The sequence below is a fragment of the Phoxinus phoxinus genome, assembly GCF_949152265.1.
Source record: "Phoxinus phoxinus genome assembly, chromosome: 20".
In the NCBI taxonomy this organism is placed as follows: domain Eukaryota; kingdom Metazoa; phylum Chordata; class Actinopteri; order Cypriniformes; family Leuciscidae; genus Phoxinus; species Phoxinus phoxinus.
The window spans coordinates 22,380,121-22,489,911 of record NC_136895.1 but is presented as its reverse complement, the minus strand read 5'-3'; the positions used below and the strand labels follow the sequence as shown (position 1 = coordinate 22,489,911).

The following is a 109,791-nucleotide window of genomic DNA, read 5'->3' as shown; positions in this document are numbered from 1 at the left end:
TCAAATTCATCTGGCAGAAATACACAGAAGGTCCCTACTCACTCCTCCATCTGTTTTCCGCTTTGAATGTCTCATTCTGTAAAAAAAAAAAAAAAAACTGAAAGGCTCCCTGTTTTTATTTCAATATCGTGAACACTTGGCGGCTTAGTTGTAACACTGTGTTACAACTAACCCCGCTGTGTAAAAAATATTTTAAACCTAGCTAACAGTTGCTAGGAGTTGCTGACATGTTTTAAAATGGTGCCATGTTTTAGCCAACAAGACAGTGATTAAGGCAATATAAAGTTAGATTTGGTGACGTACACACACAACTCAGAAACAGAAAAATACGTATGATGAAAAAAATACTAACATGGTGTCAAAACACTCTTTGTCCCGTATCTTCACAAAATATTATCAAAACTTTTTACAAATCCACGGGAGACCGTCTTCTGGCAGCGAGCGAAAAAGAGCGTAAACGCAACCCGCGTGACCCTGAGTAACTACATGAAAAGTCTGTGTTACATTTAGCCCCGCGTTAGGTTGTGCCCCGCGCTCCCCTAAGTTTAACTTTAATTACAGTTATTTGGAGATTTTTTTTGTTTAAGAGGGATGCAAATTGGAATTTACAGTAGGATTGTAGATTTGTTGTAGAAGATAATGATGCCGCCAGAAATAACTTGAACAAACTTTTGAAGTTCACGCGTTAAAAGCGGTGCTTATGTCAGTGATATTGGAGGACCAATTTCAGTATAGCTACTGCTATATTGCACTTTAAGCGTTTTCCTCCCATAGAAAACAAAGAAAACGCACAATGACGTGCAGTTGCGTTCAGATTCTGGCACATCTGTATCACTAAAATGCATATCTATCTGTTGCACATGACTGTGCTTTGGCTAAGTCCAGTGGCGGCCAATGTAAAGTATCCCAGGCCTATTCCAATTGCTGTGATTAATACACACACAACAAAATAGGCGACAGTGGGGCACAACCTAACGCTTTTTGAATTTCTCAATTTGTGTAAATCCACTTGGTTCAGATAATGTATTTTTTTTCCCCAGGTTATTGTATTCCCCCCTCAGGTGATTATCGTTCATTAATACAGTGTATACTTTATTTTTTTCTTGATACACCCCGAAATAATGGAAAATAAATGTGAAAACATGCCCCATAGGTGAGCACATTGTACATTGTCATTCATTTTGCGTGATTAGTGAACTTCATCACACCTATAGGTTTTGCACTTAATAAGACTAAGAGACATTTTATATTTATTTATATTTGTTTTTATTTTTATGTTCAATTTGTGGAAAGTAGGTCACACACAGCCTCAATTAGAAGATCTGGAAGCTCATAAATTTACAGTAGGATCTGAAGAAACTCGTGTGAAATCCTACGAGAAAAACCAGTCAGTTGAGTTTGTGGCAAAACCTTGTCTTTCAATGCATTTGATAATTCATATTCATAAAGTAGAACTGAAATTACATTCATTACAAGATTATTAGTTAAACCTTTAAAAATGCACCTATTTTCCCAGTCATGAATTTTGTTATTGAGGATTTCTATAAAATATTGTGCAAAAATCTCGTCTCGTGAAACCAATCTCGTGTCTCGTCTCGTGAGATAAGTGTCTTGTCACACCCCTAGTATTTAGTGATGGTAAATTACACTAAAATAACTTTAAATTGAAAATATAATCTATTTAATCTTAATCTACATTTATAATTCACAACCTATTTTTGTCCAACTAAAGTTGGCTACAGACTTTGATTCTAACTAGTATCCACAAATCCTAGTTATGGATTGGTTTATGGTTCTGTGATGAAGTTTTCATGTTTGGGTGTTGTATTAGTGACTGTATGGTGTTTAGTCGTGATGAATTTTACTCTCACATGAAATGAACATGAATCTGAATCATTGTCTTTTCTGTTTCTGTCTTCAGTCTGTGCGGATGCAGTATTACAGAGAAACAGTGTCTCATCCTGACTTCAGCTCTGCTTTCAAACCTTTCACACCTGAGAGATCTGGACCTCAGTGGGAATCAAATAGAAAACAAAGGAGTGAAGGCGATGTGTGAAATACTGAAAGATCCACGCTGTAAACTGGAGAGATTGAAGTGAGGAGAATTCACCAACAAGAATCACTTCACTTAAAATCACTACAACATTAGAATTGAACTAAAACCTGAGTTAGCATTATATTTGTGGAAAATAAATTCATCCTAGTGATGTGTTTTGTGATCTGATGAAAGCAGGGTCTGATATAAACACCCACCAGGTACCAAGCGCAGGTCAATTTTGGAAAAAAATTTTTTTGCAGAGACCATAGTGGGTGATAATTTCCTTACAACTTAACTTCTGTGGCCCGAAGAACCTCTGACAGTCACTAACTTCACTAACAATTATAAAAAAATGTGCAAGTATTAGACGCTTTCAAAAAATGGCATAACAGCAAGATAACTCCATGACCCTCAAACCAGACCGAGTGTAAGCAAAAGAGCACAGAAACAAATTGACAGAAGGTTGCAATAAGTTGTTGAATTTTTCTAAAATGTGTGCAAGAAATTATATTTTTGATAAGCGTAACTGTAATGGGATTATAACATTATCAGAAAAATAACAAGTTGCAGAGGAGTGAATGTGTGTACTTTTTCTTTATTATTTATAAGTTAGTGTTATTTAAATTATTTGGGTTTTTTACTCTTTTTATAAAATGACTGGTTTCCTGTCAAATTTGAACTTGATGCAAAATTCATATAGGGGAATTTCTTTGGCATTGGAAGTCCATTAGAGGAAAATCACGTGGATTCCCATTGAGATGACCGTTTTAACCTGCAAGAAGATGTGACTGTGCACTCTGGGTGAAAGTAAAAATTCTGTCTTTTCTTTTGGCTGTCTTTCTGTTTGTCTCTTTCTCTAGTTTAAATGACTGTGGCATTACAGATTTTGCCGCTTTAACTCGATCATTGGTTGAGAAGAATGCACTGCAGTTTTTAAAAGAGCTTGATCTGAGAAACAATAAGATCAGAGACTCAAAGTAGCTCAGTGACGTGATACGAGACTCAAACTGTACATTGAAGTGAGTAAACATCACTTTGTCAAAGTCACGCTTGTCTTGCAAAGACAAACATATGAATGTAACAAATATTATTCTAGTCAAATAATGTCAAATAATGTAAAATCAGTAATTTAATTGTAAGTTATAGTCTATTACACTTTCTACTCAAAGTAATTGAAATATAGTTACTAATTTACAACTTGTTCCACATAACATTGATTGTCTCTTTTGATTCCTCAGAGTAGACCGTGAACAGACTCTGGTCGGACGTGGACTAAACCTCATTGGTGGATGTTTTACGTCCTGGTCTAATGCTCAGGATCTTGTGAATTCAACAGGAACAGACCTGACATCATCAGATGAGGAATCCTCAGAAGGTTATCACTACTGTTATACATGTGATGTGATTTCTGTAACCAAAATCTAAAATGTTCATTATATATTCAAATAGGAATTGTGAGTATATCAGCTCAAAAAAAACTGAAACATTTTAAATCTTTAAAAACACCAGAATGTATGAAATGTATTTTGGGTGAGATGTTACTAAACAATTCCAAACACTACGCAAAAACCTACAGTTATAATGAATTCAAGATGTTTATACACACACATGAATTTATTTGATAGCCTATTTAAACAGCTTCAAATAGCATTGCATTAACAAATGTATATGTGTATTATACGAGTTCTTATGTGTTAAAGCAGCATTAATAGAAACGTAGGCCTACCTGTAAACGTGAGTAATGTTCAATGTTTATTGTTGGTTTAGTAGCCTATTCATAGTACATATTTTTTTTACAGGTGATATAGTGGAGGAAGAAGAGTCTGGACGAGTGGGATTAGATGGAATATGAGTCTACATCATAATGATGTTGCGATTAAACTCATCCGTGATGAAGCAATTAATAGGCTATTTGCTAATCTTAACTGTGATTTGTAATTTAGCACTTAAATCAGGGATGAAATGGTTACCGGTTTGACGAAAAGTTCCCACGGTTAATAACGGTTCATATCATAATCATCATTAAAGGGCACCTATTATGATATTTAAAATGTTCCTAATGTTGTTTAGGGAGTCCCCAACAACAGTTTTACATGCACGCAATGTCAAAAAAACACTTTTGTTTTCGTATAATATGCATTTATTTTAACCTGATTTGCTCACCGACTCCCAAATGATTCGTTCAATCGACTCATCTTTCCAAACCCCTCCTTTGCTCGACGCTAATCTGCGATTGGTCAGATGACCCAACAGTGTTTACAGAGATAATACTTATTGTTTAACACGGAGTACAATGATGCTTTTATCAATTAAATCGTGTTATAATGATTATAGTCCACTGCTTTGTAGTTTGTAGTAAAAAACTAAAAATAAGATAAAGAATTTAATGTTATGTTAGCGAGCATAGCCCAGAGTTCATATTGTAAAAGCACAATCAGTCTTTGTTTGCATTAGCCCGATGCATAAACATAACGTTTTTACAAAAAAAAAATGCAGTTACGTTACTAGGAGGTATTATTCTATTCTTTAAGACAACTCCGAAAACAACGACAAACACTTCACATATCTCAATACAATTGTCATTGAAGACCTAGAAGCTAAACGGTGCTTACACAACAAACAAAATAATTATTAAGCATGCTACATAAAACATAAAAGCAACAATTTTTAATAACACTTAAGGGTTGTGATACGGAGGAGGAAGCTGATGCAAATACACTTGGAAATGAACCTTCCTTCAATATCAGCCGGCTCGCGAATCCAAGTTTGATTGCATTTAAAAAGCAATCGTCTTCAAAATGGCGCGAACAAAGCACAAGGCTCGGACTATACTTCTGTGGTATAGTTATATATATGAATTGTAGCCACTTAGTCTTCAAATGCTCCTCCTTGGGCAGATGAAAAAAGTTGGCTTTTGAGTCGCACTTCAGAACACAGCGTCTCGTCGACATGATGTTTCCCTGCTGGCCTTGGAGCGCAATAAGTGGGCGTATAGTATTCAAATAACTTGACAAGTTGACGTCATATAGTCAGAGAAAAAGCTTCGGTCTTCTAACATTCATAAAAATGACTCCGATTCGACTCTTACTTTTGAAAGACAATAACTTTATATACGGTGCACTTTCATATTTCAAACTTTGCAGGATGATTTTGTTCACTTAGATCTATGTTACACACTACATGAAAGGTAAATTTCTAAATTCCATAATAGGTGCCCTTTAAAAAACTCACGGTAAATACTGCTTGGCAACAAGCAAAGTTAGTAACCGTCTAATGCAGACACAGCATAGGTTTCGTCTTTGTGTGGAAACATGACGGAAGGTAGAATGCCCAGGCGCGCGGGAAGTCATTTTCGACAGGGGGTTCTGGCGGCGGGGTGGGGATACTGACACACAATCAAAGACAGTACAGTTTATTTCCCGTGCTATACAGTTCTGCAGGCCATAGATATTATATAGAGACATATATGATGTCTATGCTGCAGGCAGGGGCGTTTGTTTATAAAACACCAGGCTGGGTCGTTAGGCAACTTAGGGGGGTTCGGGGGCGTGCTCCCCCGAGAAAATTTGGATTTCTCGGACCTACATGTGCCTTTGTTTGAAGGCCAAAAAATTGGAATACAATAGAAGCAAATAATGAATAAAAATAAGTTTATTTGTATTATGTACAAACTTTTATTTCGTCATGTTTTCATAGCTCAATAGATATTCGGTGTGCTCAGATGTGTGCCCGCTGCAGTCGCAAGGAAACATGCACAGACAACCACAAGTAGATTAAGTGTTCATAAACCGCATAGCGGCCAAAAAAAGGCCTAAGTGCCACAAAGTAACAGACTATGCAAATCTGTCTTATCCGAGGGACATTCTTAAACGCTTAACGATCCTTTATATAAATCTGGGCCTGCACGGCGGCAGGAAAAAGACGCAGAGATGTAAGACACCGTGTCTCTACCTTACGATGATTTCGGTACACCAAAGGTAGCACCGGGAAGTTCGCCGGCGGGAACTACAGAAGCTTGTCCTGCCCGTAGTAGTTGGGCAACTTGTGTGTGGGCCGTGAGTGTGCGTGCTGCGTAGGCGCGTCAAGGCACATCTGATTGGCTAATACTACACACTGAAGATAAATTAAATATTTTTTTAATTAAATAATAACTAAAATTATCCCTCTCTTCATCCCACACCCCAAACATGACATACAAAATGTCGTGGAACAGAAACAACAACCAGAAATATTTATAAGCTATCATTTTATTGTCATCACAGTTTGCCAACAGGGGGTGCTGCAGCACCTGCAGCCTAGTTCCCGCGTCCATGAGAATGCCGAGAGAAATTATATGAAAGAATGTATGTATGTTTTACATTGCATTTCTTTCTTATTATACAGAATATGTTTATTTAAATTAGTATTTGTAAGTTCTTTGTCTGTCTCATAAGAAACTCTGTAGGCCTACACAAGACAAAGCTTTGACTTTGGCTTTGAAAGTCTGTTCTCCCACACCAGCCCAGACTAATCTTTAGTAGAAGAATTATTAGTTGACAGACTTTATGTATCCATATTATCGATATGTGCTTTGGCTGTCACCAGTACAGATTTTCCCTTTTTGTTTAGTGATTTTAGTAAGTGAACCAAACATTTCCCTTCCAGATCACCGTACAATGATAATGTTAGCTGGCTATCTTTTTTTCTATCTGTGTTGAATCTGAGAGAGAGAGAAAATTTTGAAGAGAGATTATACATAAATAAGGAAATAAATAAGGAAATAACAATAAATAAGGAAATAACAAATAAAAATTAAAGCAAAAAAAACTTGCACTGACATATCTTAAATTATATCAGTGCCATTGTTTTGTCTCAAGATGTACACCAGTAATGTTTTTTTTTTACTGGTAAAGCCCTCTCTGTGAAACTGGGCCTATTCCCCACCTTGTATTTATTTTTTTCATGTTGTGGTTCAGGGCTTCCGTAGTATTGTAATTTGTTGGCATATTGTAAAATAAAAACGTGATAATATTATTTTGTTTGAAGTGTTCATTGGTTCAGAAGACAAAAAAAAAAAAAAAGTCACATCTGCAGTTCTCAAGCTGACCACGAGAGGTCAACAACCATCACATTATGTGAAGTACAAGCAACACATTTTAGCATATCACTTTTACAGCTCTAAAAGTATTTTACAGCTCTGCTTGTGATTGCTTTTCCTATGGAATTCCAAAGCAGCCAAAGTAATACATACATAAATGAGGAATAAATAATAAAAAATAATTACCTTTTATTTCCTTATTTATGTATAATTGTATTTTTCCACATTTATTTTTGTATACAGTGCTATGCATATGTTCTGACACCCATGCTAAAAAAGAGGAATAAAAAAAATCATATTTTGGAAATTTATCTTAAAGGGTTAGTTCACCCAAAAATGAAAATTCTGTCAGTAATTACTCACCCTCATGTTGTTCCAACCATGTAAGTCTTTCGTTCATCTTCGGATCACAAATAAAGATATTTTTGATGAAATCTGAAGGCAGTCTCACTTTCAGAGGGACCCAAACTCGCCGGCCCAGAATAGATATTAAAACATTGTTACAATAGTCCAAGTGACTACAGTGGCTCTGCATTAAGTTTATCATGCGACGTCAATACTTTGTGCAGAAAAACAACAAAAATAATGACTTTATTCCACTCTTCATTTCTTTCTCTCTGGGCCTCGAGTAAGTTCACGTAGTGTTTTAGCGCAGCGCGTCTGTGTTGCACGTCACCACGTAGACTCACTATTGGCCGACGCTGGTCATGTGTGTGATGCGTGGTGACAATTATATTACACTATATATTTCTCTATATATGCGTGTTTATGCTGCATGAATAAATATATTTGCAATAAATTACACATACAGTAGGCTACTATATCTGACCACATATACATTATGAAGTGTATTACTGAATATAAAATTACATACATTATGATATATTGTCACATATTTATGCAGACTCTTCTGTAGATGTAGACTCCTGCAACTCACATTGCAGTCAGAAATAATAGGTACAGTATAAATTATATAAAGTTATTTATGCACATACAGGTACTTCCAAAGGACAGTGATCTGAGAGGGTTTCTTTACTGTCCTGTGCAATGGAAACAAATGGGCATTACAAAGCGATGTAAAATGACCTTTTGATGTAAAAAGTTACTGCATGTTTCACCACTTTCTTGGGAAGCCATCCAACAATGGCTCATTCAAAATCATCTAGTTCTAAATCTCTCAAAAACAGTTCCATGTGTTTTTCCATTAAAAAACTTGATTTAAAAGGAAGATTTAATATTAATATACAAAAAAAAGAAATTCATTACAGAATTCAAATATCTAGGATTGGTTTTAGATCCTCAACTAAAATTTGAAAAGCATATAAAAAAAAATCTTAAAAACAATACAAAGTAATCTCAACTGTTTCAAATCAATTAGAAGCTGTACAGAACCATGCAGCCCTGCTGTACATGCATGCTATGATTTTCTCTCATTTATCATACTGCATGACAGCATGGTCACAAGCCGCTCCCACTGCAACCAAATTCTGTATACAACCGAGCAATAAAAATGGATAAAAAAACAATACGTCACCATCACTGTACCATCCTCAAGAAATATAATTTAATGAATTTTGAAAGCTTTAGCAATTTTTGCTTTCTTAAATGAATTCACAAGTGCATTAATCATTTAGTACCTGAGCCACTAAGTTCATTTATTGAGAGACAAAGCAGCACTCGAGTCACTAGGAGCTTCACAAATCATGACTGTAAGATACTATACAGGACCAGCTTTGGTCAGACGACCTTTTCTGTGAAGAGCTCCAAACTCTGGAACTCATTACCATCTGACATCAAGACTGTAATGGATTTTAAAGTGTTTACTTCCAGGCTAAAAAAATGGTTAAAAACAAACCAAAAGTGTACTCATTTTTAATTATTGTAAGTAGGTAAAAGTTGTATATGATATGCATGTTTATATATCATGTATCGTGTATTTTTTTATTTTATTATGTCATTTTTTTCGGGTAAATTTCATGGGTAAATTTTATTGTGTATAAAGGCCCAACCAGGGACAGGAGTTGTTAATATATCATGTTTATATCTGTTTTAAATTAAAATAGTGAAGTATGTTTTGTGTCTAAAAGCCCAACCAGGGACAGGAGTTGAAAATGTGCAGTTGCTATAAACTTTTTATGCAGCACTTCAGTGACAAGCTTGCTTTGACACTGTTTGTATGCATTGTCCCTGTCAAATAAATACAATTAATGATGAATGAATGAACGTAGTAGTATAATATTCACGCTCCAGCAGGAGGCGGTATGCACATTTTCAGCCAGTTCAAAACCCGCCAGTAAAACCCAAGAAGAAGACGAAAACGAAAGTAAGGGAAAACACATAAACTAACGTCATCTACTCTTCGGGATCTGGGCAAAGCTTCGAAACGTCCGTTATCCCTGTCCAACGTCTGTCGTCTGCAGTGAAAAGGCGACTTTAGGGTTGTAATCGTACCATTTGACGAGCAGTAAAGGGGAGAAAGAAAAAAACAAATTCTCCACCTCGTTTCGATGCTCCAGAGTTCAGACCGACTCGGCCTACTGCTGCAAGTAGGCTAAGTTTTTTTTTTTTTTTTGTATGTCCTCGATTAGTACAGTTAATTAAAGAACAGGCAGGATAGGCCTACTGATTTTTTTTCTTCAATGTATTATGAGGCCTATTTAATTTCCTTTTATTTGAGGCTGTTGTTTTGTGATGATGCGACATCGAAAATCATAGGCCTACTACTGTAGGCTCCGATCAGACAGGCTGCGCGTTTTTTCTGTTGTTGTTGGTTTGCATTGAGAGGGTACTTTAAATAGCTTTCTATTGGTGAACGTCTGTGCGCTGTTGATGCGGCGTGTTTTTTAGGAGTGCTCTGAGCGCCTGAAGACGAAAAAAAAAAAAAAAAAAATTAGGCCTACTGCAAGTAGCACTCGGGCGCGCCCAACGTCATTCGAGTTTGTCCTCCATTGTCAGAATGAACGGCACCGCTGTAAATTGTAGCCTATTTAGGCTATAATCCATATGTGACGCTTTGCTTTTTTTATCATTTCCTTGTATGTAATTTAAAAAAAAATTGCTACGTAGGCCTACTTATATTTTTGATACCTTGGCATTAAAAAAGTTTAGGCTACATTTTACGTTAGGGTGTTCGATCCAGGCTTTTTGGAGTCGACACCGATTTCCGACCCCCGATCGACATTTAGGCCTACTTTATATCAAAAGCCTCAATACAAATGGTAGGCTAGTCGTCGTCACTCATTACACACTTAATTAATTTTTTTTCCTGACACGAAGCCTTAAATTCCTCTCATTAAACAACAATTTTTTTAGCGTAGGCTAACTGTCCAAATTTGTCCAATTTAGCGATGACATGAGCTATATCAACGTTGATGCTAGCTGTTGCGGGAAAAGTCATGAAAAACAGCAGTGGTTGAATTTTTTGTCAGAATTAAATAAATGAGAAAGAAGGTATTCTTAATGAACTCATCTTATAATAATAATAATAATAATAATAGACCTACTTCATTTATTTATATAGTAGGCTATATGCTATAGTAATAAATGCACATGATCATTGTCTTAAAATGTGCTTGGACAGGAGAGATAAAGATACTAATTAATACAACAAAAATACATACAATCATGTAGCCTACACATTTTGAGTATTTTTATTTATCTATGGTTAGTTTAATGACTATGAACACAAGGTTTACCATGGAAAACCAAATCTATATCCACTGCACTAATATATTTATTTATCTATGGTTAGTTTAATGACTATGATGAACACAAGTTTTACCATGGAAAACCAAATCTATATCCACTGCACTAATATATAATGGCTATAATTACACTATGACTTATCTATTTCTAAAGTACGCTACATAGGATACATTTATGTAGGAAAGTTTTTGCGACAGCTCTCTGACATGGTTTAATACGTCAGTGTCAAAATTCCTCGATTCATTTCATTCACTCCTTGCTTATAACTGTCATGCACTAGGCTATATAGGGAATGCAAAATTAATAAACAAGTTAGCGATTTCGGACACTGACATATTAAACCGTGTCAGAGAGCTGTCGCTGAAACTTTCCTACATAAATTTATCATACATTTATACCACATTTAAGCACCCTCTGCTTGTCTTTTTCTTTTTAAGTTTCTGTTAATATGACCGTTTACTTAAAAGCAAACTATTCTAGAGCACTATAATACTTGATTAGACTGACAGGACAGCTGATTCGGGGGTTACCAAGCAACATAAAAAAAACCCGGAACGCACTGCTCTTTTTAAAATAAAAAAAATAAAAATCCACATTGTATTTCTCGTGCCATTTATTTATTTATTTTTGCGTGCATATGATATGCACTTTAGTGCTGCACTTTATGGCGTGTAATAGGCACACATGAACAACTCGTCTCATAAATGAACGTCTCGGTTACGGATTTAACCCTCGTTCCCTGAGTAGGGAACGGAGACGTTACGTCGAATGACAACGAATGGGGTTCGCTTAGAAGCCTGTCCTCTTCGAACAGTAATAAAACGAGCCAATGGCAAGCAAATGCCATGGGTCTGCTGAATTTGCATAGCGTAATTCCGCCCCATCTTGTGGGTATAAAGGAAGTGAGCCGTGCAACATGCAGATATGTTTCTTCGCTGAAGGAGCCAAGCTGAACTCAGGCTGTTCCAGCGGAAGTGGCAGGAAGACGTAACGTCTCCGTTCCCTACTCAGGGAACGAGGGTTACATCCGTAACCGAGACGTTCCCTTTCGTTGTCACTTCGAGTTACGTCGAATGACGACGAATGGGGTTCCCAGTCCAATCACGCCACCTCGGCTGTCTTCCAGTGCCCTGCGTAAGTCTGAGCTCCCTGTCGTGAGACTAGCACGGACGAAGAACTCCTACTTAACACAGGAATACTAAGGTACACTGGGAAGCATATCTCAGTGGAAATATGCAATCAGTGCCCGCCCGAAGGGGGGGGACTTAAGAAAACACATATGACCCGGAGGGGGGTGCATACGGAGAACACTGGGGTGTCCAGCCCACAGGGTGGAATATTTCAACCCCAGGGTGGCAGACTGGCTTGCCAAGGGAAAGACACATGCTCGAGAGAGGCTTACAGTGGAATACACACGTGGGGGTCACCCAGAGGGGGAACCATGCACATGGCGGCACCTCGCCAACGCGAAAGCTGCCAGAGGCATAACTCTGGCGTTGACGTCAACAGCGCTGGAGGAACTCAGGGCTTATCAGGCTCACCTGAGGAGAATATCGCACGTATCCAGTCCATGGAGTGGAATGGCGAGCAAGCGAAGACACCTGAGCAGGTCCTAGCACCGGCTGGTTGAAGCGAGTACTCTGGAGGACACTGGCTCCACTCGGAGATTGTAGAATCTGGCGAATGTGTTGGGTGTCGCCCAGCCTGCAGCTCTGCAGATGTCTGTTAGCAAGGAGCCATGCGTTAGAGCCCAAGAGGAGGCCACACTCCGTGTGGAGTGGGCCTTCACACCAAGGGGGCACGGTCGACCTTGCTGCTGGTAAGCCAAAGCAATGGCGTCCACTATCCAGTGAGACAGCCTTTGCTTGGAGAGAGCCTTTCCCTTCAGCTTACCACCATAACAGACAAAGAGCTGGTCTGAGGTCCTGAATCACTGCGTTCTGTCTACGTAAGCACGGAGGGTGCGTACTGGACAGAGCAATGCCAAGGCTGGGTCTGCCTCCTCCAGGGGCAGCGCTTGCAGGTTCACCACCTGGTCCCGGAAGGGAGTGGTGGGAACCTTGGGCACATATCCAGGCCGGGGTCTCAGGAACACGTGAGAAAAGGCCGGCCCGAATTCCAGGCACGCTTCGTCTACAGAAAATGCGTGCAGGTCCCCTACCCTCTTGATGGAGGCCAATGCAACCAGGAGCGCTGTCTTGATTGACAGGAACTTAAGCTCCACTGATTGCAGAGGCTCAAAGGGAGCACTCTGCAGGGCAGTTAGAACCACTGAGAGGTCCCAAGAGGGAACGAGAGGAGGGCGAGGAGGATGTAGTCTCCTCGCTCCTCTCAGGAACCTGATGACCAGGTCGTGCTTTCCCACGGACTTACCATCAACTGCATTGTGATGTGCGGCGAAAGCGGCAACATATACTTTCAGGGTGGAGGGAGACAGCCTTCGCTCCAACCCATCCTGCAGGAAGGAAAGTACGGCACTGATCGGGCATGATCTGGGGTCTTCTGAGTGAGAAGAGCACCAAGAGACGAAGAGGTTTCACTTCAACGCGTAGGCATGTCTAGTGGACGACACTCTAGCGGAAGTGATGGTAGCCACCACCGCTGGTGGTAGGGTACTCAAACCTGCCTCGTCCCGTCCAGGAGCCACACGTGGAGGTTCCAGAGATCGGGACGAGGGTGCCAAAGGGTGCCCCGTCCCTGAGAAAGGAGGTTCCACACAGCAGCCTCTGATTACCCTGGCCACCAGCCGAAGTATTCCCTCTTGCAGAGAGAATAGATTGGGGTGTGGATCAGGGGACTCTCTCTCTCTTTTTTTTTTTTTAGGAGGTCATCGAGTCTCGATCGTTACATTGCGATGGTCATGTCCCCGCAATGAGAACATGACGCATCCACGAACGCTGTCTGTGCGTTTGCTCAAACACATCAGACAGCGTCCGTGCCCATCAGCTGATTTAATCTGTGTATCGCACCCAGAAACACACGGGCGAACCGTCTTTAAAAAGACGTACCGCGTGCAGCTCTTTTAGAGAGATAAAACTCAAACAGCAGTGTTGAAGCGCCCAGGGAGAGACACACGACTGGCAGACCACTGCGCAGATCGGCAGGCAATATGAAGCTCGCTGGAATTCGCCGTCACACCAACACCTGAAGAGTAGCTCGTCTCGAAGAGTGAAGAGAGATGATCTCAGAATGGCTTGTGGAGTGAAGAATGCTCTTGGCTCCGAAGCGAAAACATATCTGCATGTTGCACGGCTCACTTCCTTTATACCCACAAGATGGGGCGGAATTACGCTATGCAAATTCAGCAGACCCATGGCATTTGCTTGCCATTGGCTCATTTTATTACTGTTCGAAACAGGATAGGTTTCTAAGCGAACCCCATTCGTCGTCATTCGACGTAACTCGAAGTGACAATGAAAGGGAACTGAAACTCAGCATAGCCTACTTGCCTCACAGACCTGAGAAATATATCCATTATCTACTGAACTTGAAATCATATTTTTAAACGGAACAATTCAAAACGAAAGAAAGCTATGTAATCCGTATGAAATTTGCATTTCTTATTTATTTTACTCCTAAGGACTGAAGTTTGAAGTCTGAACTTTAAAAAAAAATTTGGCACTGGCATAGCATTTATTCTCCAAGTGAAATAATTTACCTATTTTTCAGGGGTGAATGTCTTGTCTACATTTGTAAAATTATACATTTATGGTAGAATCAAATGTTATTTTGTTGTTTTGTTTGTCTTGTGTATTGCCTTATCTACAACACATGAGTGTAATATGGTAAAGGTAGTACAGGAGAGAGACTTGGATTTCTCTTCAGTAAAATTAAAGTGTAAATGTATCAGGGGAAAAATGTGTATATACATCGGTATCGGCATCGGACAAAATTAGTTTGAATATCGGCATATCGAATATCGGCCAAAATCCAAAATCTTGCATCCCCACTATTAATTATATTCACCTCATAACATTATGGTCATTTCCAGGTCGTGCTGAGCAGCTGAATGTCAACACATGGATTCCAGAGCTGATCTGTTTTTAATGGCAGTTTAACTGCAGTATGACAGAGGAGCGAGGAAAGGACTCTCTCTCTGAGAAGAGTTTCTCAGAGAAACAGAGGTAAGACTGTGTCAGTTTTCAGACAGTCATTTTAAACACGAATGAAGTGTCACAATTATAGCTCTGTTGCCGTAAGGCAGTAGCCTGGGAAAACCCAGACCACTCTCAGTTGTAACTGAGTTAGGGTCTGGCAAAGCTCCATAGACTAGTCATTTCCACAGGGGCGTCACCAACGAACGTCGGATAGATCTAAAACCAATCAGAGCGATGAATGACATGACGTATGCAGAGCGACGGAGAAACATCTCGAGACTCTCAGCAATTCTCTGTTTGTGTTAAAGGGTAAGTTCGGTATTTTACACTTAAAGCCCTGTTTACAGATCGTATCTGATGAAATAGAACGGGTAAGATAAAAATTTGGACACATGCTCCTGTCCCGAGAATTTTAGGTTTAGTTCGCTCCCCCCCCCCCCCCCCCCCCCACCCCCACAATGGTTGTCTATGTGCACTGGAAGATTCCTTCCTAAAACACATTAAACTTTCGTTTACAAAGATGTGAAACTCACCGAGTGGTCAGGGGTGTTCACTGGTATGTGCACTCAAAAATCGCTGGAAAAGATGCATTCCAACAGGTTTTATCTTAGTTTTTGTCCAACTCCATTAAGTTGTATTGGATTCGCTGTGTGAGGTAATGTTACGGTATTACTCCGCCGCGGGAAACGGAAATGGGGTTTTTTGTATGCTTTTTGTAGTCTTATGCAGTCGCAGACGCGGTATCGTAGGCTAAGCTATCTAAACATTTTTACAAGATCGAAGCTATCTGTGTCAACTTAGAAATGGATTCCGAGACATTTATATGGGAGGATGACGGTTTTGAGATTGATTTTGATGGACAGGGTTACAGGTTTGAGCCTGAATATTCAGAGGAGGAATTTCTGCAAAGAAAGGCAGAGTTTGAACGGCAGTTGACAACGGAGTCCAGTGTTACGCCTGTTGCCGAAGCTGCTGCTGTCTCAAGGCTTACAGGCACTTGGTGGTGTTCCTTTTGCCACGAATCTTCCCGCAATTCGGAACTGCACAAATTCGCCCCATTATTAGCTGTCTGTTTGTAATGCTTTCAATGAAGACAGCGATCTTCTGCTTGTTCTGTGTATATGCCCGTGGTTTGCTTGCAATTGGCAAAGGTGCATTATCGCCACCAACTGGACTTGAGTGTCTATTATTCAAGCTCTCAACGGAAGAATCACGGGTGTGACGCGTTTGGCAAAATAGGTCCACAAAAGCGAAATAAACCTAAAATTCTCGGGACAGGAGCATGTGTCCAAATTTTTATCTTAACCGTTCTATTTCATCAGATACGATCTGTAAACAGGGCTTTAAGTGTAAAATACCGAACTTGTCCTTTAACGAAAATTACAATTTTAAATCGCTTGAAACAGACGCGATAGCTGATTCGAACGAGTGATGTTGTGATGTTCCACGGCGGCATACATCTTTGTAATGTACAAAATCTGCGTCACCGTCTCTGCCGTCCTCGTGTAAAGCCCGCCCCAACATTTCTGATTGGTGCCGCGATTTCGACGGATTGGAAATGGGTTTCAATGGGCTCTTTGCCAGACCCACTTGCAGAGCAAATCTAAATTTGCCGGAAGTGGTCTGGGTTTTCCCAGGCTAGTAAGGCAGAGTATTTATCATAAAGTTTTAGTTTTATTTCTCAAACAGTCATCATTAATCAACAGTAATAAACTTTAAGTATACAATTCATTACAATATATGCTTTACTGAAATCATGATAAGCTAAAGTGATAATCCAGCTCCATCAATAAAGGGATGGTTCAGCCAAAAATGAAAATTAGCCCATGATTTAATTACCCTCAACTCATCCTCGGTGTATTTGACATTCTTCTTTCAGACGAATATAATCAGCATTATATTAAAAAATGTCCTGGCTCTTCCAAGCTTTATAATGGCAGTGAATGGCCGTTTCTGTTTTGAAGTCCATAAAAATGCATCTATCCATCATAAAAGTGCTCCACACGGGGGGTGGGGGGCTTCTGAAGTGATGCGATGAGTTTGTGTAAGAAAAATATCCAATTTAAACTTTATGAAGTAAAATGTTTTTCTTCCGGCCAAACGGACATACTGATTCCACTTAAGTGTAAAGCGCAACTTATGCAAGTAATGCAATGTAATGCCGATATTTACGCTACGCCATGACACACTATGCTACTCCTGACTAGGGTTGGGTACCGAAACGCGGTGCCAATAGGGAACCGGTTCCGACGTAAACTGTAGTAACCAGACCGAATAAGAACGAAAATTTCGGTGCCTGACTTTATTTAGCGCCCCCTGTAAAACATCTCGCGGCACGAATGCTCCATTACATATAAATAAAACATCTTCAGTTAACCAGCAGAGCATTCATTTCATTCGTTTGTTAAATAAGAGACGATCTAGCGCTGAAAAGTGATCAAAGTGCTCATTGACGCTGCGATCATTGGCGCGATTTTTCTCTTGTGGTCTTCTTCACTCGAACGCGCACTTCAATCCGTTGAGGAGACTCTCTATTCGTTCCGGTAAAATCACAAAATATAATGCACACAAACGTGTCCCTGCTTGATATACAACCACTGATGAGCATAATCGGTTTTGATGAAGGGGAAAAAAAAACTGTACAATGTGGATTAGAACCCCGAACCTCGGACACGCTTAACGAAAGTTCAAGTTCAGCAGCTGCAGTGTCTCTGTAGCACGCAGTGTGTTTATCGTGCAATTTATAAGCGAAAATTAGTTGTTACGTGCATATGATACCCACACCACTACTAAACCTACCCTAACCAACCCATGCGTATAGTATGCACGTAAAAACTCATTTTCGCGTATGAATTACACGATAAACACGCTGCGTGCTATAGAGACGCGTTAAGTGTGCTCGGGTTGCGACATCACAGATGATGATAACAGCAGCCGTTCCTATTGGGTCGAGTATGCCTATTTTAAAGCCAACTGCAAATCTTGCATATCAAGTAGGCTAGTAAACACCGTTGCCATTCAACAGCGAGTGTGACAACGTGTGCAAAATGTTTTAACAAAGTTCTAACACTTCTTTATATGAGGCAATAGCCTACTGTGTGTGTTAAATATTTCTGCTCAGTGTCAGATATTTCTCTGCTTAAAGCAGCACTACGTCACTTTTCAACCTTTATAATATATTTCCAAGTCTCTTGTCATGGTACATCGACTTACAATAGGTTGAATGACACGTCTGCCATAGCCTGACGGGGTCTGCGTTTTTAATCGTACTTTTAAACTTCGGGTTTCGGGTAGTAACCGGCGAACAAAGAGAACTACAAAATTCGACTGCTTTACGGCATATACGTCACTTCCACCACCACCCCCACTTCCTTAAAATCGGACGTGCGAGCCAAACTAGCATTTGTTTGCCAAATGTTATAGTCATGGCCGAAGCAGCACAAAAAAGCAAGAAAGCAAAGGTTTTGTCGGAGCAAAGCAAAAAGAGGAAACGAGAAAGTGATCGCAATTAAAACTGGTGCGAGGATGACACACGAGCTCAGTCTGCAGGCAGAGATGACAGTGGGAAATCCTTATTTACCTTTTGAATGTTGAGCGCGTTATTAACTTTCGAATAAAAGCTGACGCGGGACAAAATGCCCGATTTCCCAACACGTTGAACTGAGCAATGCCATTGTGCCATTTTAATAGGCTACTTTTAAACGCATATAGCTCAGTAATGTCAGTTTTATGTGTTTGCTGAGAGGGGGCGGGGGGGATTTGTGTTGGGAAAGTCGGGGGAGAGACACACACTTCGGTTAGACTGGATAAACACATGCAGCATCTTAATTGTTAAGAAAATGAAACGAAATAAATGAATAAATCAAGCCTTTATTACATAACACTAGGCGATATCATACAGCATTCAGAAAAATGTGCACCCCTAGTTCCTACGTCTATGGCCCAATGACGCTACGATGAGCATTTACTATCTACTTTAAAAAAAGCCTATGTCTAAACGGCGTGTACTAGTTTGGTAGGGGCTACATTCTTGCAAGTAAATATATAAGATGTACAAAATCATATTTTAGAATACCTAACATGTCTGTGATATTTGTTTATTTGTCTTGCCTCAAGCTATAATGCAAATCGATTTGTAAAATTTGCAGATTCATCTATGGTAGCTTGATATTATAATATTGACGATATATGGTTATTATCTACAACTCAAACATTGCATTGAAGTATCATATAGATTCAGTAAAACGGTAACCAATAGACTAGGCTACTATGACACTGGCTTGTAAACGTGAGCATCGCGATCATTTGTCGTTAGAAAAATAAATAAAACCCATGAAATTATATTCATATGACATGCTGAAATATATGCCACTGTACCTGGGATGAAGACATTTCACATGCGACGCAAGCAGAACACCTGCATGTGAACTCCTCCTACAGTGTTCAGGGCTATCATGGTTGTCAACAAATGCACGTGCATGTAGGATGACAGAGTTTACGACAGTAGTAGAGGACAATACTGTTTCCCAACTGTAGGGGGACCCCGAGAGCAAAAGTTACCTGGTGCTGCTTTAAAGTAAAAGTCATAATATGTTAAGACAAAATGTTGATCTTAACTTTAAAATGTTTTACATCAGTAGTCTATTTAACGGCGCAATTTTTCATTTAATCAGAAATCAGAAAATCTTTAAATCTTTCAGTTAATATTGTGTCCAGTTTGGCCCTGTAAATAAAAGGGTATTTATTTATTTTTTGACAAAGTGTGTGCGGTTTTGTTTTCTTAAGTACCGGTTTATGAACCGTTTAAGCACTGGAACCGTTTAAAAAATACAGAGTAGGTACTGGTATCGAATAAAACCCAACCGATACCCAACACCTACTCCTGACATCACAAGTTGTGTTAGTTGCGCTTTAGGTGTAAGTACTGCATATGGCTGTTTGGATTGTAGCTAGAATTTTACTTTGTAACATGTTAAATATGGACATTTTTCTTACACAAATGCATCTCATTGCTTCAGAAGGCCTTTATTAACCCCCCATAGCCGTGTGGAGCACTTTTATGATGGACAGATGCATTTGTATGGACATCAAAACAAAAACGGCCATTCACTGCCATTATCAAGCTTGGAAGAGCCAGGACACTTTTTTTATATAACTCCGATTGTATTCTTCTGAAAGAAGAATGTCACATACAACTAGGATGACTTGAGGGTGCGTAAATCATGGGATAATTTGAATTTCCTTTAGAGGAATAGTTCACCGAAAACAATTTTCTTTGTCATAATTTTTTCATCCTCAAGCTGTTCCAAACCTGTATGAGTTTCTTTCTTGTGTTGAACACAAAAGAAGATATTTTGAAGAATGCTGGTAACCAGACAGTTCACTGTAGCCATTGACTTCCATAAAAGGAAGAAAAAAAAAAGAATACTATGGAAGTCAATGGCTATTATCACTGTTTTGGTTTTCAACACTCTTCAAAATATCATCTTTTGTGTTCAACAGAAGAAAAACTCATACAGGTTTGAACCAGCTTGAGGGTGTAAATTATGATAAAATGTTAATTTTTGGGTGAAGTATCCCTTTACAAAGCTCAGTAAGATGGAGGATAAGACTTTGTATTAGTGTAAATGAGTTTATAGAACTCAACAAACACTCAGAAATAAAGTGAAAGGAAGAAATTGGCTTGTTCAGAGTCCAGTAAAGGTGTAGGGATGAAACTTAACAAGGTGTCCTGATCTGTTATGAAAATCTATATTGTGTGGTCATTATGTGGTTGAAAACACTGCATAGTTGTGATGTATGACAGCACTATAATAATAATAATAATAATAATAATACATTTAATTTGTATAGCGCTTTTCTCAAACTCAAAGTCGCTTTACAGGGCAGGTGAAAAAAAAAAGATAGAAATAGGAGGTCGTGGGGCTACGGATAGGCAGAGGTGAAGAGATGGGTTCTTGAGGCGGGACTGGAAGATGGTGAGGGACTCAGAGGTGCGGATCTCATGGGGGAGGGAGTTCCAGAGCCTGGGAGCAGCCCTGGAAAAGGCTGTCCCCAAAACTGCGGAGCTTGGATTTGTGGATGCAGAGGAGACCGGCTGAGGTGGATCTGAGGGACCGTGACGGGTTGGTAGGGAGGGGGAGAGGAGGTCAGTGAGGTATGAGGGGGCCAGGTGGTGGATGGCTTTGTAGCTAAGGACCAGGATATTGTATGTGATCCGGTGGGAAATGGGAAGCCAGTGTAGTTGTTTTAGGACTGGAGTGATGTGGTGCCAGGATTTGGAGCGGGTGATGAGTCGGGCGGCTGCATTCTGGACCAGTTGGAGTCTTTTTATGTAGGTTTGCTGATACCAAGGAGTAGTGAGTTCCAGTAGTCCAGTCGTGAGGAGAGGAAGGCGTGAATGAGTCTTTCAGCAGCAGGAGGTGAAAGGAGGTTTTAATGACATGACGGATGTGGGGCTCAAGGGAGAGGGTTGAATAAAAAATAATGCAGAGGTTGCGGAGATGGGGAGACAATGGTGCCGTCGATGGTGAGAGTGGGGTTATTGGTATTTCTGAGTGTGGATTTGGAGCCTATGAGGAGGAATTCTGTTTTATTGCTGTTGAGTTTGAGGAAGTTGTGTTGCATCCAGGTTTTAATAGCTGACAGACAGGAGTTGATGTGGGAAGGGGGAGGATGTAGGTGATGAAGAGGAGGGGGCCAAGTACGGAGCCTTGGGGAACGCCTTGGGTGACTGTGGCTGTAGCAGAGGTGTGATTATGAAGAGAGATGAAGTGGGATCTGTTGGAAAGGTAGGAACGGAGCCAGCTGAGTGCAGTACCTTCGATTCCAAGGTCTTTGAGTCTGGTGAGCAGGATGTTATGGCTCAAGGTATCGAAGGCAGCACTCAGGTCGAGAAGAATAAGGATGTTAAGGGAACCGGTGTCAGCGGAGGTGAGGAGGTTGTTGAGGACTTTGAGGAGAGCGGTTTCTGTGCTGTGGAGGGGGCGAAAACCAGATTGGAGGGGTTCAAATTGGTTATTGGCATGAAGATGGGTTTGTAATTGTGAGGCAACTATACGTTCCAGGGTTTTAGACAGAAAGGGGAGGTTGGATATTGGGCGGTAGTTGTTGAGGGAAGAGGGATCCAGACCAGGTTTTTTAAGGATTGGTGTGACCGCGGCAGTTTTGAAAGCAGAGGGGACAGTTCCAAGGGACAGTGAGGAGTTGAAGAGGTTAGTGAGGTAGGGCAAAGGACGGGGAGGCAGGACTTCAGGAGTGGAGTAGGGAGGGAGTCAAGTGAGCAGGTAGTGGGTTTGGAAGAGCTGATGAGTTTAGAGATTTCAGGAGTGATGACCAAGTAAAGCTGGGAGAGGAGGCAGTGTGGAGGAGGGAGGTCAGGAGGGATGGGGGGAAGAGGGCCAATGAAAGGTGCTGGAGTAGATACTGGGAGGTCGGATGCAGGGGATAGAGATTGATAAATTATATTGATTTTATCAGCGAAAAAGTGAAGGAATGAGTTGCAGAGATCCGGAGTAGAGGTAGGTAGGGTGTTGGTCCGAGGCTTGATGAGGTTGTTCATTGTGGAGAAGAGGGTTCTGGGATTTTGACAGGGGTTGGTGAGGATGGTGGAGAGGTAGGCAGATTTGGCAGCAATGAGGGCATCTTTATAGGCAATGAGGTGGAGTTTAAAGGATTTATGGTGGACTGTGGGAGATGATTTTTTTTTTGTCAGATGTTCAAGTTGGCGACCAGTTTGTTTCAATTTCCGGAGTGCAGATGTGTACGAGGTGTTAAAAGTGACGTTTTTTGTTTTGAGGGGGGCCAGAGTGTTAAGGGAGGTACACAAAGCGGAGTTGAGGTGGTTTGTGAGATCATCAGGTGAGGTGAGGTTTGAGTCCAGGTGGAGAGCAGGTCAGAGAGATGGTGAGGATCAATAGATTTAAGGTTGCGGAAGGTGATTTCTCTGAGGAGGTGATTTCTCTGACTACGTCAGACTTCCTACTTCCGCTAATTTTATTTCGCTCCTGTATTTAGTCTGAGATAGTGGCCTATCTTTCAGTGTTCCACCGGCCTTCGGACTGCCGGGCCAATCAACGAACAGAGGGCGGGCTGAGAGCCGTGACGTAGACGCTAAGCGCCGAGTTTTACATTGTAGGTCAGACAAATCGAAAACCGAAACGAGACACGGGATGCAATTCTCTCTGTTATGGTGAACCAGTGCCGCCGCTCCCACCACGCGCTGTGCGTAGGGCACCAAGAGCTGAAGGGGCACCAAAAAAATAGCGTTCCGGGAGTCTCCCGCATATTGATAGCGGCTCACTGACGCCCGCGAATTAGTTAAAATCTCCCGGAATCTAGAGTGAGTGCGCCCGCGAGACTGTGGTCCAAACCGCGTATCGCGTGCACGGCAGAGAGGGAGAGAGAGCAAGAGACCGCGCGCGTGCCTCATGAAGCTTCTCGGGGTAGAGGGCATCCTAAAGGAATTATGCTTAGGGCACCAAAATGGCTAGCAGCGGCACTGGCTGTGTTTAAAAGATCTAATCCTAAATTTGAGAGTTGGCTACAAATATTTTCTTTTTTTCACTCTGTCAAAAATAAGTTTAGAGGCCGTGATTGTACCGTGGATGCATAGATTAACTTCGCATAATCTGCAAAAGTCGTTTACAGCCATGTTCACTCCGGTATTTCGCTCGCATCATCATGTGTTTATAGCAGGTTTACAGTGGAAGTTCGATCATAGATTTGAGTTTGATGCATGATGTCTGTGGCTCGATGCGGCTGTACAGGCGCATAACATACGTCCTAACTAAACTTATCTGATTGGCTTATGGGTAACCAATGATTTTAAACTTCAGACAAGCGCCCCCTAGCGAGAGAGAAAACACTTCTCTATTATGCCATTCCAGACTCTGTCTACGAAGCAAAGTGAAGTAGCAGAGTCTGGTATTACCAGGCTAGGGGGCGTGGGGTTGGAGAAGGAATGGTGAACCATATCAGTTTGTGATCAGAGAGGGGAAAGAGGCATGGATGAAGGTCGAGCACTGGTTGGTTAGTGGAGCAGACCAGGTCAAGGATGTGTCCTTTTTAATGGGTGGGGAATGTGACATGTTGGGTGAGAGTAAAGTTGTCCAGTAAAATGGTGAATTCTGATGACAGCTTGCAGGTGGGCGAGTCTATGTGGATGTTTAAGTCACCGAGTAGCAGCAGACGTGGAGAGAGAGATGAGGCTAGTGTGAGGAGTTCAGTAAAATCAGAGAGGAAGGAGATATTTGGTTTAGGTGGCCGGTAAATGAGGATAACTGTCATGGAGGAAAGAGCTTTGAAGGCGAGATATTCAAATGATGATACTGAGGGGGAGGGTGAGTTCAGTGATCCGGGGGAGGGTGAGTTCAGTGATCCGGGGGAGGGTGAGTTCAGTGATCCGGAAGTTCTGATTGAAAATAACGGCGAGGCCACCTCCACAGCGGAAAGGGCGGGGTTTGCAGATGTAATTGTAGCCAGTGGGGGATGCTTGGTTGAGGGAGAAGAAGTCATTGGGTTGTTGCCAGGTTTCGGTGAGCAGAAGAAAATCCAGCGTGTTGTCGAGGATTAGTTCATGGAGGGCAGGGGCTTTATTGTTGAGCGATCAGGTGTTGAGGAGGGCAAAGTTGGCATAGTGAGAGGGTGGTGAGATGAGGGCAGGCTGGAAAGATCTGAGGTTGTCCCAGTTAACAGTGCGTGTGGGGGGGGGGGGAGTAATGCAGTTGGGGGGGGGGGGGGGAGTAATGCAGTTGAGGAGGGACAGTGAGTTGATTGGCAAAAGATTGGAGAGTAGATATATGTAAGTGCAAAGAGCACTGCAGTTAGCGATGGACTAGAGACGACAGTCCGGTCGAGGTGCCCAAGCGGCTTCGGGAACCAGCTGAGAGGCTGTCCAGGGGTAGGGGTACAGTGAACACAAACAAAGCAGGAACAAAAGAAGGAATAGCAGACGGAGAAGCGGCGAATAAACAGCGCCAGCGTCCTCTCACGTCCGTGAATGTTACTTTTGACGCTGAGCGCATCTATCTCATGACTCAGCTCCAGACATAGCACGAAAGCTCATTTGAATTTAGCAGTTATGTGACGTAGGCAGTGGTGTAGTCTACGTGATACGCAGGTATACGCCGTATACCCACTAGGAAATGCCAAGTATTTCCGTATACCCACTAAAAAAAGCGTGAGGATACGTAACAACTTAGTTTTGTGACAGAACTTTCACACTTTCATTCATAAATTCACCGCGTCTGTGTTTGCAATGGACACCGATCAAATCGCGTGAATATTAAAAACTCAAAGAGACTGCAGTTGTTCAACGCGTCTCTGGGAATGAGCGCTCAATGTGTGCTCTACTACACACACACACACACTGAAGCAAGCGCGTGCTTGTGTCAGCGCTTCACTGTAGCTATGAGGACATGATGTAGGCTACACATGACACATGAACTTCATCACAGAGCTGCTATGAGAGTCACTTCATGAGAATTTCACCATTTCATTTGATAAAACTATCGCCATTCATTCGTATCATACACACACAGAAACTGTGATGTCTTTACGACAACCTGTCAAAATAAAAGTTCGGTATAAACTCAAAGAAATTATGAAAGAAATTGCACAGTAAAATGTACTGTAAAATAATAATAATGATGAAATCTATTAACTTATTTTAAAAAGGAATATCACACAAGTTTTCATACATGTTTTAATTTAAACAGTAAACTTGCCAAAACAATAACACCATTTTCTTTCGAAAAGCACCATTTCTAAAAGTAAATTTGTATTTGTGCCTATAATGCTTTATTTTTTTTATTTTTTTTTTATTGTCAGCTGATAAAACCTGTGCTTCAGGGACCATATTCATATAACATCTAAGGCTAAATGTAGAAAATCAGTCCAGTCTCCTCAGCTGTAAATGTCATTGGCTGTTAAAGTCTTGTGTTGCTTATAATAAATTTACATGTTGATAACACTTAGTCTCATAATGCTCTCAATTACATGTCGTTGCATACTGTATGCATTAGTGAGTGTGGTGGTGCTTATGGGGTGATGAGACGGGTTCGGGGGGGGGGGGGGGGGGGGTTGGGGCGGTGTAACAGTATACTCACTACAAAAAACTAGACTACACCACTGGACGTAGGGGTGTGCGATATTACGATGTTTGATCGTGGACGATTAAAATGTCTCCACGATCTGCTTTTGAAGAAATATCGTAGGATCGTGCATTGTATCAGTTTGCATTTCTGGCTCCTCCGTCTCAACATACTGTACAGCACAATGTATATTCACATGAAATGCAGAGGAACGGGACAGCGTAGTTCATAAAAATTTATTATTTGCATGTGCTTTAAAGCCTTGCCGGTTAAACATGTCATTCACTGCTGATGCGCTGTTCTAACGAGCGCTTTTCTGAGCGCTATAGACCCAACGCGCACATGCACTAAAAACCTGTCTAACAGCGTCTGATTACTGGGTTAAGTTATCTTTCGAGTCTTATTGCGCTAATACTGTCAAATACACACAAGGTTGGTTATGTCTAAAGTGAAATAACAATAGAAAAAATCTGCTTGTCAAATGCGTGTAGACTCGTTGCGCGCAGATCTTAAAGTGACAGTAGCCCTAATACTAAACATGCTGCCGCTTGTCCTTAAAGGGATAGTTACCCAAAAATAAAAATTCTGTCATTATTTACTCTCTAATGTTGTTCCAAACCTGTATTAATTTATTTCTTGTGCTGAACACAAAAGAAGATATTTTGAGGAGTGTGGCTAACCGGGCGGTTGCTGGTCCCCATTGACTATCATAGTAGGAAAAAACTATTATGGAAGTCTCTGGGGTACATCAACTGTTTGGTTACCCACATTCCTCCAAATAACTTTTATTTTCAACAGAAGAGGGAGACTTATTCGGGTTTGAAACGGCTTAAGAGAATTTAAATTTTTGGGAGAACTATCCCTGTTAATAAAACAACAAAATACAAAGAGCATCTCACTCACTATTGACTGAGAACTTTAATAGTAGCTTTAATAAGAATCAATGTAAAATTTATACTGTGAAGTCGATGTTGTGTTTTATTTTCATATTTGTTCATTTAATTACTTTCTTCAATGCTGTTAAATACACCTGTAGCTGAAAAAATAAAGCACTGTTTATTTATTTTGTATATTAAGTTGTGTATGTGTATCTTTGTTCTTAATTTTTAATAACAAAGAAAATTACAAAGATTTTTTATCTTCGCCACTTTGGCCTAAATGTCTGCCATTCTTTTTTATTTTATATTTTGTTACCTAAGGCTTTGTTTTTAAAATAGGGACATTAGTTTGGCTGTGATGCTCAGTCACTTGCAAAATAGTAAAAACCAACATGAAAAGGAATCGTGATAAAATCGTGAATCGTGATTTTCCTGAAAAAATTATATTTTTGCCATATCGCCCACCCCTAATGTGACGTCACTGTACATTCCAAAATCCCATATGTTGGACCGTACTCCCAGGTTCATAAAATGTTAATATTAAATGGAAGTCTCGGTTGATCAGGCAAAGATGAGATGAGACAAGGCAAAGCAGATGTAAATGTACTATATATACTATACTTAATATACATATATACATATACTGTATAATATACTGTATATACATATAATTAATATAAATATACTTTAATAAAAAAATAAAAATAACGACACAAGCAAGGCTAAACACAAAATATGCATAAGTGTGCACTAAATACAAGCAATGTCAGGCACAGAACAGAGGGCTTTATATACAGAGCAAGCTAATTATCAAAATAAGTAACAGGTGTGTGAAGGACTTTGTACTGCCCGACCCTCGAACGCAAAGCGTAGGAATGGTCTGTGTCAAGAAAATAAAACTGAAATCAAAACTGAACGTGACATTATCCCACCTCCTGGCACCACGAGAGAAACAATAAAAGTGGAAGGAGGGTGGGGGACGTAGCAAGGTCGACGGGAGAGATGCAGATGAGCCAGTGGTGGACCAGATCACGGGGGCTCTGGTGGAGAGCGAGTGCCTTGAGAGACACAGATAGAAGCCAGGAGGAAGAGTATTATATATGTGAAAAACAGTATGCCAAAAGCGTAGTATGTACGAATACGTAGTATTCTAAAAACAGTCGGCGAAAAGTCCCAGGATGACCTATTACCTCCAGCGAGTTGCTAAATGTTTTTTTCTTGTTTTTTTGTCATTAGTGAAAGATCGGGCTCACCTCTATCCAGCTTTGTGTCTGTGAAGAGTGACCATTCAAAAGGTGATGGACCATACTTCAGTGAGAGAACACCATCATCTACCAAAAGGTATGTAATGGGTGTCTTATTGGTGCAACAAATAAACTGTAAGAAAGTATTTCAATAAATATTTTTTTTTATAAAACTTTCCGATTTATTTTCTTAAAGCATTGTTAGTTCATTTCTAGTGTTACAGTTTAGAAAAGAATAATACATGTTTAAACTGTTTGTTAAACATCACTTAATTGCAAAACTAAATGTGACACTGTAGTTAATTTATTTGTTTTACTCTCTATTTTTTTGTTATTAGTAAAAGATCTTTCAGTGAAGAAACAACATTACGAACCAAAAGGTATTCCACGTGATATACGTTACATTATTTAAATTGTGTTTAGGTTTTTTTTAATTATCCTGTGTATTGTATGGTGGAGACAGAGACAATTTTTGCATAATGTGGACAATAAAGTAAATTGATACCAGAACAGGAAAGAATAAAACAATAAATGTATGATTAAACTTCAGTGAGAAAACACCATCTAACAAAATACTCAAATACTGTACTTGAGCTGTTGTGTGAGTGTTTGACAATGTAGCTGGAAGAATTTCCTGTAGTCAAGATTTTTTCTCTCTACTCTTTGTGTCATTAGTGGAAGATCGGGCTCACATGTATCCAGATCTGTATCTGTAAAGAGTGACCATTCAAAAGGTGATGGACCATACTTCAGTGAGAAAAAAACGCCTAACAAAAGGTATTTCATATGTTTTGCATTACAGCGACGTTAACTAATCTTCTCACTGTGGTAAATGTGATAGAACTTGACTAAATACAAGAATAAATTACTGAACACAATGTATAACATTAATCCCCTGGAGGCAAGTTGAAAGTAGTGACCTTCTTCACCGCTGTAAGCGGCAGCACTGGCACACATCACACACACACACACACACACATACACGCAACAACCATACACACTTTTTTCACCTGTTGATGTCGCTATTGGAGAAGCGGGTGCACACGCGATCCCGATAGCACTTAGTCATTCTTCCATATTCCACACTTCCCTTCTGTTATTCCTTCCGGACATATTATCCATTTTCATTATTTGTTTGTTTTATGTATTAAATCGTCTGTTGTATGTTGGCGTAACCGGGTTGCTGGGAGCTGCGCCGGCAAACTCGAGCTCAGGTAGGGCGAGCGGTTATGACGTCATCGGACTATGCAGCGCCGGCGCAGTGGACCGGAACCCGGTGAAACCATGTCTTGTCTAAATGTGGGGTACCCAAGTTTTTAGGATAAAAGCCAAACCGTAATTTAAGTTATGATTGTCTTGCTTATTATGTTATTATGTTTATTAAAATTAGTTGGTATAAAGTTTGTTTGTTATAAGGTGGAGTTATTTGTCAATTTGAATGTGGAAGACATGGTCACCTTATGGCACGTACCTGTTAATGTTGGTCCCTGAGAAAAGGGGCGGAATCTGGCCTTTAAAGGGTTAGTTCGCCCATTTAAGACATGAAGTTGTATGCAATCCTTACCAGCACTATAGTGCATACACACGGACCCACTCTGTGGTCACCTCCCTGGTCAGAGTTCTGGTCGATGGAAGTTTTTCAAGGAAGTAGTCCTGGTTAGTTTCCGGGGCCACAAAACTGCGTTTTTACGTGAAAAAATTATTTGCGTTTCAAAGCTTGATTGATTTACATCACAAAAAACACGCCCGACAAAATGCATACCTCAGTTTTAATCGGCACTATTTTCTTTCCATTTCTATCAATCCGCTCTGCTGTCAACGTCAACAGTGCGCACGTTCCGATCACCTGTAGCTATGAGACAGCTTTGGCTGGTTGCCATCGGCTACTCTGCGGGTGCTAAAATATCCAGAATCAAGGATTTTCGTGTGTGCAGTGCTCACTTCAGCGAAGACGATTACATCCCCAACCAAGGAGGAAAAATAAAAAATATAATTTTAAAGAGTTTTGCTGTACCACTACCAGTCGCACGGTAAGCTCTATTATACTAACTTGATCCCATGTCTAAACTGTACTGTAAACAAGCTGATGTTTAGACTCCAGTGGAAATCACGTGAAAAAAAGTCTAATATAAAAACAGTATAGGATATAGGTACAATTTGCTGAAAAAACTATTTGATTGAACACACACACAATTGAGTTCATAAAGGTATCCCTTTGGCGTTGTGCTAAAATTACTTTCATCATCATCTGTTCCGTCTGACATTGTGCTAAAATTGGTTTCATCATCAGAAGTTTTGTAGTCAGACATGTTGTTAGCGAGTCGCGTTATCAACAGCTGATCTGAACGTGCGCACTGTTGACGTTGACAGCAGAGCGGATTGATAGAAATGGAAAGAAAATAGTGCCGATTAAAACTGAGGTATGAATTTTGTCGGTCGTGTTTTTTGTGATGTAAATCAATCAAGCTTTGAAACGCAAATAATTTTTTCACGTAAAAACGCAGTTTTGTGGCCCCGAAACTAACCAGGACTACTTTCTTGAAAAACTTCCAGCGGCCAGAACTCTGACCAGGGAGGTTACCACAGAGTGGGTCCGTGTGTATGCACTATAGTGCTGGTAAGGATTGCAGAACTTCATGTCTTAAATGGGTGAACTAACCCTTTAAAACCATCTAACAAAATACTCAAATACTGTACTTGAGCTGTTGTGTGAGTGTTTGACAATGTAGCTGGAAGAATTTCCTGTAGTCAAGATTTTTTTCTCTCTGCTCTGTGTCATTAGTGGAAGATCAGGCTCACATGTGAAAATTCCCAGGATGACCTATTACCTCCAGCGAGGTGCTAAATGTTTTTTTTTGTTTTTTTGTCATTAGTGAAAGATCGGGCTCACCTGTATCCAGGTTTGTGTCTGTGAAGAGTGACCATTCAAAAGGTGATGGACCATACTTCAGTGAGAAAAAAACACCTGACAAAAGGTATGTTGTGGCAAAAATTCATCAAACCAACATCACTGCATAAGAGACACTCAGAGTCAAATTATAAAAAGAGAAGTATTTATTATTGCAAGAATAGGAGCAGTCTAATACACAGTTGTTACCCTGTGCCGAAGAGTGACACACACCCTGACAGACTGAACCACCTTTTTATCCTAGTTCTTCCAAGGTCTTCTTCCCACAGAGCCTTCCTCCCAGTAGTTTTCCATAGACAAAGGAACCATATCTAGTTTAGATTCGTCACTAGTTGGCCCACTAAGCCCCCCTCCACCAAATGGCCTTCTGACACTGGGGTCAGAGGTCCTTGTTCGTCTGTTTTCTGGAGTGTCTCTCCCTTCTGCCTCCCCAGGTACATAAACACATAAACCTGAGAGCAGTTCCCTGTTCTCACACCGTACTGCAAATGGCAAAAACACATGGCATTCCTTTGCAATAGACTAAAAGTCAATGAAAGATAAAAACTGCCATTACAGGTATTTCATATGTTTTGCATTACAGCGACGTTAACTAATCTTCTCACTGTGGTAAATGTGATAGAACTTGACTAAATACAAGAATAAATTACTGAACACAATGTATAACATTAATCCCCTGGAGGCAAGTTGAAAGTAGTGACCTTCTTCACCGCTGTAAGCGGCAGCACTGGCACACATCACACACACACACACATACACGCAACAACCATACACACTTTTTTCACCTGTTGATGTCGCTATTGGAGAAGCGGGTGCACACGTGATCCCGATAGCACTTAGTCATTCTTCCATATTCCACACTTCCCTTCTGTTATTCCTTCCGGACATATTATCCATTTTCATTATTTGTTTGTTTTATGTATTAAATCGTCTGTTGTATGTTGGCGTAACCGGGTTGCTGGGAGTTTAATCTGTTTGATTCATTTTTGTTGTTTTGTTACTTTGTTTTACGGGACTGTTGTAAAGTTTTCTTTCATCGAAGCAAGGACCAGGAGACGTTTGGATCACGTTCAAGCAGAAGTTATTCTTTATTGAGCGCGGCTGCAGTTCGTCAAAACAGTCTACATCTAAACAGTATACATTGTAATTTGTACATTCCAAGGGGGAGGAGACTTCTGGGGTGGAGACAAATTCAAACAAATCATACGAAAAACCTGTATTGCAGGTTATCTAGAGAAACTGAGCAAAATCAGCATATTCACTCTATTGTATTGCCAATCTAATCAGTCTAATTCTTCAACGTCTGAGCTAGGAATCAGCATAACTATTCACATGCTGATACTGGCCAGGAACCCAGAGCCATTAAAGACAAAAGGTGAAAGTCTCCCCTACAGCTAGGCTGAAAGGTGAGAATCTCAGTGATCTGACTCATTTAAAATACAATAGAGAAAACAGGACTGGCAGGAAAGGAGACTCTTGCTGGAGACTCAATAATCATCTGAAATCAGTCTACTAGAGTATGTGAGTCTCTGCGTTGTGTATTTTTTTCTTTTTCTTTGTGATAGTTGGCTCAGCAGTGGGTCGAGTCATTTTCTGGAAGGTTGTGGCTTCATACGCAGGTGAGGAGGTTGGTGCATATGGGTCTTGGGACAGTCATCCAGTGGTATCTGCACAGAGGAAGAAAGAAAACAAAAGAGAAAACGGCAACAGAGCAGTATTCGTTGTAAAGACTGCAAACATTTGGGTTGTATCCTCTGTTCAATCTGAGTCTGCTATTTGTGGTTCCTTCTTTCCCTAATTCTTAATTCATGAGACACCTAAAAGGAAACAGTGAGGTGAGGATGGACTGGTGGAGGGGAAAGGCCTATAAGGGAGTCTTCACCGCTCTCATACTACACAGTACAGCTGGCAGCGCTTCAACCCACGATACTCCTTCCTGATGCATTTTGCTTAGCCTGGTTTTGATTGTTTTGTTTGCCCGTTCAACCTGTCCTGATGCTTGTGGCCTATATGGGCAATGTAGATTCCACTTAATCTTCAACATTCTGGACACTTCCTTGACTACCTGTCCTGTGAAGTGTGTACCTAGTCAATGCTGTCTGGTAATCCCCATCTGGGAATGAAATCAGTGACAAGACATTTAGCAGTATGTGTAGCTGTAGCACGCCCTGTTGCATAAGCTTCTACCCATCTTGAGAACTTGTCTATTACTACCAAAACGTCAGTTTTTCCCTTACAACGAGGCAACGATATGTAATCAACTTGCAGGTGACGATAGGGCTGGGCATCGTTCAAAATCTTTCGATCCGGTGCCAATTTCGATACCTCAGTTTCGATACCGGTTCCTAACGATACTTTTTTCGATACCAATTTTATGAAATCCATTTTAACAAGATTACATAACATATTACCTCAGAAAAACTTTTATTTTTTATTTATTTAGTTTAATTTTTTTCAGTTTGACTCATGCTCCTTAGCCAGTGCACAAAGGAATAACACATTTTTTATAAAGTGCTCATGCTCACCAAAGCTGAATTTTTAAATAAAAAAATACAGTAAAACTTTAGTAATATTGTGAAATAGTTTTACAATTTAAAATCGTATCTAATATATTTCAAAATGTAATTTATTCCTGTGATGTCAAAGCTGAATGTTCAAAATCATTACTTCAGTGTCACATGACCCTTCCGAAATAAGAAAACAGTTTACTGCTTAATATTTTGGAAACTATGATAATTTTTTCATGATTCTTTGATGAATAAAAAATTCAAAAGAAAAGCATTTATTTAAAAACGAAAATATTTTGTAACATTACACATGTTTTAATGTCACCTTTGATAACTTTAATGCATCCTAATACTGAAAAAAAATTCTGACTAACCAACACAGTTTTGAACGGCAGTGTACATTCAGTAGGTTATTATTTATTGCAATATAAACACTGTCCGAGTGATCAACAAGGTATCTCTTCATTTACCAATCGAAGACGAAGCAACTTTCTGCTCTTATGTTTACTCCGTGCACTGTCAAGGTCTTCATCGTGTTTGTCGTGGTACCGGTCTTTGCAGCAATTATTTTACCGCAAATACTGCATCGTGTGCTGTTGGCATCGAGCCTGGAGAAATGTAGCCACACTTTTGATCGACTTTTCCACATCTTTAAGGTATTATGTGTGTGTGCTCGCGTCTCATATGAATATGTGCACGGAGAGTTTGTGTGTGTGTGCTCGCGTCTCATAAGTATGCGTGTCGAGAGTTTGTGCGTGCGCGCGCGCGTCTCATATGAGTGTGCGCGGAGAGTTCCGCGCGTTTCGTGTGAAGAGAGTTTGCGTGTATGTGCGTGAGCGACTTTATGTGTGTCATTGTGCATTTCATATGTATTTGTTTGAGCACTGACCTTGACGAGTTAACTCCTTAGGTATCGAAATCTGGAACCGAACAACATGTCATGTTTCGATACTCGATAGTATCGAGGCAATTCGGTCGGTACCTAAAAAGTATCGAGACTCGGTACCCAGCCCTAGGTGACGAAATGGTCCTGGTGGAGCTGGGGTATGTGCTGCTGGTGTAGTGGCTGCTGGTACAATATTATTTTTCTGACATGTAATACACCTCTTGGCTGTTTCGGTGGCTACATTTCTGAATTTTGGATTCCACCATTGATTTGAGAACCTGTGATTCATTGTTGCTGGACCACTGTGACCCAAATTGTGTAATTGTTGAGCCAAATATGGGAACAGTGATTCGGGAGCGACATACTTCCCCCCTTTGGTCCAGCAACCGGATGAATCCACTGTGGCTCCTTTGTCTAACCATGTCCATGCTTCATATAAAGGAGCGTCTTTGTACAGATCAATGATTGATTCAGGAGGCAGAATTGTCTTCTGTGCTACACTACCTGAGCACACTTGCACAGTCTCATAGGAACAAGCCTGTTTAGCTGCTACATCTGCAAGATTATTACCTTTAGCTTCCTCAGTGTTAGTTGTAAGATGTGCTTTCACTTTGATCACTGCTAATTTCTTTGGAAGTTTCATGGCAAACATTAGATCTTTCACTAATCCAGCATGCTTAATGGGGGATCCAGCAGAAGTTAGAAACTGTCTGGTTTGCCAAATGACACCAAAATCATGAATTACCCCAAAAGCATACCTGGAATCTGTGTAGATATTTGCAACCGATCCTGAAGCTAGCGTGCATGCTCTTGTTAAGGCTACTAGTTCTGCCGCTTGAGCTGAAAAATGATCTGGAAGATGACCTGAAACAACTACTTCAGTGGTGGAAGTTACTGCATATCCTGCTCTTCTGTTACCTTCAATAACTTGAGCGGAACCATCAACATACAACTGAGTTCTCTATGGGAGTTTCTGCTATTTCACTTTGTCTTTAACAACAGCATCTCGTTCCCATGTTGCCAACCTTTCTAAGTTACTTCTGAGAGTTCTGTTAGACCAAGTTAGATCTAGGAATGGCAAAGCTCTTCTGTACTCAGCTACCAGTCCATTTGCCCAGATGCGAACTAGGGGTCCTTTATCATCTAGCACACTTTCACAGTCATCAACGATTCCACTGTAAGTTACAGATGATTGACAAAACCTCTCAGTATATTCACTCACAGTTTCTTCTTTCTTTTGTACACAGCTAGTAATTCTAGACCAATCTATTTTGGGTCCCAGGATATTCTTTAGAATTTTCAAGACACCTTCTCTCAAATCCCCTTTACTGGCATGTAGCAGTTCAGAAGCAACAGCAGACTCAAAATTGTTGAATTCAGATTCAGTTAGAATTTGTGACTTCAGCTGTGTGACTTCTGGCAGACACATGTCGTAAAGATGCATTTTGCTGATCAATGCCCTTCTAAATGTGACCTGATCCAGCAAAATGAGTCACAGTGACCCAAATTTCAAAATTGAGATTTTGATATCAATGGAAAGAGGAGATCATAAGCTTTCAAATGATATCCTACTCAAAGTCATACCTTGAATGGTTTTAAAGATATACACATTTTAATTATGGTCATCTGCCCTCTTTTTCCAACTGGAAACCTGAGAAAATAGCTTTTAAAGTTTTTTTGCCTGTATTTTTGTAGATATCTTTCAAAATCCATTGCATTTAAAGGGATAAACTATTTTTTTTACAGCTTAATTTGACCAAAGATATTAATATATATAAATGCTATTACAGTAAACCAGGCTGAAGATCAAATTATTGTAAAGTATTTATTTGAATAAATATTTTTAAAGGCACTTTTACAAATATTTACAAAAATCAGAAAGATTGAACAGAAGTGCTACATTTTAGCTAGAGAGAGAAAGAGTGTGTGTGTTTGTGCGTGTGTGTGTGTGTGTGTGTAGGCTAGTTGACAATAACAGTGTAACAAATTAATAACGGAGATACCAACAGTTAAATATTGGGTTTACACAGAGCGCTGCGAGTCTGACAGGAGGATGGCTGGACCAATCGCGTGCCGCGGGGCTTCCCATTGACAAATGATCAGCGTTTGTGTACATTTCTAAACTTTTTGATTGGCTCAATACAACGTGTAACACCATTTGGAGAGCAGAGATAGTGACGTTTCAGGGGATACCCGGAAAAATGTTCAGAGGTGACGAGAGGATTTGAGAAAAGCAATGTTCATTTCCAACGAATTTAGTAAAACTTTGTCAAGTTTAATAGTCATTTAAATACATTTGCTCAATTATCTGGACCACGAAACTTTGGAAGATTATTTTTGAATGTCTTTTCTTTGAAATTAGCACAAATTTTTTTTTTTTTTTTTTTCACATTATCGGCCCGTATCTTAAAATGGAACGTTGCGACTTCCGACTCATTTCGCCAGATCGGGTCACAAATTCAGGAAAATTTGTGCGTGCTGGAGGTAAGCTCTGAGATAGTCTCTATATCTTTTGGTCCTAGCGCTTTGGCAACAGTTTGTATTTGGACAACAGAAGGGTTGGGAGGAACACTTTCAGTTCCCTCAATTCCCTGAGATCTTCTCCTAGCACCACATACTCTTGCAGAAATTACAGGCTCATCAGTTACTGATTGGATTGCTACATCTGTTTCAAAGAAAGCTTGTAAGTCAGGATAAATGTTATCCGGCTGACTAACTTTTTCTACATCAGTTTTTTCTATAGCTTTGTTGCGGTTCAATTTCTTAGTCAAAGAGGAAACTCAAGCTCGTAGCTCTTTGTTCTCTTCCTCTTCGGAGTTACGCTGAGACTGCTGTGTAGCTAGTGCTAAACCCAATTATCTGTGGCAACAGATTATACCCTTCACATTTTTCTTGCGGATACTTGCTCCAAGCACCTTTTTACACTCATCTATCGACCAAGTATTGTCTGGATGAATCTCATATTTCTGCGTTAGTTCCTGTCTAACTTTCTCAGTGACTATTAGGTTCATTTGTACTCCTAACAGTGATTTGAATTCGCTGTCTGACCACAAAGGAGTTGCTAGACCATTTTTTTCAGTTGTGGGAACCAGCTTAGCATTTTTTCTAACCATTTTGTGATGTTTCTTTGTTACCACAAAATAAAAATAAAAACACAAACTTCTCTGATCAACAGACACCGCTTAGCTATTGTTAACCTTCCAACGCCACACCAACAAACACTAAACTTCTCTGATCGAGAGGGTACACTTGTGAACTATTGTTAACCTTCCAACTGTAGGATTACAAATTTATTAAATGTTTAATTTAGTTTTTCCACTGCAATAGTATATAAACTGATAAAGTTTAGTAGACTGATTTCAGATGATTATTGAGTCTCCAGCAAGAGTCTCCTTTCCTGCCAGTCCTGTTTTCTCTATTGTATTTTAAATGAGTCAGATCACTGAGATTCTCACCTTTCAGCCTAGCTGTAGGGGAGACTTTCACCTTTTGTCTTTAATGGCTCTGGGTTCCTGGCCAGTATCAGCATGTGAATAGTTATGCTGATTCCTAGCTCAGACGTTGAAGAATTAGACTGATTAGATTGGCAATACAATAGAGTGAATATGCTGATTTTGCTCGGTTTCTCTAGATAACCTGCAATACAGGTTTTTCGTATGATTTGTTTGAATTTGTCTCCACCCCAGAAGTCTCCTCCCCCTTGATCCCTCCCTGCTTTCGTATGATTTGTTTGAATTTGTCTCCACCCCAGAAGTCTCCTCCCCCTTGGAATGTATAAATTACAATGTATACTGTTTAGATGTAGACTGTTTTGACGAACTGCAGCCGCGCTCAATAAAGAATAACTTCTGCTTGAACGTGATCCAAATGTCTCCTGGTCCTTGCTTCGATGAAAGAAAACTTTACAACAGATGGTGCCGTGAGCCGGATGGAGAAAAAGGAAACTCAAAGAACTTCAAGCTCAAAGATCTGAATAGGTCCAGCTTCCTCCAGATTGAAAACTTCAAGCTCCAATATACTATATTCACTGGATTGTTCGACTTTCGGGCACTTGTAAATAAATCCACCATACTCTGAACAGTGCTACGGGTTGAGCCGTCATTTTTTGTAATTTTCTGGACTGTAACACATCTGCAGTAGACTCGAAGTGACCCAGTCGGGCCTGCCAAAGGTCTACTGCATCACAGAGAACCCATGTGTAGTTCATTAAAAAAGATTTTTTAGTATTTTCATTCAATACTTTATTTACTGCTTAACCTATTAGGTTAACATCTTTTTCTACAAGAATGAAATTCAACATAAGCCAATACAATCAATGAAGTGGGGTCTATGTAACAGTTTTATTTTGATATGCATGACACAATATAACATCACAACTACATGAAAAGAGCTTTTACGGCTATAAAAAAAACAGATTTGTGATCATTAGTAAAACTGAAGGTGTGAGAATAAACACAAAACACACGTGATGTTGTCATGCGGTGAATCCGGCCAATCGTGAAACCGCTGTGTCGTCATCCGAGCTTGTGCAGCCGCTCTGGTGAAGCTGTGCAGAATGATCGAGCCGGCTGCTCTCGAATCGCTCTCGGGGTACTTCGATGGCCTATACGTGAGTCACATGCCGTCTGCGCTGTTTCAAGTCTGACAAAATTTCTAACCGGCATGCACTGCTTCAAGTCAGACAACGATCGGTCTGCTCAGCGCTGCATGAAGACAAGCCTAGATCATAAGGAGCACTTGACAGGATCACAAGTGTGACAAATATAAAATAATAGTCATAAAAATATGAAAGTTAAATACAAACCATTGAGAACCCATGAGCAGTTTATTTAAACAGAATAAAAGACAAACCAAACATAAACTTGAACTCTAGATTATGTCTTGAATTGAACAGACTTGACTATGAACAGAACAGGCTTGACAATCTCTTTTCATTTAAGAGTGAAACTCATTTCTTATTGGGTCATTGTGTTTATTATTTTCAGGTGTGTCTTATGTCATTAGTCCTTGAGTGTATATATAGCCCACATGTTACCATTCTTCCCTTCAGTTCCCATTGTTCATTGGTCAGGGAAGAGTAGGAGGCACTGGTGGTCAGGGAAGAGTAGGAGGCACTGGTGGTCAGGGAAGAGTAGGAGGCACTGGTGGTCAGGGAAGAGTAGGAGGCACTGGTGTTCAGGGAAGAGTAGGAGGCACTGGTGGTCAGGGAAGAGTAGGAGGCACTGGTAATAATAATAATAATAATAATAATAATTAATTACATTTATATAGCGCTTTATCTGAGACCTCAAAGCGCTTTACACAGAAGGGGGGAATCTCCTCAACCACCACCAATGTGCAGCATCCACTTGGATGATGCGACGACAGCCATATTGCGCCAGAATGCCCACCACACACCAGCTTATTGGTGGAGAGGAGACAGTGATGAAGCCAATTAGTATATGGGGATGATTAGGAGGCCATGATGGACAGAGGCCAAGGGGATTTTTAATGACCACAGGGAGTCAGGACCACAGTTTAACGTCTCATCCGAAGGACGGTGCTCTTTTGGCAGTATAGTGTCCCCGTCACTACACTGGGGCATTAGGACCCACACAGACCACAGGGTGAGCGCCCACTGCTGGCCTCACTAACACCTCTTCCAGTGTTAGTGGTGGTCAGGGTCAGGAGCTGATGACTAACGTGGTAGGAAGCACTGGTGGTCAGGGCGGAGCTGATGACTAACGTGGTGCTGGTGACCACTATGGAGCTGTCCTCCTTGGCCATGAGTTCATTTTGGCAGACAGTTCAGGGATGGTGTCCTTGGCTGTGTAAGAGCAGGCGGAGAGTTCAAAGAAAGCCTCCTTTGCTATAGTTTTTTTCCCCATCTACTCCTCTAATTACCATTTGCAACATTAAACCTTTTTCAAATAAGGCTGAAGTAGCTCCTGTTGTAAAGTGTTTTTTTCTCTTGTCTCTGTGTCATTAGCGTAAGATTAGGTTCACATGTGTCCTCTGTGTCTTTGAAGAGTGACCATTCAAAAGGTGATGGACCATACTTCAGTGAGAAAACACCATCTAACAAAAGGTATTTCATCTGTTACTCCAAGAGTCTTGCAGGTCATCCATTGATTAATTATTATTAAATAAGTCAAATCTATCATCACATGTAACTGTAACGGGGTGTGTGTCTATATTAAGTGAAGGAGAATCAAAAACAAACACTTCATTCAAAACACAAAACAAAAATGCAGAAGATCACAGGAGCAAATGACAGAACCAAACCAAAACAGAACAAACATGCAGTGATGTTATTTTGGTGTATGTATAAATCAAATAATTTTGAAAGAAAATTGTAAACGGCTTTACTTGTTAATGAACATGGCCATTCAATTACACAGGTAGCCACTTGGGCACTACATTCCACAGTGGAAATACAGAACAGGCAGTCAAGTATAAATACATTCCATACGGGGCTTTATTGCATCTAAGTACCATTTACAACGTCAAACCAGCAGTATCTCCTGTAGTAAAGTTTCTTTTTTCTTTTTTCTTCTTTCTGCTCTTTGTGTCATTAGTGAAAGATCATTTTCACATGCATCCAGGCTTGTGTCTATGAAGAGTGACCATTTAAAAGGTGATGGACCGAACTTCAGTGAGAAAAAAACACCATCACCTTCCAAAAGGTATTTCTTGTGTTGTTGTTTTTTATCATAAAACTGCTTTTCCAATCAATCACCTTTCTCTACTGATGAATTATGTAGCAGTAAGCTGCTGGTTTGACAATGGTTTGGCTCAATTAAATTGACAACTGTGAACCTGTTCATTTTTATGTGATTTCCTTCTTTGTGTGTGTGATTTAGTTACAAAGGACAGAAGACCACAGTAAATATTGGTGCAGAATTTACACGGTGGGAAGCTCTAAAAGAACGGAAGAAATTGAAGAGTGATGTGGAACTGGCATCTTTTCTTCTCAACAGGTGAGAACACAATATACCACAGTTTACATTTTACAATGTATTACCATAAATTACAACATAAAATTAAATGGATCTACTTTGTAAAACATTTTCAGACTTAATAAGCCATGAAATGCAACATAGTTTTTTACATTTAATGTACCTGTGCCTTTTGAATCAAACTGACCGTGTGCAGTGATCCATATATAAATACAAATCACATTGACACTTTTTTAAAGTTAAATTCAGCACCTTGCAATGAGATCATAAATTTCAGTCATCAGGTTCAAGTGGAATATATATGCAACTAAGTCTATTATTACAGTCTATTATTACAATCAACAGGATATTGCCCCCATATAACTCTTTCTTGTAACTGAGCCATTAGTATGGATTGAAATGCAAAAATATAATCACCTTTATTTTCTACCAGGGTTCAATATGAGAAATCAGACACAGACTTCAAGAATCACCGCTTCCGCAGGGATTTCAAAGACAATCTCCTCTGGATCTTCAAGGTAAGTGAAACAAACTTAAATGCTTAATATTTATTTGTATAACAAACAAATGTGATGCGATCTGGGAAAACCCACCACATGGTAAATTTTGACATATTACAGGTTGTGATCCCATTTTAAAGCTGTTTTCAAGCCCTTTCCAAATCTGTTTTTATTTATTTTATCGTTTGTCTGTAACAAAAGTTATGGTCATCTGAAGTCGGCTGATCGCTATGATTTTCAGAAACGGAATTTTGAGAAAAACAGATTTAATTAACGGTCACGTCCTGCTAGCGGGGCGACTGGCGCTCTTTTCTTTTATTGCCTTTTTTCATATTACATATTTTAGTAATGAACATAGATTAGGTATCATTCGAAAACTTATAAACTCAAAATTCATCCTGTGAAAACCGTTTTGAAATTGGACGATTGAGAGGCGAGCAAGATCTTTTAAACAAGCAGCTACTTCATACTCCGTTGTTCTCTTGTGCTCTGCTCCGCATCACACAATAACGTTGGATAAAAATAAATAAATAAATAAACTTGCGTGCCCTTGTAGTTTACACAGGACTGGTGGGACCTTTCTGGTATGTGGTTTATTTTGATAGGTGAACTGTCTTTGTAGTGTTAAGAGAAGGAGAGCTGTGCACGATTTAGTTTTTTTGCACCTCCGCTCCGGCGTGCGTGCAGTTCTTAAAGAGAAAGACAGTCTTTTCAGCTTGCCACTATAAATCGCCATTTTTCTGCACTAAACTAGCGAATTTTCCTAAGATATATTCAGAGATGATAGACAAGATGTTATAGAATAATAATTTATTAACTTTGTTAACTGCTTTGTTTGAAGGAGCATGTAAATCTTAGCATTTACTAACATGTGCTACTGCTAGCAAATAGCTAGCTATATAGTCTCTCGATTTAATTATGTGTCACTAAAATAAATGAAATATTAATGGATGATTAAAAAAATAAAAAACTCTTGAATCATGTCAGAAAACCTTAAAATTAGTTGGGCTGACACTATTAAATTAAGCTGTGCCAAACCACAGTAACTAAGTTGAATCAACCTTAATAAATTAAGTTGAACCAACGTACATTAAATTGGAATAACAGAATTGCATAATGATGAAATAAAGCAAGCTAGTCATGTGGAAATCCTTTCCATGATTTTTTATGTTCATTCAAAGAGTAACTTTTTTGAGTGTAAAGGAGTCTCAGCACATCTGCACACAAAGGAGTCTCAGCACATCTGCACATAAAGGAGTCTCGGCACATCTGCACATATAAAGGAGTCTCGACTAGTAGGCTATGTTGTGTACGAGGATGTTGGAGGTGGAGATTTATAGCCTTTTCTCACAGCACTTGATATAATTAAACTTATTAATTTGATGGCAGATCCAGAAAGGTTCAAAGGACAATCACCAGTGACAACTGGAGATTCACCCGTTGAAAAATGCAAAAGACATTGTTTGGACTTTGGAGTGGCTACAGAAAAAAACACACTGCAACCGCCTGGCCCACACGAAAACAAGGATAATATCTGAAGGGCATTACATGTAGTCACGCAATGCTGTTGTTGTTAACATTAACAATTTGAGAAAAGAGTATAGTTAAGCGATTGTTATTTTTAATCAGTGTGATTTACTGCAATGCTTTCCCCCCCCTTAGTTGATCAGAACAAAAGTGGATGTTACTTACTTGAGATGATGATCATACTTCAGATTATATTTTCCGGTGAAAACTCCTATGTTGGTCATACTTCCAAAAAGTATAATCTGTGATTCTGAATGGCAGTATCCACACCGGCGCGGTAATTGACAGCCACACGTTCTCTTCAATACATTGTGTTCATCCGCGCTGTGCTGTGTTGAAGCACAACCCACGTAAAGTTGATAATTCCGCAAATAACTGCAATTGCAGATTTCGAACCGAGATGGCGACAAAGAGAAAAACTACGGACTACGGACTGCAGCTAGAGATAGAAAATAAATATTTGTGTGTGCTGTAAAGAGGTTAGAAATTGTTTTATCGGAATCGGCTATAATCGGTATTGGCAGGTAAAACTCAATGAAAAATCGGAATCGGCCTAGAAAATTGTAATCGGTGCATCCCTACATTTATGGCAATGTTTACACACGTATTGCATAAAGTAAAATGGTATATTTAAGTAATTTTGTTATATCTTTCATAACATAGTTTAGAATCATCTTTACACAAAGTTAGGATATAAAAATCTAGAACCTATAAATGTATTGTTTAATTAGAAAAAAAAAATGTTTTACCTGTTCATGTCTTTTAATTTTCTTAATAAATGGGTCCTGGTGTCCTCTACAGAGGACATAACATTATGGACAGGAAAAAAAAACAGGAATATTTTTTTCTTTCAAAAATGTCTTCATTCCATTTATTAATCAGGCTCCAAACAATGTAGTGGAGCTAAAAAACTAAAACTAATAAAAAACTAAATTCACAAAACCAAGCAATGTAAAGGCAGACTAATAGATTAATAGAAAAATATTCATAGCAAAATATTTTTGGAATTCTATTCCAATTATTGGTAAAAGTGTTGACTTGTAAATAATCTTTAGGGCCCTACCCATCTGAAACGCAAATATCAAAAGCGAAACGCAAGTAGCTTTGTGGGCGGATCTCGGGCGATGTTGCTATTATACCGGCGGGATAAATGACTCTTGTGCCCGACGCAAATCTAAAATGGGTTGGTCTGAAGTATCAACATAACTCATAGGTGTGGTTTGGGCGTAATGTGAAATAAACCAATCAGAGCGTCCTCTCACATTCCCTTTAAAAGAAGGTGTATGGCGTTATTTTCCTGTCAAATGTCGAGAGCGCATTATTGTAGCGCGAAAGTACATTAATATAATGTGCGAGCGCGGATCTCTCTGCTCGCGCACGGAATATAATGCGCGAGCGCGAATCTCTCTGCTCGCTCGCGGAATATAATGTACCGAGCGCGAATCTCTCTGCTCGCGCGCGGGAACTGGGCGCGCGCTCTCAGATATACGCTGCTCTTGTAAGAATTTTCTCTGGGCTCGCTCAGAGAATATGACTGCACTTAAAACCTGTTCAGTGCCATCGCGAATCTCTCCTCTTCGCTTAAAGTAAGCGTGTATGTGCTCAGACTGTGACCCGTGCGTTCGCGCATGCCTAAGTACTCTTCTCTTCCATTTCTTTCTCTTTGCTCTTGGCATAAACGCTGTCAAAACGGCAACAACCAATCAGAAATAGGCTTCAACGACTGACCAATGAAAACGCGACATCGTACATGGAATCTTATTGGTTGACATTGAACCGCAGTTCATCAAGACGAGCCGAGATGGATCCGCCGAATCGACGAGTTTTATTTGTTTTGATGTTAAATATGTCAAATGTATCTTAGAAATGTCTGGGAAGAGGGTGATTGGATTATTTTACATAGGCCTATAAATGACCTAGACTGTCAACCACATTGTTCACACTACAGGTGCCATGCCCATTGAAAGTGAGATTTTTGAGCCAAATAGATTTGAAAGCCGATTTCAAAAGGCAAAAATAATATTTTACGTCTGATAATTAACATATTGTCTCGTGCAATCACACCAGTTATTAACCATTAAGTACGTAGCGAGATCAACTGCTAAATTCAAATCTGAACAAATATTTAGGGGGAATCTAAGATAAGACTCTAAAGGTATATGAAGATACCTTTTCTAGACGTGTTGCCCGAACTATACCTTATTGTTGCTTAAAGGGAAAAATGAAAATTAAACCCAAAATTAAAATGAGTAAAGTCATAATTTACTCCCACTAAAGTAGTTTCAAACCAGTATGAATTTCTTTGATCTGTTGAACACAAAGGAATATATTTATACATATACATATAAGAATGTAAGTAACTAACGTAAGTACCCCACCACCACGTAGCTACTACTAGTAGAATAGAAAAAATTTGATATGTGTATGAAATATGACAAGAGTTGAGCGCCTTTGTCCCTGGTTCAGTGCAAAAGCACATTTGAATTTAGCAGTTAATCTTTGCATTTATTCTTTGCCATAATCCTAATTGAACACTGCGTGTTACAGCTTCAGAATTATATTCGTATATATATCACAGTGATAAGGTAGCCTATAGCTAAGAGTGGTCCAGACCAACCTTACTAACGAATGACTTACAGAAGTTATAATTAAATAAGAACGTTTCAGGAAACACGTATTAACGTTAGATATAGCTTTAGCTTAAGGTATAATAATTTAAAGAAGGTTTCGGGAAATCCAGGCCTGTAACATTTCCTTTCAGATAACTTTAGAGTCTGGAGTACCAATTTTTACAAAACATATTGTGCAGATAGACAGTCTAGGTCATTTATATGTAAAATAATCCAATCGCCCTCTTCCCAGACATTTAAGATACATTTGACATATTTAACATCAAAACAAATAAAACTCGTCGATTCGGCGGATCCATCTCAGCTCGTCTTGATTGAACTGCGGTTCAATGTCAACCAATAAGATTCCATGTACGATGTCGCGTTTTCATTGGTCAGTCGTTGAAGCCTATTTCTGATTGGTTGTTGCCGTTTTGACAGCGTTTATGCCAAGAGCAAAGAGAAAGAAATGGAAGAGAAGAGTACTTAGGCATGCGCGAACGCACGGGTCACAGTCTGAGCACATACACGCTTACTTTAAGACGAAGAGGAGAGATTCGCGATGGCACTGAACAGGTTTTAAGTGCAGGCATATTCTCTGAGCGAGCCCAGAGAAAATTCTTACAAGAGCAGCGTATATCTGAGAGCGCGCGCCCAGTTCCCGCGCGCGAGCAGAGAGATTCGCGCTCGGTACATTATATTCCGCGCGCGAGCAGAGAGATTCGCGCTCGGTACATTATATTCCGTGCGCGAGCAGAGAGATCCGCGCTCGCACATTATATTAATGTACTTTCGCGCTACAATAATGCGCTCTCGACATTTGACAGGAAAATAACGCCATAAAGGTGCGCTTGTTCCATGGTGGATTGCTAATTATTAACATTATTACTACAATTAGCCTGAATAATTTTGGTAAATGTGTAAGCTAGATTTGTGCCTATTTTTTTCACATTCACGAGAGAAATACTCTTCTCCTGAAAACGTCCTGAAACGTCCATTTAAAAGCATGTTCCCTCTGAGAAATAAGTCTAATTTCACCAAAATTATTTCCCTCATGTGGTAATATTTTTCCTTGTAATTATGTATGGTTTGCAAAAAAAAAAAAAAAAAAAAATTTTATGTAGGTAAAAATACCCTCGGGCTTATCACAACTATGCAGACTTAAATATGTAAAAGCTGCAATATTGTACAAATTATTTTTACACCACAAACAAAATCCTATTTTTTTCTGAACAAGAAACTTTTTTTACACATGACAAGGCTTAATGTCGAGCCCTGGTGGAGCCGTTGCTCAGCCTTCATCTGCACTTTACTAGAGTACCCCCATTCATTTCAGAAGCATTGATTCTGGATCCCGGCCTGCTGTTTGTGTTTTTGTATTCACCACCACTTTACCTTACGTATGGTCAATATTTACAAACTAAATCATGCATTTTACTGTTGCTTTTCTGTAATTTGTACTACCAGTAAATTGTTTAAATTTTTAAAATTCAAATGTATTATCCTTATTTTTTTCCTGCTTTGTTTTCAGGATCTTGAGAACAAAATAATAATATTTCTGAAGAATGAGCTGGACAAGTTTAAGAAAATTGTAAAAGAAGGGAACACCCAATACTTTGTGCAGGACTTCACAGAGGAAATGCGTGATATTAAAGAAGCAGCTCTTGATATGACACTCTACTTCCTGAGAGATATGAAGCAAGTTGAGGCTGCAGATGCTCTACAAGGTAAGAGTTTCATGGGCATAACAATCTATCATTGTCACTTATAAAATGTACTAGAGAAAATTATGAATATCTGTTTTTTTGTTCTTGTGTGTTAGATGAGCTGGTCCTCATTCATCAGCGACCGCTAAAATCAAACCTGAAGAAGAAGTATGAATCTGTATCAGAAGGAATTGCAAAGCATGGTGACTCCAAGCTTCTGAATAACATCTACACAGATCTCTATATGACTCAGGGTGCTAGTGAACAAGTCAATACAGAACATGAAGTAAGACAGGTTCAGGCTGCTGCCAGGCGGCAAGAATCACAAGAGATACCAATTGAATGCAAGCATTTGTTTGAAGCTCCTGAACAAGACAAGGAGATCAGAACTGTACTGACAAAAGGAGTTGCTGGCATCGGGAAATCCATTTCTGTGCAAAAGTTTATTGTGGATTGGGCTAAAGGAAAAGAAAATCAGGATATTACTTTCATATTTCCTTTTGCATTTCGAGAGATGAACTTAAAAAAGAAAGAAAAACAAAGCTTAACAAGTCTTATAAGTCAGTTTTTCCCAGAGATAAAAGGGCTGAACCTTGCAAGAAATGATAAATTCAAAGTCCTATTCATCCTTGATGGATTGGATGTATGTCGCCTTCCTCTAAACTTTGATGGTAATGAGACGTGGCGTGATGTATCGTCCCCAGCCTCTCTGGATGTTCTTCTGACAAACCTCATCAAGGGAAATCTGTTTCCTTCTGCTCTCATCTGGATCACCACCAGACCAGCAGCTGCCAGTAAGATTCCTCCTGAATGCATCGACCGCGTGACAGAAGTACAAGGATTCAATGATGCACAAAAGAAGGAGGAGTACTTCAGAAAAAGATTCACGGATGTGGATCTGGCCAACAAAATCATTGATCATGTTAAACAATCAAAGAGTCTCTTTATCATGTGCTACATCCCAGTCTTCTGCTGGATTTCAGCCACTGTTCTCCAGAACATTTTTGAGGAGAAAATAAATAATGACAATCAGGAATCAAATACTGAAGACACTCCCAAGACTCTGACACAAATGTACACACACTTTCTCCGCTTTCAGATCCAGCAGAGCAGACGAAAGTATGATGGAGAATACACACCAGATGTTTCCTGGGATAAAGACGCCATCCTTTCACTGGGGAGACTGGCATTTCATCAGCTGGAAAGAAACAACCTGATCTTCTATGACACAGACCTGGAATCCTGTGGTATTGATGTCTCTAAAGCATCAGTGTATTCAGGCATGTGTACCCAGATCTTTAAGGAGGAAAGAGGGATCACTGTTGGTACCACATACTGCTTTGTTCACTTGAGCATTCAAGAGTTTATTGCAGGCCTTTATGCACATCTGTTTCTAGACATCAACAAGAAAAGTGTGTTTGTTCCTGAGTCTGCAGAACAAGAAAACAAAAATGAAGCCATGATTGATTTGCTCAAGACTGCAGTGGACAAGGCGCTCGAGAGTGAAACTGGACACCTGGACCTTTTCCTTCGCTTCCTCCTCGGTCTGTCACTCCAGTCCAATCGTCCACTCTTACGAGGACTGTTGACACAGCAAGATGACAATGACCAGAGCAAAAATGAAATAGTGCAGTACATCAAGCAGAAATTACAAGATAATCTGTCTCCAGAGAGATCCATCAATCTGTTCTACTGTCTGAATGAACTGAACGATCAAACTCTGGTGAAAGAGATTCAGACCCACTTTAGAGAAGGAAGTCTCTCATCTGCTGATCTTTCACCGGCCCAGTGGTCAGCTGTGGCCTTTGTGTTGTTGACATCAGAGGAGGAGTTGGGGGAGTTTGAGCTTCAGAAATTCAAGAAATCAGACGAGTGTCTCTTTAGACTGTTGGAAGTTGTGAAAATCTCCAAAAAAGCTCTGTAAGTAATTTAAAGCAGAGGTCTTCAAACCGGCCCTGAAGGCCCACTGCCATACACAGTTTATATCCAACCTGCTTCATCTAGTGATTTTCAAGTAATCCTGAAAAGCTTGATTATCTGGTTCAGATGTGTTAATTAGGTTGATTAAAAAGTAATTCAAAAGAAAAATACATTTATCACAAACCTCCATAAGAAATTATTGATCATATGCCAGATATAAGTATACAATAATGTCTGAAGAACGACAGACAATCGTAACGCAGAACAAATGTATCACAGGCGCACCAGCCAAACTCACTCTCTAGTTCCTCGTCCGGTCTTTCAAACTCTATGAATTAACCCTTTGAATGCCGGTGCAAAATAAAACGGCAATTTCAAAACGATTATTAAGAGACTGTGCTCTACACTTAGAATGTTGTTTAGCCATATTCATTTACAATTGTTATGGTTAACTATAAACATTGTTCATTAAGATCGTTCAAAATGTTTAAACTATTTTAAGCACCTTGAAATTATTTTTTTCAAAAAAAAAGTGTAAAGTAAGAAACAACATAATTGAAATTAAATTCTGCAAATCATATTGACATACAGCGTGTTCATATTCTGCTTGCATCTATATAGTTTGCATCATCAAATAGGGAGTATAATGAATTTGATCTCTTAATATCACTGTCATTGTGATTGTTAGTCTAAAATTAATTTAAAAAAAATTATATTTGTATATATCAAATCCATTGTTTGTATTTAATTTTTCTTTGTATTCTAAATTATTTCTTGTAGGTTAAACGATTGTGACTTAACAGACAAAAGCTGTTCAAGTCTGGCTAAAGCTTTCGGATCAGATAACAATCTGGAAGAGCTGAATATGAACAATAATAATCTACAGAGTTCAGGAGTAATTCATCTCTGCTCTGGACTGAAGAGTGTAAAGTGTAAACTGGAGATACTGAGGTAAGTTGTGTGGCAGCAGACAAAAGGTGTTATTTAGATAGCCTTTACAAAGTTTGTGTATAAATAATATATTTCAATACCATAGTTAATTTACATAAATTGTGATGACTAAAAATTAGTTTACCATTATACTATCTACTTTGTTTCAGAAACAAATATGGTTAATTTGCATCACCCTCATGATCATAGTGAATTCATGAAACCTACAAAATTAGATTTTTGATTTGCTAGTTGAGTTGTAGATCTGCTCTGCTTTTTCAATATTGTAGTAACCATGCAAATTATAACATAGCAAAATGATTGTGGCACGGTCCAAATGAAAAGAGATTATTAATAAGAATCATGAAAGATTGAAATATCCAGCTAACTGTATCTGAACTAATCATGAGACATGAAACTGTGAGACTGTAACTAAGGCCTGATAGTAACAGATGTGCAGTAAAACTCACTCGCTTGGCCTCGAGAGGCGCTAGCATGCTTCTCATACTGGTGAATCAAATACGTTGACAAAAACATTTTTTCAGACTCAGCCAGTGTGCACTAACAGAGGAAAGCTGTTTAGATCTGGCTTCAGTTCTCAGTTCAGACTCCAGCAGTCTGAAGGATCTTGACCTGAGCAATAATAATCTGAAGGATTCAGGAGCAAAGCTGCTCTCTGATGGACTGAAGGAGAACTGTAAACTGGAGAAACTCAGGTGAGTTAATGTCTAACATATTGAAGTTAGACTCTAACTCTGGGTCTAACTCTGGGCATTTCGTTTGTCTCTATATTCAGTGATCAAATTTTAATTGAATTGTCTTTTCTGTAGACTCTCAGACTGCAGTATCACAGAAGAAGGTTATAAAGCTCTGGCTTCAGCTCTGAGATCAAACCCTTCACACCTGATAGAGCTGGATCTCACAGGAAATGATCCTGGACAATCAGGAGTGAAGGAGCTCGATGATTTACTACAAGATCCAGACTGTCAACTGAAGACACTGAGGTGAGATGTGATGAAATAATACAAAATAAATAAGCAGGTAAATTATTTGTAAAACATATTATTTCACTAATACAAGTTAAACCATTTTACATGCAGAATCATATGCTACATAATGTTTAATTAGCTCAAGTTTATTTCAAAACTGAATCCTACTTCTTCAATTCTGCAGGTTTTTGGGTCCTGCTGCAGAGGAGGCCTGTCAGTATGTGAGAGGAATTGTGGGTAAAAACCCGTTACTCCTGAGAGAGCTGAATCTGAGTGACTGTAAACTAGAAGACACACGAGTGAATCAGATCTCTGCTCTACTGCAGGATAAACACTGTAAACTCAAAACTCTTCAGTGAGTATGTTACATGTTTCAATACATTTAAAATCTTTTAAGAAATCTAAATCTAAACCAGTTACTGAAAATATAATTTTAAGACTGCCATTGTTCCTTGAAGATTTTTTTAATATCAAATGAAGACCTTATCCTGTTTTTTCTTTCTCTTCAGGCTGAATAATAACAGTATTACAGAAGAAGGTTGTGCTGCTCTGACTTCAGCGTTTAATTCAAACCCTTCAAACCTGATAGAGCTGGACCTGAGTGGAAATAAACTAGGAAACTCGGGAATGAAGAAGATCTGCTGTTTGTTGGAAAATACCCAATGCAGATTGGAGAAAGTGAAGTGTGTATCTTCATTAATTCACATTTCTGCATGTTCTGCACAGTTATTCATGTTTGTTCAATTAGTCTAACTGAAATTTTCAGTGTGACTGGGGCTATTAATCTGCTTAACATCTCTATTTGTGTTTGACTGAAGAAAGTGCATTTCAAATATACATACACTCTTTCTCTGACAATATGTTCATAATTTGTGATTAATATGTAGGCTAACTATATTATTTATCATTTTATTTTTGACTTGAATTTCACTTCTTTGTTGGTTTTAGTGTCAAACCTGCAGTAGTTTGACAGAAGCGATTAATAAAGCCCAGTACTAATATGATAATCTGTGTCCCCCGAAATAATAAACAACATTTTTTTATATATATTATTAGACTCTCAGACTGCAGTATCACAGAAGAAGGTTATAAAGCTCTGGCTTCAGCTCTGAGATCAAACCCTTCACACCTGATAGAGCTGGATCTCACAGGAAATGATCCTGGACAATCAGGAGTGAAGCAGCTCAATGATTTACTACAGGATCCAGACTGTCAACTGAAGACACTGAGGTGAGTGTTTTTTAAATAAAGTCCAGTAGTTTTAAAACAGTTTTATATGAGAGAAATAAACCATCAACAATAGTTTAATGATGTCATGAAAATTAATGAAGCCACTTTCACAAGATACTGTATGTCATTGACATTACTGGCCATTTAATGAACGTCTGTCTCCAGGTTTTTGGGTCCTACTGCAGATGAAGCCTGTCAGTATGTGAGAGGAATTGTGGGTAAAAACCCATTACTCCTGAGAGAGCTGAATCTGAGCGATCGTGAACTAGGAGACTTAAACGTGAAGAATCTTGTTCCTTTGCTGCAGGATAAACACTGTAAACTAAACACACTGATGTGAGTATTGTGTTCTTTTATTATTGTATATCTAAAGTATCTTACAGAAATCAAGTGACCATAACACAATAATTCTCATTAGTCACTGAATATTGGCATCAAGTACTTTGTGTTTGTAAATTCTCTCTCTCATGTTCATCATTTTAGGCTGTGTAATTGTGGTCTAACAGAGGAAAGCTGTTCAGCTCTCGCTACAGTCCTGAGATCAAACTCCAGTCTGAAAGAGCTTGACATGAGCAACAATAATCTGCAGGATTCAGGAGTGAAGAAACTCCAGGACGCATTAGAAAATACAAACTGTAGACTGGAGAAACTCAGGTGATTAAATTAACCATCGTTTTATTTTAATAATGACATTCTCGTTTATTCAAAGTCAAAACTACAGTAGTAAACTATAGAAAGGGATAAGCATGCTTCTATCAGATTATAAGATTTAATGACAGGAGGAAATAGTAATAATAATATCAATAATAATTAATTATGTAATAAATTTGATTATAATAAAACCTATTCTATAGACTTTCAGACTGCAGTATCACAGAAGAAGGTTATAAAGCTCTGGCTTCAGCTCTGAGATCAAACCCTTCACACCTGATAGAGCTGGATCTCACAGGAAATGATCCTGGACAATCAGGAGTGAAGCAGCTCAATGATTTATTACAGGATCCAGACTGTCAACTGAAGACACTGAGGTGAGACGTGATGAAATAATACAACATACATTATATGCAGCCAAATTATTTATAGAAATATTATTTTAATAATACAATAAGCTACATTATATGTTGTTACATCAAAGTTGACTGCATGATTCCAAGACTAAAATCATGTAAAATTGGATTTTGTCATTACACCAAGTTTAGTTGAGAATTGAACTGAATCCTGCTTCATCTTCTCTTCTGCAGGTTTTTGGGTCCTGCTGCAGAAGAAGCCTGTCAGTATGTGAGAGGAATTGTGGGTAAACACCCGTTACTCCTGAGAGAGCTGAATCTGAGTAAACGTGAACTAGGAGACACACGAGTGAATCAGATCGCTGCTCTTCTGCAGGATAAACACTGTAAACTCAACACACTGAAGTGAGTATTTCACATGGTTAAAATTTTTATTTTTATTACCTTTAATAGTAATGCTACAGTAGCTGGTAGTGCTATTTCCACAAAACCACAATAAATTGATTTTAATAATTATTTCAGTTTTTGACTGTTGAAGGAAACACATTAGATTATTCTGATATATTTTTTATTCAGTTAATATGTGTAGTGATTTTCAAATGACAAACTACTATCAGACATGACCAGGGGTGTAGTTTGTGGAGGGGATGGGGGAGGTAAACCCCCCAATAACCAAAACAAGCAAGCAATATTTATAGCTTACCATGGTTAATGTAAACATAGAATCAGGCCATTAATTATATACATCGCGCGTTCAGAGATTTTATAAGCACAATGTTCCCGTACGAATCAAACGGTCCAATTATCTGTGTATTATGACTGAAGTCTGGTTTATTTGACTGTGTGCATGAGTACCGCTCGCGAATCACTGCTACTCTACGAGCATTCACCAGCGCGCTACAAAAGTGTGATAAGATTCGCTCGAGCCGTTCCAATCGCGAAGCTGGTGATAAAATGTGCAACCCATTTGAGTTCTATTGAGAATTTACCGCTTTAAAACACAATGGAGAAAGTCAAACATGATCTAAAACAGCCACATACACCAAAAAGACTGATGAAAAGAGGAGAAACATCATCCTGCACCAACATAAATTAGAAAGCTTTTTAAACAACTCATGACCACTCTTATTAGAATTTATCAAATTCTATTGTATTTATTGTGGTAAATTATGACTAACTTGTATAATTTGCAATAGATTATCTGTTAAGAGAATAGATTTTTCACTAAAGATTTATATTACAACTGTGGCATAGTTTCTGAATGTGTAGGTTGCTATTTTTCATTGCAAATGCTATAGATAAAAATAGAAAGATAAAAAGTGAACATTGGCCTTATGGTAATGAGGAGACATCAATGATCTTACCTGTGATTATGTACTTATAAGTAATAAATGCTAATAGTTAAACAATTACCAGAACAACCTTTTAGGCCAAGTACAAGTTAGAATCAAGAGTACCTTCTTGAATTATTGACTAAACAATTTGTGTTTCTTTTCTGCTAATAATGACAAATATTAGGAAAAACCTGGCTTTCAGATATGCCAAGAGATGACAGAAAATTAACATTTTCAATATAAGAACATTTTAAGTAAAGTTAGTTTGACCTACCATGGCGCTTTGATTTAGAAAATTCTGTCAAACGGATAAGTATTAGCTTAAATAAAATAAAATACATTATTATCCTATGTAAACAAATAATTGTTAACTATTACTTTATTGCAGTTATGTTATCGATGCATGTGTGGCAGGGCTGGACTGGGACTAAAAATCGGCCCGGGCATTTTGGCCCAGACTGGCCCACATATGATCATAAACACCACCCATCTTTGCACGCCCTTGCATATGTTTTTGTTCAACTCCTATTCATAAAAAACAATAATGCCATGTAATGATTGAGTAGGAACGAGTGAGAGTTAAGAGATGTAATAAGCACAAAATTGTCATTTATTGATATAACTGAACTAATCTCCACAGTAATGCACCCCAAAAAACAAGCTAAGTTGCATTGGCATTGCAATACAGGTGTTTCCCACAGGTTCTTTGGTAAAATATTGTAAAATTGTAAAACAAATGCACTGAAAAATAAAGGAAACTTTCATAATTAGTTTTGTACTAATTTCTATAGGCTACTTGAAAGAGAAGCACGTGATCTTTTATTTTGGCGGAAAACATGGATACAAACGCGTCTCATTAAACTTCTATTAAATTGCTGTAATCGTCAACTATGCAGATGTGGAAATAATGCGTAACTGGGTAATGGGTTCCTACACTCATAGCCTAAGTGTTTTGAAAGTAGTTCTGCTTACCGCGGACTCTACACTTTCTCATCTCTCTCCTGATCCTCCTCTCTATAATCATCAGCCACTGGAGCTGATGAAGGTCCTGCTGCTGCAGAAAACATATACTTTGACACATTTTACAGCGTCTGCTTGAAGGGCCTGTATCTATTTTTCACGCTATTTCTCTGCACATTCCGTGCGTTTCTTCTCCATCTCTATTTTGACAGATACACACTGACACTGCACGCTCGCTCAAAGCCCAAAGGGGGAGGTGTTTAAAGATGTGATTGGGCCAGCCCAGTGTCAATCAAGAAAACAACCAATGGGCCGCTGATCTACGCGTTTCATGGGCCGGTCTGTCAGTGGAAAAAAACCCCGCTTACTTTTTTTACCAATGCATTACACCGGCACTAAACCAGCGCCGTCAATTAAACAAAATAAATCGAATGGGCCGCCGATGTACGAGTTTTATGAGCCGTAAAAAAAAAAAAAAAAAAAATGAGATTGAGATGTATCGGCCCAAAAAGCACGTCGGCCCGGTATGCCCGATTACCAGTCCAGCCCTGATGTGTGGATTATACCACAAAAACTGCTTCGTGTACCAGTATATATTAAAATTTTTCTCACAACCTCATTTTCATAGTGTCATTGTGCCCAGGGGCCTCTGAACTCTTAATCCGGCCCTGTGTGGTCTAAATGTCCTAAATGCTGACCAGGTTTGGCTGGATGAGTGGTGGACACTGAGTTACCATTACAGCAGACTGCACAGAAGTTGCTTTAAAGGCCCTCACGTTGGCTATGTCAAGCTGGAAGAGTGATGGATAGATACTAACAGCTGTTGTACTTCCTGTGGCTTTTGAAATCAGCCAAAAGAGTTCGAGTGGTCCTGCGCAACTGATCACTGTTTTCCCTGCCTTTAGTTTTGTCTTTTAAATAGTTTATGGGTTTGAGATTTATCATAAATTTTTCGTTTGTTTGTAGGCCCAGAAACTAATCCGTTGTAATTCTTTTTGTTATGGTTTATTTTGTGAACTAAAGCTGGGTCATTACCTACAGCTCTCAGTATTGTAACTAGGGGGAAGATATTCACTTTGAGTCATACAAATGTGATGTGGAAAGAGCTTTTGGTGTGTATTTATGCATTTAGTGTGCTGTGTAAGAAATGTGTAATTTATTTTTGGGGGGATTTTGTATTTATTTATTTTGTGTATTTTCTTAAAAGTGCAATTCAATATGTCGTTTAACCTGACTAAGGTCTATTGCGTTAAAGTTGAAGAATGTGATACATGTACTGATTGTGTAAATGTCGTTCTGTAGAAATCTGCTACGATAAAGACAAGAGTAAAGAAAACTGACAAAAGATATTGTTGAAAAATTACAGAGAAGAATCAACATCTTCCAGCACACAGAACTAGTGTGACAGCCTTAAAAACAGAGGATCATAAATTAAACTAGTGCCTGATGTAGCAATTCAGTTTGTCTTTTCTCTTTCTGTCTTCAGTCTGTGGAGTTGCAGTATTACAGAGGAACAGTGTCTCATCCTGACTTCAGCTCTGAAATCAAACCCATCACACCTGAGAGAACTGAACCTGAGCGAGAATGAAATAAGAAACACAGGAGTGAAGCACTTATGTGACGTACTGAAGGATTCACACTGTAAACTGGAGAGATTGAGGTCAGTAACATTTGCATACATCAATCATACAGTTGGTTGACAACCAGAATAATACTTTTACCGCCGCCAATAGCTCGTCTTTAATCTGCTAAATTATTGTTTTTTCGATCATTCACGAAATTGAGATGACTGACCGTGATAAGAAACTTTTCAAAACAGATCCATACATTGAACAAATCAGAAAAATGCTCTTAACATTGTTGACTTGGCTACAAAAAAATAATAGACTACATTTTCATTGGCTTTTATATTGAAAGCAATACTATTTAGTTAAAGGAACACTAAAATGAAAACCCTGTCGCACATTTCAAGGTTTAAATAGTGTCGGGCAGTTTATTTATTTAAAACAGGGTTGCATCAAGTTTAGCGTTATTCCCTTTGCGATGCAAAATGAGAAATACAGAATATCATTCTTGTGATATTTTAAATTTGTATTGCCAAAGAAATTGCAGCTCTGCTGTGTACAATTAAAACAGAACAAAGAAACATAAATTAAGAACAGGCGTTTTTCTTTGCCTCTCTCTCGCGGGATTATGGGGGGTGCTGGATTGCAGAGGCAGGATATAGGCCTATACACATTAATTGCGGAGATCTGAACTAATATTCAATAAAAATAAACATGATAAGACTTATTCATGTTTCTTTGTTATTTATTTGTATCGATTGCAAAAATTAACTAGATTAATCACACTTTTTTCAGATTAATCACGATTAATCACCATTAAAAAACCTTACGACTCTTTGCCTTCATTTAAGACTTTAACTCATGTAAGACAGCTCAGTCTGCTCTTATGAGGATACTCGACAAAACTGACATTTTTGCATAATTGCGTGTTGGTGTTCGTTCAACTTCAAGCCAAAAGAGAACTTGATCAATTTGTCTTGGCTTGAATGGTTTAAAATCATTTGTATGAATAAAAGAACCTCATATAATGAAGCAGAAGCAGATGTAAATTCAGTCTTTCTGTTGGATAATATTTGTTCCTTAGTGTAAAATGGAAATGCATCGTCATTTTATAAATATAAGCAAAAAAAACAATATGGTGTAAAAAAGTTTTAGAAATCTCTCTGCATTGATAATAATAAAAAATTACAATAGCCCATGTTTGTTCGGGATTTGAACCCATGTCATCTTCTAAATTATTGAAACCTAAGTTCTACCACTCGACCACGAATTTCCTCACTGAGAAATGCCCAACATCAGTTGTCCAGCAGTCAGTGTGTTCGCTCACACGAGAGAGACGCTCTTTTCATTCGTCTCATTCCTCAATAGAATAGTCATAATAATCAGCATCATTGCACCTCATTTATTTTCACTGACTGCGAGATATGGTGTTCTTGTGGTGTGTGTTTTTGTTTATTATCGCGCTGCTCCCGCTAGGAATAGGCTTCTGTTGCCCACCGACGTCTACAATATGAAAATATAGTTGGCCACCAACTGTAATTCCTGAAAATCACATGTACAGTAACAAAAAAGACATTGAGTTCACAGTTTTGGTGAATTCCAATTGTAAGTGAGCATCCTTATGCCCTTCTTACTCTGATAGTCCTTGAAACGTGGACTTTAAGGGCATCAGGGCTTTTGCGCACACTTGTTGAAGACAAAGACAATGTAATTTCCTCATTATCTTCACTTGGAATGTTACCATGACAACACAGTATGGCGTCCAGCAGCCCATTAACTTTTCTTACAATAACATTCTTGCATCAATATGGTGGTTGCTGCGTTCCCTCTCTTCTCTCAAATTTATAAAAGCTTGCCATCTCTTCTTTGGACACTGGTATAGTCACATTTACCTTACATGTCTACTATTAAAAACATTTCTTGCCTATTAACTTATTTAAACTTCATATGAAATTCAAGATGAAAATGTGTGTAAGAGGCCTATATATTACAAACAAAACAAAACAACTTGAATTAATCTGATATGTTTACTCAAACTCTCCCGTCATCTGTCTTTGAAAATGAATCACGAGGACTCGTCACCCTGGGTCACATGACCATAAATGATAATGATTACCCTGTGGAGTGAGTGAGACAAAAGTCAGGAACAGCTCGGCAGCCTTTATACTCTTTTCAAGGTCACATTCATCAGGGCTTCTTTCCGCTATGCATTCCACAGATAAGAGACCCATTGTTATATAAGTTTCTATTAACACTTACAGTAGCTGACACTGAGACCACCAAAAGTAAATGCACTCTGACCTCAAGGACCAAAGGTCCCTTCCCAGCTGTCCCCAAAGTGTCTCACTCCTGCACGTTCACAGGTATACAAACACAAATATTATCTGTTAAAGATCAATGAAAATATTTGTTTTCCATTACACGGACCAGACAGAGTTGTCAGCGATTCTTCCTATTGTAAAGTCATTCAATGTGTAACCAAACCGATCCATCGTGCAGTGCACACAGCAGCAACTGAATGTTACCAGATAGTCATGTAGTGTGGAAATAACAGTGATCTGACCACTTTATAAATCATGCAATGTGAACTCTGCAGTCCATCACTAACAGACTTGTGGAAAGGCCCTTCATGAAGAGATTCAGTTGTTCACTTTCACTTCGAACATCCCTATAGATCGTGTCTCCTCTGCCATTGAAGGGCGCAAAAAAAAAGCAGTTTGGAATTTGTCCTTTATTTGTTATGAAGATGCTATAACTTTACTGAATGAAGTTTTTTTTCTCTCATTTCTCCAAATGTAGGTTAAGATACTGTATGACAGATGAAGGATGTTCTGCTGTGACTTCAGCTCTGAAATCAAACCCATCACTCCTGAGAGACCTGAACCTGAGCGGGAATAAACTAGGAGACTCTGGAGTGAAAAACCTCAGTGATCTACTGATGAACCCAGAGTGCAAGCTGGAGATACTACAGTTAGTATCATTATACATTGCAGTTCAATTTACAGTTTATTTTAAGACAACAGGACTCAAGTAATGGTATTTATAGCTCTGAACCTTCGGTTACACTTTATTTTAAATGTCTTTAGTAATAAATCTCAGTATACTGCTATATATTAATTTTTCTAACAGCCTCATTTTCATCCACATAAAATCAAGTGTCATCTAACCTGACTTAGGTCTATTGTGTTAAATTTGTACTGATTGTGTAAATGCAGAAAAGAAATTACTGCTACGATAAAGAGTAAAGAAAAGAGACAAAAGAAATAAAAAAAAAATGAAAGACAATAAACAACATCTTCCAGCACACAGAACTAGTGTGACAGTTGAAAACAGAGTTTGGGAATTAAACTAGTGTCTGTTTCACTTCAGTTAGTCTTTTCTCTTTCTGTCTTCAGTGTGTGTGATTGCAGTATTACAGGGGAACAGTGTCTCATCCTGACTTCAGCTCTGAAATCAAACCCATCACACCTGAGAGATCTGAACCTCTGGAAGAATAAAATAGAAAACACAGGAGTGAATCACTTATGTGACGTACTGAAGGATTCACACTGCAAACTGGAGAGATTGGGGTCAGTCACATTCACATACAACAGTGGTTCTCTCTCTTATGGACATAAACCACATTTTGGAAATTTAAAAATTTTGAAAGCCAAATACATACATATATACACCTGTAGCAATTTAGTGTATTTCAAAACTCTTCGCATCTGTTTGGAGGTGCTTGAAGTGCTCTATTCAGTTTAAAGATCAATAGGTGCTCAAAAACCCCATATATCCAGGCCTGGTTGTGCTTTGTACCACCCGAGATGAAAACGACTAAAATAATCAACCTTTTTAAAGCTACACTATGCATTTTTGTTTAATTAATAAAAAAAATAACACGTTATTATTCAATAATATCTCTTTTTAGGGCTTTACCCAAATACACTTTGATAAACCTGTAATATTGAACTGTATGTTAGAGCAGTTTGTATGGATTTCATTAGAAATTACTTGCATCATACACACTTACACAGAGAAAAGTAACTCCAGTAGTTAATTTTATTTTTCACCAAGAGGGACAAAAGTGTAGTGTAGCGATAAAGAGATCCTCAACCCAAAACTGAAAATGTAATCATTTACATACCCTCATGCCATTTCAGATTTATACGAGTTTCTCCAGATGAACTCCAATATTTTTACACAAATAATCTGTCTCTATGAGTCGTGTACTGGACCTCCAAAGATGATTCTTCATAAACCACACAAAGCAAACACAGTGGTCATCCATACGACCCCAGTTAATAAATTAAAGTCTTCTGAAGCAAAACGATAGGTGTTTGTGAGAAAAACCTTTTTAACAATAAACCATAACATCTATGAACCGACTGTGATCCTGTGTGGAGTATCTCTTTAACAAACCCTTCAACAAAGTATTCAATAAGTTTAAACCAAAACACTTTATTCTCTGTCTCTCCTGAAAAGACTATACAGTGTATTTGTGGAAAATAATTCACCTCAGTCGTGTTTTGTGATCCGGTGAAAGTAAGATGATCTCTGTCTGTTTGTCTCTTTCTAGGCTAAAGCACTGTGGCATTACAGATGTTTCTGCTTTAACTCAGTCTTTGACAAACTCAAATGCACTGCAGTTTTTAAAAGAGCTTGATCTGAGCGACAATATGATCAGAGACTCAAAGCAGCTCAGAGACGTGATACGAGACTCAAACTGTACACTGAGGTGAGTAAACATCAGTGATGTTAAAGATACTTTCATTAATCTCTGACAGTCTTTCAATATTTGTGCAATGAAAATATAATTAAGTTTTATTGAAACAATGAGGGCAAAATTTAAATACATTGAAAACCAGTTAAGCACAAGCCCACCCCACAGCTAATTCAAAGTCATTGGTCAATCACAGTCACCTGCCAAGAAAGTTCAGACTTCAGAAAAATCATGGATGGATCTGATTGTGAAAAACCGTAATGCTCTCTGCCATGATGTGCTACATAGCATTTTGAGTAGAGTTTTTTTTTAACCGTACTAGAAGTTGTGTTATGCAAGCCAGACAAGTAGTTGGCGGTCACTTTGTAAAGAAAGAGTAAAAACATGCGCATACCTATAGACTAAACACGATATATATACGGCGTCACAGTATTTGAAGTTTACACTGAGATGATAATGATATTGTTTTCAAAAACTTTCACTTTGAAACCTGTTTTAAAGTTTGCGTTCTCAGGTCACCAACATGCTGTGTCATGTAAATGAACGACTGTTGAAAACTGTGTTGTGTAAATGACCCTATAATGATTTTTACAACGGAAATGAATCAACCCTGAACTTGCTTAAACTGGACAATTACTTTCTTCTAGAGCTGCTGTACAGTAAAAAAAAAATCTGTTGCTTTAATTTCCAGTTATCTCTGTAAAGCTGCTTTGAAACAGTCTGTACTGTAAAAAGCGCTATATAAATAAAGGTGACCTGATTGACATGACCTCTGAAATCTCTAGAATCCGCTGGGCCGGGGTTTGTACTTTACTGGTTTCTGAAGACACAAACAACTTTATTGAACAACATAAAATAGCTTTATGAATTGCATCAGTAGAAAATCATTAGAATTTGATAGAACAAATTTAGACTGATAGTTTGAACACAGATTGTAAAACGCAGGTAAAATCAGTGCAGATCCCACATGGTCAATGTCTCTCTCTTGTGTGTTTTTACTCTGACAAGCATCACATCACATTGCTTTACGCTTTCTTGACTTTCCAACTCTAGAAATGTGTGAGGATCTGATGTCTGTACAACTTAATCTAAAATTACATTCTATATTCAAATATAAACTCTGTTCTCAACTGACAATATCAGTTTTATATCTTTAAAATGAACAAGGATTTTTGTGAGATTGTTTAAAACCTACATCTTATGAATTCACAGTGATTATACAGAAATGCATGTATTTAATAGCTCATTTAAACTGCTTCAAACCACACACTGCTTCGACAAATGTAAAGTTTATCATACTAGCTCTTTAAAATGACTACTAATGTAAGCAGTATTATTAGAAATATACATGTACACATGTAATATTGAATGATTACTGTTGGTTTAGTACTCTTACAAATTAACATTTTATTTTATTTACAGGTGAAATGGATTGAGAAGATCTTGGTCAGAGCTGAGATGAAGCAAGCATAAAGAAATATTTAGTATAAGGCCTACAATCATGATCATAACTGTCATTGCCAAATTTAGCACCCAAATGTAGGCTATCAAGTGATATTGAACGTTAAATTGTTGTGGGCTACATGATTTCTTTATGCCTTACTGTCATTTTCTATTTGTGGACATTTTCAGGGATGAGATTCTTCCGGAATAATCGGCCTAAAATCTTGACCCACGTGAATCATGCAGAGTAATAAAATAATTTGGGTGGGGGGTTTGATGGTTGATCACTGCCCTTTCATATTAATCACACTATGCGATATGGGATAATATTAAATCATTGTCTGTGATGTTTTTTTTGCTATTCGCATTCAGAGAGAGAGAGAGAGAGAGAGAGAGAGTGAGTCCCCACTAGTGATAATGGCCGATAGAACTAAACAAAAGTTTAGTCTGGTTACACTTTAGGGCTGTGATATTAATCGAATTTTATTTTTTCCAAGGATTATAAAAATAATATATTTGAGGTTAAAACTTGTAAACGTTCCGTCTAGCGCAACTTCCTTCCCTTCACAGCGGTGAGCATTCCTTCCTCCCTAAACTTCACGTCAGAATCGGCACAATCTGTGATTGCTGTAAACTAATACCGCGAGAGAGATGCGGTTTTCAACTTCAAGGTGGCTCGTGTGTGTACACTCCGAAACGGGCCGCGAAAGACAAGTAAATTATACATTAAGCTTTGTGTGCGTCTAAACAATCAAATACACACAAAAATGTCAAAATGACCGGCTTGAGTATTCACTTAAACACAGTTTGTCTTAAATGGGCCTAAATAGTTAGGAGAAAATATGTTGTGTGTTGTTATATCTGCATTCGGTCTTAAAGGGGCAGCAGTCTAATAATGCGCATAAAACAACAAAATAGAAGATTACTTACAGCTCTTGAATTACTGGTGGGACGATTTTATGACGTTTCTTTTCATGTTGATTTTACTATTTTGCAAGTGACCATTACAGCCAAACTAATTTCAAATTAATTTTAAAAAGCCTTACAAGAAAATAAAAAAGAATGGGAGACATTTAAACCAAAGTCATTATTTTCTTTGTTATTAAAAAATAAGAAAAATGATTCACATTATATATATACACAACATAATATACAAATGTATATATTTGTCAGCTACAGTAGGTGTATTTAACAGTAGCATTCAATGCATCCAGACTGAAGTGAAGTTCCATCGACTTGCCTGTCAATCATCCACTGCTGACACAAATGTACTCCGCCAGTTACATGCATTTTTAAATGAAAATAACCCCCTGTACAGAAAACTCTGAGAAGCACATACATAACTTCTTATGCCCGATTATCCTGATTCAAACATCACGATTGTTTAGATTAAAATCCAAGTGAATCTATAAAAAAATACTGCACTAACCAAACCTTTCTAGACCTTGGCATTAGTACTATTACTATGTGATTATTTTTTTAAACTTATACATTCAGATGTTGTAGCTATAGCTGAATAATGACAAATAATCTTGTTTAAAGCAGAATAAGGTTCTTCCTCTTCACCATTTTTTTATTTTCATCAGATAACTGTCATAGCAACAACTAAATCACTTACATTCTATGAATCGTATGCATATACTTAATTTATCCACTCATTGTTTTCATTTAGTCCCGTTAGTTACTGCTGTCTGTCTTTTTTGTTATTTAAATTCCTTTTATTGCACCTGACCTGTGTCTTCCTTAATGCAGTCAGACGTTCTACAAGTTATCCACTGTCTCATAAATCCTTTAGATTAGCCAGCTGACAAACTCCCTCCAGTTTACATAATGTTAGTTTATTCTGCAATCCTCCTTGATTGTTCTTAGTCGTGAGTTAAGTTAATGCACGTATGGTGAAATTCCCCAGCTGGAGCTGAGCTAAGTTATAATTGTTCATTGTGCTTAACTATAATCTCTCAATTTTCACTAAACACAAGGTTATGAGGCAAATATTCTGCCTCAAATATTTCCAAATTGTCACCAAATAGTTGGTGGTCAAACTGAGCTCAACAGTTCAAGACTGAAGTTACCACTGGAAGTCTCTCAGTTTTAAATGTAAAGTTGCTTGTTATACTAAATGATAATAAAAAATGAAAATTTCTGAAGCCAGTTGGCTTTCAACATTTTTTTTGAAATGGGATTTATTACTAATTTTTTTTTCGACAGTTCAAATGCAACCGGTTACGCCTGATTATTTTGAAGACTTTATGAAAGCTATTGTTTCAGATGAAATGGGAAATATTTGAGAATAAATTGAATAAACAGTAAATAAGAGAGATGTTCATTGTTTATTAAAATGTAAGTATTAAAAAATAAACTGTTAGAAATATACATTTTAGAATATAAAGTTTTAATTTATATATCACTGTCATTAACAATTCAGTTGAGGCTACACTCTTAGAAGAAAAGGTTCTATATAGAACCTTAAAAGGTTCTATAGGCGCTTCGTATTTGGAACCCCCAAAAGGTTCTACACTCTTAGAAAAAAAGGGTTCATTGGGGTTCTATATAGAACCATAGGGTTCTTTACTCAACTCCAAAGAACCTTTTATGCTAAAAAGGTTCTATAATGACAAGAAAGAACCCTTTTGGTTCTTAAAAACCCTTAAAAAGGGTTCTGTATATAGAACCTTTTAGGGGTTCCAAATACAAAGCGCCTATAGAACCTTTTAAGGTTCTATATAGAACCTTTTCTTCTAGTGACTTTCTCTAGAACCCGTTAAGACAGATTTTATCAGTGCTTTTTTTATTGTGCTTTTATTTTCAAGTCTTTGGTCTCCTTCCCTGTTTGAAATAATTTATGTTCTGTTTAAATTATAGTCTTTTTCTATAAGCAGCATATACTGTAGGATCTTTACCTTGGGGAAAAGAGAGCACAGAAAGCAAATAAACTGAGAAGTCGTTCAATCTTATTGTACTGACTGCGTTTCCTTTAACTGTTTTACAAAAAATGTTAAAATGGTATTACAATACATGAAATTTTCATTGCTACAGAAATTATATTTATTTACTTGCATCTACAATGTACAATTGTAAATATTTTTATTTATTTACCTGAAACCTTTACCTTTAAACAACCATTACTTAACTGTAAATAGCGGTGTTTTGTAGACAGTCTTTTTAAACGAGTTAAGGATTAAGTCCAAATTTTTCCCCTTTGATTACCAAAAATTCAATGAAAAATAGGCAAGGCAAGTTTAATATAGCACCTACAATATTTCTTAAAAAATTGTAATTCAAATTGCTTTATATAAAAGTGAAGGGAATTAAATAAAAATAAAATAGGAAATAGAAATAAGAATACAAATTGATATAAAATATACTTAAAGAGACAGTTGACCCAAAATTCTGACTTTAAATTATTTTAAAAATGTTAAATTCTGTTTATCAATCACTCGTTCCAAATGAGTCGTTCCAAATCCAAGAAACCACAACCTCCCTGGAACGTGATCTCTACTGAGGATTTGCACTTTATATTCAGATCAAAGACTATCACACCTGTATAGTTTTCGATGATTAACCTTGAATTTGACTGTAAACTGGAGATTCACGGGTGAGTTGTTGTCTACCATAAAGTTCTCTGGGCTTTTTTTCCCCCCTCTATATTCAGTTGTCAGTTTTGATTTGCAAATAAGGTATAAAATACAATCCACTTCAGGGATTTACAATGTTCAGGGGATTCTTAGAATAACTAATCAGCTGAATGTTACATTTGCATTCTTCTAGACTCTCAAACTGCAGCAGAAGAAGGGTATAAAGCTCTGGCTTCAGCTCTGAGATCAAACCCTTCACACCTGATAGAACTGGATCTCACAGGAAATGATCCTGGACAATCAGGAGTGAAGCTGCTCAATGGTTTACTACAGGATCCAAACTGTAAACTGAAGACACTGAGGTCAGACATGATGAAATTACACAAAATAAATTATATGCAGGCAAATTATTTATTGATAGTTTTATAGATTTATAGTAAGGCTGGAGAAACTGGTTGGAGATAAACTGGTCTATGAAACAAAGGACCTTGCTGGAAATTAACATCTGACCTCCCCCATGCAGTCTCACTCCCTCTCACGCCTAAAGACTCACACAAGAATATATATGTGGTTTAATGTGAATGATTATTGTGTTTAGTATCATTTTAAATGCCTCAGAGTGAGTGGTACAAATGTACAAAGGTTAAACAAAAAGAAATCATGTTTTGAGAAGTTTAGAGAAACTGACACACAAAGGAAGGTTGTCTCTAGGCAAATGGTCTCCTACCCCCAAAAGGTGTCAACTCTGAATGTAAATTCCCAGTGTTAACATGTGAAAGAGGTTTTGGCTATTTAATGGAATGCTGCAGAGGAATCTGGTGCTTTCTGTATCTAGACTGGCCCGTGATGGCTGGGAGTGACCGAGACTTCCAGCCTCATGTATTTATTCAGGTTGGGTTCGCATCTCTTCTCTTTATTCATGTTTTGTATTGATTATCTTTGAATTGATTATACAATTGACCTGATATACCTGATTTAATAAATTGTTACATTTGATTATTCAAACTGATTTTGACCTTGTTCATTTAATAGTTTAAAAGTAATAGTCAAACATTCGCTCACTTTTATAGATATTATCAAAACCTTTCATTTATGGAGTCAGATGAAATAACGAGTAAATACATATGAGAAATTGCATTTAACCCAAATTACTTTGATATGCTGGAAAGACGGAACGCGCAAGAAACCCTCCTGGTATTATTGGAAACCCTCATTGGACCAGTGTAGCGCGGCTTACACCGCTGTCTGCTTATTTCTCAAAAATAATAACTTCTAACTGCCAAAATTCAGGGTTTTTATTTAAAGGTAGGGTTGGTAATCCTGTTCAGAAACATTTTTTATTATACTGGGTGAAATGGTCCTTCCATTTTGATAGTAGTCAATACATTATGTGTTCAGAAAAAAGGAATGAAACAAATCTGACCTCTGTAGCAGCTGTAGGACAGTAAAAACTCTGACCAATCACTGCCATTCGGTGCGAATGTAAAGAACCAATCAGATGCCTTCATGTCTCGTGCCCGAGCACCACTGCGTGCACAGCAGTGATGCGCGGGTCAATGTATAAACAACCCGCACCCGACCGACGTTTTCAACTAACCCGCCCGCAACTCGGACCGCAAAAAAAAGAAAGAAAATATTGTACCCGACCCGCTTCCTGACCCGCGTTTTTTAAAGTAGCTATAGTAAATGCTCATCGTGTCATGGGCCATATAGACGGAGGAACTAGGGGTGCACATTTTGATATGCTGTATGATATAGCCTAGTGTTTTGTAATAAAGGCTTGATTTATTCATTTATTTCGTTTCATTCTCTTAACAATTAAGATGCTGCATGTGTTTATCCAGCCTAATCGACGTGTGCGTCTCTCCCCGGACTTTCCCAACAAAAATCCCGCCCCCTCTCAGCAAATAGGCTACCTAAAACTGACATTACTGAGCTATATGCGTTTAAAAGTAGCCTATTAAAATGGCACAATGGCATTGCTCAGTTCAACGCGTTGGGAAATCGGGCATTTTGTCCCGCGTCAGCTTTTATTCAAAAGTTAATAACGCGCTCAACATTCAAAAGGTAAATAAGGATTTCCCACTTTCATCTGCAGACTGCTCGTGCGTCATCCTCGCGCATTCAGACAATAAAGTGTAGACCTATGTATTTCATAGAACATTGTGTCTAGTACTATATAAATTACAAAGGTAAACGACCCGACCGACCGCGACCCGAATATCATTAAAAATATTTTTGGATGACTCGTAACCGCGGGCGCAGGCACCCGCTCATTTTGGATCAACCCGCGCATCACTGGTAGGTACATGCAGCTGACTCCAAATGTGGATGCGCGTTCATGTTTGTGGAGGGGCGTAGCTTTGGACGGAGCACTGACAGGAGGGGGCGGAGCTTAGAAGAGGTGTCACTTTCAAATCTGGCTAGCTCTCCAACATTACCTACTCTAGCTTTAAGACCATCAACCATTTGCTAAAACCGCACCCAAGTGTTGTTCATTGTCCAATAGACTGTAATTAATAATAATAAAATAATACAATTGTGGATAAGGTCTCTAATATAAGGAAGTCAATTACACCTTGGTGTCTGTTACACAATCAGGTTGTAGGGAGGTGTTGCTGGATTCTTTCTCATCTTTATCAGAAAAGGATTTTTATGAATTTGTCAGATATTGTGCCTATAAGGCTGATCTAATGATCTGTCAAGCTTGCGTCCTCAAGACATGCTTAGGAGACATAAAAGACTGGTTGGCTTGTAATTGTTTGCAGTTAAATACTAATAAAACTGAAGTAGTGATATTTGGTCAGGGCTCTAATAAAAGTAAGTTTGAGTCAGCTCTTAAATACATCTTTCCTGATATTCAACAAGTAAACAATCTGGGTGTTTACTTATTTTCTCTATTTTGAATATCATATTAGGAAAACTGTTCAATCTTGTTTTTATCAATTCAAAAATATTTCCAAGTTGAGACAGATTTTAAATTGTAAAAACACAGAGACGCTTGTTCATGCTTTTATTTCATCTCACCTGGATTAATGTAATGCCCCGTTTTCTTCTTTAAATCAAAGTATTTTATCACAGCTCCAATTGGTACAAAATGCTGCTGCTAGATTACTGACTCGAACTAGACCTTTTAAACACATCACTCCAGTTTTAGCTTCACAACATGGATCGTTTGTAAGATAATATTTTTGACATATAAAGTGCTTCATGGTTTGGCATCTAAGTATTTCAGAACTTCTTAGAGCCCATGAAAGTCAGGTGTCTCAGATCTTCAAATCTGGTTGGCTGTTCCAAGATCTAGATATAAAACAAAAGGAGATTTTGTGGTGAAGGCACCCATAGACATGTATAAAGGCTCGATGGCTTACCGGCGCTGAGAGCCAATGGGACCCGACGACGTCACACGGCGGCCATCTTAGGACAGGTCCGCTTGTCCAGTTATAACAAAGTCTATTGTGCATGTAGTGCTGAAATAACTATATCTTGCTCAATTTTCAACCGATTTTCAAACGGCTTGGTGTGTCATAAACGTCAGGGATGCGGCTATTTAACTGCATACTGCATACATTCAAAACGTGAAGCTACAATTTAAACATCGGCATCAGCACAAATCATAGCCACGTTAATAAGGTTTGTAATAAACCAAACTGGTTCACAAGTTTAATAACCAAGGGAAAATCAAAAGCATTAATATTATCATGATAGACAGTAACTGAGAACTACCGGTAAATACGGGTGTATTGTGAAATGACAGGGCAAAAATATTTTTTTTAAGGTTTAATTTGTTCAGTGACCATTCAGCATTAACATAAACATGCTAATTATGTTTTTTTTACTGGTGAAATAAAGGAAGAAGAGGAGGCTGGTCAGATCATAGATGTGTCCTGTCAGCAGAAATCTGGCTCTTCAATAAAAAGCCTGCAAACGATACTGATGATATTGAGATTAAACAAACATAATGAAGTATATGTTGCTGATCTTAAATCTAATTTAGCAAATCAGAATTTAGCACATATTGCAAAATATATCAAATGATACAAACTGTTATGTGTCTAAATTGTTAAATCATTGTTTCTTACATAAACTATTTCTTTTATATATATATTTTTTTTTAATACCATAATTTCAGTTTATATTTCTATACATTATATACAGTACAGCTTAAAAACAAGATATTTTTTTTGTTTTGGTTTGGAAGATTCACTAGCCATATGTAGACTTGAAGCTTAAAATGTCATACGAGCGATTTTGAGAAGAACTGTTAAATAAACATGTTATTCTGGCCAATATACAGACAAGTGTTAAATAACCCATTCTCATTTCACTGTAAGTAATCATTGTCAAATCAAAGTCAGTGTGTTGTTATTAACATGCACAAACTAAGCGAGCTATTGTCAAATGATGGAGAAAAAAATTAAGAAAAAAATGGGAATAACCACACTACCAGGGTTAGACTTTTTTTAAGTAAAGTCTTTTTCCTCTTTATAGAGAAGCATGTTGTGTTTAAAATGGGCAACCAAATTGAATACAAATATGATTTAACTTTTATATATAGCCTAACTTTATTTATGTGCTTTTTATCTTTATTTTTATAGGAAAATGTGCAGAGGGATGAGACTGGGGTTTGATTCAGGACAGCTTTGGACACATGTCCGGTGTGCACATTTGATTTCATCATAAACACAAAAAGTCAAACTCGTATAATTATAGTGTTTATTGATTTAGGATGTAATGCTGCATCAGTCTTCTAATACAATGTAAAATTGATCAGCAGTTTGAATTCATCACATGTGAAGTGTATTTATGACCATCAGTCAGGCAAAGTAATGATGGAACCAACAAACTGTTGGATGGGAAGATTATAATTTGTTTTCTAAATAGTTTGTAGTATGGTATATTTTATTACTTATAGTATTTATTAGTTCGCCTTAAACAGGATTTTGAACTATGTGTAGTAGATAGAATAGTCACGCTCCAGCAGGTGGCGGTAAACACCCGCCAGTAAAACCCAAGAAGAAGACGAAAACGAAAGTAACTAGGGAAAACGGAGATACCAAGAGAAAGCGTTGGATTTGATTAATGTGTGTCCCGTCATTTAGCACCGACCAAGTTTAATATTTTCGGTCATTTATTTATATTTCATCCACAAGTGTGATGGGAAGTCCGTTTTTTCCCCGCGAACCGGATCTTTCGGACAGTTCATTTCAATGTCCGGTTCTTTTCCGTGAACCAGTTCTTTTACGTCCTCACGTAAATGACGTCAATTGTATTAACACGGCAGATAAAACACATTCTAAGAAATAAAGTAATTTGTAATCATAACTTAAGTTAAATACAACAATTAATAGTCCCTCTGAAAAAAATCTCACCACCTCGAATCGGTTCTCATGTCGAACGTGTCCGAAAGGAAAAAGTTCGTTCGATATTTAGCCTACACGCATGCTCAGTAGCTGCTCGTGCTCATCAGTTCTCTCACCACAGCATGTCTCAGTTCACTGAATTGTTTGTTGGATTTACTGGAATAAAATATAGGCTACTCCGGAATATTGATTTATTTCGAGTCGGACAGTCAGGCATGTTCGAAAGTGAGTAACTTTAGTAACTTGGGGATCAGCGCTTACTCAAGACGCGAAATGTTGAACGATTCAGTGTAGGCTAGCCTACTGGTTCACTAAAAAGAACCGGTTCAAAAGAACGATTCGTTCACGAACCGGATATTACTCCACACCTGCAAGAGATTTGGAGAATGTGTTGGTGACGCGCGCTGACAGGCCACACATTAGTGTTTTATATAGGCTACTTATAAAATGACTTTTTAGTGGACAAGACTGCAAGTAAGTTTTGATACTTTCTCGATTACAATTAATTGGGGGAGTAAAATATGGATTTCATACTTTATGTAAGTGTGAAGTTACAGATTTATAGGCCTAAGTTCATGAATGTGAAAGTGAAAATTACTGACAAGTTATTGAAAAAAATATGTTTCTGTAGGTTTTTCTACATTTTAACTTCGTTTATGCTGTTGTTTTTGTTATGCGAAATCGAAAAATATTTTTAAATTTACACTTAGACAGATAATGAGTGTGTGTGTGTGTGTGTGTGTGTGTGTGTGTGTGTGTCAAAGAACGTAATAAAAATGTGTTATTAAAATGTAAATATTTAAGACCATGTCTTTAACACACTCTGTCTTTAAAGGGGGCATACATTCAGTGTCAGTGAAGAGTGACTCGTCAAAAGATGGTGGCAAACCAAACTTACCAAAGGTATTTCATGTGTTTTTTTGGTCACACGCTGTGTTAGAAAGTGTATCAATGAATTATTAGCATAAAACTATATAGTTCAAATTTTTACCAGCGTTTGTCTTTGCTAAAAAATATTTACTGTAGATATTAGTAATATTTTCCCTGGAAATGCAGTAGGCTATTTTGATTTATTTTATTGGCTAACATGCTGATATGTTTTTCAATATGCTGTTTTTGTTATGCGAAATCGAAAATATTTTAAACCAGACATATACAGTTAGTGTAACGTTCTTTTTTTTTTTTTTGTCAAATATCTTAAAATTAAATATTTAAGTTCACATTGCAGTTATGATAGTGTATATATTAGCTATTCTGTATGACAATTATAAATCAGATTGCTTTTACTCAATCAGTTGTTTTATAGGATTGAATCCGTATATCATTAGTTTTTTTTATTTAATATCGTAAGTAAAAAAGGATAAAATGCCTCCTTTTTCGTTTTTTTTTTCTTCTTTCATCCAAAAAATGAAAAACATGAATTTAGCTTTTATTTAATTTTTTGTTCAGAGGTAGAAAAATGAATAAAGAGTTTTGTGTTGTCCAAATACCCAATATAAGGGTTCTTCCTAGAACAACAAAAACATCTAGAGACATTCAAAGTGTAAAAATTTAGCAGGAATTCTAGGCTGATTTGGCTGTTGCTACTGGAATGGTGGGTCCATTAAAACTCATTCAGTCATCACCAGTTACTTTTCACAGTTTATTTGACTTGACATGTAGGAGTAGACATTTCTCAGATGGCAGTGATGGTAATTGTTGGTTTCTAAAACTCATAAACAAAACCATTAATAAAATACAAACACAATTGCAAATCTTAAATCATACTGTACATCTGAAATCAGCTTTAGAAATTAAATGAATATAATGTCAAAGAGAAACTAAACATAACTAGAATTCAACATATAATATTATATATAAATGTATAATGACACATAATGCTTTAAACTAAACAAACAATCAAAAGGGAACTTACATGGTCAACAATTCCACACAGACCTTGTCTGAATGACAGTTTCTTGGGCCCTGTCCCAAATGGCGCACTTGATGTGGACTTTCGGTCTCGTGGACTTAAATTGCGCGTGCTCGCTGAGTCTACGAGTCCGTAGGCCGTCCCATTCATCACTTTAACGCTCTGAAGTGTGCTCAGCAGCGCCCCCTTTGTACCCTTGAAGCGGTCTTCCGCGAAGCCCGCATAGATGCAGGCTTCACGCACTTTAACTACCCAGGAATCCTTGCGAATTTGCGAAAGGCCAATCAGACAACGAATGGGAGGAGCTTTCGCTCACGTTAACATGGATGAGAAGAAAATATTTAAGTGTAAATATCATTATGGTTTTTATGACCTATGTGTACATTTTACCAGTTATTACCTACAGTTTATACAAACATTATGGTCATCAACCAGTGGTTGATATCTCAAACATAAATATAAATATATATTTATATTTTATAAACATAAATAGCTTGCTGAATAATAGGCTACGATCGCATTACGATTCATTAAATAAATAGAACCGAATGTCAGGGCTTTACTGAGTCATATATAAATGTAGAAATATAATATTTAAACAACAACCGGACAGTCTTCCTATTTCCGGCATGACGATCGAGTCTGTCCCAAAAATACCTCTCAATGCGCCCTCGTGGACTCGCGCCAAGGGCCCTTTAGGTCTGCACTACATGACGTCAGCAAAGTGTGGACTCTGAGGAAGTCCACAAGTCCGGAGTGTGCCATTTGGGACAGGGCCTTGGTGCAAACAAGTGGAGACTGAAGCATAATTAGTAAGGGACCACAGGTGATCTTATTAAGACTCATTCAGCCAATCAGATCACAGCAGGATTTTCTACACAAAGAGTCAACAAATTACTTGTAGTAAGTACTTGAGTACTTAAGGCATTTGAATATTGTGAGTGGGAACGAAACGCCCCATTCCTCTGATTGGTCAGTGAAGATCAAACCGTGCCATCATCAGTTGTTCCTCAGTTTTTAGTGAACCAACTCTTCCTCAGTTTTTAGTGAACCAACTCTCAGTGGTGGCTGGTCAACAGAGGGCGCTAGGGCCAGACACACAAAACTATAATAATAATTAATATTATAATAAATGATATAAATTGATATTACGTTCAGCTCTGGGGCGACAGAGAAATCGCACACAGAAGGCGGGTTTATGTAGAAGTTTAGCCAATTGCTGTGAACACTTAAAGATAATGACATAAAATGTAACCAATCAGCGTCCTCAAATCTTGAAATGGGCAATGTTCTCTATATCGAGCCACTGCTGAAGTCAGGACTAGTCTGAATGGGTTGAATAAAGAAAAAGTTTCTCACCAGTAAAGTTTTGATGGATGACAAATGTAATCATGTAATCACTGAGCAAGAAATTTTGTGTCTAATAGCCGTCAAAACACAGCGCAGACGTCTAGGCTAAAACACGGCTAAATTTGGGCTGTCAGTGAAAATCTAATAGACGTCTAACCATAGCCCAAGAATAAGACGTCTAACCACAGCCCAAGAATAAGACGTCTAACTATAGCCCAAGAATAGACTAGTCATCAATTAGGCGGCTATTAAACGACTACATGTACATGTAATAGACAACAAAATGATGCTAAATGATTCTTTTCACTCAAATATAACGGGTTCTCAAATGACAATCCATCCAAACAAGTTAAATATAAAGGTTTTATTTAGAAAAAGAACATTAACAACTTAGACAACTTACAAAAATATCAAAACATAAAAATTTTATTAAAAAATATTACAAATATTTAACAAATATTAAAAATACAATAAAATGATAAATAAAAAAATGAACAACAACTTAAGATAATAAAATATAAAACTCTGTTGCTGCTGGGAAGTTGGTCATCACGGCATCTGGCAAATAAGAAAAAAAGTAATTTGCACAAGAAAAGCATTGTTGACAGTTTAACCTCAAGTGTGCATGTACATTACATTCACCTGTTTTGTGTGTGTGTGTGTGTGTGTGTGTGTGTGTGTGTGTGTGTGTGTGTGTATGTTTAGGTTTTAATGCATATCGGAGCTATTTGCATTATTGATATACTGCCGGATACTTTTTATAATTGCTAATTTTATAAAGCCAATCATACGTTGGCCGAGAGAGCTCAACGCACTGCAACTGAAGAAAACACATGCAAATAGAAAAACACCTGCAAATTAAGAAAACATCTTCATCAGTTTCACAACACATGTGTGCTCCAAATACTCACAACACAACCAAATACAGAAGCGCGCTGCAAAAGTTCACAACACAAACAAATACAGAAAAGCGCTGCAAATAGAACAGAACACAACGGAAATGTTTCCGGGGAACACAATAAGTGACGGACCCGGCTGGTACGTGCTTGGTTCTTACTGCTTATAACTGTCTACTTTTTATTTTATTGTATTTTATTTTATTTTTTTGCAAAACATACAGAGATGACACGTTTATGACATACAACTTTGTATACAATATACAAAATGTATTTACAATATGTTCTATGTTATAAGAATACTAATCAGATAAGAACAATGAGCTGAAGACTAAAATAAATAAAAAAATAAAATAAAAGATAGAGAAAAAGAACACGAGGGAAAGATATTAATCTATACATCAGTTACATTGTACACATTTTGTCATGTTACGTTAAAATAAGTTTCATAAGAAATGTTAGAATGCAGGGTCCAAATATGAGATACTCACACACAGATATAACGCATATTTTAAAAACTGTGTTGTATAAAATCTATATTTATTTGCATCAGTTATGTTAACAGCAAAAAAACTATATTTCTGGTAAGAACAGCTATTCAGCTGACGGACACCGCGCTGCGTTGTCATGGGAACACCCAGGTGAAAATAATGAGGAAATTACATTGTCTTTCGTTGCTCCCTTCATCAAGTCCGTTCCCAAGCGGCTACATAACGGCACACAAGTGCCCTGCTCCCTCCAAAAAGTCCCCACTTCAAGGGCTCTGCTGTCTGCCCTTCTAAGGGTGTAGGGCATAGGGATGCTCACGAGCAATAAGCACGTACCAGCCGGGTCCGTCACTTATTGGGTTCCCCGGAAACATTTCCGTTGTGTTCTGTTCTATTTGCAGCGCTTTTCTGTATTTGTTTGTGTTGTGAACTTTTGCAGCGCGTTTCTGTATTTGTTTGTGTTGTGAACTTTTGCAGCGCGTTTCTGTATTTGGTTGTGTTGTGAGTATTTGGAGCACACGTGTGTTGTGAAACTGATGAAGATGTTTTCTTAATTTGCGGGTGTTTTTTTTCTATTTGCATGTGTTTTCTTCAGTTGCAGCGCGTTGAGCTCTCTCGGCCACCGTACAATCATTTGTATTTTTATGCAGTATTATAAAATAAATTTGAAAGTTTTAAACTTGAATGAATTTTGAATGAAACTTCATCTTATTGTGCTTGTACAATGACAAATATTATTCTACTCTATTAGCTTATGCTCTCTTTATGTAATGTAAGGTTGGAAATAATCCAAGATTATTTAAAAGCAACAAAGACACTTGCTTTTCTCTCAGACATTTCCAGCACAGCAGTGCTAAGACTGATGTGGGCCTATAGGCCAAAGCTTTTGGACAATGGGGGAAATTGTGATGGTCTGATTGGTCAGTTTGAATATCTCACACCTAGGTGTTAGTCACATGGTCGGGGGGAAATGACAAAACAGTATTGTAAGTGTTCTTCTGGCTCTTTTCTGGGGATGCTGAGCTGGTCTTGAGAGAGTCTCTCTCTCGCTCTCTCTCTCTCTCTCTCTCTCTCTCTCTCTCTCTCTCTCTCTCTCTCTCTCTCTCTCTCTCTCTCTCGTAACATTTTACATTTATGCTGGGTACAAATGGTTTAAATTCTCATTACATCCATGTTGTAACTATTTTAAGTGTAAACATAACCTTATTGCACATTGAACCTTTTTTAATTCATGGAGTCCGATTAAAACGAGATAATTGCATATGAGAACATGTGTCTTATTTAACCAAAATTCCTTTGAGACGCTGGAAAGAATTGAACACGCGCGTCCTTTACTGGCTATTTGGAGACCGGAAGTTGGGCCGAATAGCCGGCTTTTACAGTAACAAGCCATTGTTCAGACAAATTCAATATTATAGTTCAAATCAATGATGGACTTTGTCAAAGATGAGAGGCTGCAACACGATCTCATGAAAGTGCGTATCTATACCACCAATGTTATTTCTCGTACCATTTATACGCCAAAAATGTTTTTTTTGCGTGCATATGCTGCACACTGAAAACCCTTGGGTAGGATTAGGGGTGGGGAGTGCATGCGTCTTACACGGCATAAAGTGCGAATCATATGCACGCAAACTATTTTTGCCGTATAAATGGCACGAGAAAAAACATTCGTCGTATAGCTTGGCACTTTCGTGAGTTCGGGCTGCAAGTGAGGAAATTCTATTTTCATATCATAATGATCTAAAGAAAAGAGAAAAATATATTTCTGGCTTTCACTTTATAATAGGTTGCACATTTCATGTTTACACCTTCGGATTCAGATAATTCGAGTTTAAGGCCACGTAAACATGGGGTTATACTTGCATGTACCACGATACAATGTCACGCTAAATGTCACGATGTTTTTAGCGATATTTAGCGATGTTACCCGCTAAAATGTCACGATTCCAACAACACATGGTAACAAATAATTTAGCTAAAAAATGAGCACATGTCAAAACGAAAACACAGATACTTACAAGACAAAAGTAGGAATGTATTTTTCCTGTTCTCTTCGACCGACAGCTGGATGCAATGCTCTGGCTCGTTTACAATTTTTCAAAATGGTGGAAATGTTTATCGCGGGATCGTGAGAACGGTTATCTCTACTAACTATCAAGTCTTGTGTTGCCAGTAGTCATGTCTCAGTTTGGCTGTTGCCATCTAGCGGTTGAGAAATGTAATTGCATTTTAATTTAATTTAAAATAAAAGACAGTCAAATAATATCGTATATTTTTTTTATGAATGTGTGACAGCAAACATGAAGCTGCGTGGGCGAAAAACATGTAAACAATTTTAAGACTATTTTGGCTATACTAACCGCTGGTCTAAATCAGGGCTATAGCCAAGCCGTTAAACGTAGACACTGATCGCCTCGATTTCGCCGGGTGGGCTAAAAGCAGACTGCACATAGCCTGTCCAATTCAGAGCTAAATGTCATGAAATGACACTGGCACCTTGTAGATATTATTACCAATGCGAACATGATGGGATATCATGTTAAACTCGAATTATCTGAATCCAAAGGTGTAAACATGAAGCACGTGCAACCTATTATAAAGTGTTATTTTCTTTAGATCATTATGATATGAAAATAGCATTTCCTCACTAAAGCTCTCATCTTTGACAAAGTCCATCATTGATTTGAACTATAATATTGAATTTGTCGGAACAATGGCTTGTTGCATACAGAGAGAGCATAAGCTAATAGAGTAGAATAATATTTGTCATTGTTCAAGCACAATAAGATGAAGTTTCATTCAAAATGCCTTCATTCATTCATTCAAGTTTGAAACTTTCACATTCATTTTATAATACAGCATAAAAATACAAATGTTTGGCTATATAAAATTAGCCAATATAAAATGGCCAACTTCCCAGCAGCAACAGAGTTTTATATTTTATTATCTTAAGTTATTGATGTTTCTTTTTCTTTCTTTTTTATATTGTATTTTTAATATTTGATTTGGTCATTTTTATGTTTTGATCTTTTTGTAAGTTGTTAATGTTCTTTTTCTAAATAAAACCTTTATATTTAATTTGTTTGGATGGACTGTCATTTATGAAAACCGGTTATATTTGAGCCGCCTTCAGGTCGCCATATTCAAAATGTTTTATATTTAATTTGTATTCTACTGTTTAATAATTCTTAATGGATCTGTATCTGTATGCTGTAAGGTTAAAGGATTAGTTCACTTTCACACAAAAAAGTGCTGATAATTTACTCACCCCGATGAACGAAAAAGCAAGCTGAATTCTTGTTTTCTTTTTTTATTGAAAAAGGAGCCATTTAAAACAAATTCTACTTTCAATATTAAATAAAAAACCACTGAACGAATGATACACGTATTGAGGAGAGCATTTGAAAATGATTAAATATATTGTGAACTTGAAATAATGATCAAATGACAAAAGAATCAACAATTAATAAAACATTAAATATGATTGTAAAATTATACTAAACTGCAATAGAGAATGTAACAAACAGGGTTTATTTTTACCACTCAATGTTTTTAACAGTGTAAATTTCTATTCACTAATGCATTTAGAGCCATGACTCACTTTATGTTATAGTGTTTGTTGTTGTTGCTAACTTAACATTCTTCATTATTTTCTTGAATAACTGCCATGTTATTAATCTCAGGAACATATATTGTCATCTCCAGGTCAAACTGAACGACTGATTGTTTCCACAAACCAGTGCTGATCTGTTTTCAATGGCAGTTTAGCTGCAGTATGTCAGAGGAGCGAGGGAAGGACTCTCTCTCTAAGATGAGTCTCTCAGAGAAACTGAGGTAAGACTGCGTCTGTTTTCACACAATCATTTTAAACTACTGAAGTTGTAGATTCTTTCTGAAGAACAGAGCATTGTTTTATATTTGCAAATGCTTTGCAGAACTTCAGAACTTCCTAATAAAAAACATTTTGTGGCCAGTAGATGATAAACATTTAAAATCTGAAAAGGAAAATAAATATTTGGTCTAAATCAAATGTACAGTCTCTTCTTCAGCAGTAGTGTTATATTCAGTACTAAAATATTGTTATTTTATTTTTGATTTTTATCATTAATTTTTAAAATTAAAATGTGTCTATAAATTATAAGTTATGATTGTGCAAATGCCTCATCACTATTCCGTCTGTGAAGAGAATAGAGAGAGTTTGTGGCGTTATCAAACACAGATGAACTTCTGTAATGAAATAGTTTCTTCTCTCTTTGTGTCATTAGTGAAAGATCAGGCTCACATGTGTCCAGCTCTGTGTCTGTGAAGAGTGACCGTTCAAATGATGGTGACCAACCGAACTTCACTGAGAAAAATACATCCATCAAAAGGTATTTTTATATGTTTTACATTATTGAGTTATAATTTATCTACGATGGTCTATGGGATAGGCAACTCCGGTCCTGGAGGGCCACTGTCCTGCAGTGTTTAGCTCCAACCCTAATTAAACACACCTGACCAAGGCAATCAATGTTTTCAGGATTACTAGATAGATACAGGCAGGTGAGTTGTTATCACGGCAGAATACAATAAATACAATGTCCACCCTCTTCAAATTATACTGAAGTATCTCCTGTAATGAAGTGTTTTTTTTCTCTGTTCTTTGTGTTATTAGTGAAAGATCAGGCTCACATGTGTCCAGCTCTGTGTCTGTGAAGAGTGACCGTTCAAATGATGGTGACCAACCAAACTTCAGTGAGGAAACGCCATCATCTACCAAAAGGTATTTCATTTGTTTCTTATTTTTGGTCACAGATGGTGTTAGAAGGTGTATTGATGAATAATTATCATAAATCTGTATAGTTCAAATATTTACCAGAGTCTTTTTTTTTTTTTTTTTGCTAAAATATTTACTGGAGCTTTTGGTCATATTTTTCCTGGAAAAGCAGTCTTTTGATATATTTTATTTGCTAACAGGCCTCAATATGAAACATTAGATTCAGATTTCCAGACTCACAAGAAACACAATAATTTCACAGACGATCTACTGGGGATCTTCCAGGTAAGAAAACTTTCAAAAAATGTCATAAGTATTTAATAATTATAACAAACAAATTGATTATTTATCATGTTTTCCAGCAAAAGTAGAAATTTAATTTCTAATTGTTTTAGACAATTTACTCTTCATTTTAAGTACTCATAAAATAAGAATGAAAATGATCAAAAAAAAAATATTTATTCAATTTTTTTTGTATTTATACGATTTGATTATTCTTTTTTTTTTTTGCTTTTTTTTTTTGCTTTGTTTTTAGAATCTTGAGAACAAAATAATCACTTATTTGAAAAATGAGCTGGAAAAGTTTAAGAAAATATTACAAAAAGAAGACATAGGATGCTTAGTGAAGGACTTTAATGAGAACAGATGCAGTATTAAAGAAGCAGCTCTTGATCTCACACTACACTACCTGAGAGAGATGAAGCAAGATGAAGCTGCTGATACTCTAGAAGGTTAGAGACTCATGACCATCTGTCAGATTATCAATTATAAATGTAGGAGAGAAAATTAAAACTATAACTATCTGTATTTGTTCCTGTGTTTAGATGAGCTGATCTTCATTCATCAGCTAAAATGTGGCCTAAAGAAGAAGTATCAATGTGTGTTTGAAGGAATTGCAAAGCACGGTGACTCCACACTTCTGAATAACATCTACACAGATCTCTATATCACTCAGGGTTGTAGTGAACAGGTCAATACTGAACATGAGGTCAGACAGATTGAAGTTGCTTCCAGGCGCCCTGATTCACAAGAGATACCAGTTCAATGCACACATTTGTTTGAAGCTCCTGAACAAGACAAGGAGATCAGAACTGTACTGACAAAAGGAGTTGCTGGCATCGGGAAATCCGTCTCTGTGCAAAAGTTTGTTCTGGATTGGGCCGAAGGAAAAGAAAATCAAGATATCAGCTTCATATTTCCTCTTCCATTCAGAGAGATGAACTTAAAGGAGAAAGAAAAGCAAAGTTTGTTGGATCTTATAACTCAATTTTTCCCAGAGACAAAAGGACTGAACCTTACAAGAAGGAATCAATTCAAAGTCCTGTTCATCCTTGATGGATTGGATGAATGTCGCCTTCCTCTAAACTTTGATGGTAATGAGACGTGGCGTGATGTATCGTCACCAGCCTCTCTGGATGTTCTCCTGACAAACCTCATTAAGGGAAATCTGTTTCCTTCTGCTCTCATCTGGATCACCACCAGACCAGCAGCTGCCAGTAAGATTCCTCCTGAATGTATCGACCGGCTGACAGAGATACGAGGATTCAATGATGCACAAAAGGAAGAGTATTTCAAAAGAAGATTCAAGAATAAAAATCTGGCCAGTGAAATATTTGATCATGTTAAACAATCAAAGAGTCTCTTTATCATGTGCCACATCCCAGTCTTCTGCTGGATTTCTGTCACTGTTCTCCAGAACATATTTGAAGAGAAAAGAAGTAATGATGTAAAAAACAATCAGTCTGATGAAGTCTCTAAAACACTGCAGGAATCAAATACTGAAGACACTCCCAAGACTCTGACACAAATGTACACACACTTTCTCCGCTTTCAGATCCAGCAGAGCAGACGAAAGTATGATGGAGAATACACACCAGATGTTTCCTGGGATAAAGACGCCATCCTTTCACTGGGAAGACTGGCATTTCAAGAGCTGGAAAGAAACAACCTGATCTTCTATGAGACAGACCTGGAAGACTGTGGTATTGATGTCTCTAAAGCATCAGTGTATTCAGGCATGTGTACCCAGATCTTTAAGGAGGAAAGAGGGATCACTGTTGGTACCACATACTGCTTTGTTCACTTGAGCATTCAAGAGTTTATTGCAGGCCTTTATGCACATCTGTTTAAAGACACCAACAAAAAAAGTGTGTTTGTTCAAGAGTCTACAGAACAGGAAAACAAAAATGAAGCCATGATTGATTTGCTCAAGACTGCAGTGGACAAAGCGCTCGAGAGTGAAACTGGACATCTGGACCTTTTCCTTCGCTTCCTCCTCGGTCTGTCACTCCAGTCCAATCGGCGACTCTTACGAGGACTGTTGACACAGCAAGATGGCAATGACCGGAGCAAAAAGGAAATCGTTCAGTACATCAAGCAGAAATTAGAAGATAATCTGTCTCCAGAGAGATCCATCAATCTGTTCCACTGTCTGAATGAACTGAATGATCAAACTCTGGTGAAAGAGATTCAGACCCACTTTAGAGAAGGAAGTCTCTCATCTGCTGATCTTTCACCGGCCCAGTGGTCTGCTGTGGCCTTTGTGTTGTTGACATCAGAGGAGGAGATGGAGGAGTTTGAGCTTCAGAAATTCAAGAAATCAGACGAGTGTCTCTTCAGACTGTTGGAAGTTGTGAAAATCTCCAAAAAAGCTCTGTAAGTAATTTAAAGCAGAGGTCTTCAACCTGGCTCTTGAAGACCCATTGCCCTACACAGTTTATATCCAACCTGCTTAATCTTGTGATTTTCAAGTAATCCTGAAGAGCTTGATTATCTGGTTCAGATGTGTTAATTAAGGTTGGAGCTAAACTCTGCTGGACACTGGGCCTCCAGGAGCCAGGTTGAAGAAATTATTGAAATACTAAAAAGTAATTCAAAAGAAAAAATGAATGTATCATAAACCTCTATAATAAAATTATTAATCATATACCAGATATAAGTATACTGTGATATCTGAAGAACGACAGACAATCGTAACGCAGAACAAATGTATCACAGGCGCACCAGCCAAACTCACTCTCTAGTTCCTCGTCCGGGCTTTCAAACCCTATGAATTAAATATGAATACCGGTGCAAAATAAAACCGCAATTCCACAACAATTATAAAGAGTCTATATTCTACAATACTAATGTTATTTAACCATATTTATTTACAATGAATTTTTATGGTGAACTATAACCATTATTGATTATTAAGATGGTAAAAAATGTGTAAACTAGTTTTAAGCACCTAAGACATTCTGTTTTTCAACAATTGTTTTTGTAGAGAAAGAAAAGCAACATCATTAAAATTTAATTCTGCAAATCATATTGGCATACAGCGTGTCGAGTTTGTATTCTGCTTGCATCTATTTAGTATGCATCATTATCAGGGAGTAAACTGAATTTGATCTCTTAATATCACTGTAGTTAAATATAGCTTTGTTTTTTACGTTGAGGGTTTTACAATGTCATGCCATTTCCATTTTAGTGATTAAAATGCTGCGGCGGCTTCACAAATCTTGTCGTTTATTCTTTTTATCTTTGTTTTTCTTCTTTTGAGAGGTATATAAATATCAAAATATTTGTAGGTAGGAATAGGTGTAAAATTTACAGACGTTTGATGCAGTTCTATGGATGTTTTGCCCTCCATAGAAAGTTGTGACAAACTTTGAATACATATGTCGCCCACATCAAATCATTATTAACTCCCAGATTCTCCACCTCTACAGACTCATTAAGAAAGTTAAATCAAACTAAACTCCTTTTGATTAAAGATGACATTTACTTTATTCAATCATGTTTGTTTGTTTTTATGTAGAATGAGAAAAGCTGTATTGTCAGTGTTGCCCAGCACGCTAGAGTGTATTTATTGTTTGTCTAAAATGACTAAATTGATTTTTTTTAAATATTTGTATATAGAAAATCCATTGTTTGCATAAAATTGTACTTTATTTCTAAATTATTTATTGTAGGTTAAACGATTGTGATTTAACAGACAAAAGCTGTTCACGTCTGGCTAAAGCTCTCGGATCGGATAACAATCTGGAAGAGCTGAATATGAGCAATAATAATCTACAGAGTTCAGGAATAATTCATCTCTGCTCTGGACTGAAGAGTGTAAAGTGTAAACTGGAGATACTGAGGTAAGTTGTGTGACAGCAGACAAAAGGTGTGATTTAGATATACTTTACCAAGTGTGTGTAAATAATAGATTTCAATACCATAAGTTAATTTACATAAATTGTGACGACTAAAAATTAGTTTACCACTATACTATCTACTTTGTTTCAGAAACAAATATGGTTAATTTACATCACCATAATGATCCTAATGAATTCATGAAACCTACAAAATTAGATTTTTGATTTGCTAGTTGTAGATCTGCTCTGCTTGTTCAATATTGTAGAAGCCACGTGAATTATAACATAGAGTGAGTTGATAATGTTAGATTCTAACTCTATTGTGTCTAACACTGGGCATTTTGTTTGTCTTTATATTCAGTGATATAATCTTTACATTCTTTTCTGTAGACTTTCAAACTGCAGTATCACAGAAGAAGGTTTTAAAGCTCTGGCTTCAGCTCTGAGATCAAACCCTTCACACCTGATAGAGCTGGATCTCACAGGAAATGATCCTGGACAATCAGGAGTGAAGGAGCTCGATGATTTACTACAGGATCCAAACTGTCAACTGAAGACACTGAGGTGAGATGTGATGAAATAACACAACATACATTATATGCAGCCAAATTATTTATAGAAATATTATTTCAATAATACAATAAGCTACATATGTTGTTACATCAAAGTTGACTGCATGATTCCAAGACTAAAATCCTGTAAAATTGGATTTTGTCATTACACCAAGTTTAATTGAGAATTTCACTGAATCGTTCTTCATCTTCTCTTCTGCAGGTTTTTGGGTCCTGCTGCAGATGAAGCCTGTCAGTATGTGAGAGGAATTGTGGGTAAACACCCGTTACTCCTGAGAAAGCTGAATCTGAGTAAACATGAACTAGGAGACACTCGAGTGAATCAGATCGCTGCTCTTCTGCAGGATAAACACTGTCAACTCAACACACTGAAGTGAGTATTTCACATGGTTAAAATTTGTATTGTATTACCTTTAATAATAATATTACAGTAGCTGGTAGTGCTATTTCCTCATTTGAATGAGTTAGTGGCGATTGACAGACACACAACCACAGTAAATTGATTTTAATAATTATTTCAGTTTTTGACTGTTGAAGGAAACACATTATATTATTCTGATATATTTTTTATTCAGTTAATATGTAGTGATTTTCAAATGACAAACTACTATCAGACATGACCAGGGGTGTAGTTTGTGGAGGGGATGGGGGAGGTAAACCCCCCAATAACCAAAACAAGCAAGCAATATTTATAGCTTACCATGGTTAATGTAAACCTATAATCGGGCCATTAATTATATACATCGCGCGTTCAGAGATTTTATAAGCACAATGTTCCCATACAAATCAAACGGACCAATTATCTGTGTATTATGACTGAAGTCCGGTTTATTTGACATGAGTGCCGCTCGCGAATCACTGCTACTCTACGAGCGTTCACCAATGCGCTACAAAAGTGTGATAAGATTCGCTCGAGCCGTTCCTATCAAGAAGCTGGTGATAAAATGTGCAACCCATTTGAGTTCTATTGAGAATTTACTGCTTTAAAACACAATGGAGAAAGTCAAACATGATCTAAAACAGCAACATAAACCAAAAAGAGGAGAAAACATCATCCTGCACCAACATAAATTAGAAAGCTTTTAAACCACTCATGACCACTCTTACTAGAATTTATCAAATTCAATAGTATTTATTGTGGTAAATTTTGACTAACTTAGAATTTGGAATTTGCTAAAGATTTATATTATAACTGTGGCATGTGTATAGTTTCTGAATGTGTAGGTTGCTATTTTTTATTGCAAATGCTATAGATAAAAATAGAAAGATAAAAAGTTAACATTGGCCTTATGGTAATGAGGAGACATCAATGATCTTACCTGTGTTTATGTACTTATTGTAATAAATGCTAATAGTTAAACAATTACCAGAACAACCTTTTAGGCCAAGTACAAGTTAGAATCAAGAGTACCTTCTTGAATTATTAACTAAACAATTTGTGTTTTCTGCTAATAATGACAAATATTAGGAAAAACCTGGCTTTCAGATATGCCAAGAGATAACAGGAAATTAACATTTTCAATATAAGAACATTTTAAGTAAAGTTAGTTTGACCTACCATGGCACATTGATTTTAGAAAATTCTGACAAAAAGTATTAGCTTAAATAAAATACATTATTATCCTATGTAAACAAATAATTGTTAACTATTACTTTATTGCAGTTATGTTATCAATGCATGTGTGGATTATACCACAAAAAACTATTTTGCAAAAACAAACAAACAAATAAGTAAATCTCATGAGAGAGCATGCCCCGGGACACCGCTAAACGGTTGACACTTAAACTCCTCCCAATGTTCAAACCAAAACTACGCCCTTGCACAAAAAAATGAGTGGGCCATCATAGATCTGAGTCGCTTTCTTTTCTCTTTCTGTCTTCAGTCTGTGTGGATGCAGTATAACGGAGGAACAGTGTGTCATCCTGACTTCAGCTCTGAAATCAAACCCATCACACCTGAGAAATCTGAACCTCAATGAGAATAAACTAGGAGACTCTGCAGTGAAAAACTTCAGTGATCTACTGATGAACCCAGAATGCAAGCTGGGATATCTAAAGTTGGTAACATTTTACTGTACAGCAGTTACTGTGTTGATTAAAGTTTACGGTTTAGTTTATTTTAAGACAACAAGTAATAGTGTTTATAGCTCTGCACCTTCTGTTACACTTTATTTTAAATGTTTTTTAACTAGTTAGTAATAAATCTTCGTGTACCAGTATATATTAAAAATTTTCTCACAACCTCATTTTCATAGTGTAGCCAAGTCAATAGAGGGCGCTGCTGAGGGTATTTATAGAGGTTGCAGTTTCCCTTTAAATATGCCACTTCCTATGAATGGAATGGTTGCAGTGCCTGAATTGTTTGGCATGGTCGCTGGAAGAACAAGCTCTGTTGATTTGTTGTAGACGTGTGGTCTAAATGTCCTAAATGCTGACCAGGTTTGGCTGGATGAGTGGTGGACACTGAGTTACCATTACAGCAAACTGCACAGAAGTTGCTTTAAAGGCCCTCACGTTGGCTATGTCAAGCTGGAAGAGTGATGGATAGATACTAACAGCTGTTGTACTTCCTGTGGCTTTTGAAATCAGCCAAAAGAGTTCGAGTGGTCCTGCGCAACTGATCACGGTTTTCCCTGCCTTTAGTTTTGTCTTTCAAATAGTTTATGGGTTTGAGATTTATCATACATTTTTCGTTTGTTTGTAGGCCCAGAAACTAATCCGTTGCAATTCTGGTTTATTTTGTGAACTATAGCTGGGTCATTACCTACAGCTCTCAGTATTGTAACTAGGGGGAATATATTCACTTTGAGTCATACAAGTGTGCTGTGGAAAGAGCTTTGGTGTGTATTTGTGCATTAAGTGTGCTGTGTAAGAAATTTTTTATTTATTTTTTGGGGGATTTTGTATTTATTTTTTTTGTGTGTATTTTATTTTTCTTAAAAGTGTTGTTACACTTAAAAGTGTTGTTACCCCCCACCCATAGTTGCTCATACTATCACTGTAACGAGTAAATTGAGCCAGTGAAATCAACTGAGACCAGACTCCAATATTTGGTATTTAATAAAAGTGATTCTTTGATTGTAATAGTAATTTTTGCCTTAAGTTTATTCATTTATTTGGATAGCCGAGCGGGAAACCCTCTAGTTATTTGGGATCTCCTACCCAAGTAAAATTGGAGTGGCGTTCAAAAGCAGTTAAAAAGTACCTCTATAGCCCATCACAATAGACATACAATTCAATATGTCATTTAACCTGACTAAGGTCTATTGCGTTAAAGTTGAACAATTTGATACAATGTACTGATTGTGTAAATGTCGTTCTGTAGAAATCTGCTACGATAAAGAGTGAAGAAAACTGACAAAATATATTGTTGAAAAATTATAGAGAATAATCAACATCTTCCAGCACACAGAACTAGTGTGACAGCCTTAAAAACAGAGTATCAGAAATTAAACTAGTGCCTGATGTAGCATTTCAGTTAGTCTGTTCTCTTTCTGTCTTCAGTCTGCGTGAATGCAGTATTACAGAGAAACAGTGTCTCATCCTGACTTCAGCTCTGAAATCAAACCCATCACACCTGAGATGGCTGAACCTCAATGAGAATCAAATAAAAAACACAGGTGTGAATCACTTATGTGACGTACTGAAGGATTCACACTGTAAACTGGAGACATTGTGGTGAGGAAGATTCATTTAATCTAAACGAAAGGCAACAGAGTTTTGGTATTTGACTGAAACAGAATTAAGACTTTGTTTGTCTTATTTCTCCCAATGTAGGTTAAGTTACTGTGATATGACAGATGAAGGATGTTCTGCTGTGACTTCAGCTCTGAAATCAAACCCATCACACCTGAGAGATCTGAACCTGAGCGAGAATGAAATCAGAAACACAGGAGTGAATCACTTATGTGACCTACTGAATGATTCACACTGTAAACTGGAGAGATTGTGGTCAGTAACATTCACATACATCAATCACACAGTTGGTTGACAACCAGAATAATACTTTTACCGCCGCCATTTCCACAGTGGTAAAATTGGGGATGTGTATTTGCTGCATTTTACCGCTAAGAGGCGCTATAATCACAGACTTTGAAAAGTGTCAGTTTATTCCCTCTATTGCATAATCTGCCGCGACTCATTGATAACTGTGATAAACGATACATTCAAGTGAAACATTGTAGTTAAACAAATTCTTAATCACAATGCTGAAATTACAGTACAAATTCACTGAAACAAATGTAGGCTTCTATTATTGGATCAAATTTAAGCAAAGTAGGCTAAACTTTAACATTGTGTGGCCAGTTTTTCTTTAATTTAGAAAGGCTACGCATGTCAATAGGTGTCTTATACTTTGTTCTATTTTAATTTGTTAGTAGATTTATTTACTGAAACATAACAGTGAAATAAATTATACTAAAACATTGTCAGGACTTGCTAACTGATGTCAGTCGACAGCATTTGTGTTTAAGAATTCTTTATTATATTAAGAATTAAATAGGCTTACAGTAAGTTGTTATTAGCATCGTTTTCTTTAATAAATAATGAAACAATTTCAACATAAAACACTGCAATATAAAAACGTTCAATGAGGATTTGCATGAGCATAAGATTTAGTTAAGCTCATGCTCTTAAAACAGCGTTCAGACGATAACTGTGTGGTCTACACTTCAACGTGTGCCTCGCGGTGCTTCAAGCTTTCTGAGTTCCAATCTCAGCGCTATAAACCATCTTCATAATTTTGGCACTAGTTTAATATTTGTCAAAAATATATATATTTTTAAATGTTCTTTTATTGATTCGAAACACTTTGCAGAGCTTGTTATTCATTGTCTGTCATTTTTATTATTAGGCGTTTAGCCGATAACATGTCATTTGTTAACCGATGTTGGCCGACAGCGTTTATGTTTTACCGTTCTTGATGCTTAAATAGTAACATTGTTAAAATCAAACATTTTGTTGAATTAATATTTGGCACATTACAAACATAAATTTACTACATTCCAGTTGAGCCTCAGTTGTGCTGCACAGATGACAAAACACACACAGGCGATAACACGCGATATAGCTCGTCTTTAATCTGCTAAATTATTGTTTTTTGAATCATTCACGAAATTGAGATGACTGACCGTGATAAGAAACTTTTTAAAACACATCCATACATTGGACAAATCAGAAAAATGCTCTTAACATTGTGTTGACTTGGCTACAAAAAAATAATAGACTAACTAAATAGTATTGCTTTCAATATAAAAGCCAATGAAAATATAAAGGAACACTAAAATGAAAACCCCATCGCACATTTCAAGGTTTAAATAGTGTCAGGCAGTTTATTTATTTAAAACAGGGTTGCATCAAGTTTAGCGTTATTCCCTTTGCGATGCAAAATGAGAAATACAGAATATTATTCTTGTGATATTTTAAATTTGTTTTGCCAAAGAAATTGCAGCTCTGCTGTGTACAATTAAAACAGAACAAAATGAAAATAGTACAAAGAAACATAAATTTAGAACAGGCGTTTTTCTTTGCCTCTCTCTCACGGGATTATGGGGGGTGCTGGATGGCAGAGGCATATATACACATTAATTGCGGAGATCTGAACTAATATTCAATAAAAATAAACATTTTTTATTGAATAAAAATCTTTGTTATTTATTTGTATCGATTGCAAAAATTGACTAGATTAATCACACTTTTTTTCAGATTAATCACCATTCAAAAACCTTACGACTCTTTGCCTTCATTTAAGACTTTAACTAATGTTAGACAGCTCAGTCTGCTCTTATGAGGAGTACAATATTTTAGAAATCTCTCTGCATTGATAATAATAATAAATTACAATAGCCCATGTTTTTTCGGGATTTGAACCCATGTCATCTAAATGATTGAAACCTTAGTTCTACCACTCGACCACGAATTTACTCACTGAGAAATGCGCAAGATCAGTTGTCCAGCAGTCAGTGTGTTCGCTCACACGAGAGAGAAGCTCTTTTCATTCGTCTCATTCCTCAATAGAATAGTCAAAATAATCAGCATCATTGCACCTCATTTATTTTCACTGACTGTGAGATATGGTGATCTTGTGGTGTATTTTTTTGTTTGTTTGTTTATTGCACTGCTCCCCCAGGAATAGGCTTCTGTTGCCCACCGACATCTACAATATGAAAATATAGGCTATATTGTTGTCATCTCTATTTTAACTTTTGATTCTATTTTTCTGTTCTAAAAGTTTGTTCTATTCGGTTTCAAATTACTTTTACATATTTATCTTTTTGCTTGCGTTAAATTTAACCAATTCTGTAATAGGCAAATTTAAAAAAAAAGTTGTTTTTTCCCCAACATTTTTGTTTTATTCTGCTTTTTACACATTCATTCAGCCTCATTTTCAAAAGTTTTTTTTAACAAGACCTTGTGCTGTTTTTTTTTAAATAAACCGATATCCTACAAACAGAGATATATAATAGTTCACTGTTCATATAAATAATAGTCTATATGTGTACTATATTTGTATATGATCGTTTGTTTAAAAAACATGAATCAAATTGTATTTATTTAATAATTACTTAATAACATGCAGTTTCAACTCCACCAAATCTGTGTTTGTTTCATTATTGTACAGCAAATGTCAATAGCTCTTGTTTTGATTTTTCATGTTTGTTGTAGCCTTATTGGGAAATTACTGTAGTTGTTGTATTTCATATTTACTGTTAATTGGCATTAGCCCCACACTTACAGTACATTTTAAAATACGGCAATTTCTGCTATTTTGCAAAATGTCCCTTTGCGCCACCTGGCGGTTATTTTGCGAATGACTTTGAAATGTGACTGGTTTATTTTTGCCGCAGCGGTAATAGGCATTCGGGTTGGCCACCAACTGTAATTCTTAAAATCACATGTACAGTTTAAATCAAGACACTGAGTTCACAGTTTTGGTGAATTCCAATTGTAAGTGAGCATCCTTATGCCCTTCTCACTCTGATAGTCCTTGAAATGGGGACTTTAAGGGCATCAGGGCTTTTGCGTGTCATAATGAAGCGGTTTGGAACACACTTGTTGAAGACAAAGACAATGTAATTTCCTCATTATCTGCACTTGGAATGTTACCATGACAACGCAGTATGGCGTCCAGCAGCCCATTAACTTTTCTTACAATAACATTCTTACAACAATATGGTGCGTTGCTGCGTTCCCTCTCTGCTCTCGAATTTATAAAAACTTGCCATATCTTCTTTGGACACTGGTATAGTCACATTTACCTTACATGTCTACTATTAAAAACATTTCTGACCTATTAACTTATTTAAACTTCATATTAAATTCAAGATGAAAATGTGTGTAAGAGGCCTATATATTACAAACAAAACAAAACAACTTGAATTATTCTGATCATATGTTTACTCAAACTCTCCCGTCATCTGTCTTTAAAATGAATCACGAGGACTCGTCACCCTGGGTCACATGACCATAAATGATAAAAATATTACCCTGTGGAGTGAGTGAGACAAAAGTCAGGTACAGCTCGGCAGCCTTTATACTCTTTTCAAGGTCGCATTCATCAGGGCTTCTTTCCGCTATGCATTAGAGAGAGAGACCCATTGTTATATAAGTTTCTATTAACACTTACAGTAGCTGACACTAAGACCACCAAAAGTAAATGCACTCTGACCTCAAGGACCAAAGGTCCCTTCCCAGCTGTCCCCAAAGTGTCTCACTCCTGCACGTTCACAGGTATACAAACACAAATATTATCTCTCGTTCAAATACACATATTTCCCATTCACATACACAATATGAACATAGAAACATGTGACTCTCATTACAATATCTGTTGAAGATCAATTAAAAAAAAATTTCCATTACACGGACCAGACAGTTGTCAGCAGTTCTTCCTATTGTAAAGTCATTCAATGTGTAACCAAACCGATCCATCATGCAGTGCACACAGCAGCAACTGAATGTTGCCCCAGATAGTCGTGTAGTGTGGAAAGAACAGTGATCTGACCACTTTAAAAATCATGCAATGTGAACAATGCAATCCATCATTAACAGACTTGTGGAAAGGCCCTTCATGAAGAGATTCAGTTGTTCACTTTCACTTCGAACGTCCCTACAGATCGTGTCTCCTCTGCCATTGAGGAGCGCAAAAAATAATTTTTGAATTTGTCCATTATTTGTTATGAAGATGCTATAACTTTGCAGAATGAAGATTTTCTTTTTCTCATTTCTCCAAATGTAGGTTATGCTACTGTATGACGGATGAAGGATGTTCTGCTGTGACTTCAGCTCTGAAATCAAACCCATCACACCTGAGAGACCTGAACCTGAGCAGGAATAAACTAGGAGACTCTGGAGTGAAAAACCTCAGTGATCTCCTGATGAACCCACAGTGCAAGCTGGAGAAACTACGGTTAGTAACATTATACTGTACAGCAGTCACTGTGAGATTACAGTTTATTTTAAGACAACAGGACTCAAGTAATAGTGTTTAAAGCTCTGCGCCTTCTGTTACATTTTATTTTAAATGTCTTTTAACTAATTGTGTGTGTGTGTGTGTGTGTGTGTGTGTGTGTGTGTGTGTGTGTGTGTGTGTGTGTGTGTGTGTGTGTGTGTGTGTGTGTGTGTGTGTGTGTGTGTGTGTGTGTGTGTGTGTGTACAACCTCATTTTCATTCACATAAAATTCAATATGTCGTTTAACCTGACTAAGGTCTGTTGAGTTAAAGTTGAAGAATTTGATACAATGTACTGATTGTGTAAATGTCGTTAACAAAATATATTGTTGAAAATGATAGAGAAGAATCAACATCTTCCAGCACAGAACTAGTGTGACAGCCTTAAAAACAGAGTATCAGAAATTAAACTAGTGCCTGATGTAGCATTTCATTTAGGATTTTCTCTTTCTGTCTTCAGTGTGTGGAGTTGCAGTATTACAGAGGAACAGTGTCTCATCCTGACTTCAGCTCTGAAATCAAACCCATCACACCTGAGAGAGCTGGACCTCGGTATAAATGAAATAAGAAACACAGGAGTGAATCACTTATGTGACGTACTGAAGGATTCACACTGTAAACTGGAGATATTGGGGTCAGTAACTTTCACATACATCAATCATAATTCTTAAAATCACATGTACAGTTTAAATCAAGACACTGAGTTCACAGTTTTGGTGAATTTCAATTGTAAGTGAGCATCCTTATGCCCTTCTCACTCTGATAGTCTTTGAAATGAGGACTTTAAGGATATTAATAAGATATAATATAATATGATATTTGCAAATAAATATACATTTTACAATGAAGCTTTTAAAATATGCGTTGTGTGTGGGTGTTCCCTCTCTGCTCTCAAATTTATAAAAACTTGCCATATCTTCTTTGGACACTGGTATAGTCACATTTACTTTACATCTACTATTAAAACCTTTTCTTACCTGTTAAGTTATTTAAACTTCATTATGCAATTCAAGATGAAAATGTGTGTAATCGGCCTATATATCACAAACAAAACAACTTGAATTATTTTGATCATATGTTTACTCAAAGTCTCCCGTCATCTGTCTTTAAAATTAATCACAAGGACTCGTCACCCTGGGTCACATGACCATAAATTATAAAAGTGTAATGTAAAATTAAAAAGTGACCATCACATGTACCTTTTGTTAACAGACTTGTGGAAAGACCCTTCATGAAGGGATTCAGTTGTTCACTTTCAATAATAATAATTAATAATTCATTACATTTATATAGCGCCTTTCTGGACACTCAAAGCGCTTTACATAGAAGGGGGGAATCTCTTCAACCACCACCAATGTGCAGCATCCACTTGGATGATGCGACGGCAGCCATATTGCGCCAGAACGCCCACCACACACCAGCTTACTGGTGGAGAGGAGACAGTAATGAAGCCAATTAGTATATATAGGAGGATGATTAGGAGGCCATGATGGACAGCGGCCACTGGGCAAATTTGGCCAGGTTGCCGGGGTTACACCCCTACTCTTTCGAAAGACATCCTGGGATTTTTAGTGACCACAGAGAGTCAGGACCTCGGTTTAACGTCTCATCCGAAGGACGGCGCTCTTTGTCAGTATAGTGTCCCCATCACTATACTGGGGCGTTAGGACCCGCACAGACCACAGGGTGAGCGCCCCCTGCTGGCCACACTAACACCTCTTCCAGCAGCAACCTGGTTTTCTCAGGAGATCTCCCATCCAAGTACTAACCAGGCTCAGCCCCGCTTAGCTTCAGTGGGAAACCAGTCTTGGGTTACAGGGTGATATGGCTGCTGACTTTCGTTTCGAACATCCCTACAGATCGTGTCTCCTCTGCCATTGAAGGGCGCAAAAAATCAGTTTTGAATTTGTCCTTTATTTGTTATGAAGATGCTATAATTTTACTGAATGAAGAATGAAAGATTTTCTTTTTCTCATTTCTCCAAATGTAGGTTAAGCAGCTGTAAAATGACAGGTGAAGGATGTTCTGCTGTGACTTCAGCTCTGAAATCAAACCCATCACACCTGAGAGAACTGGACCTGAGCAGGAATAAACTAGGAGACTCTGGAGTGAAAAACATCTGTGATCTACTGATGAACCCAGAATTCAAGCTGGAAAAACTAAAGTTGGTAACATTATACTGTACAGCAGTTACTGTGAGATTAGTTTACTGTTTATTTTAAGACAACAGGACTCAAGTAATAGTGTTTAAAGCTCTGCACCTTCTGTTGCACTTTATTTTAAATGTCTTTTAACTAATAATAAATCTTAGTACACATAATATATTTAAAAATGTTTCGAACAGCCTTATTTTCATACCCATAAAATCAAATGTCATCTAACCTGACTTTGGTCTATTGTGTTAAATTTGAAGAATGAATACAAAAAGAATACTGATTGTGAAAATGTGGAAAATAAATCTACTGCTACGATAAAGAGTAAAGAAAAGAAAAGAGAAAAAATGAAAGAGAATAAACAACATCTTCCAGCACACAGAACTAGTGTGACAGCCTTAAAAACAGAGTATGGGAATTAAACTAGTGCCTGATGCTGAACTTCAGTTAGGTGGTGGTTCACATTGATCTTGAGTCATTGTTCTTTTCTCTTTCTGTCTTCAGTCTGTGTGAATGCAGTATTACAGAGGAACAGTGTCTCATCCTGACTTCAGCTCTGAAATCAAACCCATCACACCTGAGAAATCTGGACCTCAGTGAGAATCAAATAGAAAACACAGGAGTGAATCACTTATGTGACGTACTGAAGGATTCACACTGTAAACTGGAGACATTGAGGTCAGTAACATTCACATGCAACAGTGGTTCTCAAACTTCTCTTATGGACATGAACCACATTTTGGATATCATATTTTGTTTAATATCAATATTCCTGTAGTTCAGAATCACATGCTTATGACCCACATCAGTTCTTTGACTCTTTCCTTTTGCAGATCTGTCGAATCTATTGACACACACACACACACACACACACACACACACACACACACACACACACACACACACACACACACACACCACAATAGTAAAATTTAGAAGTTTTGAAAGCCAAATAAATACATATATACATCTGTAGCAATTTAGTCTATTTCAAAACTCTTTCCATCTGTTTAGAGGTGCTTGAAGTGCTCTGTCCGGTTTAAAGATCAATAGGTGCTCAACAACCCCGTATATCCAGGCCTGTTTGTGCTTCGTACCACCCGAGATAGGAATGACTAAAAGAATCAAAATGTTTAAAGCTACACTATGCATTTTCTTTTAATTTATTTAAATTTATTTATATAAAAATAACATGTTATTAATCTGAGAGTGCAAAAAGATCAGTCTTCCAAACTGTGGCTTTACCCAAATACACTTTGATAAACCTGTAATATTGAACTGTATTTTAGAGCTGTTTGTATGGATTTCATGGGAAATTACTTGCATCATACACACTTACACAGAGAAAAGTAACTCCAGTACTTAGTTTTATTTTTCACCAATAGAGGGACAGAAGTGTAGTGTAGCGATAAAGAGATACTCAACCCAAAACTGAAAGTGTCATCATTTACATTCCTTAATGTCATCTCAGATGTATATGAGTTTATTCAGATGAACAAGATTTTTAAATAAATAATCTGTCTCTACTGGACCTCCAAAGATGACGCTTCATAAATCAGACAAAGCACACACAGCGGTTATCTATACGACCCAAGTTGATAAAAAGAAATAAACGATAGGTGTTTGTAAGGAAAAATAATAATATTTTTAACTTTTCCAACAATAAACCATCATATCTATAAACCAACTGTAACCTTGTGTGGAGTATCTCTTCAACAGTTTAAACCAAGACACTTTATACTCAGTCTCTCCTGAAAATACTGTTTACAGTGTATTTGTGGAAAATAATTCACTTTAGTCATGTGATCTGGTGAAAGTAAGATGATCTGTCTGTTTGTCTCTTTCTAGCCTAAATTACTGTGGCATTACAGATGTTTCTGCTTTAACTCAGTCTTTGACAAACTCAAATGCACTGCAGTTTTTAAAAGAGCTTGATCTGAGAGACAATAAGATCATAGACTCAAAGCAGCTCAGAGACGTGATACGAGACTCAAACTGTACACTGAGGTGAGTAAACATCAGTGATGTTAAAGATACTTTCATTAATCTCTGACAGATACTTGGGCAAGGAAAATATAATTAACTTTTTTTGAGACAATGGTTTTCAATCAATTAAAATTGTGCACAGAGTTAAGTACAAGCCAATTCAAAGTCATTGGTCAATCACAGTCACCTGCCAAGAAAGTTCAGACTTCAGAAAAATCATGGATGGATCTCATTGTGAAAAACCGTAATGCTCTCTCCGCTGATGTGCTACATAACTTCTAGTAAGGTTAAAAAAACCGACTAAAAACGCTGTATAATGCAGGCCAGACAAGTAGTTGGCGATGTCACTTTGTAAAGAAAGAGTACGTGTCTGCGCACATACGCATTCAAATGCACATACATAGACTAAACACGATATGTGCATGTGCACGCTGTCACTGTTGTTCACGTTTTTGAAGTTTACACTGAGATGATAATGATATTGTTTTCAAAAACTTGCACTTTGAAACATGTTTCAAAGTTTGCGTTCTCAGGTCACCAAAATGCTGTCATGTAAAAGAACGGCCAGAATGCATTCAAAGTGTCGTGTAAATGGCCCTATAATGATTTTTATAACAGATTTTTATAAATGAATCAACCCTGAACTTGCTTAAACTGGACAATGACTTTCTTCTAGAGCTGCTGTACAGCCAAAAAAATCTGTTGCTTTAATTTCCAGTTATCACTGTAAAACTGCTTTGAAATTGCTTTTTGTATTGTATAAAGCGCTATATAAATGGTGACTTGGCTTGACATGACCTATGAAATCTCTAAATTCAGCCGGGGGGCGAGGTTTGTACTTTATTGGTTTCTGGAGAAAAAAACTAAGGAACAAACAACTTTATTGAACAATAGCTTTATGAATTGCATCAGTAGAAAATCATTAGAATTTGATTGAACAAAACTAGACTGATAGTTGTACACAGATTGTAAAACGCTGGTAAACTCAGAGCAGATTCCAGCTTCAGCTCACAGCGTCCAGCCTCACATGATCAATGTCTCTCTCTTGTGTGTTTTTACTGTGACAAGCATCACGTCACATTGCTTGAAGCTTTCTTTTTGACATTCTATATTCAAATATAAACTCTGTTCTCAACTGACCATCAGTTTTATATCTTTAAAATGAACAGGGATTTTGGTGAGATTTGGTGAGACCATTTAAACCTACATCTTATGAGTTCAGTGAGTATACAGAAATGCATGTATTTAATAGCTAATTTAAACTGCTTCAAACCACACTGCTTCGACAAATGTAAAGTTTATCATACTAGCTCTTATGTATTAGGCTAATATTTAAAATGACTACTAATGTAAACAGCATTATTAGAAATATACATGTACACAAGTGATATTAATGATTACTGTTGTTTTAGTACTCTTACAAATGATCATTTTATTTTATTTACAGGTGAAATGGATTGAGAAGATCTTGGTCAGAGCTGAGATGAAGCAAGAATAAAGACATATTTAGTATAAGGCCTACAATCATGATGATATTGGAATTAAACTCATCCATATTAAAGCAATTCAAATATTGCTAATCATAACCGTCATTGCCAAATTTAGCACTCAAATGTATCAAGTGATATTGAACGTTACATTGTTGTGGGCTACATGATTTCTTTATGCCTTACTGTCATTTTCCATTTGTGGACATTTTCAGGGATGAGATTCTTCCGGAATAATCGGCCTAAAATCATGAGCCACGTGAATCATGCAGATCAGTAATAAAATAAAAAAATTGGGTGGGGGTTTTTTGATCACTGCCCTTTCATCTTAATCACGCTATGCGATATGGGATAATATTAAATCATTAATGATAATAAAATAAAAACTTTTGTTTAGTTCTATCGGCCATTATCACTAGTGGGGACTCTCTCTCTCTCTCCCTCCCTCTCTCTCTCCCTCTCTCTCTCTCTCTCTCTCTCTGATTGCGAATAGCAAAAAAACATCACAGACAATCATCTTAGAACTAAACAAAAGTTTAGTCTGGTTACAGTTTAGGGCTGTGATATTAATCTAATTTTATTTTGATTTTGGCTTCCAATGATTATAAAAATAATGTATTTGAGGTTAAAACTTTTAAAAACTAGCCACGTTCCGTCACAGGCGGAAGTTGACGCTGGACAACCACTTTGCCACTTTGTCATTTTTACAGAAGTTGTAGCATATTCATTTTGTAAAGCTACAGAACTTGTTCGACTCATCAATGTTTTGTAAGTTTGAGCCATGTGTTTATTAAGGTCTGAAATAAAACAAGACGAGAACTTAAATATTCCCAGCACTTTATGTGAGGTAGTATGCTTGCTTGTCATAGGAAGTAATAAGAAATGAGTCTTTACATTAAAGTAGTAGCCTAGTGAATAGGGTGTTGGGGGGAAACATTTTTTTTCTCTTTTTCATCAAACTGCAGTTTTTGCAAGTTCCCGCAATTTCATCGCATAAAATTGCATAAATATCCCGCATATTCAATCGCATTTTTTAAGAAAACGTGCCGCATAATCAAGGATTTTTGCCCGCAACAATCACAAAAAAACTCATAGTTTTTCTGGAGGGACTGAAATGAGCGTAAATAGTTAGGAGAAAATATGTTGTTTGTTATTATATCTGCATTTGGTCTTAAAGGGGCAGCAGTCTAATAAACCTGCTGACAATTGTGCCATTAATGCGAATCAATAAAAAAAAAGACACCTAAGTTTACTTACAGCTCTTGAATTACGTGTGGGAGATATGGCAAAAATATCATATGATGATTTTTTTTTCAGGAAAATCACGATTTTTTCACAATTCTTTTTCATGTTGATTTTACTATTTTGCAAGTGACCATTACAGCCAAACTAATTTCCCTATTTTAAAAAACAAAGCCTTACAAGGAAACAAAATATAAAATAAAAAATAATGGCAATATACTGTATTTTTCAGCTAGTGGGTGTATTTAACAGTAGCATTCAATGCTTGCAGACTGAAGTGAAGTTCTGCTTGCCTGTCAATCATCCACTGCTGACACAAATGAACTGTCAATCATCCACTGCTGACACAAATGAACTGTCAATCATCCACTGCTGACACAAATGAACTGTCAATCATCCACTGCTGACACAAATGAACTCTGCCAGTTACATGCAGCTTTTAATGAAAATAACCACCTGTACAGAAAACTCTGAGAAGCATACATACAAAACTTATTCAGTATGCCCGATTATCCTGATTCATATATCACAATTGTTTAGATTCAAATCCAAGTAAATCTATTAAAAATGCTGCACTTTAACCAAACCTCTTTCTAGAGACCTTGGCATTACTTTTGTTACAGAGCGGGCTCCCGCACCGCCTCCTCTCCACCACCAGAGGGAGCCTTCACCGGAGTACTAGTTCACTCCGGAACTCTAATCCCCATAATGCTTCATACCTGGGACTGATTGCGCACACACCTGCACCTCATTCAGACTCTCTATTTAAACCACACTCAAAAAGAGGATCAATGCGAAGTATTGCATTGCCACGGCCTGTAATTTCTGAGCGTTTAAGATAAAATCATGTTTCCATCATTTTTTAGATAAAAACATTATCTACCTCAATTGAGAATTTTTTTTCAAATTATTGTGCATCTGCATTTCCATCCAGCGTTCTTTGTTATATTCCCAATTCACATAAAATAGGTCGATGCAAACATTGCTAGTGACTGAACTGTTATGTGACAGAAATACAGTACAGACACACAAACACATATGGCAATTGTTTTTGTGCTAAATTTAAAGTAGGCTATTTAAAAAAATACAATACAAAGTTTTTTATTACTTTAAATTGTTAAAGGTGCTCTAAGTGATGTCAGGCGTTTTTTAGGCCAAAACATTTTTTTGTCACATACAGCAAACATCTCCTCACTATCCACTAGCTGCCTGTCCCCTGAACCTCCTCTTCTCTACTTGGATCATGGGTGTCCAATCCTCCTCCTGCAAAGTTTAGCTTCAACACACCTGTCTGGAAGTTTCTAGAATGCCTAATTACCTTGATTAGCTGTCAATTGGGGTCGGAGGCGAACTCTTTAGGACAGTGGCCCTCCAGGAGCAGGACAGGGTTTATCATTTAAACCTTTTTTTGTCACAATGTAGTGCAATGTTAAATGTTTAAAATATTGTAATGAATTAGTAGGACATCTGGCTGGCTGGTTTATTTTAACTTCTATCAGCCACTTTGGCTGGTAGGATAAAGATGCCATCACATTTACCTTTGCACAGTAAAATTGCATGGGCAAAAAAAAGCATCTGTTAATGTTTAGTGTATAGCTTTGCTAAACAGAGTTCACTGCCAAATCAAGCAAATTTGCATACTGAGTGAGTTAAACAAGCTTTCTCCTATTTTCTACCAAAATGGGACTGTTAATTCACAAATATTATATGTGTAAATTATATTTTTATTTAGAGAGCCAAGGAAAATAAAGTGTATGAAGTTTACGTGTTTTGGATGAATTCATGGCATGAATTTTGAGGACATTAATTCACCGAATTAAAAATGGAAATTGAATGCCATGATGAGATGGTCATTTGTTAAAGTGAAAGTCTCTTTCTCTGTCTTTTTCTAGCCTTAATGAGTGTGGCATTACAGATGTGGCTTGTTTGGCTCAGTCTTTGGCTAGGACGAAAGCATTGCATTTTTTAAAAGAACTCGATCTGAATAAGAATAAGATAAGAAACTCAATGAAGCAGCTCAATAAAGTGCTCAAAGACTCAGACTGTAACCTGAGGTGAGTAAACCTCTTTTTGTCATGTCACAATAACACCATAATTAATATGATTACAGGAATTGAATGTTAGTGTAATCAAAAAAGTAATTGAAATATTGTAATTAATATTCAATTTAGCCAACACAGATTATTTTCTCTTTTGATTCCTCCTTAGAGGCTAGACAGCGAACAGACTCTTTTCAGAGCCGGTCTAAACTGCATTGGTTTACGGTTTACATCTAAAGCTCAGAAACCTGTGAAATCGCCAGGACTGGACCAGACACTATCAGATGAGGAATCTTCAGAAGAGCTTCACTTGAGCGCTGTATTAAATGTGTGATGATGACCGACCCCTGACCCCGCCCCTAAACCTACCCATCACGTGGGTTTAGACAAATCGTACGCCATCTTTTACTCACTCATACGGATTGGTCGTGAGATAGAGTTGGATGATGTCTATGTGATGTCTTTAACCAAAATCTACAACATACATTATTCAACTATGAACTCTATTCACAACTAACAAAGTCAGCACAAAATAGAAAAATCAGTGTTTGTTAAGTCACCTTTATTTATATAGCGCTTTTTACAATATTGTTTCAGCTTTACAGAGATAACAGGAAAATAATGCAACAAAGTTTGTTTCCAGAAGAAAATAGCGTCACAGTCCAGCTTAAGTAAGCTTAGTGATGCTTCATTTTTGTTGTAAAAAAGTTATTAATTTAGTTAATTTATATAGGCCTATATATATAGCCGTTCTGGAGAAAACTGTGATGTCATCGTGCAGCTCAGTTCAGTTCTCATATAATGGTGTCAATGCAGGCAGATTAATAATATTGTTAAATATTAAATTAAATGTCCCCAACTAAGCAAGCCAAAAGCCAATGGCGACAAATGCGGAAATAATGTGAAAAAGGCGACAGTGGCAAGGAACCAAAACTCCATCAGGTGACAGAATTAAGAAAAGAAAAAAAAAAGAGTTTGTATGAGTTTAAAATCTTTTAGAAGAGCACTGTGTCAGAACGGGATTTCTATAATATGGCTATGATACATGACAAATAACAAACAAACGTGTAGTTTATTATAAATTTTTTATTGATTAAATTATATATAATTTTTTATTAGTTTATTATACTTTTATATATTACATGATTACTAATAATGAGCAATAGAGAAAATGGGGTTAACATTAACACAGAGTGACCCTTAATCATATAGGAACAGCGTTAACCCCTATTATCTGGAATATTCTAAGATCAATGACATTCAGAATCTGTGTTTGTTTTTAAATCTCCCTTAAAAACATATTTGTACAGACTTTTATTACTTTGTGAAGTCTTGTCAGTATTCTTTTTGTGTTTTTGCATTTTATGCTTCTGTAGTATTTTGTGGTTGTTTTAAGTATGCCTGCATATTCTTTTATACTCTTATTGTCTGATGTATTAATGTGTGTTTTTACTTTTTGTAAAGCAAAATATAGCTGTAAAAGTTCTATAACATTTTAAGTACAAGGAGCTTCTCTGTGCTTCAGAAGTTCGGCATTAACCAGTCCTTCATGTTCAGGGCCGTTGTAATGGAATCCATCTAACTCTTTCGTCCCACATGTCGCCGTCATCGGACTCATCACTCGACGATGGTAAACGTAAATATTACTCAAACAAACCTTTTCAGAGACTTAGCCATTATACAGCATCTCATACATTTTATGTAGGCTACAGAATATATTTATTTGCGTTACTTTGTAAGTTGTATCTGCCTAAATATATATTCTCTTAGTTCTGTGAAGAAAAATTAAGGTACAAGTTTGATTGTATTTTGTACACTATACTCTGTACATAAGACACTAATGTTTTGATCAAAGAGGTCTGAATGTAGTTTGAGGTGCTAAACGATGTTAACGCTATAATCGCCCTCAAATGAAAGCAACGACTTCAGTTGATGATAAAAGCATACAGAAACAGATTTGACATACGCTCCAGTGTTTGTGTTCTAGAGAGCGTCAAAAGTTTATTTTTGCAGTGTTGAGGTGTGCAGCCAATCACAGTCCTGTCTGTTGATCTCTTGAACACAATGGCCAATCAGTTTGTCAGAACCACTCAATGCTGCTCAAAAACGGGTTTTTGTTCAGTGCTGAGTTCTGCATGCTCACAAATCCTCTCATTATAATTAATAAAGTGTAAGCACAGTGTAAATAAGAGATTCATTGTATGCCAGCATCACTGGTTTACTGAAGGGCTCTTTGCGTGCTTTCAATTATATATTCAAGATATGATTTTTTCATGCAGCTTGATGCTAAATTCTGGAAATGGCCTGGATTCTCTTCTCCTAGTCCAGACCACCTACACTTAAATAGATCAGTTAGTATTTAAGTTACTATGTATTCACATATTGTAAACTTATATTTTGTGTTTGTTTGAGAGAAATATTCATTCAATAGCCAGATGTATCTTCAAACCTAAAAGGGTTTGAGAAGAACTGTTTAAGAATAAACATGCTGTTCTGGCTAATATAAAGACAATATAATATAAAGATAATATAAAATGTTATGTAACCAGGCCTTGACATTCACACCTGCCAAATGTGGGTGGATTTCAGCAGTGGTGTGTAATGCAGTCACTTCTACATTGTCGGCATATATATATAGCCTAAAATTCAAGCCGATATATATATATATATATATACATTTATTTTTTTATTTTTTTTGTAGTATTTTAAAAAGGCATTTATACTAAAAGCAATAAACTAAGTACAATGTAGTTAATGCACTGTGGACTAACATGAAAAAACAATGTACAGCTGGATTGGAATTAACAGTTTCAGTTTTCAGTTTATTTATTTTTAAAGCATATAAAAGTCACAAGATTGACCAAAGTGCTGTACATGAGAAAAGTAAACAAATACAAAACTATAAAACATAGCAGAGAGCAACAATTAACATATTTTAAAAGCTAAAGAAAACAAACGAGTTTTAAGAAGAGTTTTAAAAAGGAGGGAGCTACTCTAAATTGAACTGGCAAGCTATTCCATAATCTAGGCCCCACCACCGAAAAGGCTCTATCTCCTCTGCGTTTTAGCCTTGAACAAGGGACTGTCAATAAATTAAGATTACCAGATCTTAAACTTCTAGGAGGGTTGTAGGGACACAGCATCAGACAGGTAGTTTGGACCAAGGTTATGTAAGCATTTATACACATATAAAATAATCTGGAAATCAATCCTAAATTAAACTGGAAGCCAATGTAGAGCTCGCAAAATGGGAGTGACATGATCATATTTGCAACATTTTGAGCCAGTTGAAGTCGAGCTACCTGGGACTTAGAAATACCGTAGAACAGAGAATTGCAATCATCCAAACACGAGGTTATAAAAGCGTGAATGGCTATCTCGTGTGTGTGTGTGTGTGTGTGTGTGTGTGTGTGTGTGTGTGCGTGCGTGCGTGCGTGCGTGCGTGCGCGCGTGCGTGTGTGTGTGACTTCACCCAAGATTTGATTAGAATTTTTTCGGGAGAAAAAGAAAACCTCCACTATGCTTTACAGACACTGTTATGAATATGGTCAGACTACTTTAAACCACTGTGCAGTAAGGTCTTCTTTGTAGAGTTTTAAAGACGATTCAAACAAATACAACAAATATTTTTGGTGGTCGTGCAACAGCACAAATGGGTTTTGACCTGTTGTGCAACTGCACTAATGATTTTGGTCAGGGGTGCAACAGCAGCGGAATTAATAGTAACACCATAATTGGTATTAATTCTTCAAATTTATTCTTGATATTTACCATATACAGTAGGGCTGCACGATATTGGGAAAAAAATGACATTGTCATATTTTATTTTTCTGCGATAATTTTTTGCGATATGAAATCTAATCTAATTTTTTCTTACAAACAAAAATGGGGTAAGCACACTTACAATCTCATTTTAAATGATTTAAACTTCAGAGTATTATTTAAATTAGAGTCAATTATTTGTTTGAATTTTTTAACATTAGTTCATGTATCTAATAACTAACATGAACTTACCATGAGCAAAACTTTTGTTACTGTATTGTATACTGTATACTGTATTAATCTTTATTTATCTTATTTTATAAAAATACAGCTGTTCATTGTTTGGTAATGTTACTTACTAATGTGTGGTAATGTTACTTCACAGTGCATTAACTATGTTAACAAATACTGTACAACTTTTGATTTCAATAATGTAGGCTATAGCCTAAATGTTGAAATTAACAATGTTGTAGAAGTGCAGTTTACCAATAGTAAATGTTAACTAATGTAGTTAAATAGTTTAATAAATAGAACATTATTGTAAAGTGTTACAGATTATTTTATACACCAATTCAGACGTCTCGTGAGTTCAGTGTTGGACAGATCAGTTGTTTAAACCATTCATTAAATTGAATCGGTTCAAATGAATCATTAGTTCGCGAATCGGATGTGTAGTCTACGGCTGTCACAGTGTTGGGTTATGTTCCCTGGTGTCCACTAAAGGTCCCCTTCCCCCACGGTGTCATTCTCATTAGGAACTTCATTCCCCACAATCCTTGTCTGCACTCATCACTGTTCATTGTACCCAGCTGTTCCCCATCATGATTGTCAGTTCTGTGTGTATTTATACCCTGTGTGTATTTATACCCTATAGTTATGTCTGTTTTAGTATTGTTACGGAGTCCTTGTTATTCGTCACACCACTTTTGAGGTCTGCTTCGCTGTCTTTTGCCGGTTTATTGTTTTGTGTTTCGGATTGCTTATTTGGAATTTGACCCCTGCCTGGACTGTTATGAGTTACGGATTTCCCCAATAAATACTGCACTTGGATCTAACCGTTTCATCTGTGTGTGGATCGTGACAACGGCACGCGTTGTGTAATTATCTCAGCAGTTTAGGATATCACACAAGATTTGTCAACACAGAAAACATTTCATCACTGGATAGTTTTTTTGAAATGGTGAAAAAAAAATTCTACAAGCTTGTCTGAGCAAGCGAGTGTTAGAGGTCTGCCAATTTGGGTTTTGGTTTAAACAGTTTAAATGGAGCAGTCACAGTTAAAGTGTCCAACCATGCAGCATTTAGCAACTCGAGATGTTGGTCGACATCCAGATCAGGAAACGACGAATCCAGCGATAGTTGTAAACTCAGATCATAGCACATTAAAATTAGAATTAAAATTAGATGAATAGTACAGAGACTGTGTTGGAGCTTCAATAGAAGAGACAGTTAATTCAGGGAGAGAAAATATAATTTGCTTATGGTCTGATAACAACGTGTCAGATATTACAAGTTCAGAGATCGAGGACCCATGGGTGAGCACAAGTGTGGCCATGTATGCGAGTACAGTAAGATCTTTTATCCACTGTAACAGGTCAAAGACTCGATGAGAGTTAAGAACTCATTCGAAAGCATATTTGATGGGCAGTAAACATGAACATTAAAATCACCAACTAATAAAATGCGATCAAAATTTGTTGTAATAAACCCCATCAATTCCATAAATTAAAGAACATAATTTTTCAACAAAATCAAGAACACATCTAACAAGGTGTCGATGGATCACAGCTAAATAGGCCTAGAAGAGGGCCCTTCCACTCAAAACTTAGTAATTTAACTTTATAG

At 37.5% G+C, this 109,791-nt stretch overlaps 2 protein-coding genes across 7 annotated transcripts; both read left to right on the top strand.

Annotated features, from left to right (window-relative positions):
- Positions 1-9,419: 9,419 nt before the first annotated feature.
- On the top strand, positions 9,420-101,728 carry LOC306988933 (NACHT, LRR and PYD domains-containing protein 12-like). Of its 6 annotated transcripts, XM_079594152.1 has the most exons (32): positions 9,420-9,661; positions 14,812-14,944; positions 28,125-28,229; positions 28,471-28,512; positions 28,808-28,909; positions 31,006-31,107; positions 40,402-40,500; positions 40,991-41,098; positions 41,276-41,392; positions 41,805-41,889; positions 47,539-47,734; positions 47,830-49,633; positions 50,414-50,584; positions 51,109-51,279; positions 51,394-51,567; positions 51,737-51,907; positions 52,062-52,235; positions 52,609-52,782; positions 52,948-53,118; positions 53,266-53,436; positions 53,637-53,810; positions 54,024-54,194; positions 88,713-88,886; positions 90,334-90,507; positions 90,607-90,780; positions 95,066-95,236; positions 95,738-95,911; positions 97,268-97,441; positions 97,935-98,108; positions 99,279-99,437; positions 100,586-100,637; positions 100,864-101,728. In XM_079594152.1, the coding sequence occupies exons 2-31, from the start codon at positions 14,886-14,888 to the stop codon at positions 100,605-100,607; spliced, it is 5,937 nt and encodes a 1,978-aa protein (XP_079450278.1). In that variant the 5' UTR covers positions 9,420-9,661; positions 14,812-14,885; the 3' UTR covers positions 100,608-100,637; positions 100,864-101,728. The 6 variants fall into 6 exon arrangements, with proteins under 6 accessions (XP_079450278.1, XP_079450281.1, XP_079450279.1 ...); XM_079594155.1 differs by lacking the exon at positions 51,109-51,279; XM_079594153.1 differs by lacking the exon at positions 100,586-100,637.
- On the top strand, positions 72,392-84,795 carry LOC306988943 (NLR family CARD domain-containing protein 3-like; the record flags this gene model as incomplete). The annotated part of the gene is made up of 8 exons (XM_079594173.1): positions 72,392-73,205; positions 73,567-73,634; positions 81,086-81,214; positions 81,646-81,750; positions 82,035-82,142; positions 82,337-82,421; positions 82,672-82,867; positions 82,961-84,795. The coding sequence occupies exons 3-8, from the start codon at positions 81,156-81,158 to the stop codon at positions 84,793-84,795; spliced, it is 2,388 nt and encodes a 795-aa protein (XP_079450299.1). The 5' UTR covers positions 72,392-73,205; positions 73,567-73,634; positions 81,086-81,155.
- Positions 101,729-109,791: the final 8,063 nt, after the last annotated feature.

Excerpts from the sequence above, each read along its gene's own strand:
- LOC306988933 (XM_079594152.1), top strand. The coding sequence starts at position 14,886 with ATGACAGAGGAGCGAGGAAAGGACTCTCTCTCTGAGAAGAGTTTCTCA. Across the intron at positions 41,393-41,804 it reads GCATCTTTTCTTCTCAACAG|GGTTCAATATGAGAAATCAG; the intron begins GTGAGAACACAA and ends ATTTTCTACCAG. Across the intron at positions 51,280-51,393 it reads TGTAAACTGGAGAAACTCAG|ACTCTCAGACTGCAGTATCA; the intron begins GTGAGTTAATGT and ends TCTTTTCTGTAG.